Source organism: Emys orbicularis, chromosome 16 (assembly GCF_028017835.1).
Source record: "Emys orbicularis isolate rEmyOrb1 chromosome 16, rEmyOrb1.hap1, whole genome shotgun sequence".
Classification (NCBI taxonomy): Eukaryota; Metazoa; Chordata; order Testudines; family Emydidae; genus Emys; species Emys orbicularis.
In genome coordinates this window covers 11011535-11144442 of record NC_088698.1, presented here as the reverse complement: position 1 = coordinate 11144442, position 132908 = coordinate 11011535, and the positions used below count along the sequence as shown (strand labels likewise).

The 132908-nt window shown below is 47.8% G+C and overlaps 5 protein-coding genes, 3 non-coding genes and 2 pseudogenes across 8 annotated transcripts; 8 read left to right on the top strand and 2 right to left on the bottom strand.

Annotated features, from left to right (window-relative positions):
• Positions 1–12199: 12199 nt before the first annotated feature.
• Positions 12200–17264, top strand: PLA2G1B (phospholipase A2 group IB). The gene is made up of 4 exons (XM_065417964.1): positions 12200–12233; positions 12643–12802; positions 15098–15225; positions 17146–17264. Exons 1-4 carry the CDS (start codon positions 12200–12202, stop codon positions 17262–17264), a joined length of 441 nt encoding a protein of 146 aa, XP_065274036.1.
• Positions 17265–17619: 355 nt separating this feature from the next.
• On the top strand, positions 17620–32804 carry LOC135890417 (uncharacterized). The gene is made up of 7 exons (XM_065417829.1): positions 17620–17697; positions 18713–18945; positions 20362–20485; positions 30619–30785; positions 31282–31355; positions 31735–31836; positions 32577–32804. Exons 2-7 carry the CDS (start codon positions 18724–18726, stop codon positions 32743–32745), a joined length of 858 nt encoding a protein of 285 aa, XP_065273901.1. The 5' UTR covers positions 17620–17697; positions 18713–18723; the 3' UTR covers positions 32746–32804.
• LOC135890523 (hydroxysteroid 11-beta-dehydrogenase 1-like protein B) lies at positions 22937–27696 on the bottom strand. The gene is made up of 6 exons (XM_065417943.1): positions 27579–27696; positions 26225–26355; positions 25677–25788; positions 24246–24434; positions 23436–23579; positions 22937–23151 (listed from the first exon to the last, which is right to left on the bottom strand). Exons 1-6 carry the CDS (start codon positions 27694–27696, stop codon positions 22937–22939), a joined length of 909 nt encoding a protein of 302 aa, XP_065274015.1.
• Positions 32805–33694: 890 nt separating the features above from the next.
• SIRT4 (sirtuin 4) lies at positions 33695–44040 on the bottom strand. The gene is made up of 5 exons (XM_065417836.1): positions 43997–44040; positions 38755–39448; positions 36894–37188; positions 35267–35464; positions 33695–34552 (listed from the first exon to the last, which is right to left on the bottom strand). Exons 2-4 carry the CDS (start codon positions 39258–39260, stop codon positions 35312–35314), a joined length of 954 nt encoding a protein of 317 aa, XP_065273908.1. The 5' UTR covers positions 39261–39448; positions 43997–44040; the 3' UTR covers positions 33695–34552; positions 35267–35311.
• A 4056-nt stretch (positions 44041–48096) lies between these two features.
• On the top strand, positions 48097–48179 carry LOC135890648 (U4 spliceosomal RNA; annotated as a pseudogene).
• A 5557-nt stretch (positions 48180–53736) lies between these two features.
• LOC135890647 (U4 spliceosomal RNA) lies at positions 53737–53868 on the top strand (annotated as a pseudogene).
• A 4390-nt stretch (positions 53869–58258) lies between these two features.
• Positions 58259–58399, top strand: LOC135890645 (U4 spliceosomal RNA). Its single transcript, XR_010562214.1, has one exon. It is a non-coding gene; the product is annotated as a U4 spliceosomal RNA (small nuclear RNA).
• Positions 58400–60109: 1710 nt separating this feature from the next.
• Positions 60110–60250, top strand: LOC135890644 (U4 spliceosomal RNA). Its single transcript, XR_010562213.1, has one exon. It is a non-coding gene; the product is annotated as a U4 spliceosomal RNA (small nuclear RNA).
• A 2366-nt stretch (positions 60251–62616) lies between these two features.
• LOC135890646 (U4 spliceosomal RNA) lies at positions 62617–62757 on the top strand. The gene has a single exon (XR_010562215.1). It is a non-coding gene; the product is annotated as a U4 spliceosomal RNA (small nuclear RNA).
• Positions 62758–67536: 4779 nt separating this feature from the next.
• PXN (paxillin) lies at positions 67537–131821 on the top strand. Its single transcript, XM_065417592.1, has 11 exons — positions 67537–67596; positions 103214–103440; positions 103965–104074; positions 109654–109793; positions 109988–110189; positions 110915–111050; positions 127096–127266; positions 127615–127788; positions 128360–128441; positions 129151–129299; positions 131555–131821. Exons 1-11 carry the CDS (start codon positions 67584–67586, stop codon positions 131819–131821), a joined length of 1671 nt encoding a protein of 556 aa, XP_065273664.1. The 5' UTR covers positions 67537–67583.
• The last annotated feature ends 1087 nt before the right edge of the window (positions 131822–132908 follow it).

Here is a 132908-nt window from a genome sequence, read left to right as displayed (position 1 = left end):
GACAGGCACAGTTGGCCAAAATCCTAAGGCAATGTGAGCTCTCGCACCTGCACTCTGAAAGACAAGCCCCTCCCACCCTTTTACTTTGCACTACCTTGCATGCAGCTAACTCGGCAAATCTTACTGCTGCTGAGAGCACTGCATCTCTGGAGTGGTGTTTCCTCTCCATGGAGGTGGTCAGTGGAGAGAAAAGAGGCTTCCACATCCAGATGGGAGAGGGGAAAATCCTACATGCAGTTCCAGCTGTGTCCCTTAGAAGGGGGTGAGGGGGAGCTGTTGGAGGGTCTCGGTGCACACCTCAAAAGTGGCAGAAGTTTGGTAGTTTAAAAAGAGAAATGTGACTGAAATGAGTAGGGCAGATGTTTCCAGGGAAAGGGAGTGACTGGGCTGCTTCTCTCCAACCAGGGATAACTTGAGTTCAGTTTGCAGCATATAACGAGCCTCCTCTTTAATACAGAAGTTTGACCCAGGGAGCCTGCAGATCTTAGCATTTAGTACTCCTTGATCCAAGAAGTCAGGCTGCGTTGCATGCTGGGGCTTGTCCCTTTGGCCCACACCTTCACGTTAAAGATGGGGGCAGTTGCATTCTTCCCCACTTCTTTGCCAGTCAGGAGCGATCTTCATGCCACTGCCCCGGTGCCAGCACAGTCCTGCATTAGGGGAAGTTTGGACACCCCCTGTTGCTGTGTTAGACAAGACAAAAAACTGAAAAGTTGTTAGGGGTTTTTTTTGTTTGTTTCTGTCTCCTCTACCCCCCCGTACTCTCCACCTCTGCTGGTCTCCTGCAGATTCCCCAGTGACCTAACCAAGGACAGCGGGCTGGAGGATCTGGTGAGCCTTGGGGGATGAGCCAAGGTTTCCTTTTTATTGACTAAAACTGCACACTGCCGGCTGGCTGCCAGGCTCCTGCTGACCTGCCCTGATCTCTCCCATTGAACAGACCACACTGGACTGAACCCAAGGAGATCATCTCGCTTTCTTACTAACCACCGATGGTTTACGCTTCTCCCTCCCCCAACCCACCGATTCTTCTTTATTTATTTTATTAGCTGGTAGTTTTATTTTTTATTTTATTTTTTTATCTTTATTTTTTTTGGGGGGTGACCCTCTTTTTCATTGTTTGCTCTTTCCTGAGCTAGTAGACATATTTTATGAATTGGCTTTGTGATCGTGTTAGGTAGTTTTTAATGAGGAGTATTTTTATTTGGCTTTGAAATTGTTTTGAATCTTTTCAACTCTGTTGTTGTCAACATTTTTAAAGGACAGTATGTGATGTGAATGCAGTTCTGAAGGGAAGAGAGACAGAGAGAGAGAGAACGCTGAGCAGAACTGACGCATTTCTATTTTTTTTTTTTTTTTTTTTAAAGAAACTGTTTTTAATTGTTTCTGTTTTGTAAATGTGAGGTTTTGAAATGTGTGAAGCTCCAAGGATCTGAAAAGGTGGGACATCGCTACGGAACAAAACAAAATGTATATTTTGCTAAGTAAAAACACTACCCTTACAGCTGAAAGTATTTTTGTTTTCCTAGTTTTAGTTTTACGTGGGGTTTTCTTTTTCCTAGTGTATAATATGTAAATATTGTGAGGTGAACCTGGCTGCAGCCTGACTCAAGGAGCAGCTCCAGGTTCCTGAACCTGGCACCTCAGCGTGAGCAATATTCTCCAGCAGAATCCTGACAGGACTCCTTTCTTTTTTTGTACACCTTTTACTGTAAGATTTTAAGACCTCTGAGATGAAGGGGAGAGAGAGGGGAATGAAACTTACCGGCCATCGGCTATTTTGCTGAGCGGGTTAAAGCTGCTTCCAGTCGATGTACAGACTCCACCACTGGGCTCCCTAAGTGCCAGCATCTGGTTTGGCTAGGCAAAGGGCTTTACTGCCCCTGCTTGTCTTTGTTATTTTGAACGGAACTGACTCTCCAAACAGTATCGCTTGTGTCAAGATGGTCTGAGGAAGGGCATCATCTTCTAGGGGGCAGGGTACTGGGAAGGGCTCATTGTCAGGGGTGGGATGTGGGGGTGGTCATTCTCTGAAGGGCAGGGCATTGGGTGGGGGAAGTCATTAACTAGGGAGGGAAAAGCACTGGGGGTGGTACTGTATGGGGGAAGGGTGAGTAAAGGGCTTCTCAGGGATCATATGAATTCTAGAATCACAGCTTCCCATTTGCTTTCCTCTGTGTCCTGAAATCTGTGGGAGTTCGTCCTCTGTCCTGTAATTTGATTATATGGTCCCTTCTCCTGAGGCTGCCCAAGCCCTTGTTAACAAGTGGCCTCTGCTGGGGGGTTGCCTCAAGCAGGAATTTAAGGGGCAGGTTTGGGTCTGGATTTGTTTTAAGTGAACCAAAGACCTTGTTAAGGGGGGTGATTAAGCCTTTTATTAAGATGCAGCCCAACACTTTTCCCAGGGAAATAATGTAGCTTCATCTTAAGTTTTAAAAATCATTCCCTCTCTTCTCCCAAAATGAGCCCCAGTAAGTGAGAGGATTGGAGGGGGGCCACGGTGCCCAAATGGACCCCTTCTTCCCTTCCACTTCCCTAGCTGCATTGTGGCTAGTTTTGAGACCCAGCAGTGTGGGCCGTGCCTGACCAAGCAATACATTTGGAGAGCTCTGTTTAGTAAGAGGTACTTAATGGGTTAGTACTGAAAATACAAAGCAATAATTTTTGTTACTGAGACAAGAGTCTGTATGTCTGGGTTTTTTTAATATTTCCTAATTAAAGAAGAGCTGCATTGTATTGGGTTTATTTTTATTCTGTATACTTCAAATTTGGGTCTGCAGACAGCGCTTTCTTCCCTCTTGGTACATGCGCTGAGCTGCTTCTGTGCCCCCTTCCACACACCTCCCAGCCCCACTGTATTGCCACTGGGCTGTGATTCGCTCTCCAGCCAGTGCTGCTGCTGCCCAGAGGCTGGGGCTCCGGTTTGAGGGTGGGCATTTTTTAAAAAGAAATAAAGCTATGTTTTGAAGCCAGTAAGTTATTACACTCCAATGTTTGTTCTCTCCACACCTGTAACCCTTTTTCCAGATTTCAGTTTTAAATTCCTAATAAATTATTTGAAAATGGTCCTTCTCGGTTGTGGTATCTGTATGAGTGGCTCTGAATTGGGGAAAGCTTCACCCAGGTTTGGGGATGCTGGGAATCTTGCCCTGTGGTTAGCACACAAGCCTGGGAGCCACAGACCTGGCATTCAACTCCCAGCTCTGGTACATCCCTTAACTCTCTTTTGAGCATCTGTTTCCCATCTGTAAAACAGAGATGATAATTCTTCTCCACCTCACAGGGGTCATGCATGGATGTCTGTGGATTCCGGAAAGGGAGAAACGCACCAGGAAATCAGAAAGCCTGGAAGTATTCTTTGGATTTGCTGAACACAGCAGAACAAGGGAGTTAGATTGCAAGAAAGCAAATTGTGGAGAATAAAGAAATCTAGTGAATAAAGAGCACTGGGAGGAAATATTAAAATCTGCTAGTGTACAAGAAAGTTGGAGAATCCTAAAAAGCACTCTAATTAATACACAACAGGTCACAATACTGCTGAGAGAAGAATGCAAATAATAAGCAGCAACTAGAATAGTTTCATGAAACACTGTTCAAAGATCTGCTGGCAAAAGTAACCCCAAGAGTCCTGATGGAGTCAGCATTTAATAATGGAAATTCTGCTGTGTTGTCACAGCTATCAAGGTGGGAGGCTTTGGGATAGACTGATCTCTGAAGACCAGAGCTTTCATCTAGTATCCTTCAGTGATAGAATGAAATGTATCCTGTTTCTCCTTGTTTGGTGTCTGGGTGATGCTCACTAACTCGCTTTCCCACACTTTAGGATTGGTTGTCTGGAAATCACCAGACACAAATGCTCAGACTTTAATTGTACCTGCCACACGTGGGCCTTATGTACATGGGACACACAAAAATACACAACACACAACCATCGAGGAGTTCTTTGGGAGCACACACGCTAAAAATGGAGAGGAAAGGAACCCCAGAAAGTGAAGGTTTACAGGCAAAAGGAAAGGGCAATAAAAGGAATATGTTAAGAGTAGAGTAGCGGAGAACAAGAAGGCTTACAAGTATATAAAAGTGAAAATAGTAGCGGAAAAGGTGAAATTGTGATTCTAAAGCAACTGAGATACTGAATTGTTTTAAATCTGGCTTTAATAAGAAGTTTGGACAATTGATTCATGAGAATCTTGAACTATTTGGAAAATGAACACATACTTAAGCAAATGCTCTGAATAATCTGTATCTCGGTGTAAAGGGAATTAATTAATTCACTTTCTGAACCAATGAATGGGAGTCTTAGAGAACTGGGAAGGAAACCAAGAGTTTAAAAAACAACAAACAGCACATGGGACACGAAAAAAGTAATCCTGGTAGTTGCAACCAGTAAAACTAGCTACAGGCCCTTAATACAATTATAGTGAGAATCTGAGTAGAGGCCTAGTCTACACTGAGAATTTAAGGCAGTTCTTCCACCCTTTCTCTAGCCCTTGTGCAGCTCCACCAGTGTTTGAAATGGTAGGAGCACTAGTGTAGACTGGTCACCCAGTGGTTTTGGCACCATGTTAACTAGACCTACTCTGAGCAGGCTTAGAAGACAGGTTGGTAAGGATGTAAGTGGTCAGTCTCCCACTTTTGCTAGTTTTGGTGAGGTGGTACAGGTACTAGACATAGTGGGAGAATTGGCTAAAAGTCTCAGTGTAGTTGCATCCCTAGAGGATGATGGAACCATAAGTAATAAATATGGAAAGTTTTTATTTACAAAAATAGTTCTGGAGAGACTTGAGCACGCAAAGCACAAAATGAGCTAAATGAAACATAGTAGCTGGAATATCTGGATATTAGTAAAGCACATGAATGAAACTTGTCCATAAAAATTGAGACATTGAAAAGTGTCAGAAGGACCACAGATTAAGGGGCATAATTCATAGATTCTAGGACTGGAAGGGACCTCGAGAGGTCATCGAGTCCAGTCCCCTGCCCTCATGGCAGGACCAAATACTGTCTAGACCATCCCTGATAGACATTTATCTAACCTACTCTTAAATATCTCCAGAGATGGAGATTCCACAACCTCCTTAGGCAATTTATTCCAGTGTTTAACCACCCTGACAGGAACTTTTTCGTAATGTCCAACCCAAACATCCCTTGCTGCAGTTTAAGCCCATTGCTTCTTGTTCTATCCTTAGAGGCTAAGGTGAACACGTTTTCTCCCTCCTCATGACACCCTTTTAGATACCTGAAAACTGCTATCATGTCCCCTCTGTCTTCTCTTTTCCAAACTAAACAAACCCAATTCTTTCATCCTTCCTTCATAGGTCATGTTCTCAAGACCTTTAATCATTCTTGTTGCTCTTCTCTGGACCCTCTCCAATTTCTCCACATCTTTCTTGAAATGCGGTGCCCAGAACTGGACACAATACTCCAGCTGAGGCCTAACCAGCGCAGAGTAGAGCGGAAGAATGACTTCTCGTGTCTTGCTCACAACACACCTGTTAATGCATCCCAGAATCATGTTTGCTTTTTTTGCAACAGCATCACACTGTTGACTCATATTTAGCTTGTGGTCCACTATAACCCCTAGATCCCTTTCTGCCGTACTCCTTCCTAGACAGTCTCTTCCCATTCTGTATGTGTGAAACTGATTTTTCCTTCCTAAGTGGAGCACTTTGCATTTGTCTTTGTTAAACTTCATCCTGTTTACCGCAGACCATTTCTCCAATTTGTCCAGATCATTTTGAATTATGACCCTGTCCTCCAAAGCAGTTGCAATCCCTCCCAGTTTGGTATCATCTGCAAACTTAATAAGCGTACTTTCTATGCCAATATCTAAGTCATTGAAGATATTGAACAGAGCCGGTCCCAAAACAGACCCCTGCGGAACCCCACTCGTTATACCTTTCCAGCAGGATTGGGAACCATTAATAACTACTCTCTGAGTATGGTTATCCAGCCAGTTATGCACCCACCTTATAGTAGCCCCATCTACATTGTATTTGCCTAGTTTATCAATAAGAATATCATGCAAGACCGTATCAAATGCCTTACTAAAGTCTAGGTATACCACATCCACCGCTTCTCCCTTATCCACAAGACTCGTTATCCTATCAAAGAAAGCTATCAGATTGGTTTGACACGATTTGTTCTTTACAAATCCATGCTGGCTATTCCCTATCACCTTACCACCTTCCAAGTGTTTGCAGATGATTTCCTTAATTACTTGCTCCATTATCTTCCCTGGCACAGAAGTTAAACTAACTGGTCTGTAGTTTCCTGGGTTGTTTTTATTTCCCTTTTTATAGATGGGCACTATATTTGCACTTTTCCAGTCTTCTGGAATCTCTCTCGTCTCCCATGATTTTCCAAAGATAATAGGCTCAGATACCTCCTCTATTAGCTCCTTGAGTATTCTAGGATGCATTTCATCAGGCCCTGGTGACTTGCAGGCATCTAACTTTTCTAAGTGATTTTTAACTTGTTCTTTTTTTATTTTATCTTCTAAACCTACCCCCTTCCCATTAGCATTCACTATGTTAGGCATTCCTTCAGACTTCTCGGTGAAGACCGAAACAAAGAAGTCATTAAGCATCTCTGCCATTTCCAAGTTTCCTGTTACTGTTTCTCCCTCCTCACTGACCAGTGGGCCTACCCTGTCCTTGGTCTTCCTCTTGCTTCTAATGTATTGATAAAAAGTCTTCTTGTTTCCCTTTATTCCCGTAGCTAGTTTGAGCTCATTTTGTGCCTTTGCCTTTCTAATCTTGCCCCTGCATTCCTGTGTTGTTTGCCTATATTCATCCTTTGTAATCTGTCCTAGTTTCCATTTTTTATATGACTCCTTTTTATTTTTTAGATCATGCAAGATCTCGTAGTTAAGCCAAGGTGGTCTTTTGCCACATTTTCTATCTTTCCTACCCAGCAGAATAGCTTGCTTTTGGGCCCTTAATAGTGTCCCTTTAAAAAACTGCCAACTCTCCTCAGTTGTTTTTCCCCTCAGTATTGATTCCCATGGGACCTTACCTATCAGCTCTCTGAGCTTACCAAAATCCGCCTTCCTGAAATCCATTGTCTCTATTTTGCTGTACTCCCTTCTACCCTTCCTTAGAATTGCAACCTCTGATTTCATGATCACTTTCACCCAAGCTGCCTTTTACTTTCAAATTCTCAATGAGTTCCTCCCTATTTGTTAAAATCAAGTCTAGAACAGCTTCCCCCCCAGTAGCTTTTTCAACCTTCTGAAATAAAAAGTTGTCTGCAATGCAGTCCAAGAACTTATTGGATAGTCTGTGCCCCGCTGTGTTATTTTCCCAACATATATCTGGATAGTTGAAGTCCCCCATCACCACCAAATCTTGGGCTTTGGATGATTTTGTTAGTTGTTTAAAAAAAGGCTCATCCACCTCTTCCACCTGGTTAGGTGACCTGTAGTAGACTCCTAGCATGACATCACCCTTGGTTTTTACCCCTTTTAGCCTAACCCAGAGACTCTCAACACTTCCATCTCCTATGTCCATCTCCACCTCAGTCCAAATGTGTACATTTTTAATATATAAGGCAACACCTCCTCCCTTTTTCCCCGTCTATCCTTCCTGAGCAAGCTGTACCCATCCACACTAACATTCCAATCATGTGTATTATCCCACCAAGTTTCAGTGATGCCAACAATGTCATAGTTGTATTTATTTATTAGCACTTCCAGTTCTTCCTGCTTATTACCCATACTTCTCGCATTTGTATATAGGCATCTAAGATACTGGTTTGATCTTGCCTCCCAGTTTTGCCCTGACCCTCTTTTCTCTCCGCCATTATAGCCCACGCTCCCTCTTGTTTCCAACCCATCTCCCAGGTCTCCATGTTCCCCACTTACCTGTGGGCTTTGCTCACCTGTCCCCGTCGAACCTAGTTTAAAGCCCTCCTCACTAGGTTAGCCAGTCTGTGTCCAAATAGGGTCTTTCCCCTCCTCGAAAGGTGAACGCCATCTCTGCCTAGCAGTCCTTCCTCGAATAGCATCCCGTGGTCGAGGAAGCCAAAGCCCTCCTGGTGACACCATCTTCGCAGCCAGGCATTCACCTCCATGATGCATCTGTCTCTGCCCGGGCCCCTACCTTTGACAGGAAGAATCAAAAAGAATACCACCTGCGCTCCAAACTCCTTCACCCGTACTCCCAGAGCCCTGTAGTCACTCTTGATCCGCTCAGTGTCACACCTCGCAGTATCATTTGTGCCCACATGGATGAGTAGCATGGGGTAGTAGTCAGAGGGCTGGATAATCCTCGACAATGCCTCCGTAACATTTCGGATACAAGCCCCTGGCAGGCAGCATACCTCCTGAGATGAAAATATCAGGGTGACAGATAGGCGTATTGGGTGCTTGTACTTGTAGGGAGGTGGCTAGTGGGGAGCTGCCTGTGTTTAAACCCACTTTTATTTAATATCATTTATGATCTGGAAAGTAGCCAAAACTCCGTGAGAGACGTGACTGGGTGCTCCCATCACAATTCAGAAGCCAGCACTGGAAAATCAGTATCTCTCAGACAAATGATAACCAGGTGGGTGAGTTAAAAATAGTGGGCCCAATTCACCCCTGGAGTAATTCTGCTGAAGTTGGAGTTACATTAGAGATAAATTTGGCTCTCTCTAAGTTAGATGGTTTGTCTTTCCAGGAGTGTGAGTACCATGCCACCTGCTTATTCCTGGAATCAGTTCATCAACAGTTCTTTCCATTAGCAACTCTGTCATCAAACTGCTGACATCTGACTGAAGAGAAGTGGATGCAGGTGTTCCCAAAGCAGTCATGGGTTAGCAGGATCATAACCAGGGAAAGATCTGGTGGTGCAGTGCTAATTAGAGGGGCACTTAGTTAAGTCTGTAGTGCTAGGATTGCTCTTAATGTGGGGCATTAGGTCATCATTCCTGGTACACACAGTGTATTCAAGTGAAATATTTGTGTTTCCAGGATGGTTTTGATGCATGGGAGAAGGAAAATTTTAAGGTGCTGGTAATTCTCCAATGCCCTCTGGAAAGGGGTTTGCAAAGTGGGTTCCATTGGCCAAATACAGGCCAGGTATCTCTACAACACTGTCCCATGCATCTTTAGTTGTAATGCTGCCTGTGGAGATGGCAGGTCCCAAGATGCAAAGTGCCATCTAGATCCCAGCAGCCTGGGGAGCACATCATGCCATTCAAAATTAGGTTGGCTGCAATCTTTTCCATTTCATACAAACTAATTGTGGCTAATGTATTTCTTTTGGCAAGATGCTAATGTAGCCACAATTTTGTCCAGTCAAGGGCTACCCCTGCACAAGAATGAGCTCGATTTTCTGTTGGTGCCCATTCAGTTTGCATCTCCGTGAAAGCCCTGCTGGATCTTTTCTGAATTCTGTTCTGGAACTGCAGCCATAGTAACGGATGATAATTCTTCAGACAATTCCTTTCTACATTTCTCTTCTCCTTTGTTTACATCCTACCACCAATATTTTCCATGTTATGGCTGTTCCCTGCTTCTGCACCCTAAGAAGCTGAGAGACATTCCAACTCCCCTGGTTCCTACCACTTGCCACATTCAGTGATCATAGAACTGGAAGGGACCTCGAGAGGTCATCTAGTCCAGGCCCCTGCACTAGTGGCAGGACTAAGTATTATCTAGACCATCTCTGACAGGTGTTTGTCTAACCTGCTCTTAAAAATCTCCAATGATGGAGACTCCACAACCTCCCTAGGCAATTTATTCCAGTGCTTAACCACCTTGACCATTAGGAAGTTTTTCCTAATGTCCAACCTAACCCTCTCTTGCTGCAATTTAAATTAATTGCTTCTTGTCCTATCCACAGAGGTTAAGAAACAATTTTTCTTCCTCCTCCTTATAACAACCTTTTACATACTTTAAAACTGTTATTTTGTCCCCTCTCAGTCTTCTCTTTTCCAGACTAAACAAACCCAATTTTTTCAATCTTCCCTCATAGATCATGTTTTCTAGACCTTTAATCATTTTTGTTGCTCTTCTCTGGACTCTCTCCAATTTGTCCACATCCTTCCTGAAATATGGCACCCAGAACTGGACACAATACTCCAGTTGAGGCCTAATCAGTGTGGTGTAGAGCGGAAGAATTACTTCTCATGTCTTGCTTACAACACTCCTGCTAATACACCCCAGAACGATGTATGTTTGGGTTTTTTGCAATAGAGTTACACTGTTGACTCATATTTAGCTTGTGGGCCACTCTGACCCCCAGATCCCGTTCTGCAGTACTCCTTCCTAGACAGTCATTTCCCATTTTGTATGTGTGCAAGTGATTGTTCCTTCCTAAGTGGAGTACTTTGCATTTGTCCTTATTGAATTTCACCCTATTTACTTCAGACCATTTCTCCAGTTTGTCCAGATCATTTTGAATTATAATCCTATCCTCCAAAGCACTTGCAACCCCTCCCAGCTTAGTATCGCCTGCAAACTTTATAAGTGTACTCTTTATACCATTATCTAAATCATTGATGAAGATATTGAACAGAACCAGACCCAGAACTGATCCCTGTGGGACTCCACTCATTATACCCTTCCAGCATGTATGTGATCCACTGATAACTACTCTCTGGGAACAATTTTCCAGCCAATTTTGCACCCACCTTATAGTAGCTCCATCTAGGTTGCATTTCCCTAGTTTTTTTATGAGGCCATGCAAGACAGTATCAAAAGCTTTACTAAAGTCAAGATATACCATGCATGTCTACTTCTTCCCCACATCCACAAGGCTTGTTACCTTGTCAAATAAAGCTATCAGTTTGGTTTGACACAATTTGTTTTTGACAAATGCATGCTGACTGTTACTTATCACCTTATTATCTTCTAGATGTTTGCAAACTGATTGCTTAATTATTTGCTCCATTATCTTTCCTAGTACAGAAGTTAAGCTGACTGGTCTGTAATTCTCTGGGTTGTCCTTATTTCCCTTTTTATAGATTGGCACTATATTTGCCCTTTTTCAGTCTTCTGGAATCTCTCCCATCTTCCATGACTTTTCAAAAATAATCACTAATAGCTCAGGTATCTCCTCAGTCAGCTCCTTGAGTATTTAGGATGCATTTCATCAGGCCCTGGTGACTTGAAGACATCTAATTTGGCCAAGTAATTTTTAACTTGTTCTTTCCCTATTTTAGCTTCTTCTGATCTTACCTCATTTTCACTGGCATTCACCATGTTAGACATCCAACCACCACCAACCTTCTTGGTGAAAACCGAAACAAAGAAGTCATTAAGCACCTCTGCCATTTCCACATTTTCTGTTGTTTTTCTCCCCCCCCCCCCCTCCCCATTGAGTAACGGGCCTACCCAGTCCTTGGTCTTCCTCTTGCTTCTAATGTATTTGTAGAATGTTTTCTTGTTACCCTTTGTCTCTAGATAGTTTGATCTCATTTTGTGCCTTGGCCTTTCTAGTTTTGCCCATACATACTTGTGTTATTTGTTTATATTCATCCTTTGTAATGTGACCGAGTTTCCACTTTTTGTAGGACTCTTTTTTTATTTGTAGATCATTGAAGATCTCCCTCCTCTCCCTCCTTCATGTTTTCAAAATAACAGCCTGCTTATCCCTTAGCATCACACAGCGCCTCCACCTGGCCACCCACCTCATGACAGAAGACCATTCAGAATGGGGTGAACTGCTTTCACCCTATTATCTGCCCCAGGCCAGGAGAACACAGGTGCACCTTCTGGACGGGGGATAAAATAGGATGCCATGAAAATGTCAGGCTAGTTCCTAGGAGGAGAAGTATTTGTGTAAGAAGAGTCGCCAGCACAACTGCCACCATTAGTGCTAGTCTCACCAGAGAGGCCCCACTGTCTGGGCTTGGAAACAGTTGTTCTTGGTTTGTGGTTGGGGAGCTTGCCCATGTTATACTGTATCTGTTTTATGGATGTAAAGAATTTATTTCCAGGACTTTAAATTTAGCTTGTTACACAAGTATTATCTTAATTTTAAAATAAAAGAAAAACCCTAAAGTATGCAGCTGGCCTGTTGGCTCCTGGAAAGGTAACTGCTGACCTTCAGCCAACCTTGCTATACTCTGTGATCCCACATCCACTGACAGAAGTCTGCATTCAACAATGTAAACACTGCCCTGTTATCACACCTGTGTCAAGGTAAGGCTGTAATATAAAGAGACTGACGCAGACCACAAAGACACATAGTTTTCATACCCTGCTGAAGAAATGAAATTCATCCTGCTCATTCTGCTGTTTTCAGGTATGGCTACATCATTTACTTACTCTCACACCCTAAGTCTGTCTATCTTGCACATGCATCACAGACTGGAGGTCTTGGTGGGTACGAACTCAACTTGCCACAGATATGGGAGCAGGCACAGGTAATCTATGGAAAGTGACAGTTGGACAATGAGATCATCCACCTTCAGAAGCTGCCTCTGCGGCACCCCGTTTTTGATAGGCAGGAGCATTATCGCTTTAACTTCAAAGACCCAAAGAAGAAAGCTATTTTTCCACCCTCCCCCATATCCCAGTCTTTAGGATCTGTGATTAACATCAGTTTGGTTGCAGCTACAAGGAAGCCAGATTGGGCACATCTGAGACATGAATATGTATTGTCTGCTAATGTCAGGTATAACTCCAACCTGAGCATTTGTGTTTCTTCTCAGTGGGTGCGGCCAATGCCACTACCATCTCCTGGGCTCTGTGGCAGTTCCGCGCGATGATCAAATGCACTATCCCAAGCAGCAACCCACTACAGGATTACAATAACTATGGCTGCTACTGTGGCCTCGGAGGCAGTGGAACACCAGTGGATACCCTTGACAGGTTGGTGAGACTTTGCCTTCTCAGAACCCTTCCCCCTCCTTGCAGCTGTATCTGCCGTTCTTGCTGACAGCCACTTCCCAGGTGCCCCTGCCTGTAGGTGTTTGGAGAACATTCCTGGCTAATATGACATTCAGAACTAAGAAATGGGGTTGTATTGTATTTCACTATGTGCATTCTCAGGGGTTACACATCATCCAAGCAGCTCCCCTTGCTTCACTCTTCTGCTGGTGGTTGCTATACTGAAGAGGTGAAGTGAATGTGTAGTAGCAACTCTTGTAGTGGTGCTAAGTAGCAGCCAAGAGAGAAACAAATCAGGGTAATCTGATTTAAGCATACATCACAGGGCTTTGTACCCAAGTGATGCCACTACAATGCTACTGATGTAAGTGCATGTGCAACAATAAGACGGAGAATTTGGCCCTTTATCTAGCAGATTACTTTCCCTTCAGAGATGCCCTATATTTGCTGTCTGATCATTGTGCCCTTTTGTTCAGAGCACTGTCTAGACAATCCACCCTGGTTAGATAACTTAAAACGAGCCAGCTGAGCTCAAGCCTGAGATGTGGAAAACGCTAATGTACTCAATGATTTTTTTGCCTCTGTCTTCACGAACAAGGTCAGCTCCCAGACTGCTGCACTGGGCAGCACAGTATGGGGAGAAGGTGACCAGCCCTCTGTGGAGAAAGAAGTGGTTCGGGACAATTTAGAAAAACTGGACGTGCACAAGTCCATGGGGCCGGATGCGCTGCATCCGAGGGTGCTAAAGGAGTTGGCGGATGAGATTGCAGAGCCATTGGCCATTATTTTTGAAAACTCAGGGCAATCGGGGGAGGTTCCGGATGACTGGAAAAAGGCTAATGTAGTGCCCATCTTTAAAAAAGGGAAGGAGGAGGATCCGGGGAACTACAGGCCAGTCAGCCTCACCTCAGTCCCTGGAAAAATCATGGAGCAGGTCCTCAAGGAATCAATTCTGAAGCACTTAGAGGAGAGGAAAGTGATCAGGAACAGTCAGCATGAATTCACCAAGGGCAAATCATGCCTGACTAACCTAATTGCCTTCTATGACGAGATAATTGGCTCTGTGGGTGAGGGGAAAGCAGTGGACGTGTTATTCCTTGACTTTAGCAAAGCTTTTGATACGGTCTCCCACAATATTCTTGCCGCCAAGTTAAAGAAGTATGGGCTGGATGAATGGACTGTAAGGTGGATAGAAAGCTGGAGATCGTCAGGCTCAACGGGTAGTGATCAATGGCTCCATGTCTAGTTGGCAGCCGGTTTCAAGCGGAGTGCCCCAAGGGTCGGTCCTGGGGCCGGTTTTGTTTAATATCTTTATTAATGATCTGGAGGATGGTGTGGACTGCACTCTCAGCAAGTTTGCAGATGACACTAAACTGGGAGGCGTGGTAGATACACTGGAGGGTAGGGATCGGATACAGAGGGACCTAGACAAATTAGAGGATTGGGCCAAAAGAAATATGACTAGGTTCAACAAGGACAAGTGCAGAGTCCTGCACTTAGGACGGAAGAATCCTATGCACTGCTACAGACTAGGGACCGAATGGCTAGGTAGCAGTTCTGCAGAAAAGGACCTAGGGGTCACAGTGGACGAGAAGCTGGATATGACTCAACAGTGTGCTCTTGTTGCCAAGAAGGCTAACGGCATTTTGGGCTGTATAAGTAGGGGCATTGCCAGCAGATCGAGGGACGTGATCGTTCCCCTTTATTCGACATTGGTGAGGCCTCATCTGGAGCACTATGTCCAGTTTTGGGCCCCACACTACAAGAAGGATGTGGAAAAATTGGGAAGAGTCCAGCGGAGGGCAACAAAAATGATTAGGAGTCTGGAGCACATGACTTATGAGGAGAGGCTGAGGGAACTGGGATTGTTTAGTCTCCAGAAGAGAAGAAGGAGGGGGGATTTGATAGCTGCTTTCAACTACCTGAAGGGGGGTTCCAAAGAGGATGGAGCTTGGCTGTTCTCAGTGGTGGCAGATGACAGAACAAGGAGCAATGGTCTCAAGTTGCAGTGGGGGAGGTCTAGGTTGGATATTAGGAAATACTATTTCACTAGGAGGGTGGTGAAGCACTGGAATGCGTTACCTAGGGAGGTGGTGGAATCTCCTTCCTTGGAGGTTTTTAAGGCCCGGCTTGACAAAGCCCTGGCTGGGATGATTTAGTTGGGAATTGGTCCTGCTTTGAGCAGGGGGTTGGACTAGATGACCTCCTGAGGTCCCTTCCAACCCTGATATTCTATGATTCTACATGGTTTTGAATGTATTCTCCATTATTTCACAGGTGCTGTCAGGTGCATGATAAGTGCTATTCTGAGGCCAAGAAGCTTCCAGCATGTAAAGGACTTCTGGACAACCCTTACACAGAGCTGTATACCTACAGCTGCTCGGGCACCACCATTACCTGTAGCAGTATGTCTAACTCTCTCTTATTTCACGTCAGCCACTGGTTTCTTTTTTATGGGGGTTTGATCTAAGCTGCATCTCCTTCAGCAGGAAGGGTCTTCCTAAAAGCAGGCTCCCCACCATGCCGTCACCCACTTCAGCAGAGATGGTGTTTGTTAGGAGTGGGTATACCTCCCCGTAGAGACTCTATAGCAGGGGTGGCCAACCTGAGCCTGAGAAGGAGCCAGAATTTACCAATGTACATTGCCAAAGAGTCACAGTAATACATCAGCAGCCCCCCATCAGCTCCCCCACCCCGCTCCCAATGCCTCCCGCCCACCAGCTGCCCTGCTGATCAGCGCCTCCCCCTCCCTCCCTGCACCTCCCGATCAGCTGTTTCTTGGCATGCAGGAGGATCTGGTGGGGAGCAGGGAAGGCACTGCAGGCTCAGGGGAGGGGGCGGGGCCTGTGGAAGAGCCAGGGGTTGAGCAGTGAGCACCTCCCAGCACATTGGAAAGTTGGCACCTGTAGCTCCAGCCCTGGAGTTGGTGCCTATACAAGGAGCCGCAAGTTGGCCACCCCTGCTCTATAACAATCACATTCTACACAGCATAGCCCATAGCTCTGGTTTGAAAGGCCTTAACTCCCTGAGACCACAGGTTCATATCTGGGGCACACACAGAAGGACAAAGCCTTTTGTCCTGCTAAACTGAGTTCCACACAGTGTCTGGTGCACAGAGCTCCCATCTCTTCTTGCTAGCTATTAAGTTTCATGTCAATTCTTATGAGAGGGGGTTTGCCCAAGTATCTTGCCCGTAGTTTCCTCTCCTCCCACGGTTGAGGGCTACTTGACTGTGGCTCTTTATTCCTGGGGTGGCTGCATTTCGGTAGTGGTGTGTTTGAAGTATTCTGTAAAGCACCTTGAGAGTGTTTCAAATTAAAGGGAGTAGGTATGAGAGTGAAGGGAAGAAGTATAACTATTTTAGTTTCTCTCTGCTGGCAAGTGAAGCTGATAATCACCTCCGCTGCAAATTCTCCTGCCTGCCACCCAGGAAGATTTAAAGCTTCCCATTACTGTAGTTTGAAACTGCCTCTTTTAACACAGCTATTGTTCAAACATTTGAAAACTGAATGTAATGTTTCCATGATAGCCACAGGGATTCCCTCAGAGGCTAGTGACACCTAAAAGGGGATAGGTACAATTGACACACAAAGAATAAAATATCAGATTCAAAACAGCAAGGGTTCTGTCTTCCCAAAAGTGCTGCCATTGCTTGGAATAGGAGAAGCTGTCACGGTACCAGGGACCATCTGAGTATTCACCTTCCTCTGCAGCATGGGCCATGCACTTGTTAAGACTATCTTACTAAATCATTTACCTGCCATTGCAAGGGCCTTGGTGCAGCAGGTCCCACCTGTTCTCTGCCCGGGGCACATCATACTTTAGTCTTGCAAGGGCTGCACTAGGTTGATCTAATTCGGGTGGTGGCTTGGCGGGGTGGCTGGGAGGGGGTTGGTGTCCTGTGATTGATGAAGGAGTTTGCAGTGCTGGTCCCAGGCCTGTGGACACGGGGGGCGGGATGAGGCAGCAACTTTTACTGGCCCAGCTCCTGCTAGGGCAAGAGCCAAGCTTTGGAGCGGTGCAGAGTCTCCCTGGGGGCGCTCGGTCCTCGCCCTCCAAGGGGACGTGCCCAGCGCCCGCGAGAGAGGCGCGCGGCCTAGGGCCCTGCCGAGCGCTCCGTAAAGCCGCAGCCCCCACAGCCCGGGGGTGCCCGACGTGCCCAGCTGCCCGCTCTGGCTCCCAGGCCCGTGCGGGGCGCCCCGCCTGGGCTCGCTGCACGGGGAAGGAGCCCGCCTAGGGAGCAGGCCCCGGGGCGGGCCAGGCCCGTGGCCGGGCGCTCGCCGGCCGCTTTGCCCTCGCTGACGCCGCCTCCCTTCCCCCCGCAGCCAAGAACGACGCGTGCGAGATGTTCATCTGCGAGTGCGACCGCAAGGCGGCCATCTGCTTCGCGGGGGCGCCCTACAACCCGGACTACAAGAACCTGGACTCCGCCCTGTGCGGCTGAGCGACCGAGGGACGCGGCCGGCCCCGACCCCGCGCAATAAAGCCTGACAGCCGCGCCGCTCCGTGCCTCCCGCCTCTTCCTTCCCGCGCCCGGCAGCCGGCACCAACCGCCCCGCGCCGCGCGGTTCTGCCCACGGCAGCGCGCCAGGCCGGACTGGGGGAGGGGCCCGCGCCTCAAGGGAGGAGACCCGCCCGCTGGCCCCACCTACCGGCCGGTTCGGGGCAGAGGGCGGGGCGACGCGCGCTAGCTTCCCCGGAGTGACGTATAACCCCGCCCCCCCCAACTGTCACACTAGCGCATTGTCACGTGTGCGGCCCACGCGCCTACCTCCCCGATTGGGTCGCTAGGGACACGTGTTCCGGGAGCCGCCGACCCTGCGAGAACAGCCGCTACACAGGGGACAGGGAGTTCGTGAGCCCCGCCCACTCCCTGGGTAGGGGACAAGGAGCCACGCCCACTTCCCCTCCCCCTCCCCCATAGGAGACCTAGACCCTTCTCTCACTCCCCCCTGCCAGGGACAGGGAGCCCCGCCCACTGATCCCATCGAAGACTGAGCCACGCCCACTGTCATTACCTGTTCCTCCCCGCACCCCCATAGGGTGGTTGGGGCTGCAGAAACTGATCCATTTCCTCTTCCCTTCAGTGGTATAAGGGGTGGGCAGGTTCACCTGCTCTGCCTTCCCCAGTGTAAGTAGAATGGTGGGGCCAGGTCTTTGCTTGCAGTGTAATGGGGCCGGGCTGTTCCCCTCTGTATTTTCCAAGTTGCTGGATGGCCCCTCCTTACCTGTTCGTGAATAGGGGATAGTGAGTGGGGTCATCATGGTCCAGTCCAGCCCCACCAGTGCCTGTGGGTCATGGTGCTGTTGCGCATGGCCTGTCACTCTGTGACACCCCCATGTCCCACGGGGGCACTGGCTGCATGGGGAGTTGGGGACAGAAGTGGAGGTTGTGGTACTGTTGTCACCCTCTGGGCAGGAGAGGCTGAGGGGACCTGCTCTGCTGCTGCCTCTGTCTCTGGGGAGAGGGGATTTGGCTCTTCAGTGGCACTGAGCCAGCTCCTCTCCCCAGCTGGAAGTCACGTTCCTCAAATAGGATGCAGGTCATGGTCCCAGCACTGCCCTTGGGGAAAATGCTTCTGTGTGCAGAGGAGCCTAAGAGAAGCCATGCCCAAGAGGATCACTTATCACCTTATTTTCCTGTGGGAGGATGTTCTGTCCTGAATCTTCCAGCAATTTCAGCAACTCTGTTATTCCCTACACAGATCCTTGCCAGGAGAGGTTGGCACTAGGGTAGCTATGAGCTCCTACTATAGCAGCAATCTACCCTCTGGTGTGTCAGTGTCAGGGCCTCAGAATAGGGAAGGAGGGAGGCCTCTACTTGCCAGTAGGAAGTAACTCTGCAGGCTCGCTTTCCCATTCAGGGTAGCTTTACTACCTGTTTTTCTTTAGCGAAGTGTAGGATGGAGACCTTGGATGAGTTTGACAACGAGTACCCCCTCAGTATGTCATTCTGCAAGCTGATTTCCCCTGAGGACTTTGAAGTACAGTCTTTATCCTACACTGAGCAGTGCCTGCAAGAACTGTATATAAACATGGAGCGGAGCCCAGGGATCTGTGAGAGGGTCATGCGAAAGCGGAAGCAGATGGACAAAGAGGCAGCTGGCCTGGCATCATTCTTAAAGGTACCTGCAGTGCCTTCCTGACTAACAGCTCCCCATCTGCCCAAATATCTGAGATTATTGGGGGGAGATATTATGAGCAATAACAGCGAGAGGGTGTCTCTCTCAGAGCCAGGAACTCTGACTACTCTAGTAATGAGACAAATCACCTTGTAGTTTTGCACCACCACTCCTTCCCTGTTTCACCTTAGGCTGCTGGTATCTGTGCCACAAGAGGAGGAAAAAGTCTGTTTTCCAAACAGTACATGAACTTTCCTGAAACCTGCAACCCTCTCAGGGTTCCCCCCTGTCTCCAGCATGGAAAAGCCTAGATGTAGCCTCATCACGTGACCTGGATCAATCTCTTCTGGGACTGGGGAATGAAGTGCTAGCTTGAGACCACCACTGTAGTCTCCACCTGTGTGTTGACTCTGATTCTCAGATCGCTATTTGCAGAGCGGTCCAAGCCTTAAGGGGAGTTAAAATGTTACTGAAATCACAGGCTGTGGTGATATATGTTCAGCCTGGTCAATATGAATCCAGTCATGTGATTTCCGCTAGTGGGAAATTATGGGAGCAAATTCCCCTCACCCCATGGAAAAATTACACTGTTTTTTAGGAGTTTTTTTATGTTTGTTTGCTGGGGGAGTGTGCAGGGAATAGAGGTTGGAATTGACAGAGGAAGTGATACTGAAGCTATTGTTGTACTTCCTCCTTTTCCCTGTAAGGGCTCCTTAGGTTGACTCTGATACACTCTCCAGCTCTCTATCTGCTTTGTGATATTAACTTTCCCCTGATTCCAACCCACATGAATTTAATGGAAGGCTGAAGGTATCTGACAATTCTGTATGTCACTGCTCTGTCAGTGTAAAGGAGCCTTAAAGTGAGTGTAAATGTCCCCCTGAGACTGCCCCTTGTGCAGGGAGCTGCCTGACCAGTGTAAAAGCTCTACCCCATTCCTTCTCCTAGTCCATAGCATAGGGGTGCGTTGAGGGGATGGCCAGATTGCACGGCATTACAGCTGTTCTCGGCTTAACAGGGTTCACAGGGAGCTATGGGAAGCAGAATGTTAGAGCAGCCCAGAGGCTGCTGCAACTTACACTGGGATCAGGCACAGCCCTACTCACCATCAGAATGGGGGGGGAGGGTTTAAAAAGCTATCTTAAAGCTACCTTTGTGATTTCAGATCACTAACGCTCCCATTGCACACAGAGCCTGGTTTTCAGTTACTCTGTTCCTGTACTTGGGGCAGGGATGGAAGCTGTGGGAGGGACAAACAGAACATCAAAGCCATAACAGCTGGTATGTGCGATACTGGAGAGATGGTGAGGTAATCTTGTGAACCAACAGTCCACTTTGGCTATTAGACAGCAGTACTCACTGCAGAGGCGAATAGCAGTGCCTTACTCTCCCTTTCCCCCCCCCCATGTTGTTTTCTAGGCCAAGTTTTTCTGGACACTTCAGGGAGAGATGAATTACTGTAACTATGTGGGGATTGCGGAGATGCAAGAGAAGGTGGTGCAGCTGAAACGAGACATGCAGAAAGTGAACAACTATGCTCGGGGTAATCCCTGTGCTTCAGTCTCCATTTAGGCCTGTGGCACAACTCTAGGTTGTGATGCAGAAGAGAAAATGCAGCAATGTTATAATAGTGCCTTTCCCTATTGGGAAGGGATAACTCAGGAGTCTAAGCACAAGCTTGAAATAACTAAGCTCCCTGAAACAGCAGGCTTGAATCCACCCTTCATGCTTCTGAGGCAGTTTCATTTAGCTAGCATCTCTCTAGTGATTTTTATCCATAGATCTGAATGCTTTACAAAGGGAGATAAGCAGTATTATCTCTGTTACCTATGAAGAAATAGCCACAGGGAGGTGAAGTGACTTTGTGACAGTTACACAGTGAGTTGGTGGCAAGGCTGTGAATTGTACCAAGGTCTTCTGTCTCCAAGTCTAGTGCCTGGACAACACAGCCTTCCCAGTTTGCCTCATTGTCCTGGGCCAACATTTCCCTTTCATTGTGCACCAGTTTTGTGCCTATTTGCCACTCTCCCACCCCTGAGATGGCTATGTTTTAGTGGTGTTTACGTATAAAAGTTTGTGAACCACTTTGGGATGTCTGGGATGAAAGATGTTATAGAAATATTAGATGTAGTCTATGATATAGCTCTGATGTGTCCTTCTCACTCTCCTGGTTATATTAGCAACTGGTATAGAGAGGGAGGGGTGTGTGTGTGTATCAACCTACAGCACTCAGCGTGCCGCACACTAACTGTGTAGACCCTCCTGATGCACACTAAAAGTTCCCTAGTGTGTATTGACATACTACAGTTTGAAACAGAGAGATTGGGGACTGTCCCTTATCATTCTGATCTAATTGGCGGACAGCAGCTCTGAGGTCTGCCCAGAAGCCTATACAACTGCATAGTTTTGAACTACTTAGAAGAGCAGGGAAAGGACAGCCCTTGACAGGGAAGTGCTCTCTCTGTATCCCCACTCTGGGGTCTAATTCCATGCATTATTAGGTAGTCTGTGGTAGCTGCACATGCACCTCAGGCCAGGCTGGGGGTTACCGTTGTCCGACTAGAGGAGGCTGTAAGCTACACGTGTCAAGGTGTCCAGATGCTAGATATGAGTGAAGGATGGAGCTGTGTCTCATGGGCCTGTCCAGCTCTGAGGTCTGTATTTTGGGGCTCATCAGGGAAAACTTAGCTCAACATAAGAACATAAAAACGGCCATACTGGGTCAGAGCAAAGGTCCATCTAGCCCAGTATTCTGTCTTCCGACAGTGGCCTATGCCAGGTGCATCAGAGGGAATGAACAGAACAGGTAATCATCAAGTGATCTATCTCCTGTCACCCATTCCCAGCTTCTGGCAAACAGAGGTTAGAGACACCATCCCTACCCATCCTGTTTAATAGCCATTGATGGACCTATACTCCATGAATTTATCTAGTTCTTTTTTTAACCCTGTTATAGTCTTGGCCTTCACAACATCCTCTGGCAAGAAGTTCCACAGGTTGATTGTGCGTTGTGTGAAAAAATACTTCTTTTTGTTTGTTTTAAACTTGCTGCCTCTTAATTTCATTTGGTGGCCCCTGGTTCTTGTGTTATGAGAAGGAGTAAACAACACTTCCTTATTTACTTTCTCCACATCGGTCATGATTTTATAGACCTCTATCATATCCCCCCTTAGTTGTCTCTTTTTCAAGCTGAAAAGTCCCAGTCTTATAAATGTCTCTTCTTACAGCAGCCGTTCCATACTCCTAATCATTTTTGTTGCCCTTTTCTGAACCTTTTCCAATTCGAATATACCTTTTTTGAGATGGGGCAACCACATCTGCACACAGTATTCAAGATGTGGGCGTACCATGGATTTATATAGCGGCAATATGATATTTTCTGTCTCATGATCTATCCCTTTCTTAATGATTCCCAACATTCGGTTCACTTTTTTCACTGCAGTTGCACATTGAGTGGATGTTTTCAGAGAACTATCCACAATGACTCCAAGATCTCTTTCTTGAGTGGTAATAGCTAATTTAGACCCCATCATTTTATATGTATAGTTGGGATTATGTTTTCCAATGTGCATTACTTTGCATTTATCAACATTGAATTTAATCTGCCATTTAATTGCCCAGTCACCCAGTTTTGAGAGATCCTTTTGTAGCTCTTCGCAGTCTGCCTGGGACTTAACTATCTTAAGTTCTTTTGTATCATCTGCAAATTTTGCCACCTCACTGTTTACCCCTTTTTCCAGATCATTTATGAATATGTTAAATAGGACTGGGCCCAGTACAGACCCCTGGGGGACACCACTATTTACCCCTCTACATTCTGAAAACTGACCATTTATTCCTACCCTTTGTTTCCTATCGTTTAACCCATCTCTCTATGCATTTTGGAAATATTATGTCCAGCACAAACATGAGTCCAGCATCTCAGTTGCCCCCTCTGCTTGAGCAGGGTTTTCCTTTTATTGTGCTTCCATGTGAAACTGAACTGCCCTGAGGCTTAGAGGATATTTTCCAGGACGAAGAATTTGTCCATCAGCCTTTCCATCAGGCCTGGCATCCATTCCTTTAGCAGCAGCAGAGGCTTTAGGCCCCAGTAAGGATATATGACCTCTCGATGTCGCAGCACACCAGCCCGCACCACTTCCCGGGCACACTCTTCTTTGGGATTTGCCTGCATGGTGATTTTATCACCGATGCTTTTCAAAGCATTGTCTGGGATAAAGAGAACAATTATCACACATGATATCTTCTTCCCTCTAATCTTCCAGATTAAACAGAGGGTGCATTGGGGAGAATGAACTCTCTGAACTACAGGAGCCAACTCCCAAACCTTTTCTATACTTCTTAAGATCATCATCATGTAATAAATCTCCTGACCTCCCCTTATTCCCCTGAGATTATCTCTCAACATCTGGATGATATTTATCCCCTTCTGCACTATGTGTTGCAGCCTAATGATTGGGTCTGCTCAGTAGAGAGTAGCTTTTTTGTTTTACCTGTGTCAATATATCCCAGCACAGCAACTGTGACTGAGAGACTGATCTCGCGAAGGCGCAGCTCCCTGCGTAGCGAGCTGTAGAATCCTTCCAGAGCAAACTTGGCTGCATTGTATGAGAGGGAGAATGGGGCTCCTATGCGACCTGAAGAGAATCAAAGCAATAGGAATAGCTGAGAAGTTCCGCCAAGGAAACGTTTCGCTGAGGGAAATGGTTTTAGGCAAGTGGAGCTATCAGAGGACAAGCTGGAGTCTCTCACATAGATCCAAGTCTAAATACTGTTCAGATCATTTTTCTGTTGCATAACTGCCAACCTCAGTAACCAGACATGTCTTCTATTAGATGGGGAAGCCCTACCAGCTCTTGCTGGGATCCCATCGAATCTCACAAGCTAAACAGGGTCAGGGCATGTCAGTACTTGGGAGGAGACCTCCAGGGGCACTTGTAGTGTTGATGGTTTCGTAGGTGGCCCTCTTTACTCTGCTTTGAGTTACTACTCAGACTAAACCACCAGGTAGCTGCATTTCAGTGATGGGTGAGTGATCCCAGTGAACAGTTTGTACAGAGCATTTTGAAAGACAGATTTGGAGGAGAGTTGTAATTACTCATCCTCTGCCACCAAAGAGTTAACAAAACTTCTCTGGAACTAAAAGCCTTTGTAACAGGCAAGAAGAGATTGACTGTGGTTGTAACTAATGGCTTTTCCTGTGGAGGAGGCGAGATGAGACAGTGATAGCTGTGAGATTGGTTTGACTGAGTAGGGCAGCTTGGATGCGTTCACTGGTAACTGAAAGGAGCAGCCTTCCTTACCACTCAGGGACGATATGACAATGATGCTGCCCCGAGACTCCTGCAGCATGGTCATTGCAGAAACTGTCAGCTGGATGTAGCTCAAGAAGTTGACAGTCATGGAGTTGGTCACTGCTGCCATGTCTCCTTGGAATGGGCCAAACTGGCCACTTCCCCCAACGTGGTTCAAAACCAGGTAGTCAAGACCCCCTGAAAGAGAAGGGGAAACACAGATTCAGATGAAGTATGTGCATCTGTTCTTGGATCAGGATGGATGCGGTACACTATCTGCCCTCCCTGCTCTAAGATAGCAGCCGTTCTGAATCAGAGTCCTACCAGAATCGGGATCCGCACTGGGATGCACTCACATTTCATCACAAATATTTCTTAGGTGGAGCTGGACTAGGGTGACCAGACAGCAAGTGTGAAAAATCGGGACAGTGGGTGGGGAGTAATAGGAGCCTATATAAGAAAAAGACCCCAAAAACGGGACTGTCCCTATAAAATCGGGACATCTGGTCACCCTAAGCTGGACTTACAGCCACTGAAGTCAATATTTAAACTCCCACAGACTTAAAAGGGAATAGAACTGGACTCTGGTATTGTCGGCCTTGGTCCCAAGCTAATTCCCACTCTCTGTTCCCCAGAGTCAGGATGCACATCAACTCTTCCCATATACCCTCCTGCTGATGCTCTTGATGGCTGATGGCTTTGAACTCAGGACCCTAGCCGAGAAACCACTCACAACTCCATCCTGCCCATATGCCAGTGGAGCCATCTCAGGCATATACAGTCAGGCTCTGCTTTTCCCTCCTCTGTGCAGACTGCTGGAGACCTACTCCACTCTCACTGCAGCCTTCCCTCCTCCCCGATAAATCCGACCCAGCACCCACTGTATGACTGACTTGCTGCAGCTACTCAGTGCACACTCGAGTGCTCCATTGTGAGAGATGGTGTTTATTCCATCTGACACTGAGCACAGGCAGCTTGGGATGAAGCAGTAGCTGTTGATTAAAGCAAGCACCCTTTTCCATGGAGGGCCCCAGCATCTGTGATGGAATAACGTTTATGGCTGTTCAACTTCCCAGTGAAGCTGTCCTGCTACCACTGAGGTTTAGTGCAGGGATTTCCCAGCTGGGGCATGGGGAAGTCCCCGTTTGGAAGCCCACCTAAGCCGGTCATTCTGGAATTCTCTGCATCTCTGCTGCCAGTTGAAGTAATTAGTTATTAAAAAGAGAGCGCCACTAAGCCTATAGAGAATCAGTGTTTGGGAATCTGTGTGGCTGGGCCAGTCCCTAGGATGGTTAGGCTTTTTCCTGTTAGCAGAAAAATGGAGCATCCTGTTTCCGGGAAAGGCAGCATGGGTGATTGGAGTAGGTGACCCAGGAGAGGTCTGTGTCCTTCCCTGTTCCAGGAGGACAAGGAAAAGGAGGGAAGAGATGCAAGTTTTACCCAGTTTGTTTCTGGCTTCTTCAATGACATTCTGGGCTGAAGTCAAGTTGTTCATGTCGGACACCACGTGCCTGGCAGAACTCGCCCCCAGTTCCAGACACTTCTGTGCCACCTGAAGAGAAAAGAGCAGCTATCAGCAAAGAACTTGACACTGCAGCAGGCTGTGCAGCCTTCCGCATCGCAGCTGTTTCATAGCACAGAGTAGAGCGTGCAGCCGTCTGCTTCAGTTCGCCCCAGGTTAATGGATGGGGCAGGAGCTCGGTCTAGCATGAAATAGAAGGGACTGAATGCAGCTGAAGAATCACATTGGGCAGGGGAGCAAGGAAGTGATCTTTTGCAGCAGCATGCTCAAGGCCACATCCTGGCCTCGGGTGTGAACACAACTTCTGTTGAGAGAAGGGGGTTGTAATGTGGGTGAGTGGCCAATGTGTCCTGGTGTTTGGCCACCCCTGCACCCTGCTGTGTGGGATTGGAGAGGGGGGTATAATAGAAGCCCAAATGTTCCATTTCTCCACCCTCCTTGGGTTTGCCTTCTTCTGGGGTCTTACCTCCTTGAGCTGCTTCTCCCTCCTGGCAGTGAGGAGCAGGTGTGCTCCCATTCGTGCAAACTCATAGGCTATTTGTTCCCCAATCCCAGTGCTCGAACCAGTGACCAGCACACGCTTCCCTCGCACCATTTCTGGAGGTTTAAAAGGCTGTTAGCAGGAATTTGCCCCACTGCTTCCCTAAGATCCTGGGCATCGGGGAGCCCCAGAACTCCAACACTGATTCTCTCAATCCCAACAATATGTGCCATCGAAGAGGGTCTATCTCTTCATCTGTAAAATGGCGGTAGTGATACCCCAGGAGTACTGAGAGTATTCGTTTGTAAAGTGCTGAGTACTGGCACTAAATTGTTTGTACAACTGGGGAGTCGTTACACCTTTGATCAGCCTGACCTGTTGGAGCAGAGACCACTTGTGATATGGGCTTATGTGTAATTGGACAAGTTAGGGAGGGAAAGGACCTATTAAGTCACCCCATCCCTCTCCCTGCCACTACAGGATATGGTACATTTACTAGGGTTTATCCAGGCTTGCTTTAAATGTCCCAAGCAATGGGGCTTCCACTATTTCCCTTGGAAGACTATTCCACAGGCTGGCTAATGCATCTCTCTGCAAATGTGGCCTTGCCTGCTATTACAGAAAGCATGTTCCCCAAATGCATCGCTCCTGTGATAGTTCCCAGTCCCCAGAAAGTTGGTTCTCTCAATGGCTCCTTTTAGAAAGAGGTATTTTCTCCCTTTCCTGATATTCAGGTTCCCCAGCCTCTGAAACAAGGTTATCCCAAGTCCTGGTCTGTCTTTGCTACTCAGAACAGGCATTCCTCCTTTGTTACCACCTGGAAGAAATCTGCTGCTGCAGCCACAACAAGCTTCCATTGTGATAACACCACGTCTGCAGTAAAGTATCTGGCTTCTCTTAGGGCATCGTTGGGGCTCATTTCCTGTCACCATTTTCCATTTTCTAAACTCATTGGAGTGGTTCCCCTTACAGTGGAGACTGAGCCACACGCTCCCTGCTTCATTACCCCCTTTTACACTGGCCCTTCTCTCTGTTCACCTCTTGTTTTTCAGCTCCAACTTTCTATATGCCTCTTAAATAGATCATTGTCATAGATCTAGCTTAGTTTTAGAAAGTATTTTCAATTGCTTTGGATGCTGACAGTAGTCACCAAATGGGGGTCATCTTTTCCCTTTACATTGAGCTGTGAGAGTGCCACAAAACGGGACTAACCTCCGTCCTGATTTCAGCTCATTTTTTGGCAATCAGCGAAGGATCTGATCTGTAACAGGGAGTCAGCCCTAGCCCTCTTCTGTGCCTGGGGTGTGAATTCCCTGGGGACCTGTCCTGCTTTGCTTACCTGCAGATAGGGTTTCCTGGCTGTAGAAATAATAAGCACATAGGCCAACAAGGAGCGAGAGGAGAAGTCTGATTGCAGCCATTGTATCAGCTCTGTGATAGACACTGGAGTGAATCATTAAACCCAGCAGGCTTTTTCATGTCCAAGTGATTAAACCAGTGAGGGTCACAATCTGATTTCAGCCTATGCCACTGTCTGATTTCTCTCACCAGCCTCACATTGGAGCATTGTGTCCCTTCCCTCCTGCCAGCAGGTTGTACTAGATTAGGTATGTGCTGAGGCAGCAATTTACTGTTTAACCCAGATGCCCTTTTGCTCAGTGCACCACATATGGTGCCATCTCTTCTGAGCTGCATCCAACTGTTCTGGCTTGAACTACGCGGAAGACGTTAATTGGCTGCTGTTTAGGGAGACAGTTACTCGCTTCTGTTGTGGGAGAGCAGACTCTGGAAGCTGCTACAGACCACTAGCAGCCATTTGAATGTCCTCTTACTGTCCCTTGTCAGTATGAGCATTTTGAGGGATGGGGGGTTAGGGTGAGACCCAAAGAACATTGGGGACAGCTTCTCCATCCTGACTGGCTGGTAGGGAGCATCACTAAACAGTACTATATACGTTCTTGTACCGTGCTCATCAGCATAGTATCTGAGTGCCCTCCAATAGTGCATTAAGCAACATGATTAACATCTGCCATATGTTGTTTGGTCTCTCATCCTCTCTCCACAGGGAGAAGTGTATGCATTGGTGTCTTGTTTTGGCAGGTTTTTTAATAACTATACATGTTGCTATACATTTGTTAGAGAAGGCAGGTGAAAGAAATGCACCTTGCAGTTGGAGTGGAAGGTGGTGTGACTTGTGATGGATCTTAGTTCCTGAGGGAGTTAATTTCATAGTCTTGGACCAGCTCCTGAGAAAGTTCTGTCTCCTGCACAGATAAGCTTTTACCCTTAGGGCAGAGAGATCCATTGAGCTAGAGAAACATGGAGAACATTGTCAGTGGAAAGCCATTGCCTCCCTCAGAGACCAGGGTGGGTCTGAATCTTCCCTCGTGTATGGCACTTTGCAGGATTTTTCTCTCACTGGCTCCCCACCATAATGGAGTGATAGAAGAGTCCGGAAATGCTCTCCTGCTTGGCAGTGATCACTGGCTATAAGAAAGGGAGGCTGGAGAGTTTGGCTCCCAGTTCAGACAGAATTCACTGTGAATGCTAGTTATGTAACAGAGCCTTGATGCTAAAGTGATGGGCACATCAGAACCGCCTGGACTGCAGTTGCAGCCTTTCTGTTGCGGGTCTGCTGTAAAGGAGAGATTAAGAACTATGGCAAATGCTGGTCTAGTCCATCCTGAGATTAAACTGGCTCAAGCACCCACAGCAGGGAGATGGTTCAGTTGTGTAAGCAAGGAAAGCTGGCTGAGTTGTGTGGATTGCTATGCTTGAGAGAGATGCAGAGAAGCAAGTCTGAAGCCTGTACACAGCATCCTGCGCTTGCCACCACAGAGGGATGCTCAAGCTTGTGGGACATAAATGCCAGCAGACAAGAATGGACCAATAGCCCATCTAGTCTGGTATCCTGTCTCTAACTATAGGAGGTGTAAAACCCTATTGGCCATAATGTACCTAACATCTGATACTGAATCATTGCAGGGGAGAATTCAGGTGCTCAGGTAATGCCTTGAAGCGTGAAAACTGTTGGCCCTTATAAATATTCCCCTCGCTGGTGCCTCTGCAGATGCCATTCCTACTCATAAAGTGTGACATTATTTTAAAATGCAGTGGGTCTAATTTTCAAAGCTATTAGCAAAAATGCATAGGTAGTTACTGAGGTTTCACTTGCGCTTTGGGTATCTGCACATGCCAAGTGCTAGCTATGAGTCTTACTAGCTATCACACGCACAAATAGTAAATATGTACATTTGCCTCTAGCTTTTTGAAAATCATGCTCTCTAGGCTATACTAAGCTATAATGATGCACTAATATATTGTGGCTGTGTTTCACTTTTCTATGTGTTGTTGTAGCCATGTTGGTCCCAGGAGAGACAAGGTGTGTGAGGTAATATATTTTATTGGATCAACTTATCTTGGTGAGAGGGAGACGCTTTTGAGTTTACACAGATCTCTTCTTCTTTGAATATCTTTGGACCAACACCGCTACAACAGCACTTCTCTATACCAATTATTATTTCCTATATTCAGACAAATTCAAGATACATAGGTTACAGAAAATGGGTGCATACGTGTGTGTGTGTGTGTGTGTATGTGCAGAGCTTGGGATATTTGCCAAAGAAAAAGGACCCAGCCACAGCTGAGCTGCAGGCAGGATGGGTGGATGAACAAGAGCAATGGGTCCCTTCTGGATTTTAATGACTAGGAGGAATGTCACTGCATTAGACTGAAACCCAACAAATCAAATCTGTTTTAACTATGGGCGTTCACTGGGCATGTCCAGCACACCAGGGTTTTGCTCCCTCTCAGAAGGAGAGTGTCTTAAGCAGGGAGCAATCAGGTGCTTTAAGGGAAATGTCCTCTCTGAATTTATTACTGGTGAAAGGTGCTAGATTGACAGGCCTGGAGGGCAAAGTCCTCTGTCCAGACATTCACTGTCTCACCAGCATTTCTCCTCTCTAGCCTGGAAGGACAAGTGCCCAGGGTGGGAGAGTTCAGTCTCCATGACCTCTCTGCTGAGACAGCCAATAGGTGGCCAGTTGTGCTGATGTGGACACTCACCCACTAGGAACTTGACTGAGCCCCTCCACATTTATTTCCTGTAGGCCACAAGCAGCCACCAAGGGCTGGTAACTTTCTGTCACAACTGACCTGAGCTGCATTAGGACACCCTGATCTAGGCTCCATTGACTGTTACCAAACCCTGAGCCATCCAGTTCCCCTCTGGGCTTGATTTTTAAATACATGGTATCACAAGAACTGAAGAACTACATTGCACCCTGCCTGCCTCTCTGGGCAGTGAAACACACCCGAAGGCCTTACAGTTGCTGGTTTGAAGTGCTTTGGGGGTGTGCTTTTGTCTTCTTTTCTCATAGCTGCAAAGGCTGTGAAAGTGCGACATCCAAGGCAAGTGACTGGGAAGAAGCAAGCTCTGGAGGGAGGATTCTGTCCCTCCTGGGCCAGGACTTCTGGCTCCACCGCTCCTCCCAAGTTCACCATGCCCAGGGTCTTCGGACCTTTTCCGGAACTGATGAGCAAACAGGTTTGTACTTGGATCTTCCACTAATATATTCCTAGGGACCCCAGTCCTGACATATTGTCAAGCCATGCAAGTCGTCCAGGCTGCCTGGGGTCTCTGTGCTACCCTCACTGTAGCAGAGTACACATGGCACCTGTCCCAGGCTGCAGGCCTCTCTAGTGTGGAGGTAACTCTGACTGTGGGCATTAATACAGGAGCAGGAAGCAAGGCTCTCCCAATAGGACGAAGCCCTCTCTCAGTAGCTACTCCAGCCCCAGGCTCTCCCCGCAGAGATTCTGTAGGAAAGGGGCAGGAGCACTGGCTGTGGGGGAGCTCACAGCTACTCCAAGTCTAGCCTCCTCAGCAGAGGCCCTGTAGAGAGTGGGGTAGGCATGCTACCAGCATCTCCATCCCAGCTTTAGCCTTTCCCAGCAGGAGCACTGACTGGTGGGTTAGCTAACTTGCTTGTGAAGAAATAGTGCTTGTGCCGTTGTCCAACGAGTATTTTTATTTCCAATAGATGGACAGAGCAACAGCTTCGAACACTGACCTGAAGCACCACTGGGCTGGGGTGTCGACAATGAACCAAAAGAGGTTTGAGGCATTGGGGAGGGTCAGTATTGGCTAGGAGAGGGTGAGAAAGCAAGGAGGAGAGGAAGCACGTCCCCACTTCCTTATAAGTGACGGGGTGAGGGGGAAAGTGAACATGTGATGGAGTTGGAGGGAAGCAGGCACTTGTCAGTTGTGGGCCGAACACACATTTGATGCCCTTCAGCCCCTGTAACGCTGCTCCTCCTGCAGCCTGGTCAGTGTGACGCAGAGATCTCTTCCCTCTTGTCTGTTCCTATAGGACTATTACATCTCCCCCCTCAGGTGCCCCTGTCCTCCGGGATCCAGGGTGAACAACAGGGCACTGCACAGTTTGGCTGCGTTGAGTGTTAGCTCTCTTCCTGAATGCCTTGTCTTCCAACAGCATGATCGATCTGCATCCTATGGTGCTGAACCCTGGTGGCTTCCATGCCTCCCTCCAGGCTGGTAACCACCTCAATAAGCTGAGGTACACCAGTCTCTCAAGGTAGGTCTCATTAGTTACCTGCTATCTCAGGCCAGATTCTGATCTCCTTGTTCTTTCTGAGTAGAACTGTACTGTACAAACAGTCCCAGTGAAGAAATGGCAGAAGGTGCTGCTTCATGTGAGAAAGGGATGAGAATATGGCCCTTGGGGAGGGGCCTTTTGGCTCACTGTGGGATCTCCTTTTTGGGGAAGGAAAGGGGAATTTGTTTATACATGAAGGGCTCTGATCCTGTTCTCACTGAAGTCAGTGATGGCCAAGCTTCCGCTTCAGCAGAAAGAAGGAATCCCATCATCTCAGCCTTATGCTGGTCAAAAACCTCCATAGGGAAGAAAAGGTTAAAGTCCATTGCATAAGAGTGCTAACAAATGAAGCAATGCAGTTTAGAGGATTGACTCTACAATGATCAGATCCTTGATTGGGAGTGGGAGAAGAGGCAGTGTAGTGGTAGTGAAGAGGCTGTAGTGCATTTGTATACCATAATACTCTGTGCCAGTAAGTTCTGACCACTGGGAATTCATTCCATACCATGCTGTTCCTGTGTATTTATATGTGCCTCATGTAAACCATTAGAGGAATGTGGCTTAGCCTAATTTATCAGTAATGCCTGAAGGGTGCTGTGACTCCTTTCACCGGTGCTCAGCTGCTTGTACTGAACAAATAGGGATCGGTGAAAGAGGTTAGCTACCCATCACATTACTTCTCCCTGGGGATCCTCACTGGAAATGTTTTCTTGTTCTAGGCCTCCTGGGAACAGTCCCAACCCTTCTCCACAAAAGGCAGGCCCTTCTGACATGAAATCCACACCTTCTGTTTTCGACACTCCCATGCTGTCCAGGTTTCAAAGTGGCTCAGAAGATGACATGGATAATGAGAAACCTGGCCCCAGTTCCCCTCCAAAGGGGGCATAATTGTCTCTTCCTGTATGGAAAGTTGCTACATGAATAAAAGTTCCATGCAAGCTCCTTGATTGTGGGTGAGAACTCTGCTGTGTAGGAGCAATGATGTTAGTACAAAGAGAATAGCTGATTGATTGCTTGGGAAGCTTTGGCAGGTGGGGCAATTCTAATAGGCCAGAGTTGACATGATACTTGTGAGCATGAGCAAACAGACCTATGATTCACTGCAAAGGTGTCCCCCTTTAGGTAGAGCTGGTGGTCTGTGGGCAGGGGGACATTAAGCTACCTCACTTCAGATGGCATGTGTAGCAGGGTCTCCTCTAGCTTATTCGTTACGGCTGTCCTGGTCTGGATTTCAACAAGTGCATGAGCAGGGAAAAGCTCTGTGTCACATAAGCAGCCCTCCCCACTTTGCTACTTGAAGGGGCAGTGTCCTTTCAGCAAGTGACCACAACAGTCCTGGCCCTGTGCATTTATTATTATTCTCTTTGGAAGGTTACTGTAGGAAACTGCCCTTGAAGATGGCACTGGAGCATTTTAATCTGCATCCTGAATGGAATCTTAAGGACTCCCCACAACACTGACACCCACTTATAGCGAGCAGGTCAGCTCAAAGACCCAATGTTCGCCCAGCGCATTCTGCCTCTCAATCTGTAAACAGCGAAATATGTCTTAAGGGACCAACAGAAATTGGTAGCTTAACAGAGGTGGATCTTCTCTTAGTGGTGGGTGGGGCAAAATGAGGGATGGGGATATTTTGGGGTGGTCTGTTTAGACAGACAGTTCCCTAATCAGGGTGGTCTCTTGTGCAGGTGTCGTCGTATTACTCTTTTGCTTCATCTAGTGCTAATAATTTCAGCTTGAATTTTTTAACTGGAAACATTAATCTGACCCAGGCATGAATTTGACTGATTCATAGGAGGGGGAAAAATTCCAAAGCAGCAACATAAATCTTGTAAGCAATTTTTTAATTTAATTACACACTGAAAATCTACTCCCAACTGTGCATTCCCGAGAAGGTAATAGTTTAGTTAGAAGCAGCTCTGGTAAGACTGATTCAGTGAAACTCCAGCAATATCCCAGTAATTTTTTTTTTAAAGGTTCAAATAGGAGCCAGGGGTAGCTGCAAAATTGTACAGCACCTCCCTCTGGCCCAGTAATGCTCAACCTTCTCCCTACTAGAAGAAGAGGATTTGTTCAACTGATAACCCACCCCTCAAAGAAGTCTCTCTCTGGAAAGCAGCTCCATTTAGCAGGTGCCCTTGTTCAACTTCTCTGCTGAAAACTTTTTTTCTAGTACAGGTTCCTCCCAGCTCTGGGAGAGCAGAGTTCCGGCTTAACGGGGCCTGTCTTATGACATCCCCTCTCACCTGCTTGTGACATTAGATCCCCCAGCTGTTAAAACCCTCTTCAGCTCCGTGCTCTCCCTGCCCCCTATTCCAATTTGTCTAATCCCTCCTCTAAGCTCCCCTTCCCCAACCCTCCTCCTGGTGCCAATTGTAAGAAAAGTGTCTTGGTTTGAAGATGCAAAAGTCTGATCACCCTGTCCCACCACCTTGCAGTGAAGGCAAAGCAAAGGCACAGTAGACTGTAGGGACAGGTAGGGCTGAGAGAATCTCATACCAGACGCTTCCCACCCCTCCTGCTTCCAGGTAAATGGAGACCATAGTTCAGTGCAGGAAGCTGATCTGATTGGAACGGATGATGGTTTGCTGCCCTCTGCTGGTCTCATCAAAAGATGCACCTTTAGATCTCACCTCTTTTTGCCTCCTGGGTTGAAATAGCCTCTCTTAAGAGATTGTGATGGGTCAATAAGCACCTGACAATATGAGGAAAATAAATTGCTTTATGTTGATTATTATTTGTATTACCATAGCACCCAGATGGAACTTGATACTTTAAAAATCAGTGCCCAATTAGCTGTGTGCAATCCTACGAGGCAGTGTTTTTGTATTACCACATCCGTAAACTTTGCACTAAAAATCACAGTGCACAATGGACCTTGGTGAGTCACTTTTTTTTTAATGTCCTGACACCAAGTTTCAACAATGTGCTGATCAGCCACTTTGTGACCCTGTAGCTACTCCCTGGGGGCTTTCTGCTAACTGCCTTGTTAAAGTATCTATCTGATTGGAACCCAAAGAAACCAGAAAACTAAAGAATCAAGTCTGAAAATTCCTCTCGCCCCATTCTCTGGGAGGATTAGCATCCTTGGAGCCATTCTCAAACCCAAAGAAGTCAATGGGAATTAAGGGTGCCCAGCACCTTTATTTAAGTTAATTAATTTGTAGGCAGTCAGCCTTTCCCATCAGGACTGCATCAGTCAGAGCTGAAACTACATGACCAAGTGTTGGCACCTGTTACTGGGATGGCTTTTTGGTCAGCTGATCTCAGTCCCTATCCTGCCAGAAGTGCTCAGCATTTGATGGGTGTACAAGGACCTCCTGCTGCTCAGTGGGTGTGACTGACAATCCCACGTCAGCTTGTCACAGGTAAGGCCGGGGAGTTTACTCACCACGAACAGGGTACTTACCTTGAGTGGGTGCAGGTGCCTAGCTCACTAACACTAGAAGCTGGGTCACCGCGGGACAATCAAAGGCAGTAACTCCCCACACCGGGAATTCAGTTTCATGGATGCAAAGTGATCTGACCTTGTGGGTCCAATATTAATGATCACAATTGGCAGCTTCTTCTCATGGGCAGCAAGTGCAAACCTGTAACCAGAGTACACCTGCAGGGACACAAAGGAACAAAGTGATGAGGAGCCTGGGCAGAGGAAGAGCTATAGAAAGTACCAGTCCGCATAGGCCATTGCCCAATGGTGGGACATGATTGTTCCCTCTGGTGTATTTGCAGATACAGACTACACAGAAGAATGCTACATAAACTACTCTTCATTCAAGCACTAGATCCTTTCTTCAAACCTGTACAGGATGGGAGCAGCTGCTATTTAACTCCTAACAGGGGAAAGATTTTCAATACTGTGGAAAATATTCCCTCTTCAATGGGTTTTTGTGACTTTCCTTGCCACCGTTAGCTAGTTATCATAGGGCCTTACTTATATGCTTCCACCTTCGTGGCCTATCTCCTCTGCCCATTTGGTCCTGCTGGTGAAGTCCGGGGATAAACGTGAGACCTTGATCGCTTCCAGGGACAGGATTATGACTTCACTTCAGGCTCAAGAAGCAGTTTGGCCCCAAGTATCCTGAAGAGGTAAGGATTGGAACTCAACAGCCTTGGCCTTACCCACTCACATCAGCCCTTAAGACGTGTGTGAGCATTTTACAGTGCAACTTCATTCTGTAAAGTAGCTTTCATGTAAATTTTGTCCCAGACTCCTTCCCAGGTTAAGTGGTGGACTCAGAGTCAGGATAAATAACAGCGAAGGCAAGAAGTAGCTCAGGGAGAAAAAAAGATGGCAAAGCAAAGAAGGGGAGCTGCCCAGCAGGGCTTTTCCAGAAAGCAGGTGAAGGCTCTCTGCTCCCTCATCTGCTTCAACTTTTTTCAGCAGTCTTATGAGGAATTCACTTGCAACTCTGTTCTCTCCTGGCAGAGAATGCTCTATGCCAGTCTGCTTCCTGCAGGTCTCCAGCCTGGGTAATGTATAAGCCTTCCCACACTAGAGACAAAGTTATTTCAGGTTGCCATTCCCATAACGCTAGGGCGTGAGAGGAATATGTTAGAAAATTCAAAGGAAAACTTGAAGTGGGGGTGAAGAGGGATTTTGCAGCACTCAGGGGTCCCATAACTTCCTGATATTTCACATCGGGCTTAATAGGGTGCTAAAGACAAAAGGTTTGGGCAAGAAAAGGTGGGACCGTGATCTTTGCAGGGTTAATCTGTATCTAAAGTCAGGCAGATAACAGGGCTACCTGGGCAACCGTGGAGATTAAGAAAGTCTAGCTGGGATAGCAGAGGCAGATCAGAGCAGTATCGGAAATGGCTAAGTCAGACTGGCACTGGAGTGAAAAGCACATTACAGGTACCCCAAGGGATGGCTGTGAAGCCAGATTATAAAGGGAGTAGAACAAAATACTAGGAAACTCTGGAGACTGGATTGAGATAAAAGGGATGGTGGTCCCAGATTACGGGACCAGGGACAATTGCAGAGACAGTAGCCCTGAAAAATAGGAATACAGAGAGGAGAGATGAGCAGTTACCTGCAAAGAGGATCCTGCCACCAGCATGGAATCTGATTCAGCCAGGCGCTTGTGCACAAAGTCCACTTTCTCCCGGCTAACTGTGTCCCCGAAGAACGTTACATCTGGCTTCAGGATCCCACCACATCTGCTGCAGGCTGGGACGCGGAAGTTATGCACCTGCTCCTCCGTGAGGAAGACATCCCCATCAGGGGCTATGCCATGTGCTTCAGCTCTCCAGGTGGGATTTAGTGCTTCAAAGCGCTTCTGAAGCTCAGAGCGGGGAGTTTGCTCTCCACAGCCGAGGCAGAGAACCCTGAAACACAGTTCATGGTCTTTCAAAGGGCCCCATCTCCACTGGGCTGCAGCGATTCACTGAGCCAAAGATTTTAAGGCCATCTAATCTAATCATCATCTGACCTCCTGCATAATACAGGCCCGAGAATGTTACCCAGTCATTCCTGCGTGAAGGCTGGAAGGCCCAATATGGCCCTCACAACTCTGTGTTTAACTATGACCCTGAAGGAAACTGCCCTATGGGAGCAGGTGGGTTCTAAAGAATATGTGATCTAAAGCAGTGCTTTTCAACCTGTGGTCCATGGACCCCTGGGGGTCCACACACTATATCTAAGATTTCCAAAGGGGTCTGCACCTCCATTCAAAATGTTTAAGGGTCCACAAATGAAAAAGGTTGAAAACCACTGCTCTAGAAAGTCAGAACGACTCAAGAAGAGATCTAAGGGTACGTCTTCACTAGCAACGTTAAAGCGCTGCCGCGGCAGTACTTTAACATGGCTGTGTAGTTGTGGCACCATTGCTGGGAGAGAGCTCCCCCAGTGCTCTAAAAAGAGCACCCCCACGAGGGGAGTAGCTACCAGCACTGGGAGCACAGCTACGAGCGCTGGTGCACTGTCTACACTAGCGCTGAAACTTGCATCACTTGGGGGGGGGGGGTGTTTCTTCACACCCCCGAGTGAGAAAGTTTCAGCGCAGTAAAGTGGCAGTGTAGGCAAGGCCTAAGTCCTCTACCTACTTCCCACCTCCCTCCTCACCAGCTGGGGGGTATTCATGGTTTTAGCATTGCTCTGAACCATCACCACAGGTTCAACTTCCAACAGTGTCAACTCAGCCCAGCATCCTTCCAAGGCAGATAAACTAGCTGCCATGTTGTTTACTGTGTGTGCAGATCTTTCCTACAGGGCCTTCAAACATTGTGGTCCCATCTGCTCTGTGTAGACATTAAAGTACCTTGGGATCTTTTGGTAAGTGGCCTTGGCTAAAATTCCCCCTCCATTTCTGTGGTGCAGAGTGCTGCTCTCCCTCCCAAGAAGTGGCTGTACAGCAGTGGTGCTGTGTACATACAGTATGCCATGTCTGTGGCATGTACTATCCTTGCTGCACTTGTTGTCTCCAAACAGGTCCACCTTCTGTGCTTCCAGCACAACACACTGATTTCAGCCCCATTTAACTTTCCCTGCACACTCATGGTTCCTGTTCCCCTTCTTACCCTCACTGAGAGGACTCTAGATATGACAAAAAAGGAGAAGCTCCTAATTGTAACAGACTAAAGGAGAAACGAGTCAAACAGTACTGCACAAAAGGTGTGTGAAATGTGGGAGCATCTGGGCATAAGATGTTCTGCCCCTTGAACAGCATCTGTGGATTAGCCACCCTCCCACCATAGCATGGCAACTCTGTGCTCACCTCCCCCGCAGTCAAGCAGTACCTTTATGTTGTCTCACCTGTGTAGTAACATGACATCTTTACATAATTCCTTGTGGACACCCCCCCCCCATAACACCACACCCATTTGTAAGCTACCCTCCCACCCATAAGATGGTACCTGTGCATTAACCATCTTTTCCCTAACCCTGTAGAGTACCTGTGTGTGCAGCCATGCAATTCCATCACCCGCTGACTCCCGGCCTTGATATGCAGGGCATCCACATTCTGGGTCACCAGCCAGTGCAGCTTTCCTAGCTTCTCCCAGTTTCTTAAGGCCAGGTGCGCTGCGTTAGGCTGGTGAGAGGAGAACTGGGGCCAGCCCACAAAGTTCCTTGCCCAGTACCTCTGGCGGGCACTGGCACTGCGAACAAACTCAGCATGCTGGATGGGTCGCCTGTCCGTCCTGGCATAAAGCCCCACCCCTTCTGAGCGGTAGTCTGGGATCCCTGATTCAGTGGAGATTCCAGCACCGGTCATTACCAACAGCCTCTGGGAATGAGAAACGAAGCGCTGCAGTGCCTCTACTTCCATGGCATCTGGAGGAGGGCTGGCTGGCACAAAGGCCAGGTTTGGAGCAGCCTTGGCCACGGAGTGAGATCTGTAATGGTGGAGCCCGAGGGCTCTGCAACCTTCCGGCACCTTCAAAGCACAGTATATGCTCATCTAGGATCCAAGGTGAATATATGGCAGTTAAACCTTAGAACACAGAGCTCTTCCTTAACTACAAGGTTACTTTTTCTTTGGCTACTGTGAGGAATTCATGATGCTGATAATGATACTTTGTCCTTCTCTTCTGCCTTCTAGTCAACAATCCCAAATCACTTTGGACACATTAATTAATTAAACAGCACCTGCGAGGAAAGCATTATTAGCCTCCTTTTCCAGCTAGAGAAACTGAGGCATAGAGAGGAGAAGTAACTTTCCCACGGTCATGCACTGAGTCAGTGGTAGAGCTGGGACTAGACACCAGAACTCCTGACTCCCAGCCCTGTTCCCTACTCGCAGGTCTCACCCTTCCTCCTGGGTTGACAGGCAGCCCTGCCCCCCCGCAAGTGGGCAAACTTGGAAGAGATGGGGCCAGTTCTTCACATTTTATGACTTTTTTAAAGGGACACCAAGGCAGGGGAAAGCCAGAATCTACCTAACGCATGGCTTTACACTGGGTTGCAGTTGGACAGCGTCCCTTTCAGGCACATGTGGTGGGCACCAAGACTGGCAGTGGAGAGATAGGGTAAGAGAAACACAGGGATGTCAAGCCCATCTCCACTGGCCTTGCCTGGTTTGGGAGCCCAGTTTCTCCTCAGGTGGGACCTTTGCTCTGCTGCTCTCAGTGCAGAGTTTTCTCCAAATCCAGTGGGGAGCAGCCCACACAGAAGCAACATCACACGGAGCAAAGCCCTCACCACAGCAGCAACCCTTATCTTCAGAACCCCTCCCCACAGATGATGCCCCTCCACGCCACTGGCCTCTGATGAGGGGAAGGCAGAGATGACTTGCCTTGTTGTCTCCCCACTCTCCAGGATAGAGGCCCTGCTGGTAGAGATTCCTTCAGCATCCCACCCTTTTGGGCAGGAGAGTATGGAGCCTCTGGCTGTTACAGAGCCTGGGCAAAACAGGCCTTGAATTGGTGGGTGAGTTTGCAACCTAAGCTGCCTACCAAGCCAGTCGCCATTTTGGGCACCATCCCCCTCAGTATGAGCAAGAGGGGAGGCAGGAATGGGGCCTATCTCTGCTGCTTCTCTAACAGCAGGGAGGCCTGGGTTCAGTGTGTCTCTGAGCTGCTGCTCCCTTACAGGGGTCTGGAGGGAACCAGGAACAGAGGGGCCCAGTGTAGGAGGAGCAGCTGGGCGATGGAGGCCGACAAAGGGGCCCACAAACAGTAGGGGACAGCATTAAATGACTGAGGGAGAGGAGAATGGATTTTGGAGAGCTAGCAATGTAAATTGGCTGCGGGGGGACAGCTAGCAATATAAATTGGCTGGGGGAGGGGAATTGATCTGGGGACAGGAGAGGCATTGATTGCTTTGGCGATAGGGTTGGGAAAGAGTCAAAGAGCATAGAGGAGGAATGGCACAAGGAGAGACATTCGTCCACCCTATTTTCAGGAGATTTTTGTCCACTCTGTAATTTCCCTGTGTAAAAAGAGCATTTAAAAAAACCAAAATCAAACAATGGAGGGGATGAACTGCCTGGAGATCTCTGGAGACTGAGACAAGAGGATAGAAAACAGGGAGAGAATTTGTAATTCACACCAAATATATCAGCTTAGGCCAGCATGGGAGCCTAAAATGAAGAGCCTGATTTGCAAAGGTAGGTGCTGAGTGCCAATTACAGTCAATGGATGTTGCAGCTGCTCAGCATCACTGAAAATGTGACCACTTTCTTAGGTACCTAAGTATGGATTTAGGTACCTAATTTTAGGCACCCACATCTGAAAAGGTTGGCCTGGATTTTTCAAGGTATTAGGCCTTAACCTGCTCAGCATTGCAAGGCCTAAGGCCCAGACCCTCAAAGGTTTTGGGCGCCTAACTCCCATTGAGTTCACATCTACCCAACTGGGCCCGGCAAGCAAGATAGGTGAAGAAATAACTAATTTGTGAATCCTGAAGGGGCCTAGTTGTGAATTAGGTGCTAAGCTGCTGGACAGGGTCAAGACTGAGGCAGAGGTAGCTGAGCCCAGGCCCAGACACCAAAATGTAGGTGCATCAGAGACTTTAACAGCAGAAACGTAGGCGCCTAGAAACATTAGGCACCCACAGGCTTACGCAGCAGCTGAGCAGGGATTTTGTGAGTGCTAGTGGCACCTAAATATTGGATGTAGGCGCCTGAATTGGCAATTAGGCACCTAATGTCTACGCTATAGCCACTACTGTGGCACAGCTGTGGCCCTGCTGCTGTGATGATGTAGCGTAGACACTTCTTACATCGACGGAAGGGGTTTTACTGATGATGTAGGTAATCCATCTCTCTGAGAGGAAGTAGCTCGGTCTACCTAGCCATGTCCACACTGGGTGTTAGGTCAACCTAACTACGGTGCTCAGGGCGCAAAAATTTTCACCACACAGCTAGGTCGGCCTAAGTTTTAGGCGTAGACCAGGCCTCAGTTTGACTTGTAAATCCCTCCCCGAAATGTGTTTACAAATCTGGGACCTACAGCTGAATTTTTTAATGGGATTTAGCCAGCTAAACAAGCAGATAGGCACATGGGCCCATCTAGGTGCATAAGTTCCCACCAGCCGACATTTCCAAAGCAGCCTAAGGGCTGCTACCATTTTGCAGCTAAAGAGCTGCTCTGAGCCCTAGCACAAGCTGAAGCCCCAGAGGCTCTGTCCCAGAACTGGGATTTTTAAATTAATTGGAGGAATGTCTATCTTGCCAACAGGGCCTGATCCTGTAGGTGTGCTCTGAGCATGCCTAAGTCCTGTCAGACCCTGCAGCAGGAGGGTCCGGATGGTGGTCACCAGTAGATGGAGGGGTGGCCAGTACAGCACCTGCACAAAAGAGAGCGGGAGACCCAGGGAAATATAGGGTGAGGTGAAGTAAGAGAGGGATGAAGTATGAATGGGGGTGGAAAGCAGGGGTTAGTTGCTAGGGCACAAGCTCCCTAAGCAGATGACCTGGTTTAGATGCCTAACTCCAGGAGAAGGTTCGTGGCTGGGGATCCCAAGTGGATGGAGGCGCCTTTCTCTGGCCCATCAGCTGATCAGACCAAGTCAGACCCTTAGATGCTTAAGCCCCTCTCCTCTGCCTGCCCCTCCCCCTGGCATTTTACTCCTGGATAGCTTAAGTGGTTCCTGCTCAGTTCTGAAAATTTTACTTCCTGGTCAGCTTCTAAAAATCCCTTTCTTAGGTGCTTAACTATCTCCATCCTCTAGTCCAGGGGTCGGCAACGTTCGGCACGCGGCTCGCCAGGGTAAGCACCCTGGCGGGCCGGGCCAGTTTTATTTACCTGCTGACGCGGCAGGTTCGGCCGATCGCGGCCCCCACTGGCCCCGGTTCGCCGTCCCGGGCCAATGGGGGCAGCGAGAAGCCGCAGCCAGCACATCGCTCACCCGCGCTGCTTCTCGCCGCCCCCATTGGCCCGGGACGGCGAACCGGGGCCAGTGGGGGCCGCGATCGGCCGAACCTGCCGCGTCAGCAGGTAAATAAAACTGGCCCGGCCCGCCAGGGTGCTTACCCTGGCGAGCCGCGTGCCAAACGTTGCCGACCCCTGCTCTAGTCTAGGGAGCGTAGGCAGCATAGCGCTGCCTAACTCAGGGCTGAAGATTCCACTAGACAGTGGGCCACCTAGGGGGTTAGTCATTGCTCTGCTCAGCTGAGCAATGCAAACATCCTTTTAAAAATCTGGTCCTAACTAGAGAAGCCACTTTTGAAAATGGGCGTAGCTGTTTAAGGGCACGTCTACACTTAAAACGCTGCATCGGCACAGCTGCACTGACGCAGTTGCGCTGCTGTAGTGCTTTACTGATGATGCTCTAAGCTGAAGGGAGAAAGCTCTTCCTTCAGCATAGTTAATCCACCTCCCCGAGAAGTGGTAGAAGCTCTCCTGCCAACATAATACTGTCTACACTAGGGGTTAGGTTGGTATAAGTGGATTTTTCACACCCCTGAATGATGTAGTTATACCAATATAGGTCTGTAGTGAAGACCAGACCTAAGTCACTTAGGCCCAGATTCTCAAAGATTTTAGGTGCCTAAAATGGATAGAGCTGAAGAGAAGCTAGTGACACAATCTTTAATAAGGGACTGACATGATGAGAGCAGTGGGAGCGGACACTTGTTTATGCATCAGCATATTGGTCAGACTGGAGGGGAGCAAGATGAGAGGTAGAGAGTCTGCAGTGGTGTAGGTGGGAGATGACAGTAAGTAGCAAAAAACAAGAGAAGGGATGTACAGTATTGGAGAAATGTGGTGAAAGATGAAAGAGAAAGACTTTGTGACAAGCAATACTGGGGGGCGAGGGGAGGCTAAATGTAAAGAAAGAAATATTTAATTAAGAGAAATACACTTGAAAAACAGGACTTTTTACTTTTAAAATATGATTCTTAATCTCAATGCTTTCTAGTCCACAAAATAATTAAAAATCATTTTCCATTTCACTCTCCTGCCAAGTCCCACATCTACAGTTCTTTGTTTCCCCTGTTACAGTTGCAAAAAATACTAACATTTCACACACCGACTATAAACCACTACGGAGACAGATCAGATCAGCATTACAGCAGGAAAGTGGCAGCATCAGAAGATAACCCCTAACTCCAAAGATCTCTACAGCACCCAGCTTAGCCATACCTCCATTTCTATAAAACATGCATCTTAACAAGAGAAAAATAAAACAGAAAAAATAAAGCCCTTGTTGTTAAACCAGCAAGAAAATTTCTATAAGCATTTGCAATTTCACCTCTCATGTTATGGTAGTGCCTGACCTTCAGAGAAGACAAAAAGGCTGCTGAAACAGAGAACTCTGGGAAATGTAGTTCATAAAAACAAAACTAAAAGGAAAACTACAAATCCCACAATTCAAAGAACATACATGTTGAAAAACTGAGCAAAGAAAAAGAACAAGATTTCAAAACACCAGGGAAACCAATCATACAATCCTTTCTCTCAAAGTCTAGGGGGAGAAATTCACATGAGTACTAGAGACAGATTCTAGCAGTACTTAGCTTATTACACTTAATTTAGCAGATCATCTATGCTGGCATTATATTTTAATTCATGAATTTGGCATCTTATAATATAGACAGCAGAGATAGCTTGAGAAAAGCTGCAGCATGTGTGAAACTTTCATAGGACAGAAAGGTGACAGAAAGAAGTTGGTGTCACAAGTTGGCTGATGGACTAATTAGACTAATAATGCCCATGATACCCTGCAACCAGTCTGGTTCACCCCATGCTGGAAAGCAGGTGGCTGGCAAGTGAGCAAGGGTCACAGAGCTAATATCAAGGGGAATTAGTTCCCTGAAGACTATGATTAAGCATATTGATGTGTTTGGGCTTCAAAATGAAAACCTTGTCTGTTTCTCTTGGGCTATGAAGCACAGACGAGACGTCCAGGCACCAGACGAGAAAGCACGTGCCTGGGCCGGCACATTGTAAGGTGTGGCATTCCGGCCAATCTTGGGGTGGCACATTCTGGCCACCCTGCCGTGTTTTTTTTTTTTTTGATTTGGCAGCCTGGTCAGCAGCTCCGGCTCCCCGCGGTCTGCCACTCCCCGCCGCCTGCACCGGCCTCCACCTCCTGTGCCGCTCTGAGCCCAGCCTGGCCGAGCCGCCTTTAAAGGAGCGGCTGAGCCAGCACCTCCTGCAGCCCCCGGGAGAGGCACCCCAAGGCCAGAGGGGGGAGCCCCTCTCGCCCGGCTGCGAGCGGGCTGCAGCGCCTGGTTGCCCATGGGCGGAGGGAGTGGGCGGGCGCTGCCCTTCACCCCCCTGCGAGCAGCCTTGACCGCCTTCCACGCGCTCCCTGCAGCTGCCTTTTTTTTTTTTGCTTTGGCAGTCTGGCCGCCTTTTTTGTTGTTGTTGTTGCTTGGGGCGGCAAAAAAGCTAGAGCCGGCCCTGCTCAAAGCTGTGGTGGTTCAGTCTGTGTTCCTGAGGAGCTCTGCTGCCTTCTTTTTCGGATGCTTTGTGTGCTCTGGGGGTGCTTCTTCTCCAGAGCGGGGAAGGGCAGAGTTCATGAATTCCTAAAGTGAATCCAGTGCTCACGCCCTTCAAAGAGCATGACTGACCCCTGAAGATGTAAGGGCAGCTTTATAATTCCCTTCTTTCCAACAAGAGGGGGACAGAGGAATGGGAGGTGAATCAGCGAACATAGCCAAAGCAGAGGCCCCAGTGTGACGTTGCACTCTATATGATTTTTTTGAAAATATGCTAATGAGCACGAATATAATGTAACTGGAAGATGCTTCATGCAAATGGTCTCTTGTAAGGTATCATTACAAAGCTTATAATCTACTGAGTGTGGTCATCCAATTTTGCAACAGAAAAGCTTCAAAAACAGACTCCAATGAGAAACTGATGAACTGGAATTAATTTGCAAACTAGATACCATTAACTTGGGCTTGAACAGAGACTGGGAGTGGCTGGGTCATTACACAAATTGAATCTATTTCCCCATGTTAAGTATCCTCACACCTTCTTGTCAACTGTCTGAAATGGGCCATCTTGATTATCACTACAAAAGTTTTTTTTCTCCTGCTGATAATAGCTCATCTTAATGAATTAGCCTCTCAGAGTTGGTATGGCAACTTCCACCTTTTCATGTTCTCTGTATGTGTATATATATCTTCTTACTATATGTTCCATTCTGTGCATCTGATGAAGTGGGCTGAAAAAAGCCCATGAAAGCTTATGCTCAAATAAATTTGTTAGTCTCTAAGGTGACACAAGTACTCCTGTTCTTTTGGTATCATTCTTGTATCTGAAACTAGAAATATTAAATATAACTCTGAGGGCCTATTGTAATTATGCAAAGTGTGGGCCATTAATGGTGGCTTGGAATCTTGATGGCTCCCATTAAACAGGACAATTGGTTGTAAATGGCTCTGTTTACTTGTAAGACCTCCTGTATACCTGTGTGCTGGAAAGTGGGTGATCATGTCACCTGCACTGGAATCCATCTTTAACCTGGTGCTTTTCCATTTAGAAGGAGGGGTGGGAACCCAGAGAGGTACAAAGGATTCCCGCCTTATGCAAAAGATATATAAGGGGGTGGAACAGCACAAAGGGGGGTGCAGTCATGAGAAATCCCTTAGCTACCACCTGAGCTGGAACAAGGACTGTACCTGGGGAAAGGATTGGGCCCAGACTAGAAAGGAGTCTAGTCTGTGAAAGAAGCTTATTGGAACATCTCTGAGGGTGAGGTTTCATCTGTAATCTGTTTCTTACTGTATTAGGCTTAGATTTGCGTGTTTTTGTTTTATTTTGCTTGGTAATTTACTTTGTTCTGTCTGTTATTACTTGGAACCACTTAAATCCTACTTTTTATATTTAATAAAATCACTTTTTGCTTATTAATTAACCCAGAGACGTAATTAATACCTGGGGGAGCAAACAGCTGTGCATATCTCTCTATCTGTGTTATAGAGGGCGAACCATTTATGAGTTTACCCTGTATAAACTTTATACAGAGTAAAACTGATTTATTTGGGGTTTGGATCCCATTGGGAACTGGGTATCTGGGTGCTAGATACAGGAGCACTTCTTAAGCTGTTTTCAGTTAAGCCTGCAGCTTTTGGGGGACGTGGTTCAGACCTGGATCTATGTTTGCAGCAGTCTAGCATGTCTGGCTCAAGAAGACAGGGTACTGAAGTCCTAAACTGGCAGGGAAAACAGGCCCAGCACATCAGGTGGCAGTCTCAAGGGGGTCTCTGTGACCCAAACTGTCACACCCGGCTACCTGAGTTGTGAAGGCCAAAAACTGGGTTCAAAAAATCATTAGCTAAGTTCCTGGAGTAGAGGTCCATCAATGGCTATTAGCCCAGATGGTCAGGGAGGCACCCCATGCTGCGGGTGTCCCTAAACCTCTGACTGCCAGAAGCTGGGATTGGACGACAGGGGATGGATCACTCAGTAAATTGCCCTGTTCTGTTCATTCCCTCTGAAGCAACTGGCACTGGCGTCTGCGGGAAGACAGGATACCGAGCTAGATGGACCATAGGTGCTGGAACTATGGGTGCTGCTGCGTCCCATGGCTTGAAGTGGTTTCCATCATATACAGGGTTTACAGTTTGGTTCAATGGCTGTCAGCACCCCCACAACACAAATTGTTCCAGCACTGTTAAGATGGACATTCTTCTGACCCAGTATGACCATTCTTATGAGCTATTCCCTTTATCTGACAGCAAGTAGATGGTGGTAGCAGTCACTGGGACTAGCCAGGAGTGGCCAGGACTGAGCCAAAGTGCCACGTGGTTCTCCATCCCCTCGCCCCCACTTATGGAAAACTGTTCCTGGATGCCTCAGTTGCATGGGAGTTGTGCTCCCCTCCGGCCTGCTGTGCCCTTATTCTCAGTCTCTCCCCAGGTAGTCAGTGGCCTTACTGAGGCTGCAAAGAGCTTTGGGCTGCCTTCCTGTCCTCCAAGCTGTCTGGAAGAGTCTAAGGGAGTGTTTCTTGGCATTGGTCCTGTAAGAGAGCAGGACAGTTGCTGTGGTGCTGATGGTATTGGCAGTGGAGGAGAAATGGATGAGCTTCCCCCTGAAGATGCCTGAGCTCTGGGAGAGGCTGCTGCACATGTGGAACTTTTGGGAGACAGGAAGGGGACAAGAGGCTAGGGCTGCAAAGAGGGGGATTGGCTAATTAGCATAATAAGGCCCATGATGCCCTGCGACCAGACTGGGGAAAAAGGCTGACATGAGGCAGACTTGTGGGGTTTTTCAGCGAGGCTCATGGTGGAATAGCTGCTGGCAGCTTCATCCAGAGTGAGCTAGGCAGGCCGTTAGTTCACCCCATGCTGTAAAACAGGTAGCTGTTGAGTAAACAAGGGTCACATGGTCTCTCCCGTTAGCTTTAGGCAATGGCAGTATCATAGTCTGTGAGGGTCAACTGAGGTGTGATTATTGCTAATTGAAAACTTTTCCTAATGCCCTGCCTTGATAGCTTGATCGCTTCTCGGCTCTATGAGCTCTGGTCAAGTGTAGGTAGTCTCTTGGTCTATCCAAGGCCGTAATCAAGTGTCTTGATGTTTTGGTCTTTTGGCTTCGAGATGAAAACCTTGCCTTTGTTTCTGGGACCTTGAAGTGAAAAAATTCTCTAAGTTATATCTGTTCTTATCAGTTTAATAGCTGCTGTTGGCAATTTTTGGCAGTCTCTGTAGAGGCTGACTTTTTGCCTGAGTGAAAAACAGATAAGGTGAGGAAGGTTCTCTGGGAGGCTAGGTTCTTTCTTAGTTTTCTTTTCTTTTCTCTGGGATTCCTGAATTTTTCACCAGGCTTCTATGGGGTATTTCTGATATATTGGAGCAAGAATAAATACTGATCTTGTCTTAAAGCTGTGGTAGTTTAATCTGTGTTCCTGAGGAGCTCTGCTATTTTCCTTTTCTGGTGGTTTGGGGGGGCTTGTTCTCCAGAGCTGGGAAGCACAGACTCCCTGAATTCTTAATGTGAGTCCTGTGCTCACTTGCTTCAAAAAGCATGACTGGACCCTAAAGGTGAAAGGGCAGCCATATAAGGTGCCCCTCAAGGAGGCAGACTAGATCGTTCGGCAGCTGGTGAAGAAGTGACTGTTTCTTCCCCAGAGAGCCAGCAACAAGCTGGTCTTCATCACCTACAGGCATGGCAGCGCCAACATCCCCCGCATGGGAGACCTGTGCAATGTTGTGGTGATCACCCATGCCTTCCGCCTGCTGATGTGTCCCGACGCCATGGTATGGAACATCGCAGCAAACACCCTGCGTGATGTGATAAAGAAGTGGATCGGCAGAGTCCCCTCCAATGAAGACATCGCCACCTTCCTGAGCGGCTCTCTGGATGGCGAATTCAGATGGGACGGGCGCGACATTGCTTCACTGTGGTCCTGTGCTCACAACGCCACGCAACACCTGGGGAAGCACGTTAGCTGCCACTGGGTGTGGTGTGAGGAGCGCCAGGAGCTGGGAGTCCTGGTGCTGCAGATCAGGTCCCACAACAACACCATCATTACCCTGAGCACCAGGGCTGGAGAGGACCCTGAAGGCTGCTGTCCACCTGCTGTATGTGGAAACCCTGAAGCATGGGTAAAGCCTTTGAGTTGACCAGCAAGTGGGCGCCAGCAACCACTTCCTCGCCGGGGGCAGCTTCACCTGTTTCGCTGACCACCATGGTTCATCCACCATGCCCGGCTCAACTGCATCCGCTCAATGGAGCCGTCCGCCACGGGAACCGAGACAAGCGTTGCAGGAAGTGCGGCTACTCCAACGAGACCCCGCCCCACGTCCTGTGCAGCTGCAAGCCCCACTCCAGAGCCTGGCAGCTGCACCACAACACCATCCAGAACCGCCTGGTGAAAGCCATCGCACCACGCCTGGGGGAGGTCACCGTGAACTGCGCCATCCCCGGTACCGACAGCAAGCTGCGACCTGACATCAACCCCTGCAACGAGCATGTGCTGCGGACCTGCAGGATCGGTCGATGCTATGCACGGCTCATGCGACTCCTCATGGTCTCAGACACCATCCAATGGTCCAGGGACATCTACACTGAACACATCACTGGCCACCGACAGTACCGGGAGGCGTGAGCCGTAGCGACATCGTGCATCGACTACTAGAAAGGGACCGAGAGAATTTGTCCATTGGACCATATGAACTGGAACCATAAACTCACTGAATGTTAAATCTCACGAAATGAGGGTCAGTCCATCCTCATCATCGTATCCACTCATTATACTCCACACCTGAACATAGCCATTATATGAACAACATACCCTCATATCTCAATGTCTGTACTTTGACCCGTTAACCTTTTCCCCCAATCGGGGATATTGCAGATTATGTATTCCTTATGCCATCTGATCTGAAACCAAACTTCGCACCCCTTGATAATCTGTACGTTATTCCCTGATAACCAGAAACTTCTATGCTTAAACTCTGTACTGTTCACTTCTTTTTGTTTAAACATCACCTTCATAACAAAATTTTCCCTTCTTTCCAGTGCGAGCGAGACAGAGGAATGGGAGGTGAATCAGGCCACACGGCTAAACCAGAAGCTCTGGTGACTGTAGTTGTGAAGACCAAAAGTTAACTGAGTTCAAAAAAGAATTAGCTAAATACTTGGAGGAGAGGTCCATCAATGGCTATTAGCTGAGATGGTCAGGGATGCACCCCATTAGGTTTAGGGTTTAGGCTTGGTGCTACTCATGGTGTCTGGATTTAGGTGGCTCTGTGAACACACATTAGTAGATAATTTAGGATGGTTTTATCAATGGAAACTGAGGCACCTTGGGACTTTAGATGCTTATAGGATTTGGCAGCAGCTGAGGATGGGGGCAGAGGATCTAAATATTTTACTTAGGTTGCTTAAAGTAGAAGTCAGAAGCCTAAGTCCCTTTGTGGATCTAGCCCTAAATGTATCTTTGGGCACCTAAATACCTTTAATAATGAGGCTCCCATATCAATCCCCTATTTTTCATCCAGAGCATTACATTTGTGTGTAATGCCTGGGAAATTAACCTGTAAATCACTTCCAAATTAAGAGTTATAAATGTTTCAGATAATAAATAAAACTATTTCTTGTTTCCAATTAACATTATCAAGATTAATTAATCAATAAAATTCTATTAAAATGTAATCTTTTGAAAGGGGTGGCTTGAAAATAGAATTTGGCCGAGTGGTCACTAAACTTTTAAAAATTAAAGTCCATTTATATGTTACATAACAATAATAAGTAATATTGTTGCTTTTAGCACAGTAATATTAATATCAAAATGCAGCTTCTTAACATGAAATATAGAAATTGCCTACCCATGCAGTTTTAAGCAGATCCTGGAGGACTCACTCGCTGTGTTATATGTCTGTGTTGTGTGATATACTTGTTGCAGATGGTGCATATGAAACAAATGTGAACAAATGTGTAGCCAGCAATTACTGTTTTCTTCTGCTTCCACAACTTTTTAATGTTGAAGTTGGTACAATAACAATCCATATTGTTTGCGTCTAAATGGGGCTATTCCCCAATAGAAGGGCTGGTCCACACTACCCGCCTGATTCGGCGGGTAGAGATCGATCTTCTGAGATCGATTTATCGCGTCTCATCTGGACGCGATAGATCGATCCCACAAGCGCTCCCCCGTCGACTGCGGAACTCCTGCTCGCCGAGAGGAGGAAGCGCTGTCGACGGGGGAGCCTGCCTGCCTGGACCCGAAGTAAGTAAATTTAGTTCGATCTAGGAAACGTCGACTTCAGCTACGCTATTCTCGTAGCTGAAGTTGCGTTTCCTAGATCGATCCCCCGCCCCAGTGTGGACCTGCCCGAAGATTAACAATGAAAAAATAAAGTGTATGAGAAAGATCAAACAGCTGCATTGTAGCAAATTTAATGTTACACATTTACAGAGGTTGTTGGATACAATTGGTTATTGCTAATAGGTCTAGAGAGCATTTCTTATGGCCTTTTGCAGTTTCTTGAGCCAATTAGCATAAGATCCCAGGATCTTTTGTTATAAAGGTAATAAAGTTTAGAAAATTTAAAAGTCTCTATAAATGTTTCAGTACATCATTCTACCTGAATATAAGCAAGTTTTTCCTTCCTTCTCTGGCTATGTTAGAAACTCACTCTATCCACTTTCTGAGCGTGGTAAAGTTGAAAGACTTAAAAGGTTATTTTTGTGTAGTGGTGCTATAGCCTGAGAGGTTAGGGGAAGGTGTGATTATTGTTATTTGGAAACCTTTCCTGTATTGATTTGAAATAGAGTTTGTACTAGTAATTTTGGAAGGTTTTTTTTAGAGAGTGAGTGCAGTTTAGTGGTAGTTCTAGAACTGAAGCAATGTATTTTCTTTTAAAGTGCATGACTCTGAAGACGGAATTGTAAGAAAGTGTCTGAAGATTTGCATTAGAATGTTTATTAATATGTGAAGGTGTTAGTCTGGGTAACTAAGCTTTTTTTCTGTTCTAATTGGTGGTTTATTAAATATTTAATAGGGCTTCACATGACTCACCTTGTAGTTTCTCCAGTGATGTTTTAATAATTTGTTTGCTAGCTGAGTCAATCCTGGGTTAATGATACCCTAATAAATGTCTGTTAATGTCTTCCCAACTCTTCGTTCTTAAAGAGATTTGATACCTTGGTACCATATTCGTTTCCGTGAATAGGCTGCGATGGGGGGATTGGAACGAGTTGATATTCAGCGCAATTTTCCTTGTTCTCATCTCACTATTTCTATGAAGGTGGGAGTGGGCGTTAACTCTATGGGCATGTCTACACTTACCTCCAGAGTGGTTGATCCAGCGGGGGTTGATTTATCTTGTCTAGTGAAGACGCAATAAATCGACTGCCAAGTGCTCTCCCGTGGACTTCAGTACTCCACTGGAGCGAGAAGCGTAGGCGGAGTCGATGGGGGAGCGGCAGCAGACAATCTACTGCAGTGAAGACACTTCGATAAGTAGCTCTAAGTATGTCGACTTCAGCTAGGCTATTTTCATAGCTGAAGTTGCGTAACTTAGACCAACTTTGCTCGCCCTGCCCCCCAGTGTAGACCAGGCCTAAGTTTCCTGGTTTGAGAAGTGGGAGTGGAGGAGATGGGAGTTAATGATATATTTTGTGAGAGAGGGAGTGGAAATCATTTGTATTTTTGTTTTAAAAGGGAGGCCGTGGTTTCCCATTATTTTAATTTTTCCTGGCAAGGAGAATGTAACCCTGGTTGTCATAGGTGCTGAAAATAGAAGTGCTTGAGGTGGTTTCCGTTATATACAGGGTTTACAGTTTTGTTCAATGACTTTCAGAACCCCTACTATAAAAATTGCTCCAGCACACTTGCTGGTTATTGATGTTTGCTAGGTGGAAAGAGTAACCAAGAATATAAATATGGGAAAAATTTACTAAATGATCACTTCCAGTTGAGCCAGGTATTTTGCTATTGCTAATAAAGTTTGCAATTTTTTTTAATTTTTTTTTTTTGTTAATCGATTGAGAATCTGAACTTAGATATGTGTGTTTTAAGCAGTTAATGAAGCAACTTTAAAGTATTTTTCATTTAAGAGTGATATCTCCCAGACTTCCTTGGAGTCTAAATTAAAATTTCTCCCAATAACAAATAGGCTGTAACCTGAATGAGAAAAATATTTTCTAATGAAAGAGTGAAAAATTGTATGAGATAGATCAAACTGTAAATGATCCAGTATGATGTTAATTTGATAATTTACATTGGGGTCTTTTTCTAATACAGTAATTAATTTTTTTCCTCACCGTGGCATTTTATAGGGTCAATACAATTAGCTAATTAGCATAAAATATCCCAGAATGCTTCAGTATCTCTTCTTGTCTTTAAATTGGTAATAAAATTAGGGGAAGTCAAAGTCTGTGTAAATATCTTATTGCTTAATTATAACAGAGGTAGGTTTACATTGACCTGATGGAGAAAGTTTTCAGGGCATTTTGAGTGCTAGTGAAAACTCCCTTTAACTTGAAGGGTGATCAGATTTTAGTGGCATGTAAGATTGGCAAATTTTCTTTAACTTTGCGCAGTGGCAGTATCATAGCTAATGAAGTTATTCTGAGTTGCTAGTTGAAAACTTTTCCCAATACCCCGCCATGACAACTTGAAATATAGTCGGCATTGGCAATTTTTGACAGTCTCATGTGAGACTGATATGGTTGTTGTAAAATCAGATTTTAATTGTGGGTGTTCATTATTGATGAACCTATTAATAGGCTTTTAAGTGTATGTGAGTTTTGAGTGGACCTAGCTGTGGGTGATGCTATTGTTCAGTGTTTTAACTGACAGGTTTTCTTCTCTCATTTTTTTCTACTGTTCCCATTGGAGTAAATCATTACCTGATACTAGTGAGTACTGCTGAATAACTGCATGTAGGGAATGTTCTGTTTATTTAACCAGCAAATCTTGATAATTCAGCTTTTGGCCCCTTTCACTGGTACACCAGGCTCCTAAAGAGCCTTGTATTGAGAGGGCTTAAGGTATGGCTTCCCAGGGCACTATGGCAGGGGCAGTGAAGATAAGCACACAGTCTAAATTCTCAACCTTATTAGACTAGGCAATATCTGGACTAAGCAGTTTTTTCTCATCCCACTGGATATTGCAGGTTGGGTACAGTCTTTCATATGCAGGCTCTCCCTGTTAGCCTGGGGACAAGTCTCTTCAGCTCTAGCGTTCTCGTTGCCTTCAGGGTAGGTGGGAGAAGAGACAGGACAACCCATGTGGCCTCTGTCCCCTATTTTATATCCTCGGTCCATGTACTTGGAGAACACAAGTCCAGGCATGTCTGGTGGAGATTGCTGAATCACCAGGCAAGGTTGAGCAATTCCCCAGGGTTAGCCTTGTGCAAGTGAGTCCTTGCATTGTAACTCCCTTGCTGGACAATGGCTGTTGATGGTTGTTCAACACCCGCCCGGGCGTTGGTTACTTCCCTTGTCCTGGTCTCTGGGGATCTAATATCTGGGCGATTCCCTAACTCACAACATATTTTAGTGACAACCATACAATACAACCTCATAACTTCATGTGCACTAATGATATATATATATTTAGATACAACAATGGCTTTCAGCAGATCATAGCCTTTCTCACGATACCTTACATGGCATGCTTTATATGAAATACCACAACGATACATTAAAGATGAATATGGGGTTTACAGGGCGCTCCCGCGAGGTTTAGCATGTCAAACCAGGGTTGAGCAAAGTGCTGTGTGGTAGAAGAGATAGTGGCAGTATGTGATGCTCTGTACCTCGGGGGGGACACCCTACACCCCCATGTTCATCTTTATAAAATGATTTTGTGGTATCCAATGCAAAGTTTGTCATGTTGGGTGTCTTTGGAAGGCTCATGATGCACTGAGCATGGTTGTTACAGTAATGTTATAGTAATTGTTACAGTAATGTTATAGTAAGGGTATAGGTTATAATTTCATGTACATAGTTATGAGGCTGAAAATGTATCCTCAAGGCTTAAAGCAAGCCCATGCAAAAACTCTCCAAGAACAGAGAGGAAGTTCACACCTCGTCAGGGCATTGTTGGGACAAGCCCAGCCCAACCCCACAGGAACATAAACCCTTGAGGGAATCACCCCCTTCCTTTAGGCAGTTTGGGACTGCAATGAGGTAATGCTCACCTGACTCTGAAGGGGGGGCAAAGCCAGTAGGGAAGAAAGGACATGATAAAAGGGAGAGACATTTTGCCAGGTATCGGGGGTAGCCGTGTTAGTCTGTATCTACAAAAACAACAAGGAGTCTGGTGGCACCTTAAAGACTAACAGATTTATTTGGGCATAAGCTTTCGTGGGTAAAAACCTCACTTCTTCGGATGCATAGAGTGAAAGTTACAGATGCAGGCATTATATACTGACACATGGAGAGCAGGGAGTTACTTCGCAAGTGGAGAACCAGTGTTGACAGGGCCAATTCAATCAGGGTGGATGTAGTCCACTCCCAATAATAGATGAGGAGGTGTCAATTCCAGGAGAGGAAAAGCTGCTTCTGTAATGAGCCAGCCACTCCCAGTCCCTATTCAAACCCAGATTAATGGTGTTAAATTTGCAAATGAATTTAGTTCTGCTGTTTCTCTTTGAAGTCTGTTTCTGAATTTTTTTTGTTCAATGATAGTGACTTTTAAATCTGTAATAGAATGACCAGGGAGATTGAAGTGTTCACTTACTGGCTTATGTATGTTACCATTCCTGTTACCATTCCAAACCGGACAGTCCCTCCGCAAAAGAATAAATGGACACAGATCGGACATCAGGACTTCTCGGCTCTCCGAGCTCTGGTCAAGTGTAAGTAGTCTCTTGGTCTATCCAAGGCCATGATCAAGTGTCTTGATGTTTTTGGTCTTTTGGCCATGAGATTAAAACCTTGTCTGTGTTTCTAGGACCTTGAAGTGAAAAAATATTTTCTTAGTTAACACTAGCAATTTTTGACAGTCTCATATGAGACTGATATGGTTGTTATAAAATCAGAGTTTAATTTAGGTATTCATTATTGATGAATATATTCATAGCCTTCTAAGTGTATGTCAGTTTTGAGTGGACCTAGCTGTAGATGATATTACAGTTCATTGTTTTATGTAACAGATGTTTTTCTTTTTCCCCCCCCCTACCATTCCTATTGGGGGAAGTCTTTGCCTGTTACTAGTGAGTACTGCTGAATAACTGTGAGTTGGGAATGTTCTGTTTATTTAACCAGTAAATGTCTCTTGATAATTCAGGCTTTGGCCCCTCTCATAAGGAGCCCTGTAGTGAGTGGGGTTAAGGTATAGCTTCCCAGTGCAGTACCCACAGGGCATTATGGTGGGGGCGGTGAACTCTGGGTATGAATGTCTCCAGGCTGGGTGACCCTTAGTATTAACAGATACTCGCTGCGGAGTGGAGGATATTTCTCCGGGTCCTCAGGGATTAGTGTTGCATAGCAATGGAGCAGAGCTACAACTCCGTAGTAACGTCCCCGAGCACTCGGTCGGCGCATGGGGCTCTCCACCCTTCAGACCCCCCCTGCACATACTCCAGGTGGTGGGGGCAGCCTTACCGCCCACCTCTTGGGTTTTCCTTGAGCAGGTCCTGCAAGAGGTGCTCCCCACCCACCCCTCACCCCAAGCCCTCCGGATCTTTTCATCTAGCCCCTGTCCCATGAGCCTCCCTGGTTCCCTCCCCTCCATAATCTGAGCCAGCTTTGCGACCTGCAGACAGTTTGTTTCCAAGCCCACCAAGGAACAACTTGACGTGCTTGTGCTCCACACGTTTCACTTCCTCACCCTCGTGTCCTGCTCCGATACCAAGTGATGGGAGTTTCTACCACCTATAGAGGGTGAGGAACCCCGGTGTGCCAGTCTCTATTTCACCCTGGTCCCATGCCCCCCCAGGGATATGGGTTGGTGGCTCCTTCACGGAGCCGTGAGCACGGGCCTGTACCTAGCACGATTCACCCCCATCCCCAACCCCTGCCCCTTTTGCGACATGAGGGAGAAGCTGGCGCACTCCTATCTAGAATGTGCCAGGTTGCAGCCCCTATTCTGGCTCCTCTGGAACCTCCTGTTGAGGTTATGGCTGCACTTTTCATCTTCGCACACCGTTTCCGTGTTGCCACAAAGTCGTGAGACCTCCTCATCAACCTCCTCCTGGCACTGGCCAAAGTGGCCATCTACAACACCAGGAGGACAATGCTGGACGAGGGGGTGATCTGTGACTGTGAGGCCTATTTCCGTTCCTTCCTTGTTTCACGCATCCGGGCAGAGTTCCTCTGGGTGGCATCCGCTGGCTCCCTAGACAGCTTTGAGGAGCAGTGGACTCTGTCAAGGATTCTGTGCTCAGTGTTCCCCTCTGGATCTCTGCTTCTGACCCCATCCTGCACCCCAACACCTTGCCCCAGCTCTGAGCCCCCCAGAACCCCTTCCTGAACCCCAAATCCCTCATCTCCAGCCACACCCCCAAGCCTGCACCTCCAGGCAAAAGTCCTGCCCCCCTCCTACATCCCACCCCCCTGCCCCAGCCCTGAGCCTGGACCACACCCCAAACCCCTCATCCTCAGCTCCTTTGGATCATGGGCATCAACAATTTTCTTCAAAATTGAGAACCACTGGTTTAGTCTGTGTTTCTGAGGTGCTTGTTTTTCCTTTTCTGGTGCTCTTTCTAATGAAAGACTGAAAGCTGTATGAAATAGATCAAACACTAAATGTTCCAGTATGATGTTAATTTGATAATTTACATTGTGGTCTTTTTCTAATAGTCTCAGCTTTTTTTTTTTTTTTTTTCTTCCTGCCTCGGCATTTTATAGGGTCAATACAATTAGCTAATTAGCATAAAATGTCCCACAATGCTTCAGTATCTCTCCTTGTCTTTAATTTGGTAATAAAATTAGTGACAGTCAAAGGCTGTGTAAATATCTTATTGCTTAATTATAACAGAGGTAAGTTTACATTGACTTGGTGAAGCAAAGTTTCCAGGGCATATTGAAGGCTAGTGAAAACTCCCTTTAACTTGAAGAATGATCAGATTTTAGTGGCTTGTAAGATTGGCGCACTTTATTTAGCTTTGCGCAGTGGCAGTATCATAGCCAATGAGGTTAATCCGAGGCGTGATTATTGCTAGTTGAAAACTTTTCCCAATACCCCGCCATGACGACTTGAAATATAGTCGGCATTGGCAATTTTTGACAGTCTCATGTGAGACTGATATGGTTGTTATAAAATTAGAGTTTAATTATTGTTCGTATAGTAGGTTTGTAAGTGTATTTGGGTTTTAAGTGCAGCTAATAGTAGGTGACGTTATTTCCACCGACAAGCTGTGTGTGTTTTTCTTTTTCTACTGTTCCCATTGGGGTAAAACATGACCTGGTACCACTGAGTATACATGCGGGTAGCGATTGTTTTGTTTAGCCAATAAATGTCTCTTTTTAGTCCCTTCCGCAGGTACGCCGGGCTCATAAGGAGCTCTGTAGTGAGCGGGGTTACGGTATGGCTTCCCAGTGCAGGACCACAGGGCATTGTGGCGGGGGCGGTGAGCGCCGGGTATGAATGTCTTCGGGCAGGTGACCCCGGTATTAACACACACTCGCCGCGGAGCGGAGGATTTTACTCCGAGTACTCGGGTGTTCCGCCGCGCCGCAGGGATTAGTGTTTTATAGCAATCGAGCAGAGCTACAGCTTGTGATGCTCCCCGCCCAGAAGGGCTGAGGGACCTCGGGGAAGGGATGGGGGGCGCCTCTCAGCCACCTGTCCCCCTCCCCGGGTAACGGATGGGGGGGGGGGCTCAGCGGCTTGTCCCCCTCCCCGGGTAACGGATGGGGGGGGGGCTCAGCGGCTTGTCCCCCGCCCCGGGTAACGGGTGGGGGGGGGGCTCAGCGGCTTGTCCCCCGCCCCGGGTAACGGGTGGGGGGGGGGGGCTCAGCGGCTTGTCCCCCGCCCCGGGTAACGAATGGGGGGGGCTCAGCGGCTTGTCCCCCGCCCCGGGTAACGGATGGGGGGGGCGGCTCAGCGGCTTGTCCCCCGCCCCGGGTAACGGATGGGGGGGAGCGGCTCAGCGGCTTGTCCCCCGCCCCGGGTAACGGATGGGGGGGGGGCGGCTCAGCGGCTTGTCCCCCGCCCCGGGTAACGGGTGGGGGGGGGGCTCAGCGGCTTGTCCCCCGCCCCGGGTAACGAATGGGGGGGCCTCAGCGGCTTGTCCCCCGCCCCGGGTAACGGATGGGGGGGGCGGCTCAGCGGCTTGTCCCCCGCCCCGGGTAACGGATGGGGGGGAGCGGCTCAGCGGCTTGTCCCCCGCCCCGGGTAACGGATGGGGGGGGGGCGGCTCAGCGGCTTGTCCCCCGCCCCGGGTAACGGATGGGGGGGGCTCAGCGGCTTGTCCCCCGCCCCGGGTAACGGATGTGGGGGGGGGGCTCAGTGGCTTGTCCCCCGCCCCGGGTAACGGATCGAGGGACGCCCCGCAGCGGCTTGTCTCCCGGTCGAACGGAAGCGAGGCTGTTCCCTCAGGCTCGCACAAGCGGGCTGACAAGCCAGGAAGCGGCGGCTCCCATTTCCCGGCCGCCGCCATTTTCCCCGCCCCATTCTCCGGTGCCTCCCTGACTCGTTTCCCGCCTTCCCCCTCCTCTGAAGCGAGAGTACAGCGGCTGAATCCGCCTCAGGCAGGCTCCAGCTTGGTGACGCAAATGTCTAATTTGCATAAAGACTCCCAGAGATCTCTGCGGCGATCTGGTGGTTTTGAGTGGCATGAAGGCGCTGAACCCCTCAACCCTGCTGGATTTGGCTGGCACTGCTGGGTGCCTGAGGCAGTGTTCCTCAAGGCGGCTCGTACCCGACTCGCCGCCACCTTATCCTAGCCTTCCCCCTAACTGTACAGATTATGGCCCGTCGAGGGGCTGCGGCGCCGACGGAGTTATCGTTAGCTTTGCGCAGTGGCAGTATCGTAGCCAATGAGGTTAATCCGAGGCGCGATTATTGCTAATTGAAAACTTTTCCCAATACCCCGCCATGACGACTTGAAATATAGTCGGCATTGGCAATTTTTGACAGTCTCTACGGAGACTGAATATAGTTGTGTAACAATAGATTGAAATAATTCTGAATTTTTGTGTGTGGTTGATCTTTATGTTTGTTTTATGTGAATCGTTTTATACTCGTGGATTAGTTTAATGTAATTGTCTGTGTTATTTTTCTTTTTTCTGTTTTTGTGTGTTACTCTTATTGAATGGTTTTCCTGAGTCATTTTTATTGTCTTTTCTGCTTCTGTTTGCATGAAATTTTGTAATTTATCAGGTGTGTATAAGTTTGTTGTATCTGTGTGGTAGATATGGATGCTTTTATTCTCTTTATTTTTTTGCCACTGTCTATTCCTGTTAATACAATATTTTAATAAACTGAGAACAACTCTAACCGTTTTAAATCAATCTTATTTTGTATTCTTCCCCCCTCCCCCCCCATTGAAAGGGGAATGTGGCCTGAAAATTAAAGTTGAGAAAGCAAAAAAAAAATACAAAGTGAAAGTAAAGGCATTATATATGAAATAACAAGGAGTCCAGTAAAAAGCAACAGAGGGTCCTGTAGCACCTTTAAGACTAACAGAAGTATTGGGAGCATAAGCTTTCGTGGGTAAGAACCTCACTTCTTCAGATGCAAGTCCAGTGGCACTTTAAAGACTAGCATATGCTGAAGGTCCATTTAGTCAGGGTGGATGTAAGTCCACTCCCAATTATTGATGAGGAGGTGTCAATACCAAGAGAGTGAATATTGCTTTTGTAGTGAGACAGCCTAGGGGAGTGCTAAGGGATGAGAGCTGAGGAAACGTTGTTCTAAGTCAGCCATAAAAATGTTGGCATACTGTGGGATCATGTGGGTACCCATAGCATTGCTACTGACTTGTCCCCAAATCTGAAATGGTTGTGCGTGAGGATAAAGTCACAAAGCTCAGGAACAAATCTACACAGACACACCCCTAGAGCTAGAGCAGGGGTATTCTATCTGCTACCCAAGATCCATAAATCTGGAAATCCTGGACACCCCATCATCTCAGGCATTAGCACTCTTACAGCAGGATTGTCTGGCTGTTTGGACTCTCTCCTCAGACCCTATGCTACCAGTACTCCTAGTGATCTTCGAGACACCACTGACTTCCTAAGGAAACTACAATGCATTGGTGATCTTCTTGAAAACACCATCCTGGTCACCATGGATGTAGCAGCTCTTTACACCAATATTCCACATGAGGATGGACTACAAGCTGTCAGGAACAGTATCTCTGATGTAGCCACGGCACACCTGGTGACTGAGCTTTGTGACTTGTCCTCACCCACAACCATTTCAGATTTCCCTCTCTTGGTATTGACACCTCATCAATTATTGGGAGTGGACTACATCCATCCTGACTAAATTGGCCTTCAACATTGGTTCTCCACTTGTAAGGTAACTCCCTTCTCCTCATGTGCCAATATATATTTATGCCTGTATCTGTAATTTTCACTCCATGCATCTGAAGAAGTGTGTTTTTAACCTACAAAAGCTTATGCCCAAATAAATGTGTTGGTCTTTAAGGTACCACTGGACTCCTCATTGTTTTTGTGGGATACAGACTAACACAGCTACCCCTCAGATATATATCTGAAATAAAATCAGGCAGAGGCTAATGCAGCCAGCAGGGAGAAGGCTGGGATTTCTTTCTACAGAGGACTGAGAATGAACAGTTTGGGGTGACACCCAAGACCCTTCTGGAGAGTTCAGAGGTATTTCAATAGTTTCTAGAAACTGCTTTGAATATACCCATACTGCATCACATGATACCGAGCACTGTAATTCATTAGAGCTTATTAATTCGAATTTACTCACTTATAAAAGTGATCTTAGACTTTTACCATGAAAGAATGAAAATTGTATGAGATAGATCAAACTGTAAATGATCCAGTATGACATTAATTTGATAATTTACATTGGGGTCTTTTTCTAATACAGTAGTCTAAGCTTTTTTCCTTGGCATTTTATAGGGTCAATACAATTAGTTAGTTTCTTTGATAGCGTATGGCATAATCTCTCACATGCGTCTGACGAAGTGGGCATTCACCCACGAAAGCTTATGCTCCAATACATCTGTTAGTCTTAAAGGTGCCACAGGACCCTCTGTTGCTTTTTACAGATCCAGACTAACACAGCTACCCCTCTGATACAATTAGCTAATTAGCATAAAATATCCCAAAATATCTTTTCTTGTCTTTAAATTGGTAATAAAGTTAAGGAAAGTCAAAGTCTGTGTAAATATCTTATTGCTTAATTATAACAGAGGTAGGTTTACATTGACCTGATGGAGGAAAGTTTTCAGGGTATTTTGAGTGCTGGTGAAAACTCCCTTTAACCTGAAAGAGTGATCAGATTTTAGTGGCTTGTAAGATTGGCAACTTTTTGTTAACTTTGCGCAGTGGCAGTATCGTAGCTAATGAGGTTAATCCGAGGCGTGATTATTGCTAGTTGAAAACTTTTCCCAATACCCCGCCATGATAACTTGAAATATAGTTGACATTGGCAATTTTTGAAAGTCTCATGTGAGACTGATATTGTTGTTATAAAATCAGAGTTTAATTTTGTGTGCTTCCTGGCTCTTTGAGCTCTGGTCAAGTGTAGGTAGTCTCTTGGTCTATCCAAGGCCGTGATCAAGTGTCTTGATGTTTTGGTCTTTTGGCCTCGAGATGAAAACCTTGCCTTTGTTTCAGGGACCTTGAAGTGAAAAAATTCTCTAGCTTGTATGATAGGTTTTTAAGTGTGTTGGGGTTTTGAGTGTAGCGAGTGGTAGGTGATATATTGTTTTAACCAGCAAACTTTGAGTGCTTTTATCTTAAATCATTACTAGTAAGTGCTGCTGAATAACTGTATATACAGAATGGTTTTTTTTGTTTAACCAGTAAATGTGTCTCGCTTATAAAAATGATCTTAGACTTTTACCATGAATTAACCATATTCTTTTAATTTAGAAAAAGCAGTTGCTGAGTAGTGGTTAGTTGAAACATCCTAATGGGCTAAGTTCTGTGTTGTGGCTGCCACTGTTTTTAATGCATAGCTATATTATGTGGACAGTACCCATCTCACACCTTTCACATCATGATAGACTATCAGGTACTTACATCACATCACAGCCTTAGTTGCCGTGGGTTGAATCCCTGTATTGAAGAGGGCATCTGCAATCCTTCATTTTGTGCAAATTTAGTGCAGCTTTTGAGCTGTTGAGTCATTGCCTGACTCCCCTATCTCAAAACTCAAGGAACAAATGTATTCCCTATTTGCATGGCTAGGGATCCAGCACATTTGAGAGAAACAAAGTGGTCTAAGTGGTTTGAGTAGAGAAGGGGGAGCCGGGAGCCTCTGACTGCCGGGTATGGGGATTGAATGACAGGGGATGGATCACTTAATAAATTGCCCTGTTAGTAGGGCTAGGGTGGGGTAAGGAATCCTGCCTCTGTGTTGTACCTGCTCTAAGGAGAAACTGATGACTTTATTTTCCAGTGTTGTCCATCTGGCATCTTTCACCAGCAATGCAGTCATTTTCTTTAAGGGTATGGCTCCACTGCACAGTTAACTCAACTTACTCCTCTTGAGCTACAAAAACCTTCATGTCTGCCTCCAGCCAGATAGCAACACACTAGGAAGGTGTTCTCTGGCTTGCCATTCCAGTCAGTCTGTACCGGAGCTGGAGAACTGCATTTGTTAGCACTAGATACCACACATGAATGTGGGGATTGAATGCCAAACTAGCACATGTGAAGTGGGAATTGATGTCTGTTCCTGAACCAAAGAAGAACTAGATGGCAAGAATATTCAGCTGAGGAGGCATTGTGAAAAGGCATTGGAGGACTAATAGCACCTAAATTAAGCTAGTGTGGGCCTACATTACTGATTGGTCATGCTAATAGCTGATATCATGTCCTCACTCAAGTTTTAGCCTCTTCCAGTTAACTCTGGTTAAAAGCACCAAAGCACTCAAGTGAGGCAGTTTTGTGTATGGGTGGGACTTGAATTAAGGAGACCACTTGAGTCTATAACTTGAGCTAACTTGCCATGAAGACAAGTCTTTAGAGTTTTGATTTAAAAGCTGTTTTATTGGAAAACCATCTCACCAGTGGTGATGGCCCTGCCATTTCTACTTCACCAAGCATTTCACACAGAGTTCAATTCAGCAGCTAGAGCAAAGTCTTTTTCCTAAGGGCCCAATTCTGAGAGGTATTGAGGCCCATTAATTTCAATGGGAGTTGCAAGCAATCAATAACACCCAGGATTGGGCCAATTCTGCATTTGCCTTTCATGTCTTGACACATACTTGTTCAGAATCAATGAGTCCCTGGACTGTTGGTTTAATGTTGTGCTAATTTGCACTCTGAGATTTTAATAGGATGGCACTGGATGTAAATCAGCACAGAATTGGCCTTTAAAGCTAGTCCCTGGTGTTCCTTTCTTTTTGCCTATAACCTATCTGAATCTCTAAATCCATGCTGTAGTCTTTCCAGCACACATGGCCTAATTCTCCATTAGGTAGTTAGTGATACACCTCTACCCCGATATAATGCGACCCGATATAACACGAATTCAGATATAATGTGGTAAAGCAGCGCTCCAGAGAGGCGGGGCTGTGTGCTCCAGCAGATCAAAGCAAGTTTGATATAATGCGGTTTCACCTATAACGCGGTAAGATTTTTTGGCTCCCGAGGACAGCATTATATCGGGGTAGAGGTGTATAACCTTTATCAACAGCAGTCATTACTGTTGTACTATTATTTTGTACATGGAATCAATGCTCATCGCTTCCAACCAAGAACGTAACAGGTCAGTGCAGCCTAGCCTACCTTAATGTGGATGATGCAGGAAAGATGCAGCTCCCTTTACCATATATGGCTATTTTCACTAATCGCGTGACTACTGTATGTCCCTGGATGACTTTAGAAATTAAAAAAATGCAGACAAGGCATCAATACAAATGCACTGCAGTTTATTTTTTATTCACACTAAGATACAGAACACAGCATACTCCAAGAAAGATGTCTGTCACTCGTTCCTAGGAAGCAAGATGTAGATTCCAAGGAACTTGGGTGGCGGTGCTGGGAAGGAAAGACATGATTCCTGTGAATTTAGGACTTCCAAATTAACAACCGCAACAATCCACGGTTGTGTGTATCTATGCCTGAGAACCACAGATCCCCAAGTCATCTCGCTATGTAATACTGCAATACACCAACATTAACAACCTAGAGACGATAATAGCCAGGGAGTCAGACTTGAGATAATAGCAACATGGCCAGACTACATGCACATGGTGTTTAAAATGTCTGTTTTGTCACAGGTTGCTGGGAGTTTCTTAACTCATGCCCATGAGACTTCATAGCAAAGCACACATGTATAAGTTTTATATATTAATTATATTGGCATCACAATGATAGCCATACAGCACTCTCTAAGCTCCCTATGTCCTTTCCTAGCATATATGGGGTGCAGCATAAACCTGGGATGAATTTCTGGAGGCTGCTGATTATTCCAAAGTCTCGGCCAGGAACAGGGAGAGGATAGTGCAGTGTCCCTTGACCTAATGACGATACTTCTTAGAAGGGAAATAATGATGTCTACTGGACTGTGTTAGCCAGGAAACTGGGTGTGCCTGTGTTTGGAGAGTGAAAAAATAAAGCACAGGGGATTGTTAGTAGTTGATCGCAAGGTCTCTGTGTTTTCTTTACAAAAAACTGCAATCTCGCATGTGCACACTACACTACAGGACATGCAGTGAGGCTTTAAAAACATACCCTGACTCATTAGGTTTCATTTTTAGGAAAAGTGGTGCACAAGTGGTGTTGTCAGAGTTCCCTATCACTTTGGCCTTTTCTACACTGCCAATTTTCAGGAAATCTCTCACCAGCGCCAGTGACTGTTTTTAACCATCCTGTCATCTGGAGTACAATAAGATAAGAGGACAGAGAGGTACAAAGACTCGCTGTGACAGAAGTGGGGCTGCTTTGTAATAATTTGTGATCACTGTATGGTTGATTTGGTTCAGATGTTTACTGTATGGATATACTAGCTTAATTTAATAGGTGGTTGTGAGGAAAAGCAGTCAGGATGGAAACAATGGCTGAGGCCATTGTTTGTACTGAGCCACCCCACAGTAAATACTTGGCAGCCCTTATGGGACAATGGTAGAGCCATTGGTTCTGAGGCATCTGGCCCTATCTCCAGCTGAGGCTTCTGAACTGGTTTGGACAAGCAAGGCCAAGGCCTGGTAACCAACAAGAACAAAGGACCTTCTAGCTGGATCATCAGGGACTCCCTCCCTCTCTCAAGAGGATAGTAGTTGGGGAGCTGTTTGGGGAAACCAGACTGACACAGCTTCCTGCTAGGGTGTCTGAAGAAGCTATGTAGGCTACCATAAGGGGATGGTACATCATTAGGTAGGCTAGACATACATGTAGATTGTTAAAACAACGAGGAGTCCTTGTGGCACCTTAGAGACTCACACATTTATTTGGGCATAAGCTTTCGTGGGCTACAGCCCACTTCATTTATAATCCCTTCAGGCTGGGAGCTGGAGTTCCCAGGCCCACCACCAGGTGGCAGTGCCTTAGTGGAGTCTCAGCTGCCTCAGTGGTCAGGTACCACTAACAAGCCATGTGCTGCCCAGCACTACAGAGGGGCATTGCATAATTCATGGGTCCACCTGGGGTCCAGCACCTTTGGACCTACCTCATGAGGCAGCACGCCCCTGGCACCACCCCACAGTCGTGTCCACCTTGCTCCACACTGCAGCACAGCACCCAACCCTTCACGCCCCTGCCCTGGCATGTGATGAAACATCCAGTCACCATGCATCACGCAGCATCCTGTGGCACAACCCCCATGGGACTGTCCCGTGGCACAGCCTACCCAGACACCAGCCTCTGGCACAGTTCCCATGGGACCGTCTGTGGCACAGCCCCCGTGGGATTGTCCTGTGGCACAGACTCCCTGACACCATCTTGTGGCATGGCCCCCTGTGGCACTATCCTGTGGCACAGCCTCCCTAACACCAGCCTATGGCAGAGCCTCCCATGGCACCATGCTGCGGCACAGCCCCGCCCCCATGGTACCGTCCTGTGGCACAGCCCCCCGTGTCATGCTGCCTCCTAACCCCACCGCCCCCCGGCGCCAGGCTGGGGCTCAGCGCCTAGAATTGGCTCAGGACGGGAGCTGAAGTTCTCAGACCCACCACGAGGTGGCAGCGTCTCACTGGAACCACCGCGGCGCGCCATGCGCCCGGCCGCTCGGGGAGCGCGCACGCCGTAGAGGTGGTGCGGGAGCGCGCCCGCGGGGCTGGCAGAAAAAGTTGCTGCGAGCGGAGAGCGGCGGCTGCGGGCCCGGCCGGACCATGGACGACCTGGGTGAGTGCGGGACCCGGGCAGGGCCCCCCGGGCAGCGACTACGGGCGATAACCGCCCCCCTCCAACCCCAGCCCGCACCCCCAACCCCCCCGCCTGAACCCCCCACGGGGCTCTCCCTACCCCCCCCAGCTTGAACCCCCACGTCCCCCTCTGCCCCCAGCCTGCACCCCCAACCCCCCGGGCTCTCCCTGCACCCCCAGCCCCTCCCCCCACCTGCACCCCCCAGCCTGAACTCACACGTCCCCCTCCACCCCCAGCCTGCACCCCTCCCCGGCCTCACCCTGCACCCCCTCCGCCCCCAGCCTCCGCCCCCAACCCCCCCGGGCTCTCCCTGCACCCCCCCGCCTGACCCCCCCCCTCGCGGGGCTCTCCCTACACCCCCCCAGCCTGAACTCCCACGTCTCCCTCCCCCCCAGCCTGCACCCCAACCCCCCCAGCCTGCACCCCCACGCCCCCTCCACCGCCAGCCTGCACCCCCAACCCCCCAGCCTGCACCCCCATGCCCCCCTCCGCCCCCAGCCTGCACCCCCAACCCCCCAGTCTGCACCCCCACACCCCCCTCCGCCCCCAGCCTGCACCCCCAACCCCCCTGCCTGCATTCCGTTCAGCCCCTCCCTATAGCCCCATTAGCCCTCCCTCCCCATTCTGCACCCCCCTGGTTATACCCCCACCCCCTCTTCCTCAGATTGCACCCCCCCATTGCACATCCACACACCCCTGAGCCCCTTCCCCTCCAGCCTGCACCCCCAGTCCCTTCACAACACACCTCTTACCTCTCATCCGCCTCTGATTGCATCCCTCACAGCCCAATCCACAAGCCCCCCTCAGCCCACACCCTTTCCTTTCCAGGCTGCACCCCCCAATCCCTTCAGCACACACCCCACCCTGTCACCTGCCTCTGCTTGTACCTCCCTCAGCCTGCATCTCCCGCACTCCATCCCTCAGCCCGCAACCCCAAGCCTGCACCACCTCTGCCTATACCCCCTGCATTCCACATGCATCCTCAAGTCTGCCCTCCTACGTAGCATCCTGATCTTGCATCCCCAAGACCCCCGTCAGCCTGCACCCCTCCCCCACATCCCTCAACCTGCACCTCCTTCATCTCTCCTACACGTGCTTATCCCTAAGCCTGTGCCCCCAGATCGCCCCCCAGCCTGCAACCCCTCATGGGCCTCTGCCTGCATCCTCCTCAGTCCCCCCCCCCCCGAACACACCTCCCTGAGCTTGCAGCCCCCCCATCTCCCACTTTCCTACACCCCAAATTGGTTTGTAAACCTGCCTGTGCCTCCACCTCCCCTCCCCCCCAGTGTGTATCCCACTCCACTCTTTCTTAGCTTTTACCTCACCACTGGCCTGTACCCTGCCTGTGCTCTTCCATTATCGTGCACCCTGTCTTCGGTTGATCTGCCATAGACCTTCCCACCTTTCCCTTGTGCACATTTTAAACCACTCACCCTTTCCTCTGCTTGTATCCTGACTAGGAGAATTGCACCTTTTACTGCTCTCTCAATCAGCAGTAATTCTTTCCCCTGCCATTGCTATAGTGTCTGGCTTCTGTTTTTAGGCCTGGCTTGCATGTGTAAAGTGATCTCCTAGGAACCTTTGAGATGAAACTGACTGGCAGACTTTGCAATCACATTGCAACCATGATACAATCCTGTTCAGAATTCATTCCGGCACCATGTCCTTTCTCTGCTGCTCCCTCAGGTACAGAGCAACCTTATGAACCATCCACAACTCCTCAGCAGAGGAGTATGTCAAACAACTGGCTTCATGCCAAAGAGCCATAGAATCTCTGTTTACCTCCCACCCCTATCAGGGAAGGAAGATGGATCCCCAAAAATTCCCTAGAGTTCTGGGAGATGTTAGGGTGACCAAGTTCTGCTTATGAAACTGATTAAATCAAACACTGGGGTAGGGCTGCAATCCATTACTTCCATCATACCTTTAATAGAAACCAGACATTCTCTTAAGATCTGCTCCAAGAAAATCACAGTTTTATTACTGGACTCAGAAGCTCGAATTACAGTGCTGGCTTCAAGCCGGCAGTAACACCTTCAGAAAAGACAGTCTAAACTGGCTTGGGATAAAACTGTTGAGAAACAGTCAGTTGGCCAGTTGGCCTTTGGGAGGCATGCTGCAGCCCTAACACTCATGGGGAGCAGCAGTTCCCTTCTTAGTGAGCAAGCCCCCTCCCAGATGGAAGTGGTCAACAGTCTAGTTCAGGGGTAGGCAACCTATGGCACGCGTGCCGAAGGTGGCACATGAGCTGATTTTCAGTGGCACACTCACTGCCCGGGTCCTGGCCACCGGTCCGGGGGACTCTGCATTTTAATTTAATTTTAAATGAAGCTTCTTAAACATTTTAAAAACATTATTTACTTTACATACAACAATAGTTTAGTTATATATTATAGACTTATAGAAAGAGTCCTAAAAACGTTAAAATGTATTACTGGCACACAAAACCTTAAATTAGAGTGAATAAATGAAGACTCGGCACACCACTTCTGAAAGGTTGCCGACCCCTGGTCTAGTTAGATGTTGGAGAAGAACCTCCAATAGCAACAAACTGATAGTTGTATTGTAGGAGGAGGCAGTCTTGTTTTTTCCCCCCCTCATATCCTACAGCTTAGGCACCTTTCAGTGATGTGGTTTTGGCTGAGTGGCATTTGGCTTCTAGTGCCAGGTTTTCAGTGTGTTCTTACTAGTAATGTATCCCTGGTGGTTTATTGGCTTGCTGAAGAGCATCTTCATGGGTGAGCGCACAGATAATGTTTGTAGGACCATCTTAGAGCCTTCCCTACATGCTTCTAAAGCCATAGGAGTTGAGTTGTGCCAGCTACAACTGTTACATTCCTTAAATTCAAAGTGCTCTGCCATCTGGCCAGATAGCTTATTGCTTGCATCGATAATGGCTTTTTCTCTCCATCTAATATATTCAGACAGTGGGAAGATTAAAGGTGAATTGCAGAAGTCTGAAAAATTGGGTTTGTGCCGTTTTTGTGGTGCTTTACAATGTATAAAGAAGACCTGAAAGCTAATTTTTTGTTTTGCTTTTGTTTTTTATGTTAGAAATAGCTGAAATTTCAAGTCGAGTCTTCTCCAATTTTGCAGGAGGTGTTGGGTGAAACATTGGCAATTTTTTCATACTTTGATTTAATTGATGGAAGCATTTGAATCTTTAAGATGTCCTTCCTCTCAAGAGCTCATTAGATTTTAGGAGTTAAATATGCTGGCATGAGCAGACACAAAACACATTTAAAAAAAAAAAGTGAATTAAAAATCCATTCCTCTTTCAGCAGCTCAAGTTTTCTCTTCTGCCATGTCATGTTCGTAACAGTTCTCCATTTGTCCATAGAGTCTTTCAGGGTAGACAAGGTCTGAATAGTTAAAGTTAAAAAATGGAATCCTCTCTCCCCCTTAACAGCTTTTCATATCTATAGTATCCACCATAAAGAAGCAAACCTGCTACAAGCCCAGTTACTTTTCCTGTTGCAGATCATTGTCAACATGAAAGCTGCCTGCTCTTTATAATTGTGTTAGTCTTTGGGAACATAGAGGAGAAAGGATAGTGTATCGGACGGTGTGGGACAAATTAATGCTTGGTGTAACTCTGCTGAAGTGAAGTTATATCATGGGTGAATTTGACTATATTGCTGAAACTGTTGAACCTATTGAAAAAAATAGTGTGGAGAGACTTTTATGCATTGAAGAGGAGGATCCAGAAGAATCCTACTTTCTTTCATGCTTCTTGTGAGTGGAGGTCAGGAAAGGAGGATATCATGAAAGGTCTGTGTGAATGGATCTTTGTTGTTTTAGGGGTTTGTTTAGAGCAGGTAAATGTTGCTATTGCTTTTTCTCCAGTGTTGGAGAAATTTATCTTCCAACACACAGGCCATGCCAGAAACTGTTTAAAATTTCTACAGATGAAACTTGTACATCACAGTGAATGAGCAGTCTGTTGTGCAATGCACTCTTTGTGTGAGCACTGTTATACACTAGAGCAGCACATGGGGACAAAAGGGGAGTTTGCGCAGGTGAGAGATCTATTTAGATCTGTGTCCCTTGCTCTTTCGAAGAGATCGGTGCATATCATAGGCGGGTTCTTGGAAGTTGATTAGGAAGGTTGGTGACTGGGTTTCTCTTTCTGAAGTGTCATAAACCAGTGTGGAAAATGAAATTACTGTCTTAAAAAGAGGGAAATGTCTGCATTATTTTTGGGTCTGTTGCCCGTAGAATACCAGAGAACAATGCAGTGTGATGTAAGGCAGGAAGGGATGGTCTGGGGATTCCCAGCATGATAACTGCCAAAGGCATGTGTTTTGATTGACTTTTTTAGATGACAAATTAGGATGTTGAATCATCAATGGTACTACAGCACCTACCCTGTCCGAACAGGTATCCCTGAGGCCTGCTCATTGAGATTTACCAGACCCACAATGAGGGGATGGGAAGAATGGAATCTGACTTATCTTCTTGTTTTATTTTGGATACCATGTTAGGCCTGCTACCTGAGGAGGGTAGCTTTAAATTTGCTTCTTGTTTTGTAGATTTCAGATGCAGCTTGATTGTGTGGCTTCCTCTGTTTCTTATGGCCTGAGGGAAGTGATCTGTGTGGTGATTGTCTTTCCCTCTTTAAAAGTATTAAATTTGCTATCAAGTTAAAAATCATGCTTTATTAAACAAAATTTCTTACGTGTGGTACTGTTTTGAATTAATTGACTTTTAACTATGGTGTGTATTTTGCATTTCACTCAGTTTGGACAATAAAAAAAGGCCAGTTTCACTTCTGTTAGTTCTTAGGCTTGGTCTACGCTAGCAACTTATGTTGATATAACTACGTCGCTCAGGAGTGTGGAAAATCCACGTAACTGTGCAAGGCACTAACTCCTGGTGTAGACAGCCCTCCACCAACATAGCACTTTCTCCTGTCAACTAGCTACTGCCTCTCACGAGATGGAGTGTCTATGCTGACGGGAGAAGCCCACCTTACAGTGATGCAGCTGTGGTGCTGCAGCATTGTAAGTGTAGGCGAGCCCTTAGTCACTTTCTCTGTCTTCGTCATGGACTAGTACAAAATTGCAATATTTGAGTTTCAAGCACTGAGGTGGCTATTTAAATCTTCATCATCTGTTTCCTTTGAAATGACAGAAGCATGGAAACACTTCTGCAAAACCTCCGCTAAGCTTGGTTTAAAAAAAGCCCAGTCTTGGTGACTTACACAAAAATGGTTCTGCTTTTAGAATAATCTCTTTTGAGGTGTTACAAATTCCTGGTACTGTGCTGCTTCATTTTGATTGCAAAATCCAGCTAAAACAATTGTGGCTTCATTTAAAAAATGATTGGGAATTGTTCACCGGAGCTCGTCAAAGAGGGTTCATAAATACAGATTATGCTTTTGGTGCTTAATAAGTAATGAATTAATGGCAATATTCTGGCTGTGCATAAACATTAGACCTTTAGCTGTTCAAATGTGTTCTGATTTTAGACACACTTGCTGGTGGCAGGTTGCTTATTTTGTCTGATGGTTAAGGTAAAGTGCTAGATTAAAAGATTCAGCCACGTGAGCTACAGTTTTTATTTTAAACTTTGTTTTTCTCTGTGGTGGCACATCTCTCCCATCCTCTTTTTAAAGGTTTATCCCTGCTCCATTGAAGTTAGAGGGAGCTTTGCCTTTGATTTTCATGGAAGCGGTATTTAGTCTTAAGTGTGGAACAGGGTGCGTATGTTTATGCATCCGAAGAAGTGGGTTGTAGCCCACGAAAGCTTATGCTCTAATAAATTTGTTAGTCTCTAAGGTGCCACAAGTACTCCTGTTCTTTTTGCGGATACAGACTAACACGGCTGCTACTCTGAAACCTATGTTTACATCTGTTTGTTGTCTCTATGGGGAAGATTGCTGTGCTCTGCAGAGACATGTTATCTTCTTCCTCTCCCTTGGTGGGTGATGGGTCTGTCTGACTGACTCACTTCCCTCAGGTTAGATGCCTTGCAGTTTGTAGAGCTGACTTGGTGTACTGGGCTGCTCTGACTGAATGTTTAGTGTGAAATTGCTTCATTATGGCCTACACCCAGTAAATGGTCTTGGTGGGAAACATTGATGCAATAATTCAGCCTCTTGGCTCTCAGCTGGGTCAGGTTTCTGAGGGCTTGTCTACACTGGCAATTTACAGTGCTGCAACTTTCTTGCACCGGGGTGTGAAAAAACACCTCCCCCCCCTCCCCCCGAGCAATGAAGTTTCAGCTCTGTAAAGCGCCAGTGTAGACAGTGCTGGGAGCGGTGCCCCTTGCGGAGGTGGTTTTTTTAGAGCTCTGGGAGAGCTGTCTCCCAGCGCTGCACCGCGACCACACAAGGCACGTTAAAGCGCTGCCGGTGTAGACTAGCCCTGACTCTTTGCTGCTGCTGGGCAAGAAGACTCAAAACAGGACTGAGGCCAAGTCTATGCTACCACCTATGTCGGCAAAACTTATGTTGCTCAGGGGTGTGAAAAAACACACCCCTGAGCAACATAAGTTTTGCTGGCATAAGTGGTACTGTGCACAGCGCTACGTCACGGGAGAGCTTCTCCCGTCAACATAGCCACCGCTGCTTATTGGGGGTGGATTTATTATGTAGACGGGAGGGATCTCTCCCATTAGCATAGAGCAGCTATACGAGAGGTGCTGCTGTATTGGTACCGTAAGGTCTCTAGTGTCGACATAGCTTAGTATCCATCACGGTAGGAATCTGACTTGTTTCAGCTTCTTAGCTGTACTGACCCTGGTAAAACAGGGGCTTTATTGTCTTGGGGGACTCAGACAGGGAATCCTCTGCCTGGAGCAGTGTGTAATGCAGTAAAAGGCTCATTTTCTTGCTGGTATATTTCCATTGAAAGTCTGGACTCTGTGCTGTCTTTAGCCCCTTTGTCTCCAACTGGGAGAGGTCAACATAGCCAAATGTCCAGCTGCCCTCTTGTCTGAAATGGATCCTCCGACCCAGTCTCCACCGGCTGTTGGAGGTTACCCATTAGTTTCTCTCTCACACCTTATTATCCACTGGCTTTCTGTCTCTCTGTGTCTCTCTCCTTCCCTACTTATTGATTCCTGTTTTTCAGTTTTCCTGGGGAATCATAATACTTTCCACCTCTCCAGGCCCTCTTTTCCTTATCCCTCTTTTATATTTACAATAAATACAACTCATAGGAAAAAGACCGTTTTATTGCTGGAGAACATGAACTCTAGTTTAATACTTTATCTGGGTATCTTGGCATTTCACAAAGAATAATATAATGAGCCTCACACTCCCTTTGAGATAGGTCAGTATTATCCCCATTCCTTATATAAGGAAATTTGCATTAGTGTAATTACATCGATGTAGTTTTTCTCTAGAGTTTTGCATTGGTATAGGCACTGCCCGAGCACAAATGGGTCTTACACTGGTGCAGCTTAATCTGGCTACTTATCTTTATGCAGGTGCTGTGTGGGTGCATTAAGGGTTTATACTTGTGCAAATTGCCTTCATGTAGGCAGAGATGGAGAAACTGAGGTACAGGGATGGTCGCTGACTTGACCAAGGTCAGACAACAAATCTCTGGCAGAACCAGGAATAAAATACACAAGTCAACTCCCCGCGCCTGTTTCTCCTTTTGCTAATACAGTGGGTTTCAAACTGTGGGTCGGAACCCCAAAGTGGGTCACGACCCCATTTTAATGGGGTCGCCAGGGCTGGCGTTAGTCTTGCTGGGGGCTGAGCCCCACCTCCTGGGGCCGAAGCCGAAGCCCAAGCCCAAGGGCTTCAGTCCTGGGTGGCAGGGCTCAGGTTACAGGCCCCTCCACCAGGGGCTGAAGCCCTGGAGCTTTGGCTTTGACTCCCCCCGGCCCAGGGCAGTGGGGTTTTGGCTTTGGCCCCCCCTCCTGGGGTCGTGTAGTAATTTTTGTTGTCAGAACAGGATTGCAGTGCAATGAAGTTTGAGAACCCCTGCGCTAATACTGATTAATATCAGGAATAACTCAGTTGAAGTCAATGAAGTTACACTGGCATAAAAACAACGTGAATGAGAGGAGAATCAGGTCCCCAGTTCTCTGTTCTAGGCCTTAGACCACATACCCTCCCTTGTATTCTGGAGTTGATTTTGTGTCTATTTTTGCTTGCTCCTTTTTGATGCTAGAGAGTTTGCATTATACATTTCTACACTGGAATGTCAACTGTGGGAAGCCCCTCTAATGTATGAACAGGGCTGTCATCTGCTCCCTGCTCACCATAGCCTGTCCTGAATAACACTTCTATTTTTGGGGTACAGACTGTCATAGCTAAGCTCGTATCAGGGGGTAGCCGTGTTAGTTGGTATCCACAAAAACAACACGGAGTCTGGTGGCACCTTAAAGACTAACAGATTTATTTGGGCATACGCTTTTGTGGGTAAAAAACCACTTCTTCAGATGCAAGTGTGGCCTAGTGGTTAAAGCACAGGACAGGAAATCAGCAGACCCTTCGTTTTGTTGTTGCCTCTTCCATAGACTTGCTATGTGACCTTGGGCAGGTTTTACCTCATCTGTAAAATAGGGATTACAGTTCCCTACCTGCCGGGCACCTGTGAAGTCTACTTAACATTTACTAAACACTTTGCATTTCTAAAACCCATTCCATCTGAAAATGTCAAAATATAATCTATCTCCCTCAGCCTCCTCTGTCACCTTTACTAGCAAATCCATGTTGAGCCCACCCTCATCTTTTATATTTTTCTTTGTACTTCTATCCTCACTACCTTTCTTCTAACTTACTCTCCTCACTCACCTACCCTTGCTCTCTTCTGTGTCCTCTACTATGACAGGCCACAAAGTTTTCTGCTTTGCTGTCCCATCCTTCTGGAGCTTTCCCCTTCCCAGTTCCTCACATAAGTTTCTTTCTCTAATTTTCCTCTTTAGTCTAGCATATGTCTGAGGCTGTGTCTTCATTACGGAGCTTACAGCGGCACAGCTGTACCGATGCAGCTGCGCCACTGTAAGATTGCTCATATAGCTGCTTTGTGCCGATGGGAGAGCGCTCTCCCGTCGACATCATAAAACCACCTCAACAAGTGGCGGTAGCTGTGTTGGTGGGAGAAGCTCTGCCACTGATTTAGCTCTGTGAACATTTTGGCGACATAAATGGTAGTGTAGACGTGGCCTGAGTCCGTGAATGATTTTGTGATGCTCTGCATTAAAGATGCTCTAAAAATAAAGTGTGGTGGTGTCACCATATTAAATAATGGCAACCTTCAACTTGACTAGTATAGCACATGTTCAAATCTCCGCTAGCTTGTCTGTGTTTTAGAGTTTTAGAACACTTTTGCTAACACTGTCACGTCCCTGGTCAAGACATACCAAAGCAGAATTGTTACTGGAGCCAGTGACTTGGGGCTAAAAACATTTCTGATGTTTCAGCCACAGTAGATGGCTCTAAAATAGCCCCAGGGGTTCCAGGTTCATTCTGATTAGGAGCCTGGTACATTCTCTCTCTGGGTGGAGTTTCTCTTCTATAAACGAGGAGTAATTCATGTCTGGTACAGGAAGTATCCCTTCCTTGCCCGAGACTTGGTTGTTTGTGGAAGACAAGCTTTAAGGACTGAAAAGATCCTATGACCAGCTACATAAGGAGACTGTTTATTTTGCTCATCTCATATGGCAGTTTCTTGTCTGTGTTGGACCTTCCCCACATGCAAAATGGGCGTAGATTGTTATTTAAACATTTTTAAGGTAGTTTGGGGACTTCAAACCAATTTGCTTTACTGCTTTTCCCACAGTTCATGTTACATATCCCTGTAGGTCATGTGAATCCTGGGTGTAAAGTGCATTGCTAGGCAAGCTAGTGAGTTTGTCTAGCTGACGGTGTGTTGGAGGCCACCTTGATCTCTTGAACTACGCTGACCATAGCCCTGGTGAACTGCATAGCAGTCTAAACAACTGATTTGGAAATAAGAAAGTCCAAGTCAGTTAATGCCACACCGGGGAATCGGCTTTACAGAGTGGCACTTCATATGGGGAGCTAGGGCTTTAAGTGGCTCACTCGTCAATCAAACAGCATGAGATCTCCAGGAATAATCCAGCCCCATAGTTGTGTCACAGAATCGAGCTGGTAGACAGATTTAATCCTTTGCTTGTCTAGGGCCTTGGCTACACTTGCCGATGTACAGCGCTGTGAGTTAAACCTGACTTCGTGCAGCTGAGTAGGGAAAGCGCTGCACTCTGTCCACACTGACAGCTGCCCAGCGCACTGTCGTGGCCACATTTGCGGGAATTGCAGCGCTGTTGGGAGCGGTGCATTATGGGCAGCTATCCCACAGAGCACCTTTTCCCATTCTGGCGCCGTGGGTTGTGGGAAGGGGGCGTGGGTGCGGGGGATTCTGGGTCCTGTCCCAATGCCCCGTGATGCATCGCTTCGCATCCCAGAAATCCCTTTGTTTCCGTCCACCTTTGGCGCCATCTTTCAACGGTTTCAGAGTGCAGCGCGATCTGTCTGCGGGAAATGGAGTCCGAACTGCTGAGGCGTATGCTGACGAGTCTCGCCAGCACGTCACGTTTGGCTGTCGAACTATTCCTTAAGATCCAAAGTGACAGTGAGAGTGAGGGTGAGGAGTCCGACGATGCTATCGAGCCGCGTAACGCGTACGATACGAAATTGCTTGTGGCATTCACGGACATGCTCAGCACCGTGGAACGCCGCTTTTGGGCTCGGGAAACAAGCACTGAGTGGTGGGATCACATCGTCATGGAAGTCTGGGATGACGAGCAGTGGCTGCAGAACTTTCGGATGAGAAAAGCCACTTTCATGGGACTGTGTGAGGAGCTCGCCCCCACCCTGCGGCGCAAGGACACAAGATTGAGAGCTGCCCTGCCAGTGGAGAAGCGGGTGGCTATTGCAGTCTGGAAGCTGGCAACTCCAGACAGCTACCGGTCGGTCGCAAACCAGTTTGGACCGTTGGAATCGTGTTGATGCAAGTTTGCAAGGCCATTAATCGCATCCTACTCAGAAGAACCGTGACTCTGGGTAACGTGCAGGAAATAGTGGATGGCTTTGCACAAATGGGGTTCCCTAACTGTGGAGGGGCGATAGATGGGACGCACATTCCTATTCTGGCACCACCCCACCTAGGATCCGAGTACGTTAATCGGAAGGGGTATTTCTCTATGGTTCTCCAGGCGCTTGTGGATCACCGTGGGCGTTTCATTGACATTAACACAGGCTGGCCCGGAAAAGTGCATGACGCACGCATCTTTCGGAACACTTGGCTGTTCAGGAAGATGCAGGCCGGGACTTTTTTCCCAGAGCGGAAGATCATGGTAGGGGAAGTTGAAATGCCCATTGTGATCCTTGGAGATCCCGCTTACCCGTTAATGCCGTGGCTCATGAAACCCTACACAGGGAGACTTGACAGCAGCAAGGAACGGTTCAACTACAGGCTGAGCCGGTGCCGAATGACTGTGGAGTGTGCCTTTGGCCGTTTAAAGGGCCGCTGGCGATCTCTGTATGGGAAGCTGGACTTGGCTGAAAACAGCATTCCCGCGGTTATATCTGCGTGCTGTGCCCTCCATAATATTTGTGAAGGGAAGGGTGAAAGCTTCACTCAGGCATGGACCTCCGAGGTTCAACACCTGGAGGCTGAATTTGCACAGCCAGAGAGCAGGGCTATTACAGGGGGCCAGCGCCGGGCTGCAAGGATTAGGGATGCCTTGAGGGAGCAATTTGAGGCTGAAAACCAGCAGTGATATCTGGTGCCCTGCACAGGAGTGAAGTGCAGTAGTTCCAATCTTTAGGAATCAGTGTCTGCTTAGCAGACAAGCAGACTTGCAGTGCCTGTTTAGTTCCTGGGCTAAGGAGTCTTTTACTTTATGCAATAATAAAGAATGTTTTCAAAGCCAAAGAATCCATTTATTGAAAAGAAAAAAAAATTATTTATTGAAAAGAAACAAGGGGGAGGAGTGGGGAACAGTACAATCACAGATTTGCATATGTCCTGTCTGGTGTGCTGTGCAGTGAGTGCTGCACTTCAGGATAGCTATACTGCATGGTGATGGGGGTTGAGTGCAGAGGGTAAGGGTCGTGGTTTTCAGGGCTGGGTGGTGAAGATACTGGTGTTGGAGGCAGCGGGTGGCGTGATGAACACGGAAGTTGGGGAAAGTGGGTTGGAGGTGACAGAGGGGCACAACGGAAAGAGTTTTGGGACAAGGGCTGTGGGGGGGGTGGCGTTTGCGGTACTGCTCCTCTTTCTGCATGGCTACCAGCTCCTGGATAGCATCTGCTTGGCGCTCCAGGATGCTTATGAGCCTATCAATGCTTTGCTGCCGGTGCGCGGTGCTTTGCCGCCGGTGCACTGCATTTTCCTGGCGGATCCTGCTTTCTCTCTCCCTCCAGTCCTGTGCTTTCTCATTCTCTTTAATAGATTGCCGCATCACTTCTTGCAGCATGTCTTCTTTGCTTTTTCGTGGTCTCTTCCTGAGTCTTTGCAGTCTCTGAGCAGGCGATAAGAGGGACGGCTGAGGTCTCAAGGTTGATGCAGCTGTATAGGCAAAATGCAACATTTAATAGAGGCAGCATTGTTCATACCAGACAGAGTAATGATCCCCCCCCCACTTAAGGAGTAGAAAACACACAGGGTCTACACAATAGCATAATTTTCCCGTCCGAAACAGAGCACACATATCCCACGGGAGCCTCACAATGGTGAGTAAGGGGGACTGATTGTTTCAGGGCTGCACTGTCCTCTGGGTTTCTGTGCCTTGGGGAGAGCCAACAGCTTCAGGGGGCACCTACACTGAACACTGTCCCAACATTTTCCACAGGAGTTCGTCCTGGATGATATCTCGCTGCTGAGGGTGACCTGGGAAGCAAGGGAGGGTATTCTACTGCAATGCGGCTTCCGCCCTGGCCCATATGCAGCTTGCCTGTGTGCAGCAATGGTCCCCCCTCCCCTCGCGGCACAGTGGCGCGGACACGTTAGCCTGGCTGGGACAAGGACCACGGCGGCTCTCCCGATAAACCTGCGCAAACACATTGCACGCGTTCTGGATGAGACATTAGAGGAGATTACCGAGGCCGATTACTGCGATGTGATAAACCACATCAATGCACTATTCCGCATCTAGGCATGCATGCCTAACCCTCCTCTCCCAAAGAGCCCGCACCGAAAAAATCCCTTCCCGAAAAAAAAAACTGCTTACCGGGATCCTGCTCTTCTGTTTGTCCTCCACCAAGTACCGGCCGCTGCGACTGGCTACCTTCCTCCTGGCTCGAGAAGAGCTCCTGGCTGCATGGCTGCAGGGATTCCGGGGTGTCTCCATCAGGCCCACTACCATCACTCCCGTTTTCCTCCTCCTCCTCCTCCTCCTCTTCCTCCTCCCCCCCCCCCCCCACCGGCTCTGAAGTGTCCATGGTGGTGTTCGGAGTGGAGGTGGGGTTAACCCCAGTATCGCATCCAGCTCTTTGTAGAATCGGCAGGTCGCGGGGGGAGCACCCGAGCGGCCGTTTGCATCGCGGGCTTTGCGGTAGGCACTCCGCAGCTCCTTCACTTTAATCCTGCACTGCAGGGGGTCCCGGTCATGGCCCCTTTCCATCATGTCCTTTGATACCTTCCCGAAGGTATCGTAATTCCTACGGCTGGAGCGCAGCTGGGACTGTACAGCTTCCTCCCCCCAAACACTGATGAGGTCCAGCAACTTGCCATTGCTCCATGGTGGGGCTCGCTTGGCGCGTGGAGGCATGGTTACCTGGAAAGATTCGCTGATAGCACTCCACGCCACGCCGGGCTGAGCAAACAGGAAGGGGATTTTTAAAATTCCCGGGGAATGTAAAGGGTCGGTCACATGGTTGGTTACCTGAGGCCAGGGCAGTCGAGTTTGAACTGATGACCAGAGTGGCTAGAACAGGCATTGTGGGATACTGCCGAATAATTCTGGAGGTCATTCACAGCGCATTGGGCGGCCACACTGGCGCCGCAGCGCTGCAGTGGCAGCGCTGCACTTGCTATTCCTCTCGGAGAGGTGGAGTACATGCAGCGCTGCAACCACGGAGATACAGCGCTGCAAATGCCTTGCCAGTGTGGACGGGGAGTGAGTTACAGCGCTGGGGGCGGCTTTACAGCGCTGCAACTCGCAAGTGTAGCCAAGGCCTAGCTCTCTGATACTATCTCACTTTTCTTCCATCTCTGGAGAGCAAGATGAAAAGTGGGTTTGATCTCGCTGTGATGGGGCATTTATGGTCGTCTATGGACTAAATTGGTATGGTGCTTTTCATGAGCACACTGTAAAAATGGCAAGAATAGATGAGCTTTTGGGTAGGTGGACTGTAAGTGAGTTGCAGTGGATTAAGAAATCCATCCTTCTTTCATTATTATAAATAAAGCTAAAGGCTTTTCTCTGAGCAGTAGGTTCCTTTTACCACTAGTGACACTGAGTTGGGCCAGCTTAATACATGTTGTTAATACTTCCCTACCCCACAGGAGGCTTTATCCCAAAAACTGTATGAAGAAAGAGGCAAACGAGCCTGAGAATAAGTGGGGTCAGTCCTACGGTTTGTGGGGCCCAAAGCTGCTGTGAGAGGTGGGTGGGATCTAGTGGCCTTCTCTCTCTCCACTCCCTTTTTATTGCAAGTTATGTTTTTTCCTCCCCAATCCTGTCTGCTGGCAGGTGACCTGTGACTTGTTTTGTCCCTGCGAGTTGTCCCTTGCACCCAAGACTAGCCAATGGAGTGAACCTGTTTGGAAATAGTGGTTCTGAGCTGGGTAACCTTATTTCCCTCCTCCCTCTCGCCATGGTTTTATGCAGTGAGGCTCTCCCTGGGCTGTCGAAGTATGATAGCAGTGTGATATAGGGCTGGAGCTGTTTTGACTGGCTGTGAGCAGCTCCAGCAGTTAAATAGGATCCTTGCAGAGAGCTGGAGCCCTGGGGGAGGGGGAGAAATGCCATTTCATTCACGTCACAAAATCTCTCATCAGTGGCCAACTTAGTGCTCTAGGTGGGTGAGAGGCATGGCACAGGAGAAGCCTGCCCTTTATTCCTGCTGTGAAATATGAGGAGCTCTGACTTGTCAGTCAAGCTGGGAGCTGTAGTGTTTGGAATGAATCATCTGACAGATTCTATAGCCCCAAGCTTGTAGTTTTCAGTCCATTTTGTTGGAGTTTAATCTGAGGTTTGCTGTTTGGCTCTTCCAGGCAGTTCCTCTTATGCATAGCCACTCTGGCATGTTGCTGCTGTACTTCAGGAAAGGATTGCTTCCTTCTGGCACCTCCAAGACCCTCTGCTTCTTGAGCTTGTTTAGAGGCAGGGATCATAGATGTTAGAGAGGAAAGACTGGTTAGATCATAGTTCATCCTCTTGCAAGGGCCAGTTGTAGTCTTGCCCCATAGAGAGCCTATCAGTTAGTAAAGTAAATGCCACCAAGCTTTATCTTGGCCAAAAAGCAAAGGGCTGTGTAGACTAGGTGTATGTGCCACTTTAGTACACCATTTTGGTGGCTGCGGAGAGCATTTGGGGCATTCAGATGTGCTGGAGGTTTGGTCTCTTTTTTCATCTTGCATATGTTTTGGAATGGGGGGATGGAGTAGCTAGTGACACTTGAGGTATTTTGCATTGCTTCCTCCGGCATGATCTCACTAGGGTGTGATGTGGAATGGACTTGCTGTGTGTGGAGCTGGGAGGCTGCATGGTGTGCAAGATTGGGTGTGGGGGATGGAGGGAAGGGTCTGGGGGTGGTGCAGAGAGGAAGCTTTATGTAATTCTTGGCTAGCTCTTTAGTAATTGTTTTAATGAAATGGAATGCAGCATATTCAGTGCTCTCTTGGCAGAAACAGCTTTCTTTTTTTCTTTTTTTTTTTTTTTTGGCTTTGGAAGGTTGAATTCGGTCTAGTTTCCGGCTGCTCTGAGCAGTGAAACTTGGATCAGTCAGAGATGGAAGAGCAGGGGAGTCTGCGCTAGTGGGGAAGGAGGTTATCTTCATAGGTTGCTCGGCCCACTGACCCAAGACTTAGCATCTCTGTGCATTTCCCCGTAGACACTTTGAATTCAGATATCATACCAAGTTAATTTTGGAGTCTTGGACAGTAGTGGAATGCTAAGGTGTTGTGGGTACATGAATGTGTTTGTGAGCCTACAAGATGTGGCTTTTTAGGTATTGGTATAATAAAGGTGTGGATCTGATTTTTCCTCAGGTCCTAGCTCAGGAGATTGGGGGTCTGATGAGCTGGAATACTGAAGTCAGTCTGGATTTGTGCTGCATTGACTGTTGCTGGCTGGGCTCCCTGACTTCAGTGCATTAATATAAATTACTCTGTTTCATATTATCTAGGATCGTTGTCATCCTGTGTCCAGGGAGCAGAGGGGGACAACCAAGGCTGAAGCTAATTGGGGACTTTAATTTCTTTCAGGATGAAAACCCTTTTTCCTTAGGACGTGGTTTGAGATTTAAAAAGGGATCCTGCGTGTGTAGTCATGAGGGGCTGTATTTCTTGTGCTGCTTCCATTTCAATAATACAGACCTCTCAATTTTGACTGGTACTTAAAGGTGTTATTTTTTTTCCGTGTTCTTTACTTTTACCTTTATGAAACTTATTTCCTTCTTGGGGTTCATCTTCTGGTCTCCACTATACTGTGGCCACAGGTTGTGATTCTGTGGATGTGGCAGCCTTCGGAATGGGGTGAAAAGCAGGAGATATTTCTCAGGTAGGAGTGGGGCACAAACCCCAGCAGAGGAGGCTGAAGGTAAGAGCAGGAAGGCTGATCTAATTCTATGGTAAACTGTAGAGGGAAAACAAAGTGAACAAAGAATAAACTTTATTTGAAAATTAAGGGATTGATTGAGGGTTGATGGTTTTTTTTACAGGGTGAGACTGTTCAATTTCCCTTTTGCCATGCTCTGCACTTGTAGGTGGAAGCCAATGTGATGAGCAGGAACATGGCTCCATGTAGCAGATCTTTCTCAATACACTTCCTCAGCATGGCAATAATTTTAGCTAGGCTCATAGGAGTTGGCATGCCACATAGAATCATAGACTTTAAGGTCAGAAGGGACCATTATGATCGTCTAGTCTGACCTCCTGCATAGCGCAGGCCACAGAATCTTACCCACCCATTCCTGTATCAAACCCCTAACCTATGTCTGAGCTATTTAAACCACGATTTGAGGACTTCAAGACTTCAAGGTGCCGAGAATCCTCTAGCAAGTGACCTGTGTTTTAATTAAGTCCTTAATCAGCACTGCCTTTTATTGCTTCTACATGTACTGCCATTCAGTTTCTTCAGGTGCTTTGTTTTGTTCCGCCAAGGGTAAAGAGAGGCTCCCTTGATCCAGCCCACATCTCCCAATCCTTTTTAGCCCACAGAAGATTATATCAGTTTGTTCATGAAGTGCTCTATGCTGTCTTTGGCCAATGCTGCATGCTTCACTGAAAGGTGGGAGGGGTGAAGCCATCATGTGTCTGACCATTTGTGCAATGGTGTTCTCAATAGGGGATGCTTCTGCCCGACTCTTGCAGAAGATCGGATTGCACCCTAAAGTCTATGATCTGATTACACCTCTCATTGTCTTATTTTGTATAGGTACATGTGTTCATGGTCATAAAATTATTTGATCACAGCAATTGTCTTGACCCCTTGTGGTATAAAAGGCAGTGCATTTAGAACAAATGCCCCCTTTCTTCTCATGCTGTGGGAGAAGGGAAGAGAATTTCAGTCAGGTGCCTTCTAACTCTTCTCCTTTTACAGGGTAAACTACTCTAGATTTTGTTAACTTTCACCTTCTGCATCTCCTGCCCAAATCTCCAACTGTTTATCTTGCTTTTCTCTGGACCACAGTGTTTACATGACACATTGGCAAAACTCTTGAGCTCTATGGTTACACCATTGCTTGGGAAAAGGTACAAAAGATTCTAGAGTAGACTAACTTTAGTGCCATGCATTGGCTTCACCAGTTCACTGCCCACTTCTCGTGCCAAATTATTAAATAATATGCTGTTCCTTGTATTAATCCTTGGGGGACCCTCTGTTATCATGCTGAGAAACTGCTGATCACTAAAATTGGTCCTTAACGCTTAACTAATTTTTAATCCATGCAATGACTTTGCCTCCTACCCCATTGTTGTTTTCCATAATCTTTTGAGGGACTGTGTCAAAAACATTGCTAGTCCAAGTAAATTATGGCCACTGGGTCACTATTCTGTTTTTATTAAAGATGCACTGTCAACTTCGAAAAATATACTTTTGTCTGAATCTATTTTTACCTGCTGTAGCAGAGATGACAACTCTCCCTCATTTTCAGTAATCCTCCTGATATTTTACCTGTAATTATGAAATTACTAATTCTGTCTTAAAATCTAATTTTGCAGGCGCACACACGTGTACCACTCGCCATCACTCGGGTCTGATGAACACAGCAAATAGCGTTGCACCTATGGGGGCATTCATCTCCACTGCCCCTGTGGCACATGCACAGACTGTGCAGTGAGGGTCTGGTAGGAGGCAAGCCGTGGTGATTTTGAATGGGTTGGGGCACTGCTGGATTCACCGCCCAAGCAACAGGCTGCGTGTTGCAGTCTCACTGCCCTGTGGCCCCTGTTGGACTAAGTCAATGTGCTTTAGGTACCTAGAGTATGCCAGCAGGGTCCAGACAGGGCAGTTAGAGTGCCACATGCAGCCAGTGGCTTGGGCAGTGACTCCAGTGCCCAAGCCCCACTGACAATCGGTGCAGCTTTTGTCAGATCCTCACTGCGCACTCTGCGTGGGAGAAGACGCCAGAGGGGCAAGATGAGACGGTGAAGGAGGAGAGATGGAATGTGACAGAGGAGGGAGAAAAGGAGGAAGGTCATCCCAGGAAGGAGGTGCAGACCTGTGACTGACCAATGTAATTAATGGCCCTAGGTGGCACCAGAGGACAGCTTTTCTAGGACCAATCCTCTTCCCCCTCTTTAGGGGTGGGGTCAAGGGTGCAATGAGAGGGGTACACAGGGGGCCCAGCTCTCCTGGCAATAGACAGGGAGGGAACAGGAAGGGGAAGAGGTCCCAGGGCCTCCTAGGAAACATAAGAATGGTGTCCCTAGCCTCCGTTTGCCAGAAGCTGGGAATGAGCGATGGGATGGATCACTTGATGATTACCTGTTCTGTTCATTCCCTCTGGGGCACCTGGCACTGGCCACTGTCGGAAGACAGGATACTGGGCTAGATGAACCTTTGGTGTGACCCAGTAGGGCCATTCTTATGTTCTAAGAGAAATGTCATTGAAAAGTAGGTTAAACTTGTGGTCAGTGTTGCTGTTATATTGATGATTGTTTGCACTTCTTGTCTCATAAAGGAAGCTAACAATTTGGTGTTGCTCTCAGGTCATCTCACTCTCTCTTGCTGGAAACATTCTGTAAACATCAGCAAGGAAGGCAGAAAAACCCTTACGTATTTTAAAAAAGAATTAAAAGCCAACCCAGCCACGCTATTTAGAAGGTGCTTTATTTGGTAGCTAGAATTAGAGAAAAAAAATAGTTTAAGCAAATTCTACATGCAAACATCCCTTTAACTTTTTTTTTAAAACCCTCAAGCAGGTTTGTGAGGCTTGTTGGTTTGACCTATCAGGTTCTCTTTACTCGTGTTCTAATCGCCTAACCTCTCGAAGTGATGCTCATCCATCTGTGATTCCCCAGACCTTCCTTGCCCACACCACCACTGGCTTTTTAATCTGCAGGGGCAGTTGTGTTTCTAAGGATATATTTTTCTGTCCTTAGTATCTTCACACTCACTCACTTTAGAGCCCCTGGGATGAATGCCTTCCCATGCCAGTAATTGACTGCACTTGAGTTTCTCAGGTTGCTCCATAACTTCTTCCATAAAGACTAAAATGTGTCAAGCCTGCATTCTGTTTTCCTATTTTAAAAGAATCTTCAGAATCGGAATGTTCCTATAGTTTTCAGTGCTAAAGACTGATACGGATTTAATTTCTTTTCTGCTTCCTCATCCTGTTGCTGGCCCCTCTCCCCTTGGTGGTCTGGAGAGCTCCCCAGTCTTCATGGCAGCATTTGTGCTTCTAATGTATTGAATGGATTTGTGATTTATCTTCGTATTTCTGTCCTTCATATACTGTAATTGTCTTTGTGTGTGTCTTCTACTTTTATAACTGCCATCCTGCCTGGCAGTTTATATTCAAATCTATTTATGTTGTTTGGACAGTACTTGAACTGTTTAAAACATTCTATTTCCCCCTGAACCCTCATGTAACTTCTCTGCATAGCCCTGTGACTTACTCTTCCCTTTTTCCTTTTTTTTTTTTTTTTTTTTTTGCTCAAAGTCCTGCGGGCGTTCTTTTCTCTGAAAGATTTCTGAAGAAGACAGATAATTCACTTGGGGGGCTGTGTGGTGTAAGGTTTTTTACCTCTTTCTTTGCATGTGCTTGCAGCCATTCTTATTTGATCGTATTACTATAGCACTTAGGAGCGCTAATCATAGCGCCCAGCACAATGGGGTCCTGGTCTGTATAAACACGAATGAAAAGACAGTCCCAGCCCTGAAGACCTTACAATTCATAGATTGATAGTCAACCCTTGCTTGCAGTGGCATCAATGGGACCTAAGGGTGATTGGCACCATGGATGGTCAGACCCTTAAAGTTGATCACTGTTACCCCTAAGGGACTTGTCCTCTGCTGTGAAGTCTAACCTAGCTGTGCCATGATGACTGTAGAGCTCCTGCACTTTCTTCATGGGGGAATTCAGATCTAGCATCCTTTCCTTCCATGAAGGTGCTCAAACTGCTCTAACCTGCAGTTGTATATGGCATCAAGTTGCTTTTTCAAACTGTTCCAGATGTGCCATTAACTAGTTAATATTGGGATAGTGAAAATGATCCACTGTTACTATTGACCCAGCCGATGTTGCAGCTTTGTTAAGAGATTATTGTTCTGATATGGATGCCTGCAATATATTCCTATTGTTATGTCAGTATTTCTGTTACTTGGGTTTTGTAACCAAATAGAGTCCACCCAGGGCTCAAAAAATGTACTCGCCCACTACCCATTGGCAAGATGTGCTGCTGAGTGGGCAATTGGAGCGCTGCCCAGCGGTGGCTGTATGCTGCTTCTCCACAGCTGGATCTTGCAGGCTGGAGCTGTCCTCCGAGTTTTTTCTGGTCTTCAGCAGTGTGGGGAGTAGAGCACCAGCCCCATTCTCCAAGCTGCCTGGTACACATCTAGCTAGTGCTACTGTGGTGCTCTGCTCCATGCCTTGTCTATGTTTTTCAGGCAGATGTGGGAGGGAATTGCCCACACTAAAGAACAGAGGTCCAGGCAATAAAGCTTGCTAGGAAAGGAGAGTAAGGGGACGGAAGAGCTTGGCTCCCCATCTTAGTAGGCAGGATAGTGGGATCCCTTTTCTCTTGCAGCAGCTATGAGGGCAGACACCAATTAGCTCAGGCTGATGCCAATATTTGGGGTGGAGAGAACAGCTTGGAATGGGGGGAGCATGCTGAGATCTCAAGCATCTTGCAGCCCTGTGTTTGACATGCAAAATTTCCTATTTCAGTGCTTTTCCTGTAGCTGCTAACATCCCTTCCACCTTCTTTTATTTAGCTTGTATCTAGTCCTCTGGCTGGAAGGTGTCCTCAGTTCCACTTACAATCCTTGCACTCAGGAATGGTCTTTCAGTGATATTTATGATCCTGTAAATAGATGCTTCTGTGATTCTTGGAAACAGCTTAGAACTGCCTATTTCTTTTGGGACAATCTTAATGTGTGGCGGTGAACAGGCTCCGGCTTATGTCCTGGTCTTGTGTGCCATGGAATGGACATTTCTGGCTGCCGGAACTGGCACTTTGGAATCCTGGGAGTCTCCTACGCCTCGAGGGTGTGATGCTGGGCTGGTGCTCATTGCTCCCTGTGAGTAGCTGCGCTTGAATGGTGATGTGTCCTTCCGACGGTATTTCAATAAGAGTCTGGGGATAGCAATATATTCTGTGTGTTTGACCTGGCACTTGTGGAGGAGCTGCATGCTGATGTAGCAGGAAGGGTCTGGTTCCTCAGATAACTGGCTTGGCTGAGCCCCTCTTCCTGTAGGAATATGAGGGAACCAGTGTTTTGATCAGTGACCTTGGCCCTGGGAAGCTGTTTATGGAGGGGCCAAGTCAGCGGCTGCCTGTTGGAGTTTCATAAAGGTTTTCCTGGCAGTGTTTTGTCAGGCTAGAGCAAATCTTGATTTCTGAATTAAGGTGTTGATCCCAGTTTTAGAAACTTTCTGGGAGTAAGCCTGCATCTGATTGAAATTCCGCACAACCACAATTGGCAGTCCTAGCAGAGAGGCCAATTTACTCCCATCTGGGATCTTCTCCATCCTGCTAGAAATTGGCTGTGTTCTAGGGATGTAAAATGTTAACCGGTTAACCAGTAAGCATAGTCTTACAGGTTAACCGGCTTAACTGTTAACCCCTGGGCCCTGTGCTGGGCGCCTGCCGGCCCCATGCTGGGGGCCGGCCCAGTGGCCCCACACCAGTCAGAGCAGCGCCACCTAGCCAGAGCGGGCCCAGCTGCAGCACATGGCCAGAGCAGCACCGCCCGGTCGGAGTGGCCCCAGCTGCTTAACAGTTAACCGTTTAAACGATTAAAAATATTTAGTTTAAACGGTTAACTTTTTAAACGGTATTTAAATCCCTACTGTGTTCTAGCAACTGAGAGCAACTCTGGCAGCTGGTTTGCTTGTGTGCTGTGACTTTTTGAACTCTTTCCTAACTCTGTTTTAGAGGTTGTTTGTGAAGCTGCAGATAAGGGAGTTTCCGTCAGTTTACACATCTTTGGCAATCGCTTCCTTTCATTCAGGACCTGGGCTAGAGGTCCAATAGCCCTTGATCTCTGCAGTGAGTCTGGGTGGAAAGGTACCACATGAGTGTGGAGAACTAATACATCTACCACACCCTATTCTAGCTTCACACAACTGGGTTTCATGTCTGTGAACCTTTATCCCAGGGACATCTAAACTCTGCCCAACTGAGGGTCGTGTATTACCAGACGCCAGATGGCCACATGTAGCTGCTGTAAAACAGAGTACATTGTATTTTTTGTCATTACTTAATACAAAGGAGCAACGCATAGAAGCCACAGGACCCAGTATATGATAATCCTTTTTGACCCGAGGTGAGTTTGCTAGGATGAGGACTAAACTTAAAAACAAGGGGGAACAAATCTAAGGTGTCTTTCTTTTTCTTAAGAGGGGAAAGTTGCTGTTGGTTAAAGAGCAGAAGTACAGACTTTAAAAAAACAAAACCCTACCTCTTAAAAAAAAAAAAAAAAAAAAAAAAAAAAAAAAGGGTGGGGGGGAGAAATTAGTAGCAGGATATTTAGTAAGGGAAGTAAATGGTCCCCGAGCCCGGGGAAGAACTTGCACTATTCCAATTAAGTTCAAATGCTCAATTCTGGAAGCAAAGTATAAACTACACAACAACAAGTTGAAATTGATAGAGATTTAAAGGGACAAAATACAGTGAGCAAAGTGGCCAATGATTTTCATCAGGATATGCACATCCAGTGAAGTAGGGATTACTGCTCCCAGGGTTCCACTTGGTAGCTTCATGGTGTGTATTATCCTAGTCAGTGTGATGGAGTGGGTGGCATGGATGGTAGGTTAAGACGTAAGACATTGGAGTGGCTGCATCTGGTTTTGTAGCCTTCTAATCCAAGCACAACCTTCCAACCCAATAGCATATAAGAACAAACGAGTTGTGGTATCTGATCAGACGGTTGCTCCTTCAAGTTTAGCATTCTGTTTGTCAGTGGCCAACACCTAATGCTTCAGAAAAAGTGACACCTCCACCCCAGATAATTCACTTGGGTAGTTGTGCAACACCACATATAGCAGAGGCTAGGGGACGTTGCTTCCTGACCCCTGTAAGCAATCGTCTAACGCCCGAGAGATTTGATTAGCATTATCTTGGCATTTATAATTACAAGTCCTATCCAGCCACTTCTAAGTGTCAGCTTTGTACTTTCAAGAGTTTCAGAAATCTGGAGGGCAACCAGTCCAGTTTAGTCTGTTTGGTAGAAGGATGCTTACACAGCACTGTGAAACACCTCCATGATCTGACCAAGAGCAGACTTGGTGGAGGGGAGCCGCAGGCTGTCTTAGTGAATACAAGAGGGAAATGCATAATCTGATTTTAATTCTTTTTGAACACACTCTTTTGCTGACACCTCTCAGCTTGTTTGAATTTAGGTCCAGTCTAGCTTCTGAAGTTTGAATGAAGTGGAAATTTTTTTGATGTGCTAGGAAAATCTTTTTCTTTTGCGGTTTCCTTGTACTGTTTGGATTTTGGATTTTAACTAAGTGCTGTGGATTTGAGCTGATCTTTCAGGAAACTGCCAGCTGATATTTGAGGCAGTTGCAATTTCTCTCAGCCTGTGCACTGTCTGTGTGAATCTATGCCATCATACCTTGTGGGTCTGGTTAAGATTGGGCTTAGTTACCTGTCCAAGTATTGATATGAATGAAATCAACATTTCCAAAAATACCTAGTCCGTTGCCTCATTGGCAGGAGGAGGGGGAATGGAGGAGCTGACTCAAGGAAAGGGGTTGTGGTTTACAGGGACTTCTGGAACACAGCCACAGTATGGCCAACAGGTCTCCTATAGAGTCCATGTGTATGTATACTCTTAGGAGGCTTCTCACTGTGGGAAACTGCTAGCAAAAAGCTTGACCCCTGGAGGTGCTGACAGCCTGGAGCACCTTCAGCATGTTAATGCTGCCCAGTGCACCATTGCTGAGCTGCTGTGAGGTCATGGGTTTCAGCAAATTACTTGTGTAAACTTGCAAGGAAGTGATGGGGCTTGTTGGTCTGAGCCAGTTACAGGAACACTTTTGAAATGTCCTTCATATCTCAGTATGCTCTTGACCCTTCCCTTAAGAGAACTCAGCTCAGCAACACCAGGCCTCCGGTGTGTGGTCTGAGCTCACCTGTTAGGATTTTCGAGGGTTTCCCCAGCTTGTACAGTTGGCTTCTATTCAGACGATTGAGGCAAGGAGAGGTTTGTGTCAAAAGCTAGTGCAGTCCTTGTGCAGTGTTCATATTCCACTTCCAAGGGGATGTGAGGTGAGGGGCTTCCAGCATTCCTGCTGGAGTGCCCAGTTTTTAGTTATTACAAAGTCGGCAACCCTAATTGCAGTCCCAGTTATTTGAATCTATGGAAGCAATAAACAGGACCCCCACAAACCTCACCACTTTTTCTTCCAAATACAAGGGACAATCGTTCAACCTTGCCTCTACTAATACCAATACATAGCACAGTGTACATTATAATAAAGTTTTAAAAAACATACCATTTCCTCCTGGGGAGAGGGAGGGAGAAAGAGAGCTACATGTGACAAATGTTAGTCTCATCACTTAATACATGACTGGAAGGTGTTTGGGTACTAAAGTAATGAGGGCTGCACAAGAACCTGGATAGAATAGAGAAGACCAGGAACCAGGTGAGTATCCTTCTTTCCATATAATGATTGTCTCTGCAGTAGTTTCCTCACATAGCGTAGATGTATCTTGGAGGCTCAGAAGACACAGAACCTAAGGCGGTGTAAATGTAATTGTGTTTACAACTCTGCTTAGACTTGGTGTGGTTCCATTCATGCTGGCTGGTCAACCCATGTTGTTGAGTTAGCCTGAACCGTGTTAAAACAATTGTAAAATGCTTCTGATAAAAAGTTAGTGTGGTGCTGCCCATAGATCTCTCTCTGTTGCTTTGCTATGGTGATTGATGTCTGAAGCCTTGCGTACACTGTCAATTTCCTGAAAATCTCCGACCCTTGCTGTAGCACCTATGCAGCTGTAGAGGTTAGTGCTGTAGACACATTACCTCATTTTTTCATCCAAAAGGCCAACAATGATGCCGGAGGATAGAGGGATCCCAAGAATTTCTCTGTGAATGTGCACTTAATCTCCCATCAGAGTGGAGGCTAGGTCAGTGTAAGGCAAGCAGACAGAAAGAACTGGGTCTGTGCCAGGGTTTCTGTAGCATGCGCAGATATGACTGTGATGGACAAAGTATAAGAACCTGAATAGAATAGCATTTGCTAGAGCACTATTACAAATCAGTTGCTGAGGTCTTTACCATGTCATCTAACCCTAATAAGAGCAGGTCAAGCCAACCTGACTTGCCCAAGATCTGGGCAGAGCAGGGAAAAATACCAGCGTCTGGTCTGTACTACCATTGCTAGTATTCGCTGGGTCTTGGGCAAATCACTTCTCTCTGTGGGTATGTCTACACTGCAATTAAAAACCCGTGGCTGGCCCATACTGGCTGACAAGGCTCGAGCTGAGGGTCTGTTTAACTACGGTGTAGACGTTCGGGCTTTGGCTGGAGCCCAGGCTCTAGTACCCTGCAAGGTGGGAGGGTCCCAGAGCTTGGGCTCCATTGCAATTAAACAGCCCCTGAGCCCAAGCCCCTTAGCCTGAGTCAGATGGCATGGGCCAGCCGCGGGTGTCTAATTGCAATGTAGCCATATCCTGTATCTTTAGTTTTTCCCTATCTGGAAAAATGGGTATAATGGTCATTTCCTACCTCATAAGAGGGTTGTGAGACTTAATTCATTAATGTCTGGGAAGTACTTTGGATTTCAAGTGCCTTCTATGTAAGGAACTCAAAGTATTATTCAATTATGGAAACATTTTAAATGGCCTCTTCAAAATGACTACATGTTACCAGAATGAAGGTAAGCTAAACCATTTTTACACCTTTTCTGCCATACATGAATTGATGGGCTATTCTAGGGGGTTAGTCTTTATGCCTATAAAAATCTTGCTAGCCATTTGGCTGCTAGGGTTTAGAGACCACTGTCTATCATGCTGATCAATATTGTCTTTTTAGTTACTTTTGTGTTCCCCTGCCTGTCTGGTGTATCTTGTCTTATACTTGCATTGTAAGCCCCTTAGGGCAGGGACCATCTTTTTGGTCTTTGTTTGTACAGCACCTAGCACAAAGGGCTGCTGGTATGTGACTAGGGCTTCTAGGCACTATGGTAATACACATAAATAAATATAATAATCTAGTTTATGCTTCCTTGCTATTGTTCTGGTTGTAGTCCTTGGGTTGAGTTGTTTTTAGAGAGTCCCTTTTGTAGTTTGTAATTAGATGCATTTATTAGAATATTGTGCCTAGGCTTACTTACACCAGGAGCTAGCTTACACACCTTCCTGCCCCTGTTTTCCTCTTTCTGATCATTCTCTCCCCTTTTCCCTATAAAGGCTAAAATTGCACTTCTGAAGGGATTGCCCTTGTTGATGTTCCAGGTCAGGAGCGCCCCCCTTCCCCTTCCCTCTCCGTGGGGGCCTGATTCTGCCGGGGTGTGGGTAGGTCTGTCCCCTACAGGCATTTTGGGGAGGGAGGCTCCAGCATGTCTTTGTTGGATCAGCTCTTTTACTGGGCTGCAAGTGCTCCTTCTGAAAGACTGCTTAATGGGATAAATATACCCAGGCTCCCCATTCCTCTGCAGTTACTCACCATGTAAAACTGTCCTGCAGGGGATCGTGTTACCGCCCTGAGCTGTCTCCCTGTAAATGAGAGTGCAAGTCATGTACTTGTGGAGCTGGGGGGAGGCAAGATTCATTTGCAACTACTGAGAGGAAGGAGGGTTGCTGTTTTAAAGTTTGGCTCTTGGGCTTTTGTTGGAGAGGAAGTCTGTTGAGAGGAGTCTCTCTCAACCCTGAAGTCCTAGGTTTTGGAGAGTTAGCAGGACTGTCTCTCACAGGAGGATAGTGAAAGTGTAAGGATCTGAATCCAGGCCATGTCTTTCAGGTACAAAGGTAAACTGGCTGGAGAATGGTGTGTCACTTAGAGGGCTGAAAGCTAAGTTGGATTGGGTTTCCAGAGAGTGGGGGTGGCCACACTTACAGACCCTCTGAGCCAGGACAATCTTCAGAAGTTTGAGAGCAGGGAGGCGCCTGCTGGGGCTTGGGGCTTCAGCCCTGCTCCTGCTGGAGCCCCAAGCCGTGGGGGGTACGCCCTGCGGTGCTGAAGCCCCAAGACTCCCTGCTGTGCAGAAGCCCCTATTCCACCACCCCACTGCAAGGCAGAGGTCCTGCGCTGTTCCCCCCCCGCTCCACTCTTGGGAGGTGGAGAATGGGAGGAAGGCCTGGGGAGCGCCACGAGCTGCACTTTAACTGTAAAAGAGCTGTAATGCGGCTCGCGAGCAACAGTTTGTTTGGCCACCCTGGGGTAGAGTGGCCATTCCTACAGTGTCGTGTCCTTTTTGTTTAAACTTGACTTAGCAGTTACTGCTCCTTGCTCCCAGTTACCAGGCCCCTGGAGATGTCCACTGCCCAGATCCGACAGTTCCAAACAATTCTTGGGTGCTCGGGAGAGTCGTGGTGCATTCAGATATGAAGATCGGGTGTGAGTTCTAACAAACCTGGCTGCAGTAAGGATAGCGTAGCACATATGACCACCACATCCTTGGTTCTGGGACATGAGGGAGCTGTGGCAGTAGAGGTGATGAGAATCTCCTATGGCATTGCAAGGAGGAGACCGGCTCTGTGGCTGAACATTAGAATCATTAGCTATGCACTGTGGCTAGTTGAAAAGTCCTGGATCCATCCTTATTGCTCACTGTCCAGATGTTCTGAACAAGGAGTAGCGTTCTAGCCTGATGGATCAGAATTCACAGAAGTGGCCTTTAGCTGTGGAAAATTAAAGGCTGCTAGTTATGAAGAGTTTGGGGTATCTTGTATTCACTACGTTACCTTTCCTTTCCGACCAATAGGCTGGGTGTAGGGCAGAGATTGTGCTACAAACTAGCTCCTTTTTGGTGTTCTGTCCACTTACCTTAATAATGACCCCATCTCAGTTGTGAAGGAAGATGAGCTGCCTGTGGAAATCCTAGGGATTCCTCTCCCCTCTGCACCAACTCTGTCATCCTTGCTATGATTAATAATGTATCTGTACCACTAACTCGTAGACTTCAGTTAGTGCAGGAGGCTGTTGGAAACAAGGGAGTGATCCCTATGGGTAGAAGAGAGAGTACCTGCTTTCCTCTGACTGTCTCCTTGGGGTGTAGTCTCCCATCTTATGACTGGGTAGTCTGAGAAGCCTCTGTAATGTAGCTAGCAAGTACCTTTCTGCTGAGAGCTAGACATGACATCATTAAAATTGGATTGCAAACATCTTCTCCGGTAATTCTTTGTGCAAATATCTTGTAGTGGGGCATGAGGGTGGGTTGACAGGAGGAATAGAGTGTATTGGTTTGTGGAAATCTCATGGATTGCTCATGAGTAGTGGAGGGCAACCTGTGTTCTAGGCCGCCAGGGTGGATAGGAGGCCAGCAGTTATGCCTACTCTAGCTTTGCCAGTGTGCTGTGCTGTGAGCTTTACCATAACTCTTTCACTGCTGACTCCTGCTTCATGTTCTCTCCGCTGTCAAGGGACATTCCTGGGATGCAGAGGAAGCTTTCAGTAGGGGGCTAAACAAAGAGGAAGCCTTGATGCCATAGGGAAAATGCCAGTGAAAATGTTATCTGCACTTCTTTTGGAAGGCTTTGCTAAATAGTGTCTACTGAAGGAGCCAAAGCGCAGCTGCTAGTTTTATTGAAAAAGAGACTGACGTGTACTGTACATATGTAAAGGAGGCTCTGTGATAACTTCCTGTGCTCCTTCCTGGTGCTGTGTTGTGATCCTCAGGCTGGCTTTACTGCTTTTGTCAGACAAACCTGGGATGTAGGAAGCTTTGGCCTTTGCCTGTGTGGCTGCTTGTAGAGGTGCTTCTGCCTGAGGATACTGCGTTCTCCAGATAGCAGCAAGTGCTGACATGCGAGGGAATGAATGGCAAGGGAAACTGCAGCAGAGTCCTTGGAATGTATGAGCTATTCTCCATCTGATAGGGCTGTGCATGGGTGTCTAGTGCAGGAGAGATAGGGCAGGAATGTACAGTGTACAGCTTAGCCTTGCTTATGGAGATGATTAACTCTGTCAGTGCTGTTTGAACTGGTAAAAGTAGTTTATCCTAAGAAGTTTTCCAGCGTTTTCATTTTGTGGACCTTCTCATAAAAAAGGGATCCTCTAATGGACCCAACTCCTTTCCCACCCCCAACCGCCCTTTCTTGCACTGCTTGATCTGCTACATATCTTATTCTGCAGACCATCACGTGGGGCTGCATGCACCACCGTTTGAGAAACATTGTCCCAAGCTATCTAAATCAGTGACAGAACATTGGCAATTGCTGGGAACTACCTTGAGGCATCATAGTCAGTATTAATTGCCACTGGTTCATATCAAATGGCGTTGGCAGAGCTGTGGGATTCAAAGACCAGAATAGCAGGGACATCGCCGTTCATAATTGTTTCAATGTCAAAGCTTCCTGGGGGAGGTGCAAGCTAAGGACCTGGTGTTCAGATGCCACTGTGTGCCTTAGAAATACCTAGGTATTATATACCTCTGTTTTTTAAGAATCCCCATCGCACAGGAAAGCTGGTATAGAATAGCCGCTTGAATGTAAACCGTGTCCTCAGTCTGTGAAGGGTACAGTTTGAGCTACACCCCGAGCTGAAGTCAGATTCCACTTTAGAGCGGTCTTACCAAGAGAGGAGTCTCCTCTCCACAGTCTGACTTGCCATAGCAAAGCCTGTTGCTCCTTGTCTCATGAGCTGCTTCCGCAGGTCCTGTTGGCCTAGCAATCTGGTGAAATTGGAGCACCAGCCATGCAAAGAGGTCAGGTATTGCTTACTAAAGAATCTCATGATGTAAGCATTGCGACTGCTGTGTGTCTGTCTCATCTCTGCATTATTGATTCAGTGCTTTACAAGTGGAATGAAGTGATAATGGAGGGTAGGAATGGCACTGAGTAATATTGCTGTAGTAGACACTCCCCTTCTCCCAACTCCCCATCCTGCAATATTCTGCTCATGCTAGAAGGTCTGACAGTAACAGAGTGGAAAATGGGAGCCCCAGTGTTGGAGATTAGCAGCTATGGCCCTATATGCAGTTTCCATGTCACCAAAGGAAGACTGAGCCTTATTTAGTAACCAATAAGTGGAATATTTTCCACTGCTATGCCCCCAGGTCTGTGTGCTGTGAATCTTTGGGAGTCCAGGTTGAGACACATTAAATACAGTCCCTTTGCTTCATTCCTGACAAGTTTGCTCCATGGGGAAACAGTGGACCTGATGTTCTATTGTCAGATTATGCTGTACCTGTCTCATTGCTACAAGAGGACTAAATCCATTCCCTGGAGTGAAGCCTCTGACCTCTCTTTGACCTTGGAAGTTTCCAGACTACAAGAGGAGCTCTAGCAGGTAGAAAGTCTCAATCGGAGACTAGTAAAACAGTAGAGTTACTGCAGCGTGTGTGGCTGTTACTGGGGTGTCGTGTCAGGTTGTGGTCCCAGAGATGCTGCAGTGTGTTCTGGGGGCCGGGGAATTGCAGTGTAAGTGGGACTGGCAGAAGGTTGGTATGCAAATCTAAAATAAGGGCAGCCCTTTGGAGCTGAACACGCAGAGTGATGGGGTTGCTGCCAAGTTAGCGAATTGCTCTGAAAGCTTCCCTCGAGCTGTGAGTAGAGCTGTCATGGTGCCCTCTGTTGGCCAGCAGCAATACAAAAACTATTGGTCCCCAGTGAGTTCAGATTTTTCAGTGAACATGTTTCATGTTGGTTGGGAAAGAGAAACCTTTTTATTTGCTTCTCCGATATCACACAGCACTGCCTGCCTTGGAGGAGGGAGGAGGAGAGGAATATTCAAGAAGGAACATTTCCTTAACCAAGAAATCAATCAAGACTGTAACATTTGTATGTCAGGAGGAGCCTGCACTGTGGGCTAGTCCAGTGTTGTTTCAAACTTTTTTTTTTCTGGCAACCCAGTTGAAGAAAATTGTTGATGCCCGTGACCCAACAGAGCTGGGGATGAGGGGTTTGGGTTGTGGGAGGAGCTCAGGGCTGGAGCAGAGGTTTGGGTATGGGAGTGAGGTCTGCGGGGTGGGCCGGGAATGAGGGGTTCGGTATGTGGGAGGGGGCTCTGGGATGGGGCAGGGTGTTGGGGTGTGGGAGGGGGTCAGGGCTCTGGGATGGGGGTGCAGGCTCTGGGGTGGGGCCGGAGATGAGGGGTTTGGGGTGCAGGAGGGGGCTTTGGGTTTGGGGGGGGCTCAGGGCTGGGGCAGGGGACTGGGGCATGAGGTTGGAGCGCGGGCTTACCTCGGGCGGCTCCTGGTCAGTGGCCATGCTAAGGCAGGCTTCCTGCCTGTCCTGGTGCTGCAGACTGTGCTGCGCCTCGGAAGCGGCCAGCAGCAGGTCCGGCTCCTAGGCGGAGGCGCGCGGCTCTCGCCCGCAGTCACCGCCAATGGGAGTGCCGAGCTGGTGCTCGGGGCAGAGGCAGCGCGTGGAGCCCCATGGCCCCCCTGCCTAGGAGCCGGACCTGCTGCTGGCCACTTCCGGGGCACAGCCCGGTGTCTGAACAGGTAGGGACTAGCCTGCCTTAGCTGGACAGCACCGCCAACGGGACTTTTAACAGCCTGGTTGGCGGTGCTGACCAGAGCCGCCGCGACCCAGTGCCTTACATTCCGCAACCCAGTACTGGGTCGCGACCCACAGTTTGAAAACCACTGGGCTAGTCTATAAAGGCCTTGGCGGACCAGTCCTTAGGGGGCACTTTTCCACTTGATGAAAGTGTCACAGACTGGTACAATTCAGCAGGGTCTGACCACCTGGGCCTCAGTGTCCCTTTTGGGAGTGAGGGTTAGTGTAATGAACTGAACTTTACTCTACTCTTATGTTGACCTCAAAATGAGTTTCTCAGCTCTTCAGATGGTTGCTCCCTATCTTATTTCCCTTCCTGCCTCTCTCCACCCAATGTGCACAGGCCTTGGGGGATCTTGCCCTGGTGTATGTAACTGAACTGCTCTGGAAGCAGTCATACAACTGAAGCACAGTTCGTCACCAGCCTCCCTGATCATATGGCTCAGCAGCTCTGGCTGAGTAACTGTGAGTGATCCCCCTCTAGCCTTTTTTTCTCCCCTCCTCCTTCAGCTTCCTGTTCCTCAGCTGTATAGTGTTTGCTCAAGTCAGGAAGGGGGAGGATGTGGGGGGAAGTTAATCATTAAACTGTCCTGTCTGCCACGTAACCGTTCACAAGCAGGGAGTAGAGTGGTTGTGTCCATGTTTCCTTTCTAGGCACTGTGGCTCTCTTTTTGTCAGTGGGCAGCTGGGAAGGTTGTGTTTCTTCTTTACATCACCTGCGCTTGCTCTCCACTCTCTCCCTTCCCCTCCTTGTCCACCCTGTCACATGCACAGACACAGGGGACCAAGCAGGTGCATCTAGCTAGTTTCGCTTAGTTTTGTGCTGTGTAGCAAGAGGAAATGGAGTACCCTCTGCTCAGCCTCTCCTTTGAGGGGCAAGTGAGCTGAGAAGGCGTTTTTTTGTGAGGAGCTGAAAGTTACGTGTCTGCCCCTTAGAGGGAGAAGAGCAGTAGAATGGGAGGGATAGGAAGGTGTGTCCAGAATGCCTTGCACAGGACTCAGTGCTTTTATTTGCTATGGGTGTGGAGACTCTGAAGGCTTGAGTTTGTGTGGTTTTCTTGCTTCCTGGTGGAGTCTGATTTGCTTTAGTCATTGGTCCGGGGAAGTGCATGGAGGCAAGAACCACACCTTCCCTGATAGATTGTGCAGGAAACTGTACACAAAACCACAGAGTCCTTGGACCTGCACAGTCAGAGCGGCGGCAGTACTTTCTCGGCTCCTCTGAGGTATGTGTCTGTATAGCTCTGGAATCCACCCGCTGTTCTGTTGCTTAAAAAAGGTTGGACTGACTTTTCCCCAGCTGTGAAAAGCCCTTGGGGGATCTGTTCCTGGGATATTTTGGCCACCATAAGATGACGACTGTGGTTTAAATGACATGGAGTATCTTTTGGTGAGACTAAAGTCATGGCTTTAATTTAACATACCTCCTCTGCTGGGGCCCTCTATTCTGCCCTGCCATAGGGATGGGCTCTGATTTAAGAGGTCTTTCTCCATGGTAACACCTTGGCCCATGGAGGAAGATGCCCTTGGGAGAACAGGAAAGCCTCTCCTTCTTCCTTTGTGTAGTGTAACAACTTCTGTCGCCCATTTGACCGTTGAATACAGTTTGGGTTATTGAATATGTTGGTCTTGTATGAGCTGCTCAGCTCGCGAAGGGGTTTTGAGGAGACAGCCAGTAGGCTGCCATCAGAGACTGTGATATGCCAGCTGGGGCTTGGGAACTGTGCTGTGCTTTGGAAAACCCAGATGTCTGTGATGCCTAGCAATGGGAGAGATTTTCCCTCTGAGTTCTGAAGGAGCTGAAGCTAGCTGTAGCACAGAGAGAGGAAAATGGCTGAGAGATCCCTTGAAGGCTGTTGGTCTGCAGTTGTGGTGAAGGGGACGGAGATCCAAAGCAGTTAAAGGGGCTTCTGGAGAAGCAGCTTAATCTCCTAGTCCTACATAGGCTGCATTACTTTACTGGACTCTGGCACAAGTACTCCTGTTCTTTTTGCGGATACAGACTAACACGGCTGCTACTCTGAAACCTGGCAGCATTCTGTGTCTCTGAACTGTCCTGCCTGGTACATCTTGATGCTCTGGTAATGGAGAATGCCTGTGTCCCTTGTGGACCAGCTCCTCTCTTCTCTACTAGCCTTAAGTAGGTGTGCGTTGGAGTCTGTTGCTCCTCTGTAAGGCTGGGCACCCAGCCAGTGAGGCTTTCTTTAGAAAGCAAGTACAGTACAGACCTGCAATGCTTCACTGGAGTTTCCAAGGTGCCTTGGGGTGGGATCACAGGCCCAGCAAGCTGGGATTTGTCTGTGAGTCACTGCAAAGGGTGCTTGCTGTGCTTGGACTGGGCAAGGAGCAAAGTTTGCGGGAAGAAAGCCAAAATGGTGGGGACCCTTTTTCTTGCCCCATCTCAGAGGTTGAAGTGACTATTCTGATTCCAGAGAGGGTCTTACCCGTTGTGTTTCCCTCTGCCTGACGTGCTAGTGTGTACGTTTTTAGCTTTATGGAGGTTTTTTCTTCCCTTCAGAAATGTGTAAGCAGTCTCCACCCAGCAAGTTAAGAACTGTTTCCAGGCGATGAAATTGTATTTACCTGGCAGGCGCCATCCAGTTAACCGTTTGTGTGGCTTGCTGTATGCTGAGGAGGAATCTTGTTCCTCTGGGAGGCAAATGCTAGCTTGCTGCACTGATAGACCGATTGAAACTTTTTGAAAACTGATTGAAAAAGTCTCTTTTGTGCCGGTTCAGGCTCCTTTGATTCCAGAGAAAATCCTTTCCGGGGAACTCGTTTCCTGGAGAAAGTGGCACTCACGGCCATGTTTTAATGATATGGGGCTTGTCATTAGTCTGTGTCAATATCTGACGTAGATCTGTCCGAGTTCTTCTACTGCAAAGCACAATGAGACCAAAAGCTCCTTGCTGCTGGGCTGTTCCCCAGTTTAGCACAAAATCTCAGACTGGGATTTCTTCCGGCTACTTTGGTGCTTCTTGAAGTTTCCTTTTATAACAGAGATTTTACTGACCCACTTTCCCTGTCCAGTACAGTTTTGCAGGATGTGCAGTAGATCATCCATAGGGGCTGTAAATGTGACACCATCTGAATGAGGGGAAGAGGAATAAACTGGTGGTCTGCCTAGCCAAGACAAAAAGACCTTTCGTGTTTTTTCTCTGCAGATGCTTTGCTAGCGGACCTGGAGTCTACCACCTCTCACATCTCCAAACGGCCAGTGTTCTTGTCGGAGGAAACACCCTATTCCTATCCAACTGGAAACCATACATACCAGGAGATCCCAGTGCCCCCACCTGTGCCACCCCCTCCTTCCAGCGAAGCCCTGAATGGGACTGTGATTGACCCTTTAGACCAGTGGCAACCCAGTGTCTCCCGATACATCCACCAGCAAGTAAGTGTGCGATGCTAGGGGGAAGCGAAGGGGTCTGTGCATGTCTTCTGATCTGATGTGGAGCGTATCTAGGGTGCAGGAGATGAGGTGAGGGAGGGAGAGGATTGTGGGGAGTAAGGAGGAGTTTGGGTAATCAGCAGGCTGGCATGTGGTGAGGAAATGGGGGAAGTTTCCCAACAAGATGGAGTGATTGGGGGAAGGGAGAGTCTAGGCACCCACTTCTGTCTGGTTTAGTGATTAAATACCAGTTGAAGACCCATCATCAATGTTCCAGTGAAAACCACAGTACAAAAGACTAGTATTAATCATCCACCTTGCAGCGTATGGAAAGGAGACTGGGAAGTTTCCAACTCAGAGGCAAAATTCGTAGGTGAGCTAGAGGGAGCGTGAGACATGTTGCTTGTGCAATAGGGGTTGAGGCTGATCTGCAGCTGTTTGTTGTCAAGATTTGACCTGTTAACTTCACTGAAGTGTACGCATTTGTTCAATGTTCTCAGTCACCAATACAAATCTCATTTCTTCAGTCCCAGTCTCCTGTGTACAGCTCCAGTGCCAAAAGTTCCAGTGCCTCCGTTCCCCGAGAGAGTGTCTGCTCTTCTTCCTCACGTGCCAGTGAAGAGGAGCACGTCTACAGGTATCCTGCCCCTCCTAGGGAGATGAGAAGCCTGAATTGTGGTCGGGGTGGGCTGTGGGCAATAAGCGCTGTGACTCTGCTTCCAGTTATAGGAGGCGGGATAGATACTGACCCCACCCACCCTGTTTCAGTTTTACTGCTCAGGGCTCTCTAGAGTTTTGAGAACTCCTTTTTCATGGAGGTCATTGTTAATTTAGCCTTGTGGAAATGACTGTGAGATGGGAAAGCTGGTTTAATCCCTCCATAGGCAGGGTAGGAGGCAACATGATCCAGGGAATAGGGCAGCAGAGAATCAGAAAAAAATGGCTTTTGTTTCAAACTCTGCCCGTGACTTGCTGTCTGATCTTGGATAAGTCACTTAACCTTGCTGTGTTTGTTTTCCCAATTGTACAGTAACTCCTCACTTAATGTTGTAGTTATGTTCCTGAAAAATGCGACTTTATGAGAAACGATGTTAAGTGAATCGAATTTCCCCATAAGAATTAATGTAAATGCGGGGGGGGGGGTTAGGGGGAATTTTTTTTGCCAGACAAAAGACATTATATACATATGCAGTATAAGTTTTAAACCATTTTAAACAGTTTAATATTGTACACAACAATGAATGATTGTGAAGCTTGGTTGAGGTGGTGGAGTAAGAGGGTGGGATATTTCCCAGGGAATGCCTTGCTGCTAAATGATGAACTAGCACTTGGCTGAGCCCTCAAGGGTTAACAAGCTGTTGTTAATATAGCCTCACATTCTACAAGGCAGCATGGACTGAGGCAGGAGGGAGGAAACACAATAGATGCAGGGCAGTGGCTGCAAACACTGAACATGATGATGAACCCACGCTATCCAGCTAGAGCGCACCACTCCCTCCTCCTGACAGCACAGGCACGGCTGCACACGTGCTGACTTTCCAAAGTGCTTGGGGGTGTGTGCATGAGTGAGAGAGACGTGTGTTGCCCCTTTAAGTACGCTGCCCCCACTTCAAGTACGCTGCCCTTTTAACTAGTTCAGACAGGAAGCATTGGCTTCCAGCAAGCTCCCCCCTTTCTGTCCCTGAGCCCTGTCCCCCTCCTCCACTTTGTGAAGAAGGGGTATGGAGCGGGGGGGGTGGGGGGCAGCAGGAGCAGGAGGACATCCTGACATCAGCACCCTCTTCTCTTCCCCTCCCACCCCCCCCAAGCAGGAAGCTCCCGAGAGCAGCTCCAAGGCAGAGGTCAGGTCAGGAGCAGCGGGGGAGCACCTGAACTGCTGCTGGGCAGCTGCTGAGTCTCATACCTTACAGGGAATTTAGGGGAGCTGATGGGGAGATGCCAGCCCCTCCGGTTCTAATCCCCAAGAGGAGGAGCTGCTCTTCCAGGGAATCCTGCAAGCGGTGGACAAAGCAGGCGGCTGCCAAACAACGTGATAAGGGAGCATTGCGCAACTTGAAACGAGCCTGTTCCCTAATAGATCAGCAATGTAACAGCCTGTTCCCTAATAGATCAGCAATGTAACAACAAACATTGTTAACCGGGACAACATTAAGTGAGGAGTTACTGTACGGTAAACCTGAGCCTGCTCTGACTCTATGGAGGAACAGCTCCATAAAAATGCAAAGGATAGTCTCCTGTATCCCATGTTAAGCATCCTAGATGCAGTTTGTTAGAGGGGAGATAGAAGCTGCGTCCAGGGAATGACCAACAGAAATGATTCAGTTACTTGTGAACTGGCTGGATGTGAAGTGATTTGACTTATAAAATGACCTTGAATGAAGGAACAATCTGACTGCTCATGGCAAATTTATAAATCTCCGTGCTCAGAGAGGTCAGAACTATTTAGATATATCTTTACGGCCACAAATACCGCCCGCACTCTCATATTAGGAGACTGTGGAAAAGTAGCAAGAACAGGGAGACAGCTTTTTCAGTGTTCCAATTTCTGCTGCTGTTATTTCTTAAGTTAATATAACTCCCCCTGCAGCTCTAGGACCCCGAGAGCTGCTTCCAGCAGACTCCTCAAACTGCACAGTCCACCTGCTGTCTGGTATTTTTAAATTGCTGCAGCTGTGACTTTTTCCTGATCCATGACAAGTTTTAACCACATCAGTTCTTTCTGCTGATCACAGAATGAAAGCTGGTTCTTGAATTAGTACAGCAGCAGCCTGACAGTCCTCATTCTGGTTAAAGCCATTAAAGGTATATCTACGCTGCACTAAAACACCTGCAGCTGTCCCCTGTCAGCTGACTGGGGTTTGTGGGCCTTGGGCTATAAAATTGCAGGGTAGACGCTTGGGCCAGGACCCCAGGGTCCCAGAGCCCAGGCTTAAGCCTGAGCCTGAACATCTGCACTGCAGTTTTATAGCCAAGCGAGCCCAAGTCTGCTGACATGGTCCAGCCGCGGGTGTTTTATTGCAGTGTAGACATACCCTAAGGGTAAGCAATGTAAACCCAGGGTTCAGACTCAGGCTCAGCTGTGATCCCCTTCCATCTACACACAGATTGCACTAACCCAAGGTCCCAGGGCCCTACAGGGCTGAAAGGTCCAAACCTGAGTCAAGCTGGGACCCAGGGTTCAAGCCCTGTTGGTTTGCTGTGTTGATGCAGCCCCACTGGACTCCTGCTCTGGCAGTCTGCCAAAAGTATCCCACAATCCTATGGCTGATATTTTTGGTGGATAGTCAAGTTTTCCCACAGTGCATCATGAACAAAGGGCTAGAGTGGCCACATTTTGGGAGGGCGCTAGGAAGTCTGGGATTTGGGTGGCTGGACTCAGGCCTGTGTAATGCAGTGGAGACAGTGGAGCTCCAGGTTGGCACCCAGGGTTCAGCAATTCCTAACCTGAGGTTACAAATGCTGAAGCCCTAGATTAACAAACCCAGGATCTGTTAACCCGAGTTCTACTCATCCTGGTCTACATTGCAGTGTAGACACACCCAAACATGGATGCCCAGACCTTTCCCAACTCAAGCAGTAATGGCAGTTGCCAGGGGCATGAGAACTGCATGCAAATGGCACAAAATGGAGCAGTTTGCAGCTTCCCTTGTTTGTTTAATCTCGGGGCATGGCTGGCGGGTCCCAGCAAGAGGTGCAGCCTGGCTGCGTGGATCAAGATGACACGTTGCATACGGGGGTTACAACATCGGTGGACTTCACCTTCAGATTCAAGATGGGGGTAGCCACTGGTCGTATTCTGGAACTCCAGGGTTGTCATTTGTACTGTAGGCTTTGTGGAGTCCTAAAGCCTGTAACAATACCATTCTGATATGGCAGGGAGATAGATAGTGGGTGTGATTGTTGGTCACAGGACTGGCAGCCAGGAAGTGTTGATTTCTAATCCAGATTGGAAACTAACTTGTTTTGTGACATTAAAGAAATCACTTCTCTCTGTGCCTCAGTTTTTCCTATCTGATAAACTGTGGTAAACTTATTTCCCTCCCAGAGTGGTTGCAAAGATTAATGTCTACAGCACTCTGAAGATGCAAAGCACTACAAGTGCTAAGTATTGGTATGAAAATGGGGAGTGGGGGTGTGGAATATCCCTAAGGGATAAGTAGTATCTAAAACAAACATCACACACAGTTCTATATTAAAATAACATTAAATGTACATATTTAATGTGGTGGTATGATGGTCATTAAAAATTGTTTAAGTGGAGTAGCACTCTAGAAGGTAAAGGATTGTGTAGCAGTTTATTGGGGCTTAAAGAGAGACCTTATGCCTTGCTGGTGGGTTTCTGTCACCATGTACCCTGCTGTATGCTGTTTTATCACTTAGTAGTTAAGGAGGCTAGACCAGTGGTGGGCAAACTACGGCCTGCGGGCTGAATCCGGCCCCTCAGGGCTTTGGATCCGGCCTGCGGGACTGCCTCCGGTGGCGCCGTGGGCCCCGCGCTGTTCTCAGAAGCGGCTGGCACCACTTCCCTACCAGGGCCGGCTTTAGCAAGAGCGGGGCCCAATTCCTGGGGGCGGGGCTTGCAGCAAGCCCCGCCCCCAGGAATCGAGCCGCGCTCCGGCCGGGGTTGCCAGGCTTGGGTCCGGCCCGGCGCCGCGCCACGGGGGCCGGGCTGGACCCGGGCCAGAGCCGCTGGGGCCTGCGTGCTCGGCCGGAACCGGGGCCGGACTGGGCCACGCCTCCCCGGAGCCCTTCTCGCGACCCCTGCCACCCCAGTTTACCTGGTGCTGCCTGCCCGCCCCTGCTTCTTTTCAGACTTCCCGCGAACCTCTGATTCGCGGGAAGCAGGGGACGGGGAGGAGCAGGGGGCAGAGCGTTCAGGGGAGGGGAGGAGGGGGAAGTGAGCTGAGGGCGGGGTGGAGAGCTGCGGCGCGGGGCCCAATTCAGCCGAATCGGCTGAATCGGCCTAAAGCCGGCCCTGTTCCCTACGGCCCCCGGACCGGGGGGCAGAGGGCTTTGTGCATTGCCCTTGCCTCCAGGCAGCGCCTCCCACAGCTCCCATTGGCCGGGAATGGGGAACCGCGGCCAATGGGAGCTTCAGGGGAGGTACCTGGAGGGGCGGCAAGGGCAGCACACGTGGAGCCCTCCGCCCCAGCTCCCCGCAGCACTTCCTGGAGCGGCGTGGGGCCGGGGACAGGGCAGGCAGGCAGGGAGCCTGCCGTGGCCCCAGTGTGCACCACTGCCACCCTGGAGCCGCTTTAGGTAAGCGGCGCTGGGCCGGAGCCCGAACCCCGCCTGCACCCCGCCCCCCAACTCCCTGCCCTAAGCTCCCTGCCTGCACCCCAACTCCCTGCCCTGAGCCGCCTCGTACACCCTGCAACCCTCCTGCACCCCAACCCCTGCCCTGAGCCGCCTCGTACACCCTGCAACCCTCCTGCACCCCAACCCCTGCCTCGAGCCCCCTCCCGCAGTCCACACCCCTCCTGCACCCCTGCCCTGAGCCCCCTTTGCACTCCGCACCCCTCCTGCACCCCAACCCCCTTCCCAGAGCCCCCTCCCGCAGTCCACACCCTTCCTCTGCCCCAATCTCTTGCCCTGAGCCCCTTCCTGCACACCGCACCCCCTCCTACACCCCGCACTCCCTCCCGCACCCAACCCTCTGCCCCAGCCCTGCATACAATTTCCCCACCCAGATGTGGCCCTCGGCCCAAAAAGTTTGCCCATCCCTGGGCTAGACAGCAGAATGGTGGGTGGGGTATGTACTTCAGTTGCCTTCCCTTCCTCTAAACCAGCCATGCTTCACCTCTTCCTCAAGGAGGGAATTTCTTTCTTGTTTTTGTGATGTCAGTGGAAACAACTGACTTTCTTCTATGCTAGCTAATGGTTCTGCTTCTCTTCTGCATATCCCTGATCTGCAGTCTGTTAACCCTGTGCTACATGCAGCCATAGAAATCTTTGTTCATTGCTGCTATTGCAGAGTGAGGACACAGCTGATCAGCTGCTTTGTTGCTAATGTGCTCCAAGAATGAGCACCAGCTGATACTATGCTGAGTGCATTTATTGATTGTATTTTTAGTGTGTACATTAAATGTCTTGGGTTCCTGACAAGGTGCCTGTGGGGCTCTTGTTACAAAGCTTTCCCCAGACCCCACCATGCTTTATCTTTCACCCCAAAGGGGGGTGGCTCCAGTTTTACACTCCTCTTTTCCCTCAACCCAGTTTCCCCAACAAGCAGAAGTCTGCAGAACCATCTCCCACCATGATGAGCTCTTCATTGGGCAGCAACCTGTCAGAACTGGACCGACTACTCCTAGAACTGAACGCTGTTCAGCACAATCCCCCTAGTGGCTTCCCAACAGGTAGGAAGTGATGACCCATGTGTCAGTGCTAGGTATGTTGATGCCTGGAGCTCTCACCTCCCTCCATGTAGAAATCTCCCTGTAACTCTTTCTCCCCTGCCCAGTTCATCCTCCTTTTTGCCCTCCCCATATTGTACCTGCCTCTTTCCACTGTAAGTGAGGGTTTATTGACTCTTTGTTTCTTTTCCTGTAAGATGAAGCCAGCAGGAGCCCCTCCCTGCCCAGTGGGACTGGACCTCACTATGTTGTTCCAGAGAGCACTAGCTCTTTGGGGGTGAAGGCAGCACCCCCTACAAAAGAGAAGCCAAAGCGGAACGGAGGGCGTGGGATTGAGGATGTGCGTCCCAGTGTGGAGAGCCTTTTGGATGAACTGGAGAGCTCTGTGCCAAGTCCAGTGTGAGTACTGACCCAGCTGCTGTTCCCTTGGGTGCAGGGGGCATTGGGGCAGAGATGAGTTAGTGACTCCACACAGTTTAATGACAGCAGCTAGGGGAGTGCAGTACTAGCTGGGCAGATGGCCTCCTGTTTTCTTGGTAATGAGGGGATTTGCTCTCTCCAAACTGGGGAAGGTCAAGTAGGAAGTTGAAGATTGTGGCCATGTCTGCTTCTTTTTTGGGCTCAGATTTACTGCAACTGCCATTGAGTCAGAAGCTGCTAATGGTGGAAAAACAGATAAGTGTATAATGGGTCATTTTACCATTTGGGGATACATGTTCAAATCCAGATGGACCTATCCTCCATGAACGTATCTAGTTCTGTTTTGAACCCAGTTACGCTGACTGAAAATTGTCACCATCTGACAAAATAAATTGGGTGGGTCTCAGTCTAGTTCCTAATGGATGCTTGCTCGTATCACAAACTACCACAACTGCACTAATTGGCATCTTTGGCAGTCTCATAGAGAGAGCAAAGGGTTGGAAGTGCCACAAAAGCTGATTTCCTGGAAGGCATGTTGAGGCGTATTTGGGGTCCAAGTGTGGGGAATCTGGCTGTGCTGCTTTCCTTGCTGTAGCTGTCCTGGGAATAAACAGAATCCCAAGAGCTGAGGCTGTCAGCCTGGGATTTTTCACCACCACCACGTTAAAATGTAATGTGTGTGGTTTGGTTTTGTTTTTTATCAGCCCTGCCATCACTGTGAACCAGGGTGAGGTGAGCAGCCCACAGCGAGTCACCTCCAGCCAGCAGCAGACTCGCATATCTGCTTCTTCAGCCACAAGAGAACTGGATGAGCTGATGGCATCTCTCTCTGACTTCAAGGTGCCCAACCGTAATAACTTCTGATCTTGTGTTCTCCACTCACTTGTCTGTCATCCATTTCTACTGACCACCTCCTCTCCTCAGATCACCCACTGCAACCGCTACTCCTTGTACCAGTCAATTCTCGGTGGTGTATTAGTGCTGTCAAAGTGCTGCTGCAGGTGTGATGAAGTCTTATATCTGGCGTGGATAATGCAGAGACTTGTAAACTAAGTTTACTGCTCTTTAGATCTGTCAGGGTTTGCCCTAGTGTAGCATTCAAAGGACTAGGCTAATCTTCTGAAGTGGTGAGCAATAGATAGGATATGCTGATGCCAAGTGCAGATCTCTTAATGTCCAGAAGTCTCTTAGAAGCAGGGAGGATTTTCTGATGTAACTGCTGCTGTGTGTTGTACCAAGTGCTTAGCTAGCATTCAGGGATGTTTCTCCCCATGCCAAGCACTGGATCAAGGCAGTGCCTATCTCTGTCAACATCATGAGGGGAAATCCCAGCTGGTGTAGTGCCCATTTTTTTTGCCCAGCTGGTGTAGTGCCCATTTTTTTGTTCTGATTCAGGAAAAACACTTCATTGAAATAATGACTAACTGCACCTATGTTGCCCAGCAACACCAATTTGTACGGTATCTTTTGTGGGGGATAGGGAGGAGTGTGACAGTGTGTGATTCACAGTGAAGTGAAATGCTTTGTTGGTAACAGATAGAAGCTGAGTTCTTCTAAGTGCAGAGTCGATTGTTTTGGTGGGTTGTAATTTAATAAGAAGAACCCATCTATTTACTGGCAAAGACCAGCCTGTGCTGCTCTGGAGGATATCTCCTTTGTTGCTCTTGATTTTTCCCAATCAGGAAGATGGGAGGTGATTTTTGAGACTTCCAGGCAGATTTGGGCAGTAAAGATTTCATCTCAAAGGGCAAGAAATTTCCAGAGTTGGGTTGAGGTAAAAATGGGGTTGATGTCTAAGCCGTTTGGGGCAGGAGGATGGGAAGTGCTGCATCAACACATCTGCTGGAACATCTGAATTTTCATACTGGATCAGACCAATTATCCAGCTATTTCACTGGCTAGTACCAGCTGGTTCAGAGGAAGGTTGAAGGAAAAAAAAAAAGGGAATAACCTGCCCATGAGGGAAGTTGCTTCCTCAGTTAGTGGTTACCTTATGACCTGGAGTGGGAGGGTTTGTATCCCTTACATAAGATTTTTATATAGATAAATATAGATATGACACATGCTCACACAAACATTGGATGGTTTCATCCTTTCAGATGTATAATACTTTTTCTTACAATGCATAGCTAACCTGTGGAACTCATTGCCACATGATATCATTTATGCCACAATCTTAGCAAGATTACTAAAAGATTCCATGTTATGATTTTTAATATTTTGAATTTTACTTGAATTGAATCTCTCTTCTATTATGAGTGAGGGTAAAGTAGGAGTGCCTGATTTACCCTCTTTATAACACTCATTATTTTGTGTATTTCTACCATATCCCCCCTTAAGTCTTTTTTCCCCCTAATCCAGTAAAGTCCCAATCTTTTCAATCTGTCTTCATATGAAAGCTTCTCCAGGCCTCTGACCATTTTTGTCACCTGAATGCCCTCTGTTCCCACTGTATTTATTTATTTAGATGAGCAACCAGAGCTCAACAAAATATTCCAGAATGGGGGAGAGGGTACCATGGATTTATGACATTAGATTTTCAGTGTTTTCATTCCTTGTGCACCCTAACATCATTTGCTTTTTTGACTGCTGCTATGGGGGGGACGGATAGCTCAGTGGTTTGAGCATTGGCCTGCTAAACCCAGGGTTGTGAGTTCAATCCTTGAGGGGGCCATTTAGGGAACTGGGGTAAAAATCTGTCTGGGGATTGGTCCTGCTTTGAGCAGGGGGTTGGACTAAATGACCTCTTGAGGTCCCTTCCAACCCTGATATTCTGTGATTCTATGTATGGAGCAAAGGCTTTCATTGAGCTGCCTGTTTCTCGTAAGTGTTTACAGTTAATTTAGAAACCAGAAATGGGTGTGAGTACTTCACTTTAAATTTGGAAGGAATAATTTACATTATTTTGCATTTGTTGCAATGAATTTAATCTGCTATCCTGTGGCCCAATCACCTAGTTTTGTTAGGATCTTATGAAGTTCCTCAGAGTCTTCTGTAGTCTTGACTAACTTAATCTTGCATCACCTGCAGATTTTGTCACTTGGCTGTTCACCTTTTGTTCTCACATCAATAACATCTCTAGTCCAGAGCACTATTAACCTTCTGTATGTTGAAAATTGACAGTTTATTCAACTGTGCAGTTAGGGTAGAAAAGAATTCCCTCTTTGATAGCCCCAAGTCAGTTATTCAAGCCAGAGACAGGTGACTTAGAAGCTGCAGGATAACCTATTCAGCAGCCGTATGTTCATGACATTATTGTCAATGTTTAGCAAATAAAATCTCATTGTGGCTGCTGGCACTAAGCACAGGTATACACAAGTGGACTCTTGATGACTGAGAAACGTCCTCATGCAGCCTAAGGACTTCAGCTTTCCAGCCTTATGTGTCTCTTCTACAGAAGAGGCACTTGGGGTCGGGAGTCTGTAAGCCTGGGGGCTTGACTGTCTTACGGTCATTGGAAAGGCTGTGAGACTAAATATCCGAGCACTAGGAAAAGCTGCCTGGCAGGATGGGTAGTGTTTGGCAGGGCCGTTAGAGTCTCAGAATACTCTTGTCCCCCTTGCTTGTTTCCTAGCTGTATTGGTGGCTGAGCCCAGGGAGCAAACCAGAAAATTTGGACCGTGCATTTGGGTTTCCGAAGTTACCCTCGACAGCAAGGGTTAGGGACAGTTTTGTTTTGTTTTTTAAATAATTTTGGTTTCATAAATACAGTAACTCCTTGCTTAAAGTTGCAGTTATGTTCCTGAAAAATGTTACTTTAAGCGAGATGATGTTAAGCGAATCCAATTTCCCCATAAGAATTAATGTAAATGGGGAGGAGTTAGGTTGCAGGGAATTTTTTTTCGCCAGACAAAAGTCTGTGTGTGTGTGTCAGTCTCTCACACACACACACACACACACACACACACACACACACACACACACACACACACACACACACACACACACTGTAAGTTTTAAACAAACAATTTAATACTGTACACAGCAATGATGACTGTGAAGCTTGGTTGAGGTGATGGACTCAGAGGGTGGAAGAGGGTGGGATATTTTCCAGGGAATGCCTTGCTGCTAAATGATGAACTAGCACTCGGCTAAGCCAACAAGGGTTAACACATTGTTGTTAATGTAGCCTCACACTCTACAAGGCAGCACAAATGGAAGGAGGAGACACACTAGAGGCATGGCAGTGACTGCAAACATTCCCTGCGGAAACTGAACGTGATGATGAACCCACGCTATCCCGCTGGAGCACAGCACTCTCTCCACTTTCCAAAGGGGCGGGGGGGGGGGGGTGAGAGAATGTGTGTGAGAGACAGACACACACACACACTGTGAGTCTGTGTGTGAGAGAGAGCGAGAGAGAGACAGACACACAAACACCATGTGTGTGAGAGAGATGCACATTGCCCTTTTAAGTACGCTGACCCCATTCTAAGTATACTGCCTTTTTTAAGCAGATCAGCAAGTTGAGACAGCAGCTGCTGCCAGCAAGCTCCCTAGGTCCTCCTCTGCCCCCCCCCCCCCGCTCTGTGGTGATGGGGTACAGGAGCCGGGGGAGGGGGACACCCTGACATCAGCTCCCACCCCCCTGCACAGCGAGCAGGAGGCTCCAGGGAGCAGCTCCAAGGCAGAGGGCAGGAGCAGCACACGGCAGTGGGGGGAGGGACAGCTGAACTGCCGGCACTTGATAGCCTGCTGGGCGGCTGCCGCACAGGGAATTTAGGGGAATGGGGAGCTGATAGGGGGGCTGCCGGCCCACCCGGGTTCCAAGCCCCCACCACCTAGCTCCTTCCTGCAAGCAGTGGACAAAGCAGGCGGCTGCCAAACAACGTTATAAGGGAGCATAGCACAACTTTAAATGAGCATGTTCTCTAAGTGATCAGCAACGTAACAACGTTAACCGGGACAGGAGTTACTGTATGCAGTTACATTTCTGTGAGATGCTGACGTGCCTAACTGTGTATCTGAAACTTACAGCTACTCCAGTGGTGACGAGACTGCATAAACATCTCCATATCTATTTCTCTTTATTTCCATTATGAGAATGGCCATACTGGGTTAGATCAATGGTTCGTCTAGTCCGGTATCCTGTCTTCCTACAGTGGCTGGTGCCAAATGCTTCAGAGGGAGTGAACAGAACATGGCAATTTATTGAGTGATCCATCCACTGTCATCCAGTCCCAACTCCTAGCAGTCAGAAGTTTAGAGACCTCCAGAGCATGGGGTTGCATCCCTGACCATTTTGGCTAATACCCATTGATGGGCCTATCCTCCATGAAGTTATGTAACTCTGTTTTGAACCCAGTTATGCTTTTGGCCCTCACAACATTCCCTGGCAACAAGTTCCACAGGTTGACTGTGTGTTGTGTGAAGAAGTACTTCCTTATGTGTGTTTTAAACCTGCTGACTTAATTTCATTAAGGGGTACCTGGTTCGTGTGTTATGTAAAAGGGTAAAGAACACAGCTTTATTCGCTTTTTCCACACCATTCGTGATTTTATAGACCTCTATCATATCTGATAGTTTTCTTTTCCAAACTGACCAGTCCCAGTCTTTTTAATCTCTCCTCATATGGAAGCTGTTCCATACCCCATGTCATTTTTGTTGCCCTTCTCTGTACTTTTTCCAATTCTAATCTCTCTGTTTTTGAGATGAGGTAACCAGAACTGCATGCAGTATTCAAGGTGTGGGCATACTATGGCTTTACGATATTTTCTGTCTTATCTATCCCCTTTTTTGACTTCTGCTGCATATTGAACAGATGTTTTCAGAAAACTATCCATGATGACTCCAGGATCTCTTTCTTGAGTGGTAACAGCTCATTTAAACCCCATCATTTTGTCTGTATAGTTGGGATTGTTTTCCAATGTGCTTTACTTTGAATTTCATCTGCCATTTTGTTGCCCAGTCATTCAGTTTTGTGAGATCCCTTTGTAACTCTTTGCAGTTTGCTTTGGACTTAACTACCTTTAGTAATTCTTATATCATCTGCAAACTTTGCCACCTCACTGTTTATCCCTTTTTCCATATCCATTTATGAATATGTTGAACAACACTGGTCCCAGTACAGATCCTTGGGAGACCCTGATGTTTACTTTTCTCCAATGTGAAAACTGACCATTTATTCCTACCCTTTGTTTCCTGTCTTTTAACCTGTGACTGATCCATGAGAAGACCTTCCCTCTTATCCTATGACTCCTTATTTTACTTGAGCATTTGGTGAGGAACCTTGTCAAAGGCTTTCGGGAAGTCCAAGTGCACTGTATCCGCTCGATCACCCTTTTCCACATGTTTGTTGACCCCCTCAAAGAATTCTAATAGATTGGTGAGGCATGATTTCCCTTTACAAAAGCTGTGTTGACTCTTTCCCGACATATTGAATCCATCTGTGTCTGATGATTCTGGTTTTTTTACTGTAGTTTCAACCAATTTGCCTGGTACTGAAGTTAGTCTTCTCAGCCAGTTAATGGGCAGGATCACCCCAGAGTCTTTTTTAAAATTGGTGTCACATTAGCTATCCACCAGTCGTGTGGTACAGAGGCTGATTTAAGCAGTAGGTTATATACCACAGTTAATAGTTCTACCATTTCATATTTGAGTTCCTTCAGAGCTTTCAGGTGAATAGTATCTGGTCCTGGGGACTTTATTGTTTAATTTATCAATTTGTTCCAAAACCTCTTCTCTTGGCCACTTGTCTGTTTCTTGTCAACCTCCTCTGTTGACATCACCACCTGCTCCCAGCAGTTACTTTCCCTTTTCTCTCACCTCCCAGTTGTTTCACTCTTCCCCTCTTCCTTTTTGTTTTTCACCCCTCAGTTCTGCTCCCATGTGCTAGCTCAGTTGCACAGTTGAATTGACAAGGTGTCTGGCCTATTTCGCTTTGGTGGGATCATGAATAGAGGCAGGGAGCAGCAGGTCTTTGCATGTCAAATGTTGATGCCCTGCTCTGCAGTGTACTTTGTAACTGTGAGAGATGAAAGGCTGTCCTTACTTCTGAGCTCCAGTCCTGTGCGTGTATGAGAGAGGCAGAGAGGAAGAAGGCAAACATGCTAAGAAATATGATTAATTAAAGCCAGGAGGACAAAGTCCAGACAGAAATGACAGCGTGTGGGTGGGTGGTGTGGGCTTTTTGTTTGCTTTTAGTTCAGTTTTCCGCAAGCCATAGAGTAAAAGGTGCTAGTGCAGGCTGATGCATTAACCTTAATGAGTTGCTCATTCTGTTCACTTACAGAATCCATTTGATTGTGTTGTTCGGCTTATCAGTCAGCTGGCATTGAGGTTACTGAATGCACGGGTTTTGCATCTTTTGCATATCTGTGACATGTGATTCCTCCTTACTATGTGCCTTGGTGTCTGCATTAACCAGCCTCCCATTGTAGTGCAGCTCTTTATATATTAACTGCTCCCTTCATTTTGTTTTAATATTTTTAACATGTTGGAAAAATGATTTTTAGAGCAAAATAAGCAACCTTCCCTTGAAAATGACTGGAGTTTAGAAAGCTTGAAAACTTTGTCCCAAACTCAGGTAAAAATAGGAACACCTTAACCATGGCATCTGTGCTTCAGAGGGCAGTTGGTCTGTAAGGGAGAACAAATAGTGTAAACACACAGGGAGTTTTCTAATAATTAATACATTTCAATATAGCACCTTTACTGCCAGAGTCTCTGTGCTTACAAACTATAGCTCGGAGGGAAGAGTGCCCTGTAATGAAGCACTAGCATCGCTTGCTGCTGCCCTTTGGGTTTTCCTAGAGAGGTCTCCCATTCAGATGCGTACCAATCCCAGTCCTGCTTAGCTTGGCAGTCTGACATCACAGACAAGTTCTGTGATTGCATAGACCAGGGGTAGGCAACCTATGGCACGCGTGCCGATTTTCAGTGGCACTCACACGGCCCGGGTCCTGGCCACCGATCCGGGGAGCTCTGCATTTTAATTTAATTTGAAATGAAGTTTCTTAAACATTTTAAAAACCTTATTTACTTTACATACAACAATAGTTTAGTTCTATATTATAGACTTCTAGAAGGAGACCTTCTAAAAACGTTAAAATGTATTACTGGCACACGAAACCTTAAATCAGAGTGAATACATGAAGACTCGGCACACCACTTCTGAAAGGTTGCCGACCCCTGGCATAGACACTCCAGTCCCCTAAGCTGGAAGGGCCTGTGGCTTCCATCTGCTGGAGGGTTTTGCCTGCATCCAAGTGAATTCTAGCACTTTAATCATGACAACACCCAATGAGGTAAGTAAATTGTGTTGGCTGGGATTTTCAAAGGAGCCCATGAGAGTTAGACACCCAATTCCCATGGGGGTTAAACACCCAACTCCCTTAGGCACCTTTGAAAATTCCAGCCATTATCCCTAATATTAAAAAAGGGAAATTAATCCCCTGAATGAGTTGGTGTCAGAGCCAGAATTAGAACACAGAGTCCCTTGCTGCCACTGTCATGCTAAGTGCTCTACTGAGCTGTCCCTCTTGTGGTAAGAGGCCTCACTGGCTGCCCCAATGTAGCTGTAAGAGGGAGAATGAGAAATCCTTTTATCATCAGAGACAGACCAAGTGATCTCAGCTGTGATACTCTTCCCCCTCCCCCCGCCCCCCGAAAAAGTGACTATAGGCTAACTCTGTAAGGAAATGGGCTATAAACTTCTTTTAAAAAAATGATCCTTTTACGTGGGTAAATTCCCCAAATCAGGAGTCATTGGGTGCAGTGGCAGACTTAGTAGGCCACCGTGGCTGGTTTGGGAGTGCACAGAACAAGCCACGCTAACTTCTACTCCCTTAAGGAAATGGAAAGAATTCCTGTTTGTCACGTAGGAGCTGACATAGTGGACAGGATCAGAGCCATGATCTATCAGCTTTAAAATATAAGCAATGGAGAACTAAAACCAGAGTACCCGCCCCTGACCATTTCAGAGCATGTTTTGGAACAAAAAATGTATACTTCTCTCACCCAAATATAAAAGGGGCAAGAAAAGTGGGATGGGTGAGGAAGAAGAGAGTTAATGCAGGGCTCCCGAAGGACAGTCTGTGAAGTCCTAGAATGCTTCCCTCTGATTCATCATGTATTCGACCCAGAGGAGAGCCTTGTGATTTGAGCAGGCCAGAGCCTGAGTCATGTACTCCTCTTGCCGTGAGTGCCCTGAGGCTACTGTATCAGGGAGGCAAATATTATGGCTTACATGCTTCATTGTTTTCTTCGAAAAGTATGTAAATTTCTATGCAAATTAATGCAAGTGTCTGATTCAGAGAAAGTTGCTAATGTGACTATCAGTCTTGGTCTAATGGGCTGGGCCCTTGGGGCAGATGCATCAGCCCCATTTACAGGAGAAAGAATTAACTGCGGCTTTGAAGAGCCTAAGAAAAAGTACTCAATGAATGGCTGCATGATCTTTCCTCATTCCCAGCACCCTCCTTTGAGAAGGGGCACAACTGTGTGTTCACATTCCCACTTGTCCATCCGGGCTACCTTGATGGCTTCATGTCAGGAGGGCTCAGTGGTTTGCAGGCTTTGATTGTTCTGCCATGTTGTGCCTTGTTCTTTTCCTTTCCTCACCTCTGTCTCTATCTTCCCCCCTCTCTGTTCCTCTTTTTTTTGTCTCGTTTTTACAGGCTGTTTCCACTATGTCACTGATTTCTGAACCCTCCCTGGAGCTGCTTTCCAGCCCAACAAATCCAGACTCAGTCGACTCTCCTTCCGGTACAGTTCTGCTGCCCCAGTCAAAACCCCATGGGACAGGCCACAGCAGGGACCTACCAGCCCTGCTGCCACCTGCCACCTTGGAAGTCCTTCATATTGAAGAAGAAGGCAGCAGCGCTGCAGTTGCAGCTATTCCAGGACGTTCTGCCACCACTCCACAGCTCCGCTCTGTGGCTCGGATGGGTCAGTCACTTCCAGAGGACTTTGCTATTTCTGCTCCTTTTGGGGATCATGTGCTTTCTTTGAGCTCAGTCAGGCTGAGCCAAAAGTCAAATCCTCCTAGAGAGATGTCCCAGTCCATGATATCCTCCAAGACGGAATCTCTGTCTGTTCCTTCTAATGCAGAGGCCCACAGTCAGGGGCTTGATGAGGCAAAAGCCACTGAAAAGAAAGAGCATAGAACGGAGACCAAGCTCACAACTGTTCCTGTTTCTAGCCCTAGCATAACCAGCCAAGTGAAGGGGCAGACACCCAAGGAATCAGCACAGCAGGCCATTTTCAGGGATAATTCAGCCTTTCCGTCCCAGAAGGATGGAAAAATGGAAGCAGCTTTAGATCAGCTGTGGGCTCTGGAGCTATCTGAGCTTATACCAGAGCTATATTCTGAGAATGACCATGTCTTGCAGTCAGCGTGTGAACCTGATATTGTGGCTGTGGACCGGTGGGATGTCTTCCCAGATACTAAAGGCCAGTTGGGTCTTGGAGCAGAACAAGGACAGAAGCAGGATGCTGAAATTGAGCATGAAAGCAGGACAGATGACTCTCCTGATATGGCTAAAAAGAGGCAGAGCAGAGAGAGAACTCCTAGGAAAGGTGGCCCTACTAAGAGCAAGCCAGGAGAAGACCGGGAAAGAGAGCAAGTCAGAAGCTCAACCGTCACTCCAGAAACCGCTGAAAATGTTTGGAAGGATGAATTGGATCTGCTGTCTGTCTCCAAGCCACCTATTGAGAGGATTTCTGCCTCAGGCCAGGCAGGCATTGAGTGAATGCAGGAGTGGGCAGGTTCTAGCTAGCCGCCTGTGCATGGTGTGAGTGCATATTTGGGCTCTTCCGGAGCAGTCTGATAGCTTACTCCAGACTAACAGCATGCTGGTCTGGAGTGCTTGGAGTCACTGTAATGACAGCTGCATGGCGCAGAGGTCTGAGACCCTCTACTCTAGCAGCAGCTTTGTGGTACCTTTTGCATGTGGATCAGTGATTGGCTGCTTGTGCAGCATAGAACATGAATAGCATCCATAATCTGCAGGCTGTCTCCTAGCTAGAATGGGGCCAAGTGCATGATCTATAAAGGTCTCTGAAGAGCAAAGTGCTGTTCCACAGTGATGGAGGGATTTGCTAAGGACTGTCCAGACTTGGGATGGCAACTCCTCTTCCCTGCTGGCTTAGATCTGAGCCTGTTCAAGTATTGACACTGGAGCTCCTAGGGTCCTTCCAGCACTAGAAATGCTGTGTGCATCCCAGAATCCTCTGTGCTGGGGAATTTTATTTCCCCCACAACTGCGGAGGGGAGGGATAAAAAGAAGCTGACCTGGATCACTGTGGTGTTAGGGAAACCATAACACCCCATGGGGTGATCTTGTTGAACTGTGACCTTGTACCTCAAATCATGGCTTCGTGCTGGATAATCTCTCTTCATTGTGTAGCCGGAGTTCTTTTTGGCTGCTATGACTGGCCTGGCTGGGATTTTCCTTGCACTGAGTCACTGCTCTGGGCTGTGCCAAGAGGAGCTTTGGCATTGTGCAATAAATACCATCACTCTTCATGCTCACAGTTGTCACTAATAGTTTGGGTTTGTGCTGCTGCATCTTGGGGCTTGCTGTTGCATTGCTCTTTTCATGCTGAACCTGTCACCTTGTCATTCAGATAAAATCTGTAATTGAGAGGACAAAAGAGACCTTAAACGTGCACCCAATGTATCGTGAGCGCTCACCGAGGCGGAAAGTAGGGCCAGTCATATTTCATAAGACTGTGTCCCAGGATCGCTTGATTGAAGAGCTGCAAGACAGATTGGGAATCAGCAAACAGGAAGAGGAGGAATGGAAAAGCCAGGAAGACTGGCTGACTGAGGGGGTCATTGTCACCGCCAGGCCACAAAGGAAGCAGCAGGATGGTGGACAGCAAGTACAGAAGGTAGAGAGCAAACTCTGTACTAGGGTTTTTCCCTGTGTCGCTCTGCTCAGAAGGTCTCTAATGGAGACGTAGAGTAGGAGGTTGGAGTGACAGGTCTCTTGAGAGTCCTGGGATAGCTTTGGAATCGGACTCCTCTGTCCTAGCACTGTTCCTTTTTCAGATCAGCTAGAAAATCCAAATCCCAGCTATGTAGGAATTGGAGTAAGCAATCTCTTGGGAGGGCAGTGTTATCTGATAGGAAGTCTAATGTTGTCTAAGGTCAGGCATTGAAGTGAGGTTTATTTTCATTCCACAGTGGGGAGGTCAGTCAATAAGCAGACCATATTTCTTTCTTTACTTGGCAACATGATATGTTTAGATGTAAGATAAGGAACCTGCCCTGAAGTGCTTATAGCTAGGCAGGTGTTGCTAGGTGCCTTCACCTTGAGACTCAGGCACTTCCTCAAAGAAGGTCTATTTCTGGGTGGCTACAGCAGTGAGGTTGGCCTGCTTGCAGTCTGTGTTCTGCCGTGAAAGGAAAGTAGAGAAGTGCTAGGTAGTGAGTGCCATGTTACCGTCTGTTTCATGCTGCATGTCCTTCTGTTGCAGGAAGTGCTTCTCCGTTCGTCTCCAGATTTGTTCACCTTTCTCCCTCCTTTCTTTCTAGATTATAATTCCTCCTGAATCCCCCCTGCCCATGAGAAGAACAGTCTCTGTGCCAGCTTCTCCCCCACTCCAGCGTCCCAAAGAAGCTGCCAAGATTTTCCCTGCCAAAGCTTCTTCCTCTTCTCACCCTATTCCCTCTCCACTTCCTCCTCCCTCTCCTCCATACCTGCCACAACCTTCCTATGTACCCTCTGCTGCTGCTCCTAGTCCAGTCTCCTGCTCCTTCAGCTTGCCTCCCCAGCCTCTGTTCCAGTGGGAGACTTCTTCTGATGACTACCAGGAACTCTCTGTGGTGGGCACTCCTCCCTCTGAAGATCATAGATTCCTCCATTCTCCCCAAGCCCAGATTCCTCCTGCCATGCTGACTGAGCCAGTGGTAGCGTCTTCTCCTGCCAAGACACTATCTTCTGTTGGCTGTCAGACTGACCAAGATCCATTCTTCCCACCGATGCAGGCATGCTTTTCCTTGTGCTCTTCACTGAACAGAGCAATTACACATCTGAATCCAGCACTTCCTGGCCTGTTGGCTCTCTAGGTAGAGCGTTTGGGTAAAGGCTGGTACTGGGCTGCTCTACAGAAGATGAGTTTAGTGCTGCCAGTGGCTGATTTTTCTATCAGATTTGTCCCTTTATAGCAGTGTGAGGTGCACGTGCATGGAACGATCCAGATCCTGTGTCCATTTGCTGGCCACATCCATGTGGCATTGGGAATGGACCATGATCTTTGTTTCTCGCCATTGAACTGAAGGAATCGAGTCCATTAGTTTAGGGCCCAATACTCCCCTCCACAGTGTGGCACTGAGGGGAGGGGAGAAAGATGTGGAAAAGCCTGAGAACCAGAAGAAGAGGCTGAACAGTGATTCCACATGCCCCTGAACCCCACCCATGTGGACACCGCTCAGCTGGGATTCTGTGGGGCTTGGGGTGTAGTGCAGAGGCAATAAATAGCTGCTCTGTATGTCCTGCTCTCTAAGCCCAGGGAGAATCCTGCTAGAAAAGCGTAGGAAGACCCAATACCTGAGCAGGCCTGATTCCATCCATTATAGGTAGTGACCCTCATACGCAAGCCAGTGCAGTATAGCTTCAGTCTCCACAAGCACCAATCCATCAAGGAGGCTCCTCTGCATCATGAATTGTTGTCATACTTTGCAGGTGACCCCTACTCCGCCGCTGGTCCGACGTACCAATCCACTTGCTGCTCGGCCACCCCTCGCGCCGCCCACCCATGAAAAGGCAGGATACCCTTTCTGTTTCCCCTCTCAGCATGGTGTGCTGTTAAGGCAAGAGGGATGTGATTCTGGCACAGTCCTCTGAGCTGTTCCTAGAGGTCCTGTTGCTATGAATGCCGGATGGTTGTTTTTCTATGCATGGTCTGCTGTTTACAGGTGCGTTGCTGAACCTGACAGCAGTGGCAGAGCTTTTAAATTAGGGCAGGAATTTGGAAGGCCTTTGCATGAGCATTTCTAGCACGCGAGTGTGGTGTGCATTGGTAGTGTTCCTAAAGGGGCTGTGCTCTACAAAGTGCAGGCATTGGGGGTGCACCCCTGCGGGGGTGTGGAGTATTTCCAAAAGGAACCGCACCCCTTGGCTGGTAAGAATGCAGTCCCACCAGTAAAGGTCAAGTCCATGTTGTCCTGCACTGAGATGTCAGTGGCTGCATTGAAGTTAGCTGAGGCTGGCTGGTCCCTGGGGCAGGGAGGGAAGTGTCACTGGTGCATTCCATTCATTGCCATCCTCTCTGCAAGTGACACTTCACGTCTCATTTGTCTGTTTCTAGTCGGTTTCTGCACCCCCTGTCCAATGGCCACAGGCCCCTGGCCAGGATGAGGAAGCATGTGGCTCCCTGTGCCCCTCTGTTGCATGATACGGGCACCCACACATGTGTATTGTTACCTTTTGAGTGTGTTGGCTCTGAAGTGCTACAGGGATCAGACTAGGAAAGGTGCTGACGCTAGAGAAAAATCAGCTCCAGAGAAACCTGGGTGTAAGGGCTAGGAGATGATCGATACTAGATACATAAACATGTCTACCGACTCCCATTGCCTGTACTCTTGAGTTATGATCAGTTTGGATTCACTGGTCTAATTTTTAGAGGTGCTGAAGGTCCCCAATTCACTGTACTCTGCACCTCTCAGGATCAGGCCTCTGACTGCCCTGCAGTTTAGAGAGGGAGAATCCTAAACTCGGTGTCCAGCAAGATGTTTCCTCCCCATAACATTGTCTTGGGGAATCTGCACTGTAGGTATAAGTGACAAATGCTTGTGTGCCTGTGTGTCAGATCCACAGGGTCTGGTCTATGCCCCAGCCTGTAACCAGTCCTTTTGGGGTGACCCCTTTAATGTGCCAGGCCCCAAGGACCCACCCAGTTCCACAGGGGCAAGACTCCACATACTCCAAAACTGGGCTTTTGGGTGCCAACAATCCCGGTTTCCCTCCATGGCTCCCTGCAGCAAATCCAGCAGAGCCAGACTCCTGCGGGAGGTGTGTCCTTCGCTCCTTCACAGTGCAGTGCTCCCCGTACAAGTGACAGTAGGGAGCCTTTTCAAAACAACGCATCGGTCAGCTGGGGGTACAGAATCTGAAAGTCCTTAGGGGTGAGCACAGAGAAGCAAAGATTAAGACACAGTTCAGTGTGGCCAGCGTCAGAGGTCTACCCAGCCAATCTGCTGTAGAATTCATTTTGGCTCTGTCTCTGTCCTGTTGTCTGGTTTCAGGTGGGGTGTGTGTTCTGTGTATCTCTCTGAGCACAGCTTGTAAAACACCACCTGCTACCTTTCCTCTTTGTCTGTCTGCATGCAGGACAGCTGAAGAGCTATGGGCAGAGACTGCAGAAATTCCCTGAGGACTGTACAGTGCTTGCCTAACGACCTCAGGGCCTTTGCTCTGCTTCCCTGTAGAGAAGTGGGGGCGAAATCTCCTTCCTCTTGGCTGTTGGTCATTGGGTGTGAATGTACCAGGGATTGGAGGTTCCGTTGTCTCTTCCGATCCTCCACTCACATGTGTAGACTTCATTCAGCTTGTTTTGACTCTGGTTTCCAGGAAGGCTGCTGAGTCAACACCTCATCCCTTCCCTTTACACTCAGTGCAAAGCCCAGTGGGAAACTGAGGCACACATAGGAATCATGGAAATATTACAAAACTTTTAACAGAAATGCAACATAATGTCCATAATCCACCTGAAAGATCCCTTCAGGAAATGGCTCGGTGGAGTTCTCTAAACCTGACAGCCACCATTGTGCTGCAGGATTAAGTAAAATAACCTACACTTTACAGTCTAACAGGACGTGAACTCTGAGTTTGCCCTATGTCACATGGAGATGAATATCCAAACAGACCAGAAAGAGCAAAGTCCTGCACACTTCCTCTCTCTTCTCCCCACTTCCTCTTGAGGTTCTATTACTAAAGACAATGTATCTGTTCCCCCCTCCCAGTGGAAAACAGGGTTCAAAGTTAAGTATTCATTAAGGTGATTCCCAAAGTGGGCTTCCAAAGACCTTTCTTATCCCCTCTCCACACTCCCCCTGTAAATCTCTCACGTGTATTGTGCAGTGTTTGCTGGCCTGCCACCTCCTCCCCATGCAGGCGCACACACTACTGATGAGCTGCCACACCTGCAGGTAAAGCAACAGGTGATTCCTTGATTGCTCCCCACCTTCCCTCGCTGCTCCCATTGCAGCCTTTGGTGAAGCTGGGGAGTGGGGTCAGAGCTACCCAAGAGGGCACAGAAGAGAGAGAAAAACGATGCAGAAGGAAAAGGGGGAAAATACCCTGAAAAGAAGAGACAAGAAGGTGTGGGAGGGTGAGAAGGAGACTGTGAAGGAGAGGAGAGAAGAGACTGGAGAGACGGCAACAACTGTGTGAGACAGGGAAGGGGAGACAGTTTGGGAACCACTCAGAGAGCATGTCTCTGCCTTTGTAAGCCAGCCAGGAACCTATGAGGTAAAGGGAAGATCTCCGTGGAGGCTCTACCAGCAGCCCACAAGCATTTTTTCCAGTAATCTCTGCTTTATTGGGAGGGTGAGGAGAGCCAAATCTCCACCCCTCAACACTCTGCTGTTCTAGCTCCTGGGGTCTCTGGGTAAGCTACACTTTTGTGTCAGCCTCATTGTAACAAGGGTGCATCTCTGCACCTGCTCCTGTTCTCACTGGCTTCTGCAGACACATTGGTCTGTCCATATGCAGGACAGCTGAAGAGCTGTGGGCAGAGGGTTGGATCTTTTGATGATTACCTGTTCGGTTTATTCCCTCTGAAGCACCTGGCATTGGCCACTGTCAAAAGACAGGATACTGGACTAGATGGACCTTTGGTCTGACCCAGTATGGCTGTTCTTACGTTCAGAGACTGCAGAAATCCCTGAGGAGCTGTACAGTGCTTGCCTTACAGTCTCTGGGTTTTTTCTTTGCAGTTCATGGCCCAGGGGAAAGTTGGGGGCAGCTCCCCTCCGTCTGCACCCCCAAAACCTGGCAGCCAGTTGGACAGTATGTTGGGAAGCCTCCAGTCTGACCTGAACAAACTGGGAGTAGCTACCGTTGCCAAAGGTGTTTGTGGAGCCTGCAAGAAACCAATTGCTGGACAGGTGAGTCTAAGGCACCATCTTGTTGCTAAGCCTTGGCTACAGCAAGGAGTAACTGGGAGGGCTGTATCATGAGGCTGAAGGGACTGGCGATGCTGAAGAAACTGAAGTACTCTATTTATCCACTGGCCAGGTACGCTGTAAGCTCCTCCAGTGACCTCTACCCTGCCCTTGAGGGACTGCCCTCTCCTGAGATGATAGGTAATTCAGTTTTCATGCTACCCCAGTCCAGGGCTCACTTGAGTAGTAGAACGTGTAGTTAGTGCCAAACTCTACCTGGTGTGTTGTCACGTGAGTTGCCACAGCAAGGAAGTAGAGTCGTCCCCCATAACTGCTCCATCTTCCCTACAGGTTGTCACAGCCATGGGGAAAACCTGGCACCCAGAGCACTTCGTTTGCACCCACTGCCAGGAGGAAATTGGGTCACGCAACTTTTTTGAACGCGATGGTCAGCCCTACTGTGAGAAGGACTATCATAATCTCTTCTCCCCTCGCTGCTACTACTGCAACGGGCCCATCCTCGACGTGAGTCCCTGAGCCAGCGCGTGTCAGTAGGAGTCTCTCTCTTGGCCGTGCACGGGGGAGTCTGGTGCTGTACTGTCGAGTAGAAAAGCGCACATCCATCTACCCCTGATAACTCTTCTCTTGTAGTTTTGGGACCCCTATTCTTCCTTCACCCTAGTGCTGTAGGGGAAATAATTGGACCCAGTGCAGCTATTTCCCTCCATCTGCTGTAGGGTCCTGCAATGAGAGGGCAGGTTCTACTGAACTAAATTTGCCCCATTGCAGCTCTACTGAACTGAGTATTAGGATCTAGCTATCTTCACTGCAGTAAGGATCTCCTGATTTTCCCCAATGGGATACCATGGCAGGAGGCATTCCTGCTGAGTTTCAGAGTACTGCATGGGACTGTGTCCCCTTCTCCCCCAGGTCTAGAGGAAAGAAGTGGTGTGCCTGACCTTGTTAGGGTAAAGGGGAGTGGGGGGGATTGAATCCCCAAGGAGGGGGCTTGGCTCAGCTCTTTAAGCACAGTTGATGTTTGCTGCACTCAGCACTGGCGTTTGAGCACTCACTGTTTGTGGTTTCTCCCACACAGAAAGTGGTGACAGCCCTGGACAGGACATGGCACCCAGAACACTTCTTTTGTGCGCAGTGTGGCGCTTTCTTTGGACCTGAAGGTACTATTGGTTTGTGCAGAGAGAAGCCACTCTGGTGAAGCAAGTAAGGGGTGGGGGTGGAGGCAACATAAGGGGCTGTGATGGGTCCTTTCCATAGAGCAGTGGTCCCCAAACTCTGGGGCATGTTTGGGGGGAGCGTCAGGGCCCAGTCTAGCCCCCATAGGGGGTGGAGAGGAAGTGCCATTCAGCCCCGCTCTGCTCCCAGCTGTGGCCCCATCCTCTGGCGCTTGGCCTGGCTGCGGCTCTGAACCTGACAGCAGCTCCGGCTGCAACTCCACTCCCAGCCAGGTCTCCAGCCCCATCTTCACCCACCTTAGCCTGTCCGCGCCTCCCCCCAGGAGTTGCGGCCCCGCTCCCGACCGCAGCTTCAGGGAGTGGGGCGCGGACAGAGGTAAGGGGGGGCACGACATGAAAAGTGTGGGGACTACTGTCCTAGAGCAAGTGATGTAGAAAACTGGGAGTGTGGGGATAGAGAGGGACTGTGGTGTTACTTAGTGGATGGGGAGCTAACAGTGATTGCTATTTCCACATGGAGACTACAGGAGGCGTAGCATGTGCTCCTCCTATAGCAGAATAAGGGATACCTCTGGTCTGTGACTGGGGATCCCAGCCACCCTGTTAGCCCCATGGAGTCTGGCTGGGTGTTCCCATGAAGGAAGGTCACAAGCTGATGCTGTCTGGCTCTGTTTTTCCCTTGTGTCCTTGGCAGGGTTTCATGAGAAGGACGGCAAAGCCTATTGCCGCAAGGATTACTTCGACATGTTCGCTCCGAAGTGTGGGGGCTGCGCCCGGGCCATCCTGGAAAATTACATCTCTGCCTTGAATACCCTGTGGCACCCTGAGTGCTTTGTCTGTCGGGTAAGAGAGCCTGTGCTGCCCACTGTCACCTGACCCCTCTCCCAAGTCCCCTAGGTGGGTGTCTGGTGGTTACCTCGATCAGAACAAGGGGTCTGTGCCAGCACAGGACAGCCAGCCCCACAAAATACATAGTGTGATAGTGACCACGCACCCTCTTGCTTCTCTGCCTGTTTCCATTAAATTCTCTAGGGGCTTAATTCCCTCCCCCTCCCCCATAGCCACAGTTATGGGCTTCTGCAGCAGTTCACTGATAAGCACAGAATTTTTCCAGTGGTTTCTTAGTAATAGTGAGCTAAGCTTTCTGAGCACTCCGCCTCAGCACCCTGATTTGAAGAGCTTCCTCGTGTGCTCACTCTGGAAATGTCAACTTAATGAGACTGACCTATTTGGATCAACTTGGAAACTAATGAAATAGCTGTAAACTGAATACGCTGCTGCATAATGAACTGTAATGCTGCAGAATAAATACTTAGCACGTCTTCAAAGAGCCTTGCAACTATTTACCCATCTCCCAGGAGCAGTGTAAAGATGAATATCAGGCCCGTGTTACCGAGACAGAGGCAGAAAGGCGGAGTTCAAAATGAGGGTCAGAACCCATAAGTTCCTGTTTCAAATCCTGTGCTCAGACCACTCGTCTGCTTTCCTCTGCTGCAGAGCAGCCAGCGTGAAAGGAGTTGGCTGAAGCTGTCCCTTTGAAACTCTCCATCACTCAGAAGGCCCCTGTGAATAGAAATTCTGGCAGTCTCTTGTGAGCAGCTGACCAGCTCCGTCCTTGCCTGGACCTGGGTTCAGGCTCTTCTTCTGCTCAGGAGATGTTGCTCGGCATTCTTCACGCTGCTGCCTGTTAGTGGGGGCAGCAACTTTTGGGCAGATTCTGTTTTTCTGTTGTTAAAGTCAGGCCAATTTCCAGTGTTTGTTTTCGAATGGAGGTGGATGGCTTAGTAGTCTCAGCATCGGGCTCCCAGGTACCTGCTGCCTTTCAATGCTGCAGGCAACTGGAGTTCCTTGCAGTTCACTGTGCCAGAACGTGCCTGGATATGCACTTACTGTGGCTGCACCCTGCTGGATGCCTGCACGCAGGGCTCAGTTTGCATCTGCCTGTGACTAAGTAGATGTCCAACCACGCGTGCACTTGCGGTAGTGTGCGTGTCCCTAGGGCTGGACGTTCAAGTACAAAACTAGAACTCAGGACATCTGGCTTCTGTTCTTGACTTTGCTGCTGACCCGTGTGACCCTGGGCAAGTCCCTTAATGGCTCTATACCTCAGTTTCCCCACCTGTAAAATGGGGGGGAATTCCTCCTAACTTCCCATGACTGTAGTGAAGTGAATACCTGTGTGGGGCTTAGACAGTGATAACCATTATAGAGAGATGGGTGCCTATTAAAAAATTGGTCTCTAACAGCTTCTCTTCATAGACATTAAAGACCCAGTATCACTTTTGTAAGGGTATGGACTTGTCCCCCAGGGTCCTTGCCCAAAATTTCTCCCCCTCCACAATACTCTAGTGGCTGTCACCTTCTGCGTGCCACTGTATTTCAGTGGTGAAGTGACTCTTGTATGTGTATGGTTTGGGATGAGTCAAGAAGGAGGGTGCTGTCCCAGGGAATATGCATAATATCTGGCATTCTAAATGGGTAATTTAAAAAAAAAACCCTACTGGCCGTCACCTTCTTTTTCACTGATATGAGCGTAAGCAGGGCAGATACAGCTAAAGAAATTAAAACCAGCCCATTGTGACAAGGTAAAAGGTGCTCCTGATGCCCTGGAGCATAAGGAATTCTTCCCTGCCTATCACCTGGGTGAGCTGGGGTGGGTGGGCTATAAAAGCTGTTGTGGTGGCAGCTGTCTCTGTGGATGGGGGTGTTCTCTTCCCTCCCAGCTTATTGGAAGCAGGAGAGGCTCTGGTGTTGCTTACCAAGTGTTCTCAGTAGTTTTGCTCTTGGGTTTGGATTTTCTTTGTGTTAATAAAGCCAGCCTGGAGTAAAGGGACATGAAGTATAGTTGAGGGCTTTATTTTCCCTCCCAGTTGCTGTATCTGCCCTGCTTACGCTCAGTAACCCTGTGTCTGCTGGGCACCGATCATCTTTGCAGCAGTACTTCTGCAGCCCCTTTCTGCTGGATGAAGATGATTCACCCTGCCCACTTCCTGCAGGAGGCAGCTAGGGGCATGGCAGGCGAAGGCATGGATTGTGGAGTTGCCTGTGTCCCCAGCTTGCCGTATCAATCTGTTCCCTTTTGCTTCCACCTCCTGCAGGAATGTTTCACGCCGTTCATCAACGGCAGCTTCTTTGAGCATGATGGGCAGCCCTACTGTGAGGTGCATTATCATGAACGCCGCGGCTCGCTGTGTTCCGGCTGCCAGAAGCCCATCACGGGACGCTGCATCACCGCCATGGCCAAGAAATTTCATCCAGAACACTTTGTCTGTGCCTTCTGCCTCAAGCAGCTCAACAAAGGAACCTTCAAGGAACAGAATGACAAGCCCTACTGTCAGAACTGCTTCCTCAAACTCTTCTGCTAGACGCATCCTAGCTGGGAACGGAGCATCTTTCTGCCACCTCACTAGGCAGCCGAGTCTCTCTGAGCATTACTGTGATTTAGAAACCTTGCCGGGGCGGGGGGGGGGGGGGGGGAAAGGGGAGGGGGGTGCTAACTGCTGCTCCAGAGAGGAGATGGACCATTAAACTGGAAATGCCCATGCTATGTTTCAGTGGGGAGATGCTGAGCCCCATCATTAAAGTGTTGTATGATTGTTGACAGCCGAGAGGAGCCTGAGGCGCTAGTGAGGAGATGCCCTTCTCAAGGAGAGGGCTGGAGAAAGCCTTGAGTCCGCTCTCCCTGAGCCAGCATGTGCCACTTCCAAACAAAACGTCCTTGGCTTTGGTGACTCTTCTCTCTCGCTGGGGCATTTAAGTGCTGTGTGACCCAAGCAGTAGCTCTGCTGCTGCACAGCAAGGGCCATGCTCTGACCTCTGCATTGCCCGGGCGGTGCCTGGTCGAGTCCTGGGGCACTCGGGATTTACTAAGATTACAGCAGCAGCCCCAGAAGCTGTAAAGACCCTGCAGTGGAGTCTTTCCAGTTCAGTAACACTGCAGGGAATTGATGCCACTTATTTTTTAGAAAGGGGAAGTAGGGGGCTACTGTTTTTCTAGCTTGTGATTCTCTCCCCCTCCTCAACACGCTGGGGCAGGAGGTGGGGGGAAGAAAACCCCCTCCCTGCTTGAATGGAGTGTCCCATTTTGTGCTGGACACCCCCAACTCCCCAGGAGTGGTTAGGGCAAATGCTCCTAATTCTGCTGCTCCTGGGAGAGGAGGAGGAGACTGGCACCAATTAATTTTAAAAGAAAATGCAGAGAAATTTGAGGGCCCAGCCCTCCCCTCTGAGCGAATTTGGCTTATGCTGTGTGTCTGGCCTGCATTTTACTAAGGGAAGGGCCTGAAAAGCCTCTCTAGGTTTTTTTTAAAAAGCAAGGACAAAATAAAGCTATAGACTTCGTATTCCTTGTTCATCTTCCTCTCTGCTCTTTGCTAATCAGGCCGGCAGTCCCTCTTCTTTGATACTGTCCTGTTCCTTGCTCTTGATAAACACGTTCTACTGAGACTCTCT

Coding starts and splice junctions, on each gene's coding strand:
- LOC135890417 (XM_065417829.1), top strand. CDS start 18,724: ATGGAGACCTTGGATGAGTTTGACAACGAGTACCCCCTCAGTATGTCA. Junction 18,946..20,361: donor GCCTGGCATCATTCTTAAAG/GTACCTGCAGTG, acceptor GTTGTTTTCTAG/GCCAAGTTTTTCTGGACACT. Junction 31,837..32,576: donor AGGTACACCAGTCTCTCAAG/GTAGGTCTCATT, acceptor TTCTTGTTCTAG/GCCTCCTGGGAACAGTCCCA.
- LOC135890523 (XM_065417943.1), bottom strand. CDS start 27,696: ATGATTCACTCCAGTGTCTATCACAGAGCTGATACAATGGCTGCAATC. Junction 25,789..26,224: donor GGGAGAAGCAGCTCAAGGAG/GTAAGACCCCAG, acceptor TTTTCTCTTCAG/GTGGCACAGAAGTGTCTGGA. Junction 24,435..25,676: donor AGAAGCCAGAAACAAACTGG/GTAAAACTTGCA, acceptor CTTCTCTTTCAG/GGGGTCTTGACTACCTGGTT.
- PLA2G1B (XM_065417964.1), top strand. CDS start 12,200: ATGAAATTCATCCTGCTCATTCTGCTGTTTTCAG. Junction 12,234..12,642: donor GCTCATTCTGCTGTTTTCAG/GTATGGCTACAT, acceptor GTTTCTTCTCAG/TGGGTGCGGCCAATGCCACT. Junction 12,803..15,097: donor CCAGTGGATACCCTTGACAG/GTTGGTGAGACT, acceptor ATTATTTCACAG/GTGCTGTCAGGTGCATGATA.
- PXN (XM_065417592.1), top strand. Junction 110,190..110,914: donor AGCTCTGTGCCAAGTCCAGT/GTGAGTACTGAC, acceptor GTTTTTTATCAG/CCCTGCCATCACTGTGAACC. Junction 111,051..127,095: donor CATCTCTCTCTGACTTCAAG/GTGCCCAACCGT, acceptor TTTTCTTTGCAG/TTCATGGCCCAGGGGAAAGT.
- SIRT4 (XM_065417836.1), bottom strand. CDS start 39,260: ATGAGCATATACTGTGCTTTGAAGGTGCCGGAAGGTTGCAGAGCCCTC. Junction 37,189..38,754: donor TTGCATGGCTGCACACACAG/GTACTCTACAGG, acceptor ACTGTGTTTCAG/GGTTCTCTGCCTCGGCTGTG. Junction 35,465..36,893: donor TGGCAGGATCCTCTTTGCAG/GTAACTGCTCAT, acceptor GTGTCCCTGCAG/GTGTACTCTGGTTACAGGTT.